This window comes from Phocoena phocoena, chromosome 4, assembly GCF_963924675.1.
Source record: "Phocoena phocoena chromosome 4, mPhoPho1.1, whole genome shotgun sequence".
Lineage (NCBI taxonomy): Eukaryota > Metazoa > Chordata > Mammalia > Artiodactyla > Phocoenidae > Phocoena > Phocoena phocoena.
Genome location: NC_089222.1, coordinates 129,709,749 through 129,853,927, shown reverse-complemented (window position 1 = coordinate 129,853,927; position 144,179 = coordinate 129,709,749).

The following is a 144,179-nucleotide window of genomic DNA, read 5'->3' as shown; positions in this document are numbered from 1 at the left end:
TGGCATTACTTTCACCAGTGATTATATCAAAATAAATTGGATGCTCCGTACATTTACAAATGTATTAAGGCTTAAAAATATTGGCTTATTTGTCTCTCCACATCTTTTCAATGTCATGAGATATCTATCTTTGGAAGTAACCATGTGATTTATTCATGTATACCCTATAAACATTTAATGATGACTGAAGTGGTCACTTCATTACCAAAGAAAGTAAAATTTCTAAGATTAATTTAGCCTCTCATAGTAAAGGGATTTAATTATACACTAGTTCAGTCCTTATCATTTCTTACCAGGACAATGTCAAAATGCCCAAATGCCTCCTCCTTCGTCCATGTAATGTGTGTGCATGTGTGTGCCTGTGTGTGTGTGTGTGTGTGTGAGACGCTTCACTATTTTAAATGTTCACAGGACTTGGATTTTTGTCTAAAAATTTATTTACTTAATATAGTACAGCATTTGGGGAATAGCAAAGTTTAGTTTGGTAAAGTCCCTGCTCTTATTTGTTGGTTACACAAGCCTGGAAAAGTTATTTTGACGCTGTAAGCCTTAGTTTCTTCATTTGTGAAATAGGGATGATGATTTACTTAGCTTCTATAATTGTTATGGTAATTAGGTCCGATACTAATATATTCAGGAAATTTGAAATAGACAAATGTTTGTTTGAATTTTCCATCACAATATAAAGAACAGAGAAGAATACCTGGTTATTCCCGGAGACTAGAAGGTGAATAGCCTGGCAGCCTGTTACAAATATCTGATCTAATTAACTTTTCAAGTTAATTTTACATCTACTCCTCAGTGTTTATTTTCATAGGACTGTGATGCATTTCCTACTCCCACACCCCTCACTCCTGCATTCTAAACAAAAATTGATATTCCAGGAAAGGGCACCGAGTTTGTGTTATTTGAAAAGTATAGTAATTCGTGTATGCCAACCATTATTATTAATCTATTTTGTACAAGATTTTTCAAGATTTGGCTTTCAAAGCCTAATCATCACTTGCCTTGCCTCATTCCTGTTCACACTTCGTTTCAGTTAGATTAGAATGTCCCCCATTCTCACCATTTTTCATCCCATTTCACACTGTTGTCCACACAGTACTCTGCAGGCTCATTACTTTGGGAAAATTATTTTTTCTTGGAATATTCCTAATCAGTCCTTGAATATCTTGGATTAACATTTATATTAACAATTTCTCTTTAAAAATTCAAATATACTTGTGGGATAAAATACATCAATACAACTTTTTACATCTCAGCATAAATTAAAAATTTAACCCCTGTATGAGGCTGAGGCAAATACATTTAAGATGTAGTCTCCTTTAAGGAACTTGACATTTTCACCTAATGTGGTTTCTTAACCACTAAAGGAAAAAAAAAAAGGCTCACACAAGAAGGAACAAACATTTACTGGGTGTGTGTACTACCTTAGAGTCACTATTGAAGGCAATCATGTTCGTTCATATCTATACTTTAAACTCTTTATCAAGTCAAGGAGATAAATATCAGTTAACATTTTGGTACATGACTCTTTTTGAATTATGGTTTTCTCAGGGTATATGCCCAGTAGTGTGATTGCTGTGTCATATGGTAGTCCTATTGTAGTTTTTTAAGGAACCTCCATACTGTTCTCCATAGTGGCTGTACCAATTCACATTCCTATCAGCAGTGCAAGAGGGTTCCCTTTTCTCCACACCCTCTCCAGCATTTATTGTTTCTAGATTTTTTGGTGATGGCCATTCTGACTGGTGTGAGATGATACCTCATTGTAGTTTTGATCTGCATTTTCTTTGCAGCTCTATTTACAATAGCCAGGAGATGGAAACAACCTAAGTGTTCATCACTGGATGAATGGATAAAGAAGATGTGACACATATATACAATGGAATATTACTCAGCCATAAAAAGAAATGAAATTGAGCTATTTGCAATGAGGTGGATGGACCCGGAGTCTGTCATACAGAGTGAAGTAAGTCAGAAAGAGAAAGACAAATACCATATGCTAACACACACACACACACACACACACACACACTCACACCTATATATATACATATATATATATGTATATATATATATATATATATAATTTAAGAAAAAATAATGTCATGAAGAACCTAGGGGTAAGACAGGAATAATGACACAGACCTACTAGAGAATAGACTTGAGGATATGGGAAGGGGGAAGGGTAAGCTGTGACAAAGCAAGAGAGTGGCATGGACATATATACACTACCAAATGTAAAATAGATAGCTAGTGGGAAGCAGCTGCATAGCATAGGAAGATCAGCTCAGTGCTTTGTGACCACCTAGAGGGGTGGGATACGGAGGGTGGGAGGGAGGGAGATGCAAAAAGGAAGAGATATGGGGACATATGTATAACTTATTCACTTTGATATAAAGCAGAAACTAACACGCCATTGTAAAGCAATCTACTCTAATAAAGATGTAATATATATATATATATATATCAGTTAACAATCAAAACTTACAGATATTGCTTTTAAATATCAAAAGGACTAATTCTCAGAATGGGAGAAAATATTTGCTAATGAAGCAACTGACAAAAGATTAATTTACAAGCAGCTCATGCAGCTCAATAACAAAAAACAAACAACCCAATCCAAAAATGGGCAGAAGACCTAAATAGGCATTTCTCCAAAGAAGATATACAGACTGCCAGCAAACACATGAAAGAATGCTCAACATCATTAATCATTAGAGAAATGCAAATCAAACCTACAATGAGATATCATCTCACACCAGTCAGAATGGCCATCATCAAAAAATCTAGAAACAGTAAATGCTGTAGAGGGTGTGGATAAAAGGGAACACTCTTGCACTGTTGGTGGAAATGTGAATTGGTTCAGTCACTATGGAGAACAGTATGGAGGTTCCTTAAAAAAAACACAAATAGAACTACCATATGACCCAGCAATCCCACTACTGGGCATATACCCTGAGAAAACCATAATTCAAAAATAGTCGTGTACCAAAATGTTCATTGCAGCTCTATTTACAATAGCCCAGAGATGGAAACAGCCTAAGCGCCCATCATCGGATGAATGGATAAAGAAGATGTGGCACATATATACAATGGAATATTACTCAGCCATAAAAAGAAATAAAATTGAGCTATTTGTAATGAGGTGGATAGACCTAGAGTCTGTCATACAGAGTGAAGTAAGTCAGAAAGAGAAAGACAAATACCGTATGCTAACACATATATATGGAATTTAAGAAAAAAGAATGTCATGAAGAACCTAGGAGTAAGACAGGAATAAAGACACAGACCTACTAGAGAACGGACTTGAGGATATGAGGAGGGGGAAGGGTGAGCTGTGACAGGGCGAGAGAGAGGCATGGACATATATACACTAACAAACGTAAGGTAGATAGCTAGTGGGAAGCAGCCGCATGGCACAGGGATATTGGCTCGTTGCTTTGTGACCACCTGGAGGAGTGGGATAGGGAGGGTGGGAGGGAGGGAGGCGCAAGAGATATGGGAACATATGTATATGTATAACTGATTCATTTTGTTATAAAGCAGAAAGTAACACACCTTTGTAAAGCAATTATACCCCAATAAAGATGTTTAAAAAAAAAAAAAGGACTAATTCATTTTGTCAAGGTCATAGGGCTAAAAAAGATTAGAGAAAAAACCTCTTGAATGTCATAGAGTTCACTTAATTCTTCTATCCTTCTTTTATGTTTGATGAAAGTACGCACTCTCTGATTGCTCTTGTTTATTACCAGTATCAGGTAGCATATAAGAGGTACAAAGAGGTGATTAGGTGGCTACACATGAAGTTCTTACCAGAACATCTCTTATTTCAACTATGAATCTATCCTTAAAGCTCTGAGATATTAATAAATAGAAATATGAAAGTATAGCAGACAAAGGTAAACTGAATAGTTTATTCATTGAAATTTAGCAACAGTGGCACTTGAATGATTTCCATTTAATTACTCACTTGAGCTAAACCAAGCTAAACTAGCCCCAAACTTATTTTATTTTATTATTATTATTTTTTGGACCACACTGCATGGCATGCGGATCTTAGTTCCTTGATCAGGGATCCAATATGTGCCCCCTGCAGTGGAAGCGCAGAGTCTTAAGCCACTGGGCCACCAGAGAGGTCCCTTCTCCAAAGTTATTTTAAAGAGGATGCCACTCCTAAATGAAGTATTATAGTATATGACTGAATAAACTCTATGTAATAGTGAACATACTGAGAAAAAAAGAACTGTACAGACCTTACCAAATTATAAATTTTATATATTTGCTTTTTTGTTCCTTGCTTTCACAAACATATTGGTTGTACTTGGTATGGCTTGGAACACCTTTTGGGTGTTCAGCTAAAATTGCCTGGAAAAACACAGGGAGTGAAAAATGCCATAGAAATGTTTGCAAGAGTTAATTTAAAATTCCTACAAATTATAAAACATTTTTGTAAAGACTAATGGTAAAAAATTATGAAAAAATGTTTCTTGGTAACTTTACTAAAATGGCTTTTTATATTTCTTAAATACAAACTAAGAACAAAACCTTTGTTTCTTCCTTTCCTGCTTCCTACACTTCCTTACTAGTTTCTCCTGGGAGAATTTCCTTATTAAATCACTGGCTCTCAAATCCTAGACTCAGGGTTTACTTCTGAGAGACTTTGGCCTAACATGGCCTCAGAAATTCTTATGAGCACATTCAGTAACTGTTATTTTAAAATATTAACCAATCATGTGACAACAATATTTATAATAAACCCAGTTTGTCAAGACAAAGAAATTTGATACAGTTAAAAAATAATTTCTGCACAACTCAATTTCTTGATTCAAAACCTCCACAACTACTTTTTTTGTAACAAGAATATCTTTATGAGGCAAATATATTTCGCTAACTTCCCGTCTTAATTAGTCCTTGGACATCATAAAACTTTGAAAAGGTCAAATACCTCAATAGAAATTTTAGCACTATAGCTACTTTTATATGATCATTGTGTTACCAAGTCCAAGCTCGCTCTGCTCACCATGCAACAGACCAGTGAATCGGAGACGAGGTGTTGAAGCAAGGAATACGAAAGTCGGAAAGCTGGCAGACCAAGAAGATGGCAGACTAAAGTTTCAAAATAACCATCTTATTGGGGTTTGGATGACAGTTTCTTTTACAGCACAGAGAGGGGGAAGAGATGAGGAAGTAAAGTAAAAAGGCCATAAGTTTTGCAAATATCACCTGGAATGTCCAGCCTCAGGGAGGGGATGTATTAATTTCTTCTTTCTTGCAGACATCCACAGGTGGACAAAGTCCGGATGTTTCCCTAAACAAAGGCACTTTGGTTTAACATTCAGGCAGAGGGGCAGGGTTCCCCAAGACAGGCCATTATGTATGGACAGTACCCTTTAGTGAATAAAACTAACGGGAAGCAAAGGTTAAAGTAAAAGAAACAGATCCAACAGGTAGTCAGATTTGGCTCTTCCTTCTTACAATTGTAAATTATCTTAAGATGTATATATGTTTTTCTAAAAATTTCAAATAAAGTGTTTTGTACACATAAATAGACTTATAGGAAATTAGTGTCTTATTTGAATTTGATGAAGCCATGCAGTGAATAATATGGACATATGTTTTGGACAGAGTTTTTTTTTTTTTTTTCAGCTCAAATTTTATCTTGCTTTCATAACTTTAGGTTTCTAAAATAAATACAAACTTATCTTACAGGTGACAATCCTCAATCACCAAAGTATTAGGTTATGATATAAGCAATTAAGAAATATTTTGAAATTCTAGAATTATATAGAATTCAGTTCTATAGAGCAGAGCTATACTTTCATGAAACACCCAAGTGCTTTGAAATTCACTGGCAAATGATTTCATTGGCAAATAGCTTTTGCTTACTTTTTCCCTTCAGAACAGGATCTAACAAGGTTGATACTCTGAAACTCCCTAAGATCTCTAAAGTCGGCAGTTACTCTTGAAATAAGACATTTCCTTTGGTGATGACCTCATTTGAAAGGTCACGTAGTGAATAGGAAATTCTTAGAGATTGAAATGGCACTGCCAAGAGAAGGAAGAAAATCATTTATCTTCAAAGGACTTTTGTTGGTAGGTCAGATTAGGGCTTTCCATTCTGGATTTTTTCCCTCTTAGATCCCTGTGCCTCATGTGCATTTTCTCCAAATAAATTTCAGAAAAAGTGACAATAATTGGTATGTAATATAAAGAAACTGAAATAGAATTTTCTTAAATCAATCATAGCATAATTCATGTATATGTGATATCAAATATGCCTTTATTTTAAAACATTACTATATTTGATATCATGCATATAAAATCCATGTAATTAATTGTTTCTATATTTCTTATCCAGTGATTTTCACAGTATTAAAAAAAAAAACAAGGAATATTTCATTGTGGAATTATTTTATAAGCCACAAAATGTATTTTACTTTCATTCATTAGTTATACCACATACATTTTTGAAGGCAATATGCACATCGACATGATTATCACATCAGTATAAAGGAGATATACAAACATCTTCAATGCAAAGAAGCATAATATACACATTAAATGAAGCACAGAGACTAAAGCAGTTGGTGGAGAAAGGTAGTCACTTGGGGAAATCAGGAAGTTCTTGGCTGTGATGGGTTATTTAATCTAGAGGACAGTCGTCTGAGAGAATGTGGTCACTTCCTTAATCCAGAAAGGTACATATATTCAAACTCTGCTTAAAGAGCAAATAATAATCCAGTTCATCTGAAGGCTATAAATATGGTAAAATTGGGAGTTTTGTTCCAGACAGTAAATGTCCTGAATGCCAACCTACAGTGTGACCTTTATCAGAAAGTGGAAGTTTGTGAGAAGGGAGATTACAATTCCAAAATCGTGTTAAAAAGATAAAGCTGATAGTAGTGGTATGTGCATTAGCTTGGAGAAGGAGAAACTAGAAACTACAAATTTTCTTTTGCTCAGAGGTGACTGATCTCTTTGTTCTATTCAGGCCTTCAGCTGATTAAATGAGTACCACCCACATAATGGAGGGCAATCTGTTTTATTTGAAGACCACCGATTTATATGATGATATCATCCAAAAACACCCTCACAGAATCACTCAGAATAATGTTTTAATAAATATCTGGGCACCTTGTGCCCAGCCAAGTTGACACATAGAAAAAGCTATTGCAATAGATTATGCAGATATATTTATACTATGTCTTCCTAAAGGGCATCGATTCAGGTATACATTTCTGGTATTGGACTTAACGACATAGATAATTCTATGTATTAGAATTTTATGAATGAGAAAAAAATAGAGGGGAGAAAGTTCAAACCTTTAAAATTACAGATATTTCAATACACAGCAAAAAGAACAAGAATTAAATTTTATAAGAGAATACATAGGTCCAAAATTAAGACAAAACCACCTTTAAATTAGAAATAATTGTACACATGAGAATTTGGTATAATAAAACCATTTACCTGTAACAGCAAAAGACTTTTTATTAATCTTATTGCAAAGAAATCTATACAATATGTGTTTCCTGTTGCTCTTTACATGTAGAATATATCAGTCTTATTAAAAGGAATATGGTATTTCTAATCTATGAAGAAATAGTTCTCATGTCATATGGGATCTGCAATCTTTCTACATAATGATAATAAATTTATTATCAAGAAAAATATTGTATGTAATGACATAAGATTTTACTGTTTCTCTTTTATTTTTCTTAAAGTAGTATGGGAAGAAAAAAATGCATTGGATAATAATACCTGAAGAAACTTCTCTCCAAGCTTTAAGTTATATAAGTCTGACCAAGTTCATTTAATAAATGAGAAAACTAAGCATTTGCACTATCAAATGATTTGCTCAGGACATGTGTGTGAAGGGCAACAGAGTGATGCATTGATTCTGTTGACCCTTGGTCTGTCTATTGTTACCAACTGTTCCACTCTCATTCAACCTGTTCATTTATCATCTTAAATGTTGAAATCACCAGTGCAAAATCCACTCAAATTATTAACCACACTTTAAAAAGTAAATACCAAAAAGGTATCAGGTCCTCAAAAGAATAAAACCACCTCTTCGTGGTTTGTGTAAAACACTTCCCCTCAATTCCATCTTTAAAATTCTCTTATCTATTTAAAGTGGGAAACATCAGTTTTATTTTACCTATAATGTCTATGTGCTGAGAAGGTACTAAAAGAAAAAAAAAACAAAAAAACAGAATAACAAATATACAGCTTTTAGGCCTCTTTCCTCTTGGGTTTGCTGTAGACACATCACTTACTATATGTACTATATGACATTCTGATGGGCAGACATACATTGTAAATAGATCACCATTGACATGCAAGATAAGACTGATTTGTCTTCCCTGATATACAGTTACTTCGTCATTTTTAGCAAGAGTTTATTAAAATAACATAGTTTCCTTAGGAAAGTTTTTAAAAAAATGTTTTATTATTTAAAAGAATCAGACATCCCCCCAAATATAAGATATTCTCCTATATATTTAATTTCCAGAAAGAGATGGAGGTATAATAAACAGTGGTCTGGAGAATTAAACTTTTTTTTTTAATTGTATTTTATTATTCATATTGTCTTTTATATTATATGATTAAGTATTAAAAGAAAACATTTAATATTATACCTTAGTGGGAAAAATATAATCCAAATTACAGACATGTTAACAATATACATATTCTTTTCTATTAGTTTACTTTATTATTTTAACCTAAGTTTTTTTTCTAACATCTTTATTGGAGTATGATTCCTTTGTAATGGTGTGTTGGTTTCTGCTGTATAAAAAAGTGAATCAGCTATGCAAATGCATATTTCCCCATATCTCTTCCCTCTTGCATCTCCCTCTCATCCTCCCTATCCCACCCCTCTAGGTGATCACAAAACACTGAGCTGATCTCTGTGCTATGCCACTGCTTCCCACTAGCTATCTATTTTACATTTCATAATGTATATATGTCCATGCCACTCTCTCACTTCATCCCAGCTTACCCTTCCCCCTACCCTCGTCCTCAAGTGCATTCTCTACGTCTGTGTCTTTATACCTGTCTGGCCCCCAGACTCTTCAGGAGCATTCTTCTGTTTTTGTGTCAGTACTGTACTGTCTTGATTACTGTAACTTTGTACTATAGTCTGAAGTCAGGGAGCCTGATTACTCCAGATCCGTTTTTCTTTAGGAAAATTTCTTTGACTATTTGGGGACTTTTGTGTTTCCATACAAATTGGGAATTTTTTTGTTCTAGTTCTGTGAAAAATGCCATTGCAGTTTGATAGGGCTTGCATTTAATCTATAGATTGCTTTGGATAATATAGTCATTTTCACAATGTTGATTCTTCCAATCCAAGAGCATGGTATATCTCTCCATCTGTTTGTATCATCTTTAATTTCTTTCATCAGTGTTTTATAGTTTTCTGCATACAGGTCTTTTGTCTCCTTAGGTAGGTTTATTGCTAGGTATTTTATTATTTTTGTTGAAATGGTAAATGGGAGTGTTTCTTTAATTTCACTTTCAGATTTTTCATTGTTAGTGTATAGGAATGCAAGAGATTTCTGTGCATTAATTTTGTATCCTGCTACTTTACCAAATTCATTGATTAGCTGTAGTAGTTTTCAGGTAGCATCTTTAGGATTCTCTATGTATAGTATCATGTCATCTGCAAACAGTGACAGCTTTAGTTCTTCTTTTCTGATTTGGATTCCTTTTATTTCCTTTTCTTCTCTGATTGCTGTGGCTGAAATTTCCAAAACCATGTTGAATAACAGAGGTGAGAGTGGCCAACCTTGTCTTGTTCCTGATCTTAGAGGAAATTGTTTCAGTTTTTCACCATTGAGAATGATGTTAGCTGTGGGTTTGTCATGTATGGCCTTTATTATGTTGAAGTAAGTTCCCTCTATGCCTACTTTCTGGAGGGTTTTATCATAAATTGGTGTTGAGTTTTGTAGAAAGTTTTTCTGTGTGTATTGAGATGATCATATGGTTTTTATTCTTCAATTTGTTAATATGGTATATCACATTGATTGATTTGTGTATACTGAAGAATCCTTGTATTCCTGGGATAAACTGCACTTGATCATGGTGTATGATCCTGTTAATGTGCTGTTGGATTTTGTTTGCTAGTATTTTAACAATATATTTTAAAAAGTGTTGTATGGTTGTCTATGGAAGTAACTGTGTACATAATGAGGGATGTACCTCAGGCTTACGCTGTTCACTCTCAACAATTCAGACATCTCTCAGCAAGTATAGAATAGGAGCTTGATGGGATAGGAAAACAAACAAACAACTTTGGGAAGCTGTGACCATCACTAAATCTCCTTCCCAGATCTCACCATTTGGGGCAAGATGGGAAAAATGGCATATTTTCATTAGCATTTGCTATATGCTTAACAGTCAACATTCATAACTCCAGAGCTCCAGGGAGCTCAAAAGGCAAAACGCCCTGAGAGAGAAACTGTGAATGAAAGAAACCCCAATAAATGTGAAAGCCTAAGCTCTCCTTGAACTCCTGTCTTCTGCCTGTGACTCCCAGGGCGATTTTCCATGTGGCCCTGAATGGCATGCCCTGTCACACCTCCTCTCTAGGACCTGGTCTTGGTGCTCTGGCAGGGTGCCAGGCCTGAGCCTCTGAGGTGGGAGAGCTCAGTTCAGCACATTGGACCACCAGAGTCTTCCTGATCCTACATAATATCAACTGGCGAGAGCTCTCCCAGAGATATCTGTCTCAAAGCGAAGACCCAGCTCCATTCAAGAATCAGCAAGTTCCAGGGCTGAATACCTCATGCCAAACAACTAGCATGATAGGAATACAACACAACAGATTAGCAGAGAGGACGCCTAAAATCATAAGAAGTTCACAGACAACCCAAAACACACCAACAGATGCAGTCCTCCCTGCCAGAAAGACAAGATCCAGCCTCATCTACCAGAACACAGGCACCAGTCCCCTCCACAAGGAAGCCTACATAACACACTGAACAAACCTTACCCACTGGGGGCAAAAAACAAAATCAATGGGAACTACGAACCTGCAGCCTGCGACAAGGAGTCCGCAAACCCAGTAAAGTAAGCAAAATGAGAAGACAGAGAAATACACAACAGATGAAGGAGTGAAGTAAAAACCCACGAGACCAAACAAATGAAGAGTGAATAGGCATTCTACCTGATAAAGAATTCAGAGTAATGATAGTAAAGATGATCACAAACCTTGGAAATAGAATGGAGAAATTACAAGAAGTGCTTAACAAGGACCTAAAGAACTAAAGAACAAACAAAAAATGATGAACAAAACAATAAATAAAATTAAAAATTATCCAGAAGGAATCAACAGCAGAATAACTGAGGCAGAAGTACAGAGAAGTGACCTGAAAGGTAAAATAGTGGAAATAGCTACCACAGAACAGAATAAAGAAAAAAGGATGAAAAGAATTGAGGACATTATCAGAGACCTCTGGGACAACATTAAATGATCCAATATTTGAATTATAGGGGTCCCAGAGGAAGAAGAGAAAAAGAAAGGGACTGAGAAAATAGTTGAAGAGATTATAGTTGAAAACTTCCCTTATATGGGAAAAGAAATAGTCAATCAAGTCCTGGAAGCACAGAGAGTCCCATACAAGATAAACCAAGGAGAAACACGCCAAGACACATATTAATCAAACTATCAAAAATTAAACACAAAGAAAAAGTAGTGAAATCAGCAAGGGAAAAATAACAAATAACATACAAGGGAATCCCCATAAGGTTAACTGCTGATGTTTCAGCAGAAACTCTGCAAGCTAGAAGGGAGTGGAAGGATATAATTAAAGTGATGAAAGGGAAAACATATAACCAAGATTACTCTACCCAGCAAGTACGTCATTCAGATTCGATGGAGAAATTAAAACCTTTTCAGAGAAGCAAAAACTAAGAGAATTCAGCACCACAAAAACAGCTTTACACCAAATGCTAAAGGAACATCTCTAGACAGGAAAACAAGAAACAGAAAAGATCTAAAATAACAAAACCAAAATAATTAAGAAATTGTTAATAGGAACATACATATTGATAATCACCTTAAGTGTAACTAGATTAAATGCTCCAACCAAAAGACATAGACTGGCTGAATGGATACAAAAACAAGACCCGTATATATGCTGTCTTCAACAGACCCACTTCAGACTTAGGGACACATACATACTGAAAATGAGGGGATGGGAAAAGATATTCCATGCAAGTGTAAATCAGAAGAAAGCTGGAGTAGCAATTCTCATTTCAGACAAAACAGACTTTAACATAAATACTATTACAAGAGACAAAGAAGGAGACTACATAAAGATCAAGGGATGAATACAAGAAGAACATATAACAATTCTAAATATTTGTGCACCCAACATAGGAGTACCTCAATACATAAGACAAAAGCTAACAGCCATAAAATGGGAAATTGACAGTAACACCATCATAGTAGGGGACTTTAGCACCCCACTTTCACCGATCGACAGATCATCCAATATGAAAATAAACAAGGAAACACAAGCTTTAAATGATACATTAAACAAAATGGACTTCATTGATATTTATAGGACATTCCACCCCAAAACAACTGAATACATTTTCCGCTAAAGTGCTCATGGAACATTCTCCAGGATAGATCATATCTTGGGTTACAAAGCAAGCCCTGGTGCATTTAAGATAATTGAAAACATATCAAGTATCTTTTCTGACCACAGTGCTATCAGCCTAGATATCAATTACAGGAAAAATCTGTAAAAAAATAAAAACACATGGAGGATAAACAATACACTACTTAATAACCAAGAGATCACTGAGAAACCAAAGAGGAAATGAACAAATACCTAGAAAAAAATGACAGTGAAAACAGAAAGACCCAAAACCTATGGGATGCAGCAAAAGTAGTTCTAAGAGGGAAGTTTATAGCAATACAATCCTACCTCAAGAAACAAGAAACATCTCAAGTAAACAACCTAACCTTACACCTAAAACAATTAGAGAGAGATGAACAAAAAACGTCAAAGTTAGCAGAAGGAAAGAAATCATAAATATCAGATCAGAAATAAATGAAAGGGGGGACCTTGAAGATGGCGGAAGAGTAAGACGCGGAGATCGCCTTCCTCCCCACGGATACACCAGAAATACATCCACACGTGGAACAACTCCTACAGAACTCCTACTGAAGGCTGGCAGAAGACCTCAGACCTCCCAAAAGGCAAGAAACTCCCCACGTAACTGGGTAGGGCAAAAGAAAAAACAGAGACAAAAGAATAAGGACGGCACCTGCACCAGTGGGAGGGAGCTGTGAAGGAGGAAACGTTTCCACACACTAGGAAGCCCCTCCGCGGGCGGAGACTGCGGGAGGCAGAGGGGGGAGTTTCGGGACCGCGGAGTAGTGCACAGCGACGGGTGCGGAGGGCAAAGCGGGGAGATTCCTGCACAGACGATCGGTGCTGACCGGCACTCACCAGCCCGAGTGGCTTGTCTGCTTACCCGCCGGGGCAGGCGGGGCTGCGAGCTGAGGCTCGGGTTTTGGTTTTGGACGGAGCTCACGGAGAGGACTGGGGTTGGCGGCTTGAACATAGCCTGAAGGGGTTAGTGCACCACGACTAGCCGGGAGGGAGTTCGGGGAAAAGCCTGCACCGGCCGAAGAGGCAAGAGACTTTTTCTTCCCTCTTTGTTTCCCGGTGCGCGAGGAGAGGGGTTTAAGAGCGCTGCTTAAAGGAACTCCAGAGACGGGCGCGAGCCGCGGCTGAAAGCGCAAACCCCAGAGACGGGCGCGAGCCGCAGCTAAAACCGCGGACCCCAGAGACGGGCGGGAGACGCTAAGGCTGCTGCTGCCGCCACCAAGGGGCCTGTGTGCGAGCACAGGTCACTCTCCACACCCCTCTTCCGCGGAGCCTGTGCAGCCCGCCACTGCCAGGTTCCCGGGATCCAGGGACAACTTCCCCGGGAGTACGCACGGCGGGTCTCAGGCTGGTGCAACATCACACCGGCCTCTGCCGCAACGTCACGCTGCCTCTGCAGCCGCAGGCCCGCCCCGCACGTAGTGCCCCTCCTACCCCCATCCCCCAACCCCCGGCCTGAGTGAGCCGGAGACACCGAATCAGCGGCTCCTTTAACCCCGTCCTGTCTGAGCGAAAAAACAGACGCCCTCCAGCGACCTACACACAGAGGCAGGGCCAAATCCAAAGCTGAGCTCCTGTGAGCTGTGAGAACAAAGAAGAGAAAGGGAAATCTCTCCCAGCAGCCACAGAAGCAGCGGATTAAAGCTCCACAATCAACTTGATATACCCTGCATCTGTGGAATACCTGAATAGACAAGGAATGATCCCAAATTGAAGAGGTGGAATTTAGGAGCGAGATCTATGATTTTTTTCCCTTTTCCTCTTTTTGTGAATGTGTACGTGTATGCTTCTGTGTGAGATCCTGTCTGTATACTCTTGCTTCCACCATTTGTCCTAGGGCTCTATCCGTCCATGACTTTTTTTAAAAAATTCTTTTTCTTAATAATTAAGTTTAATTGTAATAACTTTATTATACTTTACCTTCGTTCTTTCTTTCTTTCCTTCCTTCCTTCCCTCCTTTAGACAACGAATCACCCCAAATTGAGGAGGTGGTCTCAGGGAGCAGGATTTATGATTTTTCCCCCTTTACCTCTTTTTGTGAAGGTGTATGTGTATGCTTCTGTGTAAGATTTTCTCTGTATAGCTTTGCTTCCAACATTTGTCCTAAGGTTCTATCCGTCCCTTTTTTTTTTTTTTCTAAATATTTTTTAATTCAATAACTATATTATACTTTATTTTATTTTTACTGTATCATCTTTCTTTCTGTCTTTTTTCCTTCTTTCCCTCCTTCCTTCCTTCCTCCCTCCCTCCCTCCCTCCCTCCTTTCTTTCCTTCTTTGCTTCTTTCTTCCTTCCTTCCTTTCCTCCTTTCCTTCTTTCTTTACTCATACTTCTACTAATTCTCCCTACTTTTTCTCCCTTTTATTCTGAGCTGTGTGGATGAAAGGCTCTTGGTGCTCCAGCCAGGAGTCAGGGCTCTGCCTCTGAGGTAGGAGAGCCAACTTCAGGACACTGGTCAACAAGAGACCTCCCAGCTCCACATAATATTAAACGGTGGAAATATCCCAGAGACCTCCATCTTAACACCAGCACCCAGCTTCACTCAACGACCAGCAAGCCACAGTGCTGGACAACCTATGCCAAACAGCTAGCAAAACAGGAACACAACCCCACCCATTAGCAGAGAGGCTGCCTAAAATCATAATAAGGCCACAGACACCCCAAAACACACCACCAGACGTGAACCTGCCCACTAGAGAGACAAGATCCAGCCTCATCCAGCACAACACAGGCACTAGTCCCCTCCACCAGGAAGCCTACACAACCCACTGAAACAACCTTAGCCACTGGAGACAGACATCAAAAACAACGGGAACTACGAAAGTGCAGCCTGCAAAAAGGAGACCCCAAACACAGTAAGATAAGCAAAATGAGAAGACAGAAAAACACACAGCAGATGAAGGAGCAAGATAAAAACCCACCAGACCTAACAAATGAAGAGGAAATAGGCAATCTACCTGAAAAAGAATTCAGAATAATGATAGTAAGGATGATCCAAAATCTTGGAAGTAGAATGGACAAAATGCAAGAAACAGTTAACAAGGACCTACAAGAACTAACGATGAAACAAGCAACGATGAACAATGCAATAAATGAAATTAAAATCACTCTAGATAGGATCAATAGCAGAATAACTGAGGCAGAAGAACGGATAAGTGACCTGGAAGATAAAGTAGTGGAAATAACTACTGCAGAGCAGAATAAAGAAAAAAGAATGAAAAGAACTGAGGACAGTCTCAGAGACCTCTGGGACAACATGAAACGCACCAACATTCGAATTATAGGGGTTCCAGAAGAAGAAGAGAAAAAGAAAGGGACTGAGAAAATATTTGAAGAGATTATAGTTGAAAACTTCCCTTATATGGGAAAGGAAATAGTTAATCAAGTCCAGGAAGCACAGAGGGTCCCATACAGGATAAATACAAGGAGAAACACGCCAAGACACATATTAATCAAACTGTCAAAAATTAAATACAAAGAAAGCATATTAAAAGCAGCAAGGGAAAAACAACAAGTAAAACACAAGGGAATCCCCATAAGGTTAACAGCTGATCTCTCAGCAGAAACCCTACAAGCCAGAAGGGAGTGGCAGGACATACTGAAAGTGCTGAAGGAGAATAGCCTGCAACCAAGATTACTCTACCCAGCAAGGATCTCATTCAGATTTGATGGAGAAATTAAAATCTTTACAGACAAGCAAAAGCTGAGAGAGTTCACCACCACCAAACCAGCTTTACAACAAATGCTAAAGGAACTTCTCTAGACACGAAACACAAGAGAAGGAAATGACCTATAGTAGCGAACCCAAAACAATATATAAAATGGAAATAGGAACATACATATCGATAATTACCTTAAATGTAAATGGACTAAATGCTCCCACCAAAAGACACAGATTGGCTGAATGGATACAAAAACAAGACCCTTATATATGCTGTCTACAAGAGACCCACTTCAGAACTAGAGACACATACAGACTGAAAGTAAGGGGATGGAAAAAGATATTCCATGCAAATGGAAACCAAAAGAAAGCTGGAGTAGCAATTCTCATATCAGACAAAATAGACTTTAAAATAAGGACTATTAAAAGGGACAACGAAGGACACTACATAATGATCAAGGGATCGATCCAAGAAGAAGATATAACAATTGTAAATATTTATGCACCCAACATAGGAGCACCTCAATACATAAGGCAAATACTAACAACCATAAAAGGGGAGATCAACAGTAACACATTCATAGTAGGGGACTTTAACACCCCACTTTCACCCATGGACAGATCATCCAAAATGAAAATAAATAAGGAAACACAAGCTTTAAATGATACATTAAACAAGATGGACTTAATTGATATTTATAGGACACTCCATCCAAAAACAACAGAATACACATTTTTCTCAAGTGCTCATGGAACATTCTCCAGGATAGATCATATCTTGGGTCACAAATCAAGCCTTGGTAAATTTAAGAAAACTGAAATTGTATCAAGTATCTTTTCCGACCACAACGCCATGAGACTAGATATCAATTACAGGAAAAGATCTTTAAAAAATACAAACACATGGAGGCTAAACAATACACTACTTAATAATGAAGTGATCACTGAAGAAATCAAAGAGGAAATAAAAAAATACCTAGAAACAAATGACAATGGAGACACAACGACCCAAAACCTATGGGATGCAGCAAAAGCAGTTCTAAGGGGGAAGTTTATAGCAATACAAGCCCACCTTAAGAAGCAGGAAACATCTCGAATAAACAACCTAACCTTGCACCTCAAGCAATTAGAGAAAGAAGAACAAAAAAACCCCAAAGCTAGCAGAAGGAAAGAAATCATAAAAATCAGATCAGAAATAAATGAAAAAGAAATGAAGGAAACAATAGCAAAGATCAATAAAACTAAAAGCTGGTTCTTTGAGAAGATAAACAAAATAGATAAACCACTAGCCAGACTCATCAAGAAAAAAAGGGAGAAGACTCAAATCAATAGAATTAGAAATGAAAAAGGAGAAGTAACAACTGACACTGCAGAAATAAAAAAAATCATGAGAGATTACTACAAGCAACTCTATGCCAATAAAATGGACAATCTGGAAGAAATGGACAAATTCTTAGAAATGCACAACCTGCCAAGACTGAATCAGGAAGAAATAGAAAATATGAACAGACCAATCACAAGCACTGAAATTGAAACTGTGATTAAAAACCTTCCAACAAACAAAAGCCCAGGACCCGATGGCTTCACAGGTGAATTCTATCAAACGTTTAGAGAAGAGCTAACACCTATCCTTCTCAAACTCTTCCAAAATATAGCAGAGGGAGGAACACTCCCAAATTCCTTCTACGAAGCCACCATCACCTTGATACCAAAACCAGACAAGGATGTCACAAAGAAAGAAAACTACAGGCCAATATCACTGATGAACATAGATGCAAAAATCCTCAACAAAATACTAGCAAACAGAATCCAACAGCACATTAAAAGGATCATACACCATGATCAAGTGGGGTTTATTCCAGGAATGCAAGGATTCTTCAATATACGCAAATCTATCAATGTGATAAACCATATTAACAAATTGAAGGAGAAAAACCATATGATCATCTCAATAGATGCAGAGAAAGCTTTCGACAAAATTCAACACCCATTTATGATAAAAAACCTCCAGAAAGTAGGCATAGAGGGAACTTTCCTAAACATAATAAAAGCCATATATGACAAGCCCACAGCAAACATCATCCTCAATGGTGAAAAACTGAAAGCATTTCCACTAAGATCAGGAACAAGACAAGGTTGCCCACTCTCACCACTCTTATTCAACATAGTTTTGGAAGTTTTAGCCACAGCAATCAGAGAAAAAAAGGAAATAAAAGGAATCCAAATCGGAAAAGAAGAAGTAAAGCTGTCACTGTTTGCAGATGACATGATACTATACATAGAGAATCCTAAAGATGCTACCAGAAAACTACTAGAGCTAATCAATGAATTTGGTAAAGTAGCAGGATACAAAATTAATGCACAGAAATCTCTGGCATTCCTATATACTAATGATGAAAAATCTGAAAGTGAAATCAAGAAAACACTCCCATTTACCATTGCAACAAAAAGAATAAAATATCTAGGAATAAACCTACCTAAGGATACGAAAGACCTGTATGCAGAAAATTATAAGACACTGATGAAAGAAATTAAAGATGATACAAATAGATGGAGAGATATACCATGTTCTTGGATGGGAAGAATCAACATTGTGAAAATGACTCTACTACCCAAAGCAATCTACAGATTCAATGCAATCCCTATCAAACTACCACTGGCATTTTTCACAGAACTAGAACAAAAAATTTCGCAATTTGTATGGAAACACAAAAGACCCCGAATAGCCAAAGCAATCTTGAGAACGAAAAAAGGAGCTGGAGGAATCAGGCTCCCTGACTTCAGACTATATTACAAAGCAACAGTAATCAAGACAGTATGGTACTGGCACAAAAACAGAAAGATAGATCAGTGGAACAGGATAGAAAGCCCAGAGATAAACCCACGCACATATGGACACCTTATCTTTGATAAAGGAGGCAGGAATGTACAGTGGAGAAAGGACAGCCTCTTCAATAAATGGTGCTGGGAAAACTGGACAGGTACATGTAAAAGTATGAGATTAGATCACTCCCTAACACCATACACAAAAATAAGCTCAAAATGGATTAAAGACCTAAATGTAAGGCCAGAAACTATCAAACTCTTAGAAGAAAACATAGGAAGAACACTCTATGACATAAATCACAGCAAGATCCTTTCTGACCCACCTCCTAGAGTAATGGAAATAAAAACAAAAATAAACAAATGGGACCTAATGAAACTTCAAAGCTTTTGCACAGCAAAGGAAACCATAACCAAGACCAAAAGACAACCCTCAGAATGGGAGAAAACATTTGCAAATGAAGCAACTGACAAAGGATTAATCTCCAAAATTTACAATCAGCTCATGCAGCTCAATAACAAAAAAACAAACAACCCCATCCAAAAATGGGCAGAAGACCTAAATAGACATTTCTCCAAAGAAGATATACAGAATGCCAACAAACACATGAAAGAATGCTCAACATCATTAATCATTAGAGAAATGCAAATCAACACTACAATGAGATATCATCTCACACCAGTCAGAATGGCCATCATCAAAAAATCTAGAAACAATAAATGCTGGAGAGGGTGTGGAGAAAAGGGGACACTCTTGCACTGCTGGTGGGAATGTGAATTGGTTCAGCCACTGTGGAGAACAGTATGGAGGTTCCTTAAAAAACTACAAATAGAATTACCATATGAACCAGCAATCCCACTACTTGGCATATACCCTGAGAAAACCAAAATTCAAAAAGAGTCATGTACCAAAATGTTCATTGCCGCTCTATTTACAATAGCCAGGACATGGAAACAACCTAAGCGCCCATCATCGGATGAATGGATAAAGAAGATGTGGCACATATACACAATGGAATATTACTCAGCCTTAAAAAGAAATGAAATTGAGCTATTTGTAATGAGATGGATAGACCTAGAGTCTGTCATACAGAGTGAAGTAAGTCAGAAAGAAAAAGACAAATACCGTATGCTAACACATATATATGGAATTTAAGGGAAAAAAATGTCATGAAGAACCTAGGGGTAAGATAGGAATAAAGACGCAGACCTACTGGAGAACGGACTTGAGGGTATGGGGAGGGGGAGGGGTGAGTTTTGACAGGGCGAGAGAGAGTCATGGACATATACACACTAACAAACGTAGTAAGGTAGATAGCTGGGGGGAAGCAGCCGCAAGGCACAGGGATATTAGCTCGGTGCTTTGTGACAGCCTGGAAGGGTGGGATGGGGAGAGTGGGAGGGAGGGAGATGCAAGAGGGAAGACATATGGGAACATATGTATATGTATAGCTGATTCACTTTGTTATAAAGCAGAAACTAACACACCATTGTAAAGCAATTATACCCCAATAAAGATGTTTAAAAAAAAAAAAAAAGAAATAAATGAAAAAGAAATGAAGGTAACCGTAACATACATCAATAAAACTAAAAGCTGGTTCTTCAAGAAGATAAACAAAATAGATAAACCATTAGCCAGACTCATCAAGAATAAAAGGGAGAAGACTCAAATCAATAGAATTAGAAATGAAAAAGGAGAAATAAAAACTGACACTGCAGAAATACAAAGGATCATGCGAGATTACTATATGCAACTATGTGCCAATAAAATGCACAACCTGGAAGAAGTGGACAAATTCTTAGGAAAGCACAACCATCCGAGATTGAACCAGAAGGAATAGAAAATATAAACAGGCCAGTCACAAGCACTGAAATTGAAAGTGTGATTAAAACTCTTCCAACAAACTAAAGCCCATGACAAGATGGCTTCACAGGTGAATTTTATCAAGCATTTAGAGAAGATCTAACACCTATCCTTCTGAAACTCTTCCAAAATATAGCATGGGTAGGAGCACTCAGAAACTCATTCTACAAGGTCACCATCACCCTTATACCAAAACTAGACAAAGATGACACCAAAAAAGAAAACTACAGCCATTTATCACTGATGAACATAGATGAAAAACTCCTCAAAAAAAATACTAGCAAACAGAATTCAACAGCATATTAAAAGGATCATACACCATGATCAAGTGGGGTTTATCCCAGGAATGCAAGGATTCTTCATTATACTGAAATCAATCAATGTGATAAACAATATCAACAATTGAAGGCAAAAAAAACATATGATCATCTCAATAGATACAGAAAAACTTTCCACAAAATTCAACACCCATTTATGATAAAAACCCTTCAGAAAGTAGGCATAGAGGGAACTTTCCTCAACATAATAAAGGCCATATATGACAAACCCACAGCCAGCATCATTCGCAGTGTGAAAAACTGAAACCATTTCCACTAAGATCAGAAACAAGACAAGATTATCCTTCACCACTATTATTCAACATAGTTTTGGAAATTTTATCCACAGCAATCAGAGAAGAAAAAGAAGTAAAAGGAATCCACATGGGAAAAGAAGAAGTAAAGCTGTCACTGTTTGCAGATGACATGATACTATACATAGAGAATCCTAAAGATGCTACCAGAAAACTACTAGACTTAATCAATGAATTTGGTAAAGTAGCAGGATACAAAATTATTGCACAGAAATCTCTTGCATTCCTATGCATTAATAATATAAAATCTGAAAGAGAAATTAAGGAAACGCTCCCATTACCACTTTAACAAAAAAAATAAAATACCTAGGAATAAACCTACCTAAGGAGACAAAATACCTGTATGAAGGAAACTATATGACACTGATGAAAGAATTTAAAGATGATACAAACAGATGGAGAAATATATCATGTTCTTGGATTGGAAGAATCAACATTGTGAAAATGAATATACTACCCAAAGCAACCTACATATTCAATGAAATCCCTGTCAAACTACCACTGGCATTTTTCACAGAACTAGAACAAAAAAATTCCCAATTTATATGGAAACACAAAAGACCCTGAATAGCCAAAGCAATCTTGAGAAAGAAAAAATGGAGATGGAGGAATCAGGCTCCTTGACTTCAGACTATACTACAAAGCTACAGTAATCAAAACAGTATGGTCCTGGCACAAAAACAGAAATATAGATCAATGGAACAGGATAGAAAGCCCAGAGATAAACCCACGCACATATGGTCACCTTATCTTTGATAAAGGAGGCAAGAATATACAATGGAGAATAGACAACCTCTTCAACAAGTTGTGCTTGGAATACTGGACAGCTACAGTAAAAGAATGAAGTTAGAACACTCCCCACCACCATACACAAAAATAAATTCAAAGTGGATGAAAGACCTAAATGTAATGCCAGACACTATTAAACTCTTAGAGGAAAATATAGGCAGAACACTATGACATAAATCACAGCAAGATCATTTTTGACCCACCTCCTAGAGAAATGGAAACTAAACCAAAAATAAACAAATGGGACCTAATGAAACTTAAAGACTTTTGCACAGCAAAGGAAACCATAAACAAGACCAAAAGATAACCGTCAGAATGGAAGAAACTATTTGCAAATGAAGTGACAAAGAATTAATCTCAATATACAAGCAGTTCATGTAGCTCAATATCAAAAAAACAAGCAACCCAATCCAAAAATGGGCAGAAGACCTAAATAGACATTTCTCCAAAGAAGACATACAGATGGCCAAGAAGCACATGAAAATCTGCTCAACATCACTAATTATTAGAGAAATGCACATCACACCAGTCAGAATAGCCATCATGAAAAAATCTACAAACAGTAAATGCAGAGATGGAGAAAACGGAGAAAACAGAGATGGAGAAAACGGAACCCTCTTTCACTGTTTGTGGGAATGTGAATTGATACAGCCACTATGGAGAACAGTATGGAGGTTCCTTAAAACACTAAAAATAAAACTACCATGCGACCCAGCAATCCCACTATTTGGCATATACCCTGAGAAAACCATAATTCTAAAAGAGTCATGTACCATAATGTTCATTGCAGCTCTATTTACAATAGCCAGGACACGGAAGCAACCTAAGTGTCCATCGACAGATGAATGGATAAAGAAGATGTGGCACATATATACAATGAAACATTACTCAGCCCTAAGAAAAATGAAATTGAATTATTTGTAGTGAGCGGGGTGGACCTAGAGTCTGTCATACAGAGTGAAGTAAGTCAGAAAGAGAAAAACAAATATCTTACACTAACACATATATATGGAATCTAAAGTAAGAAAGTGGTTCTGACAAACCAAAGGGAAGGACAGGAATAAAGATTAAGACATAGAGAATAGACTCGAGGACACGGGAAGGCAAAAGGGTAAGCTGGGATGAAGTGAGAGAGTGGCATAGACATATACACACTATCAAATGTAAAATAGATAGCTCATGGGAAGCAGCCACATAGCACAGGGAGATCAGCTCAGTGCTTTTTGTCTACCTAGACAGGTGGGATTGGGAGGGTGGGAGGGAGATGCAAGAGGGAGGAGATATGAGGAGATATATATATATATATATATATATATATATATATATATATATATATATATATATATATGTATGTATTGCTGATTCACTATGTTATACAGCAGAAATTAACACAACACTGTAAAACAATTATACTCCAATAAAGATGTTTAAAAAAAGTCAACATGCATTATGTAATTTAATACTTTCAACCAGCCTTTGAGGTATATGTTACAGAAAGTACTGTATTACAGATGAGAACATTTCAGCTTGGAATAGATAAATAACTTCCCCACGGTGAACCATCACACTTTAATATAATAAAATTATTTTAGGTATGTGAGTTTGGTGTGGGTGTACAGTGCAGTAAGTCTGTAAATCATCACATTTGTGTCGTCTGATTTTCAAACATGGAAATGAGATTAAAAAAAGATCTTTTTCTTCCTGATCCAACCCAGAGGGCAACCCAGTTTAGAATAAAAGCATTTGTCTGTATTCATTTCATGGGGACACGGGAGATGGCAGTTTGATCATCCAGGAAACTCACCTTTTTAACCAGAGAGAGAGTGTCCCAGTGGGTTTGAAGCAGAGCAGGACACTATGGTCCTTCCTCCCATGTCCTCCTTCTGCCTTTCATGTGTGGAAAAACTTTAGCCAAAGAGTAAGTTTAATCAGAGAAGTGAGAAAATGCAGAAACAAGAGAAAACAGTCCAAGTCTGAATAATAATAGTTTAGTTATTAAGCATAGTCAAGGACTTTTAGTTCTTCTTCAAGGGCTATAGGTAATATTCTGAGCCATATCCTGTGAGCTGTCTTATAGATACTGAACCCTCTACCAGGTGGAAGAAGTTAACTACATGGTGATCAGACCATAGCCATGGCATAAGCTGCCCCAGTTCCAAGAACTAGCCTCAAGTAAATGGGAACAAACTGACCTTGGAACTGAAGACTAACTGTACCTAAAACAATCAAGATGACACTGATCAGACCATCGATGACGAATTTCAAGATTACTGTCAGAGCCGCCTGTGCTGTTTCTGCATGTAGCCCCTCCCTCAGCCTATAAAAGCTCTTGCTCACTGGTTCCAGGGGCAGGGAGTCAGCCTTTGGACAGGAGACTGCCCTGTCCCCACTCTCTCACACCTGGTTGCAAGCATCCCAAATAAAGCAAACTTCCCTTTCCACCAACCTTGCCTCTTTATTGACTTTGGAGCAGCAAGCAGCCGGACCACTCTTTCAGTTACAGGTTGAGGTTTCCAATTATAGAAATTCAAGTAGCAAGTTAAAGAAAAACATGTTGTTTTTAAAATTATTTTCTTTTATTTTTGCTACTTCTTCCCCTAGACTGGTAGATGGAAAATGCCTATAGCAGGCAATAATTATGAAAAGAATATTTTTTTGTTGAAATCTATACTATTATTTGTTTTCCACTTGTCATTTGTCCCTTCACAAAGAGAGGGAAGGAGATGATCTAAATAAAACATCATGCATGATGCCTGGAATATGCTAAGTGCTCAGTGATGTTAGCTCTTTTTCCTGTTTTGCTTTCTCTTCTGTGAAGCAGAACTAATTCCGATACTTGCAGGCCATGGGACTGTTTCTTTCCAGGATTATGAGTTTTGGGAAAACTTAGGCATATGAGTATTACTTGCATGATAATGGAAATAGTAACTTAATTTAGAGTTCAAGATCAAGGGATTTTAGTATTGAATTTAATGCTGAGTTACATTTCCTTTTAGGTATTTTCTGAGGCATCATGTGGACTTCTAACTTTCCCAAAAGCCAGGTGTCTTTCTTGTAAAGAGCACATTTGTGTTTATTTTATTTGATGCATGTGTACTCTGTGCACATGTCAAAAAACAGCAACAACTGGGAACACATCTGCATCTGGTGATGCACTCACTGCCCTCCTTGGGAAAGCAAGATGTTCAGGTATTTTGTAATGTCTATTCCTCATGATCATCTGAAGGGGTCCAGGGCCTCTCAGACTCTTTTATTTTTCATAATATCCACATTGCAAAAGAAAGAACATTCGAATCTGTGTTCAATGATATTTTTCAAAGTGACATCTCATTAAATTGACTCATATGAAAGGGGAAGTGACATGCCACTTGTCTGAGTATTGGTGAAGACAGTGGTATGTATAGAAATATATAGAGTGAATAGAAAAATAATACACCATGCCAAGAATAGTCCCTGCTGTACAATTGCCTATTCATTCACCAAGTATTAGAAGAGCCATAATTGCATGTCAAACACTGTCATTGGTGAAACAGAACCTTCAAGAAATGAAACCCGATTGATTGTTTTTTTCAAGGAGCTTGCAGAATGTCCTGTCTATAAACTCTAAAGTTGATTTCTAATCTTATTCTAAGAGCCATTTGTTCAATTTCAAATTCCCAGCAAAAAGTAGGTGAAAATGGACATTTTTGAATGAATGAATAAAAATATTAGAAAGCCAATATGGGCAGAAACACTTTCCTTTTATGTGAAGTGCCATGATTGCAATTTTTGTTAGAGCCAGTCACAAATGGCTGTGTACAAAATTATGGGACCATCTGGCTTTCCACCTGGTTGTACATGCTTCTATTTCTGAATATTTTTTACAAGGTGTCTAATAAAAATCACAGAAGAAGAAAATGAAGGCAACAAGTAGATTTATAGATTTAACACTTTTGTGGTATGCAATTTTCTTTAAAGAACCTATTTGTTTTGTCAACTTTCTTCAATAAAGGAAGCACTTTCCTTTCTTGAAATAAGCTAATAAATAAAAACAAGCTGCTAAATCTAATTCAATCAATATAATAAATTCATAATAATGAAATCAGACAGTTGAAATATCGATTATACATTTCCTAAAAGTTAAACAATGTAAGATGGAAATTAGGTAGTCTGTGGTATCAAGATAATCTCTCAAACTGGTTGTCACAAATTTTAGATTTCTAGATTTGTCAGAAGAGACATATCTGTCTCCCCCCACACCTATAATGAAGAAAAGAGGTTCCATTATATTTTACCAGTGTCTTCATATTCCAAGGAATAAAGGATAAAATAATTATATCTCTCATGTTATTTTTAAAAGGACTGGAACTGAATCACAATTCCAGTTCTGTCACTTGCATTCCTTGTGACCTTGTTGCAATGTCCCATTCTTTTCTCCACTGGTACCCTAATCAGTACAATCTATTTTTTTTTCAGTACAATCTATTTAATAATGGTAATACACACCCCATGGGAGTGGTGAGAGGTTTTAGTTATAAGATGTATAAAATGTAATAAGTATCTAGCATGTAATGCATTCTCTGTATATATTAGTTCTTTCATTTTATTCTCTGTGAAAGTTTCCACACTCATGCACTGCCTTTTGGAAACATAGTGACCGTGGAGTGGCATCAGGTAAAGTTAAGTCAGGACAGGAAAATGATGAGCAGGCAAGCACCCCTGGTGATATGATAAGAGGCTTCTTGGTGCCACTCTTATCCCAACCATCTTCAGTTATCAGAGAAGATCCTGCAGAGAAGTCACGGGAGAAGTCCTTCCTTTCTATGTCTTACGAGGCAGTAGCTTCCAACACAAGAGATTCTGATTCATGATGTCTGGGCTGGTCTTCAGGATTCTATGTTTTTTAAAAGTTTCTCAAGTAATTCTAATGTGAGCAGCATTTAGTCATCACTTCTCTGTGACGTGTATCCAATCTAAAATCTACGATTGGTCTTTTCACGCAAATTAATAGCCCTTGTTTTGGGAGGTTAGAAATAATTACAAGAATAGATTCTTCATTTTGAAGATTCTGAATCCATTCTGCTATTTTGAAGCGAACTAGACTTAGTGTGTTTGGTCCTAAGTGTCTGTTTTCCAATTTCTTTCTCCAATGCTACCCTCATAAAACAATAAGAACAACAAAAAATAAGCAACAACAAATTTCCTGGATGTACCTGACACAAAATAAAACTGGTTCATTAGCAGTTGCAGATTATAACCTTCATGGTAAAAAAAAAAAATCCCTTACTGTAATATAGATGTCATCTGCTGAGAGAATTAAGATGATTATTTCCTTGGATACTGTCCTGAAGATAGTATAGTTTATTACCCTGAGATATATTTTGTTCTGCTTCTGGCAGAACATTCAGTTCCATTTGGTTGTTTAAACTGAATTTTATTTACAATCATTAACCTTCCAGTTAAGACTATTCTGGTTGAAATTGTTCTTATGTGATGGTATCCTTCTGCCTCTTCTATTTTGTATTAAGAAATAAGGGAATTAAAATACACTTGGCTTTAAATTAAGTCCATCTATTTAATTACAATGAAGTTTATGTTTGATATGAAATCCTTCATGCCTTTTCAAATTCTGAACAATCGTAGCACTGATATTGTCCTTAGAGCATCAGGATCTGTAAACAACATGTTACAGTTTGTATGACTGTCCTATCAGGAACATAAACTTGTTATAAACATATATACACATGGGTAGTACCTTACCAAGGAATAATTTTGAGCATTGAGAAAACTTTTAAACAAAACTCTGATCCTCTCTTTGTGTGTGTGTGTGTGTGTAGAAATATTTACTATCATTGTTACCTATCTGTTATCTGATTTTAGATGACAGTTCACAATTTTAGAAGCAAAATGTGTATCTCTATTTAACTATACTAGGTAAATATAAGGCTGACTTAATGACATTCAACTTGTAAGATGCTCTATTCCCAAGCAAACAACTAAGTTATAAAGATTTAACATTATTATAATAATATTAATTATCTATCTTTCTATTAGGAAACCATTTTCTTACGAATTTTGTGAGTTTTGTGAACTACTTTGGTAAATTTTTACCATAGTTCCTGTTTTGCTGGGTCCAGAGACTATGTGCCAAAAATCTTTTCCCTCAAAACTTTCATGTGTAAGTCAAATAAAATTTAATCCTTATGCTTTTCATTTATTTACATTTACTCTTAAAGTCATCCAAATATTTTATGTAAGAGCTTTTTGAATTCCAAGAGACATTATAGGGCTCCCAATGTCCCAAGGAAGCACTCTGCTGAAATATTTTATTTTCTAGATGTTCATTTTTCTATTTTTAATATATACTCTAAGATAACAAAATATACAGATTGTGTGTCCCTTTTTTTTTGATTGGAATAATTCAAGGCTAACATAAATTTTATATAAGTAATTCAAAACAATATGGATTTTGACTCACCAATTTTGTATCCTATTACTCTGGCTCCAATATTCTCATGGTTGTAATTCTGAAAATGTGTACATAAAATACATTGTACATGATGATTAACTACACACATACATTCATCACCCAGGCATGTGTAGCACAAATACAGAAGACAAGAGGAAAAGGAGGGAGCATCATCCATTTTTAAAAGATTTAAAAAACATTGTAGTAGGGGTAATGAGAGCTCATAAGAAGCTTAAGCAGAGATGGCTAAAGCTTCAAGTAATAGAGGAGAAAACTTCATTGCAGATGGCAGCCACCCTTCTTTGACATAACATCTCAACTATCGAGAAGATTGAAAAATATTTATATATATCTAAAATCATGAAGATTAATTGATGGACTGTGTAAGAAACTTTCACCATTCCCGGGTCACTTCCTTCCATGGTAACTGCAGACCCAGAGGTAACTTTTTGAGGATTTTCAAGTCTTGATGGGCTGCCATTCAGCCCAACTTGCCTCCTTAGCCAGGTGAATTTGTATAATGAAAAAGCACATGTCAGACTTGACTTCCTACCCTCATGAAGGTAGTTAGAAATTCAAAGGAAAGAGAGTAATCTCTTCCAAAGAAAGTAAACCAACAAATTGGGGGATGTTTATAGTGGGTATGAGTACCATGGATACACAACTTCCTCTTTTAGTTTTAGGATGGTGCACACTTGGATTTGCTCTTGGGATTTATTTTTCAAAAATGAAAACCCACTAATTAGCTGGCCAAGTCCTGTCTAATAAGTATATCTGAGCAGCCAGCCAGAGTTCCCATTTAAGGAAGAACTTGGCAGAAAAATTACTTAGACAATGATATCTATCCAGACATGAGCAAAAGAAAAGAAGTGAAACCTCAACAAAAAATTTCCAGGGACATAAAAAGCATGAAAGTGAAAGACCAAGATACAGATACAGAACGATTAATCCAAATTACCCAGAGATAGTTCAGTAAACAGAAAAAACTTAAAATAATGTAAGTACTAAAATGGAAGACAGGGGAGAAATTACTACTGCCATATAACAGGGACAGAAAGTCACAAAAGGGATAATCAAATTAAAAACTCTTGGAAATTAAAAATATAATTGCTATAAAAAGTGGAATCAATAGATAAACTAGAAAAAAAAAAAAAAAAGAGAAAATTTCCCAGGAAAAAGGAGGTCGGGAAGGAAAGTAAATAAAAGTAAGGTTAAGTAAGATACATATCATCAATCTAGGGGAGTACTTTTCAATATTTACTTTTTGGATGAACGATTCTTTGTTAATTGCTGGACATTTATCACTGATGTTCAGCGGCTTGGAATGACTGTCATTATAACAATGTAAAACTTCTCCACATATTTTCAAAACCCTCCTATTGGGGAGACTCCTCTGTCAGTTGACAGCCACAGATCCAGGAGGTCCATACACAGCATATATAAGCTCAGGGAAAGGACACACACACACACACAAGCACACACAGAAGGGGCTAGAACCAATATCTGCCGGAGTATAATCAAGTGGTAATTCTGGAAAACACTCCTGCTATAAAATACCTGTAACACATATATTAAAATATATAAACAGTTTTTTAAAATGCATAACTGCTTGTAAGAAGTTAAAGGAAATTCCTAGGAACAACAGAATAATAAATCAATTCCAAAGGCAACATGGGCCTGAGGGTATTTTCCAGTTCCAGGAGTACAAAACATCTTTTTTAAATGCAGCACTCATGTGCTAAATAATCTACTTAACATATATGAGCATAATAATAATTTTAAGAGCTACAAGTTTACACAAAACTCGTGGTTCTGAGCCTTCCTCCTCTGTCCTACGCTAGTGTCTCCTTCAGAGGCAGAACTTTTTTCCCAAATATTGTTTGAAATTCCCTTATATATATATAAAAACTACCCATATATCTATTAGATTTATTTGTTTATGAGATTTGTAGATATAGTTATATAACAATGTAACACACTCTATAATATTTCTTGACTTGATTTTTTTCTATTCAAAATTCCTAAGACTCATCTATTTGACAGTAGGGAACTATCCTTCCATTGAGTTTTTACAGTTACACAGTGTTTCGCTATATGAACTACAATTTTCCTCCTATAGATGAACATTTAAATTATTATATTATTGTTATGAACAATGCTGCTAAGGATACTCTGGGACTTAAATATGGCTGTGAATAGTTTGACACTCTTTCCATGAAAAAGTGTGGACTATTTCCTCCCTTCTTGAATCTGGGTTAGCCTGTGATGATTTAACCAATGAAATGTGGAGAAAATGATACCATGTCAGTTTCAGATCTAGCTCTAAAGCGGATTTATAGTTTCAGCCTCGTACTGTATAGAGCTGAGCTGCAGTGCTGTCTATATACAGTCAGAAGGTAGCCTATTTTAATGAAGAGACCTAGTGGAGAGGCTCTAAGACCCACTTGTAGAGAAGCAGGGGAGCCCATCCATCCAAGGCCAGCCTCCAAATGTCCCTATCAAGACACCAAGCTTTCATTGAAAACTCCAGATGGACAAGTTGTCAGGCCAGTGGGACACCATAGAGTGACCTCATTGATGACACTTGGAGCAGAAGAATCACTAAAATAAGGCTTTACTGATTTTCATCACAAAGTATTAAGTTCATAATAAAGTGAATGTGGTTTTAAACCACTGAGTCTATGGGTACTTTGTTACGTAGCAATAGGTCATCAAAACACTCCTGGTATGCTGTGAACATGAGTTTTGATAGGAAATATACTTAGTGAAATTTTTGAGTCATAGACTATGCATATTCCATAAGTTACAAGATAATATACAAATGTTTTTGTTCAAAGTGATTATGTCAAGTTACACTCTCACCAGCAGTATAAGATGTTGATCAACCTCTTCTACAATTGTTCACACTTTATCCTTCCTCTTCAGTACAATGCCCTTTTCTGCCTTTTTACCCATTTTAGGTTTAGTTTACTTCTGACTGATTTGTAGCAGTTATAGATTTTTAAAACTTATCCTTTCTTTATTATATCTGTGTGTATGTGTGTCTTTCCAGTATGTTTTGAAGAACAGGAGTTCTTACTTTTTATCTACTCAAATTCATAAACATTTTCTTTCATGCTTTGCACTTCTTGTACCTGTTCTAAGAAATGTATCTCTGATTTCAGATCAAATATATTTGCCTATATTTTCTTCTAAAACGTTAATATTTGCTTTTCATATCTGTCTCTAATCTGCCAGCAATCCAATCTGTTGTTTTGTGTGTGTATGCATGTATGCAGTTGATGTAGGGATCAAATCTTATTTTCTTGTGGAAGATCAATTGTACCAGCATTATTTGATTCCTTTTCCAATCAGTTGTATATTAAGTATCAATATATGCAGGGATCTGCCATTGGCCTCAATATTCTTTTCAGTTTATCTTCTTGCCTATCTCTGTACCAATACTATACTACCTCTGCTATGTAAGAGAATCTAGGAAACAATAGGTATTCAACAAATACTTTTTAAAGGAGTGAGTAAATACTGCTTTACTGTAAGTTCTGAAATATGCTAACACAAGTCTTCTCACCTCACTCTTCCTCAGGAGAACCTTGCCTAATTCTGAGTCTCTCATCAATCATATACATTTTCATTTCAGCTTGTTAAGTAACTTGAAGTACAATATTGGTTCTTCAATCTTAATTATGCAAACCTCGTTATTAATCTTCAACAATTATCAATATTTTTAAATAGTGTTTCATACGTGCCCCTTTTTCTCCTAAGATATTTGAAAACAAATCTTAGACACCATTCAATTTTGTTAATGTATACTTTGGTATTCATTTCTAAGAAATCCAGACTTTACATAATTTCTATGCTATTACCAAGCAAGACCAAATTAAGGTAATTCCTTAATACAATTCATACTTCATTTTCAAATTTCCCCAAAGATCTCAAAGGTTTTTTTTGTTTGTTTGTTTTAGTTTGTTTTGTTTTTTTAATCCTTGATTAGTTCAGTGAGGTCCCAAGCAAGGACCACCCATTGCTTTTGGCTGTTTGGTTTCTTATGTTTCTCTCTCTGTCTCTTCCTCCATTTAAAAAAATAAAATCACTTTCAAGACCAATTTTTTGTTTTTATTTTCAAATTGTCCAAAGTATTGGGTACCTGGAATGTATAACAAATAGAGAGTGATAATGAGGTTTCAGCCAATGGACACGGTTGTAAGAACTGAGTCAAGGTATTACTAATAGTAGGGATCATCCTCTAGGACCATAAAAGTGATTGACATTTTGTCACATGGATATTGTGTTTGTTTGATCTCTCATAATTGACAGTTCACTCGGGTCTCCACCCTCTCATTCCCTCAATTTTCATCTCTTAGATTTATCTCTTCCTATGTAATTCTTCCTATCTCCAGGCTATCTGGGCCATAAATATATTGACAAGAAACAACAGTCATGAATAACAACAAGAGAGACTCTAACTTTCTCCTGCTCACTTCTGGGATATGTCCTAATTACAACCCAGGACTCACAATATATGCTTCTTTTTTCATGTGTAATTTTACTATTTTCAAATTTTATGGTAAACATTTTAAGACAATTTAGGAATTAACCATCAAACCCTTTTTCTTATATGAAGAAAAATTTCTCTTTAAAGGAGTGAATTGTTCCAGAACATTCTGCTATTTGTGATGGTTTCTGTTTATACCAAAGACTGATACTTCAACTAGAATTTGCAGGTTGAAGGACTGATTATTCTTCTAATATCTTTGGAATCTGAAAACTAAAATTGACATGAGCTTGCATCATGAGATTGAATTTCTTAAATGGACATGCTTTTGAGAATATGTGATGGATTTTGATACACCTTTTTAAAACCATGATCTTGAACACAAAAGCCACTTGCTTGTTAATAACACTGTTAAAAATACACACACGTTTATCACCTCTTGGGACTTTAGGTCACGTTGCACATGCCCCACCATTCTGCCGTGAAGTCATTTATTTCTTCTCAATTTGAATAGCTTTAATCAGATCAAAATGTTCCCTCTAAAGAACTGTTTTCAATTCAAGGAAAGAATTCAACATTCTTTTAAAAAGTCTTTACAATATACTACACTGTAATCTGCTTCACACGAACAGAGTGCAAATAACAGAAATACTGAAATACTATTTTAAAAGTCTAAACACAGTGAACTAGTCCAGAACCTGATAAGAAATACATATTTTTTTACTTTTACTTTGATAATGCTGGCAATATATTTTAAACAGTCCAGTATATGATACGTGTTTCAAAACTAACAAATTATATAACTATTTAATCTTGGCATACTCCTTTGTTTTGAGTTGGCTCATGTGGTGTTCTATGCTTCGAAAGCAAGAACTTTAAGACATCAATTTGTGCATTGGTCATAAAGTTTATGATCTCATATGTGGCATAATAGATATGAAAAGGGGTGGAAAATGATATTCATAATTTCTCAAAATATTAGGCACAAACCAGGACTATCCTGAGCACACTGGTATGTATGGATATCCTACTTAAAAAGGCATTTTATAGACATGTTAATAACTATTCCAAAGACTGCAAATTTTCTCCCATTGTTAAATGCTTGAGCAGTTTCCCCCCAATAATTCACATAATTGGCTCTCTCTAATAAATATTCCTCCTTTAAAAGGTTGAAAGTGTGTTTTTCAATGTATAATGTTAACTTCTGGTTTATTTGTTAAACTTAGTTTCTCTGCCTGGAATCACAAAAATTAAAGCCTGTGATGACTAGCAGTAAGATCCAATGTGGTTTCCTGTTCCTTTTTCTCCAATGAAAACTATTTCCATTTAAAATAGTTTACATATAAGAATTAATGGAAGGAAATATCACTCCCTGGCCAGACCATAAACATTCCATCTAATCATGTTAAATTACTGTTCCAAGGAGCTAAATAATTAGTATAGCCCACATTTTGAGAATAGTTAGCAAGTACTCAGTACAAAACGAGGGAACCTACTTTGTTCAAGGCACTGAAGGAAATAAACAGAAATAAAATATCCAGCCCTAACCTCAATATAATTATAATTTTCTTAAAGTTGAAGGCATGCTTACAACCAGCACCACAACAACAGCAACAGCAAAACCACAAAGCAATAAGAGGTAATACATGACAATAGAGAAAATAAACACCAGGAAGGAGTTCATTGTGGGTTGGGGTATTCATAGACCTGATGACCTGAAGTTGGTCTTAAAGAATTGTAAGATTTGAAACAGACAATTTTTTAAAGCTTGGTTAAAGGTCAAAAACATAAAAGTTACATTTTAAAGTGTCAGTAAAATGTGGTCTTAAAAATACCCAGGCAAATGTTTTGAATCCTTTTGGGTTGATCTCTCATAAAGAAGAGAATTTGCCTTGCAGTGAGGCAGATGTACTCAAATGTTGCCCTGGAAAGAGGCCTCCTCCAAGGGTTGAGGAAGAGTTTAGATTCTCTCATCTGCATGCTATCCCTCTTCACTACCTGAAGACTGACAAGCAGGGATTTGTGAAGTGGGCATTATCCATGGCTAAGAACAGGTCTGAGACGATTTGTTCAATTCGGGCAAGCTACAGAGAAGCCACCTGTGGGTGACTACTTTTGCATGAAATTTTAAATAAATTTGAAATAATGTCCTAGGGGCAAGATTTTCTTCTTTCTCTGTCACAAGTAATCCTGAGACCAAAGGGCCTCCAGCTAGGATTGACTCACTTGAAATGTACAAACATCTCCAATTGCCTCTTCTTTATCTGCCTTTAAATATGCAGTAGTCTCCTTTAGCTGTCAAAAAAAAAAAAAAAAAGAAAGAAAAAAAGAAATCTGTATTAGACATTGTCTCCTCTCCCCAGTACACTGGTAACTTTAAGGCTAAATAATGTTAGCTCTCAGTATTGATTCTCAAGTTATATGAGGGACTAAATTTAGATGGTGAAGTCTGGATTAAGGTTAACTGGGTAAGCGTTATTAAAAATAAAATGGTATTTCAGTGCAAAATAGGGTACCTGTCTTCAAGTTGTTTGCCCATCCCCCAAGGACTTTGAATTTGTACTTTTAAAGGAGCTTGCAATTAGAGAGTGATTCAACAATATGAGTGGGCATAGTGTGAGTGCAGCACTCCTTATATTGTGTGTTTGAAATATAAATAGATATAATTTTACTGGAAAGATTTAGGAATATAGAGTTTAGTAATACAAATTTAGAGATTTAAATACATTTACACCCCTTGACTCTGTAGTTCTCAACTCTGTAAAAAATGCTATCCACATGAATAGAATACCTTCAGAAGGAAAATATTAAAAAAAATAAAATCCTACCTATGGATGGTGGAATTACAAGTGATTTTTTCAAAACTCATTCTCTATAGCTTGTTAATCAACGGACCTAGCAAATGGGATGGTTCTTTCCCATTGTTATGTTCACTGTTCTGAAGCATATCCAAAACATAGAGATGTTATCTAAAATGTTTTCTCTTCATGTACACACACATACACACACACACACACACACACAAAGACATATCTCTTAAAAGAAGTTAAAAACTTTCTAACAAGGCAGTCTAGAACGTTTCCTTTTTGAATAGAGAAGTGCGTTTTAAGTGATGTTGCCAATAACCTGAAATTATACATAATGGCTCATCTCTGGGAACCCTGCCACCCATTTAATGGGTGTTAAGCTAAGATACCTTTGTTTAGCTCACAGTAAATATCCTGACCAGTCTCACCTGTGAATACCTGCAGAAAGGAAGAAATTAATAACACTTCCCCTCCAGAGTCTGACCAGAACCAGGACTTTACTCCCTCCCCTTTTAGTGTAAAAGAAACCTGAATTCTAACTCAGGGAAAATGGGTCTTTGGGACTCCAGTCCACCATCTTCTTGGTCTGCTGGCTTTCTGAATAAAGTTTCTATTCCTTGCCCCAAAAAGGAATGTCAAGAGACAATTCCTTGTCTCATGATTTATTGGCCTGTCATGCAGCAAGCAGTATGAGCTTGGACTCAGTAACAAAAATATCATCAAAACTGTCTATTTGAAAGAAACAAAACTGTCTATTTGAGATATTTATTTTCATAAATAAAGGTAATCACATAACTAATATAATATAAGAGAGTAGAATCTAGGACTCCACAACTCCAGTTCAGAGAATTTTCCAAGTGTGCGAGACTTAATACATTAAACTCTGGGAGTTTCTTAAACTAGAGGTGGTTCCATGTAATCTCAAAACTAACAAACAATGCAGATTCTCCTCTCATTTGGTGTCCAGCATGTGCCATGTACCCGATGCTACAATCTGTTGTAAAGTATATGGAAATCAAAGAGGAATAAAATTATGCAAGATCTACTAAACTCCACTTTCTCTGTAAGTCTCCTTAAATATTTATCCCAACTAATTCTTACAGCCACCTTTAGAATGATATATTGCAATCTCTGAGGAACAAAATAAGAATACTGAGATTAACAGATTCAAGTCACAAACTTAAAATAGCAAAATCAGAATTTTAACCAAATTGTCTGATTTTAAAACCCAATTTGTCCCTACTGAGTCATAAGATATCTATGCCTCTTTAGTAAAGTATTTGGCTTAAGATTCAATACATTATTATTATTTTTTTAATCTTTAGAGAGAGGGATCAATGTTATCCTAAAGAGAGATATCTACCCATCAGGTAAAGGATTCATATTTGTTCTTAACTTGTTCAACATACTTGAGATAGGAAGTAAATAACACATTCAAAATAGGATAATTTTAAGAAAGTTTATTGACAATAACATTAAACAAAGGTACAGACTAAGTACAGGAGAATCTCAAAGGAAACTAGGTTAGCAGCAGTGAAGTTGTTAGCAAGTCTAGACTGAAAGTGGGGACAAGCTATAGAAACTTGGAGAAGGGCTGCCGAGAACAAGTTGTTATGAGAGGAGTAGTGACCTATGCCTGGAGGAAACCCCACAGGAAGACATTCAAAAGTTTTATCTAATACCCTAAATTCACTCTCATTCCTCCCTCTGACGGTTGGTGAGGACTCCCCAGGCATTCACTTGATCACAAACTCAATGGAAACAAATTAAGTGATGGAGTGCCAGCAAAGCAATGCCAACTCAGGTTGTATTAGGAGAAAGATAGCTTTCAGAACAAGGAGAGTATTGGTACACACTATTCTGTATGGTCAGAGAGCACATTTTTGCCCATTTATGGGAAATTCATTTTATGAAAATATTGAAAAAAAATGCACCACTTTGAAAGGAAGAACACTCATATGGTAAATAGTCTAGAATAGGCTAGACACTGAGGGAAAAGAAAAGGAAGAGTATGATACAGACAAAGTATACTAAAAAGCCATTCATGGCTAATGAAAGAACAGAAATACCACTCAGATTATTTTAAGCAAAAAAGGGAGATCTTGGTTAATGAAGAAAACCAAGAAGTGTTCTGTTTTGTTCATGTGCCAACACCTAGAATTGTCTCTGTACCAGAGACACAGTATATACTTCTGGTCACCCTACCAGGCCACCAAGATAGTCTCACCAAGAGACTTCAAGGAGTAAAGGAAGCAAAGAGAGCTTGAAGAAGGGATGTGAGTAGAGAAAAACAACATATTCACTATAGGTCATGAGCAGTGTTCTTAAAAGGTGCTCATGAGAAAAGAGAATTAGAATTGGTCTATATAGGTCCATAGGACTTAAACTGGGTACTTTTACAGGGTCAGCTATTGACTAAATTATTCAAATCTGTCTATAAATGAAACTGGCAGTGAGGCATCTATCACTAGAAGTGTTTCAGAAAAGAGTAAAACATGTTTCTTTCTAGGTCTAAGGGTTTCTGTGTGATGTGTTACAGAGTAGATCTTGGAAACACATTCTTTTTTTAATATTAAGCATTTATAATTCTGTTTCTTTCTCCACCAGCATCCCCCAGAGTTCAACATGTGGAATAGAAACCGCTTGCTTCAGGCACAATGATATTGAAATGAATCTTGGAATTATTTATTAGAAAGCACAAAATATACATAAACTGACAGTGAGTAGGCTGTAGGGAGAGGAAGCACAGAAAGAAATGTTTTCTCTTAATGTAAAATGAAACAAAACTCATCACCCTGTCCTTTGTTGAAAGAAAGTGGAGAGTAAAAATAGTTATTAGTACTGCATAACATTATGCAATTCCCAATAAGAAAAAAGCTTTGGTAAAACATTAAAAAGGATTAATTCTCATCTCAATACTACATCTGAATAAACACTGTATCTCTACAAAAGATCTTGTGTTCCGTTCTGTTTAAAAACAAAACAAAAACACCCAAAGATATCAGTTTAGTGTTTTGTAAAGAATTTAGAATGGATTAAAAGAGAGCAAGACAGTCTCATGGACAAAAAAATCAAGTGTTTGTTCATAAAAGCATATTATATTTGAGACTAAAATTAATGATGCACTTGAAAGAAGAAAGACAAGGACTGGGTATTTGCTGTACTTTTCTAAGATGAAGTTTATTAAAAGAAGATTATTAATCCTTGATAAGCATGCATGATTATACACTAGTGTTTTTCATACAATGGTTCTTTTATTGATTGTTTCTTATCTTTAAGTATTAGGTAATCTCCAACAGTGGCAGTATAAATACATCGTGTATTCTTGGGACTTTTTAAAAGGTTATAAAAATGACATAGATTATTTATTTCATGCATTTATAAATTAACCCAAATAAAAATGTCTACGAACCAATAGAAGATGTGTTTAGTTTTCTACCAAGGTGTTTTGTGATGATACTTAACTGTTTATACCCTTTATTTGTCAAGTAGTAATGATAAAACATTTCTCTACTTCATAAGGATCTTGAAAGACTAAGTTCAGTTACATCGATGAAAATTCTGTGACCTTCTCAGAAGAAATTCTTATAAATATTTCTAAGACATTCTTCTTATTTATAAAACCACTATTGACTGAATTTCTCTGGGAATAGGATATTCCAGTTAATTTAATTTAATTTTCTGTTGAACTAAGCATTAGTGAATAAAACTATTTTATTTCTGTCTACAATGTTAAAATGGTTTATAAAACCTCTTGGGGTATTTTTCTTGCCTAAACGCAGTTCAGTGAACATAAACAACCATCTATATGATAATTTACAATTTGATACCATTTATACAGCATCTATAATGTACTGAAAATTAAAATAAACTTGTATTGACACCAGTTGAGATGGGTTGTTGACTGATCGTCCTTGAAATAAAATTGTCTTTGTCAATGTACCCTCTCTTTGTATTTTAAGATCATATTCATTTACATTTTAGTTGATTTGATTGTTACCTATTACCCTTAAAAGCAGTTGTTACACAAGCTCATTGAAAACATGGAGAAAGCACTCTAAAATTTGAAAGAATTCCTTGGAATATTAAGAAAAATAGTAAATATAGTCAATCTCACAATAAAAATAAAAGAAAGCAGGTGACAGTGGGGGAATGCTCTATCTTTGTGTCTCATTATGATTAAATTTCTCTGTTCTACCAATGTTTTCAACTGATAGACAAGTTCATTTGGGATTGTACCTCTTCTCTGTCTTCTTTATTTAGTGGCTGATGCTAAAAAAATATTTTCCTGTTCTTTGAATAGGCTGTAAATTATATGATTTTACTGAATGTGCAGATTAGAAATCTGATTATCTACCATGTCTGCCCTTTACAACATTATTTAACTTCTTTAAATAATTTTGATTATTTAATTAAAAAAAATAAATTAGTGTATTAGCAGCAGAAAGCTAGTAAGTGCTAGTTCATTTTCCTAGTTCACTGTAGCTACATATTAATTCATTAGCCTTTAGATTATGTAGCTGGAGCCAGACCAGAGGGAGATTTCTGCCTCTGGCTAAGATGTAAAAAGCTGGAAGGAACATTGCTTCCATTCTAACAATAATATAAAGTCAAATAAACTATAAAATCATAACTTTCCTTGAGTCCATCAGAAAGCTGAGGCCGTAATCCAACCAAATTATTTGAATTCCAAAGGGAAACATGTCCCTACAAGAGGAGATGGGACACAGCACTAGCTCACCTGGGTCGAAGCACTGGAGGAAGAGGCTGCTTAGCAGTTACTATAAAAGTGAATTAAAAAACATCAGCTGAAATTTTAACAAATTATGAAAAGTGAAGTGTGAACTATTATCCATATAAGACTGGAAGAACTGGGGTCCAGACATCCTCTTATCAGCTGTTTTTTTTTTTTTTTTTTTTTAAATGAACCTCACTTAGTAACTAAAAGAAAATCTGGAGGAAGGGCTGGAGACCAAAAAAGCTCCTCTCCTTGGTGGAATCTTGCAGAAAACGATTTTTAACTGTTCAGGGAAGGTACAAAGCCCTACCTGTTTCCTCTAAACTCTTTTCTCCTATTAAACAAAAACGTGGAGGAGCAATAGCCCATCACCTTAAGGGCACAGCAAAGGCTCACGGTCACTGGGGAAAGAGCAGAAGAGAAATCCCTGTACTCTGGGGTGTGGTTAAGAAAACCATGCTGGCCTTAGAATCCTATATCTGCACCCACTTAGAGGTTTGCTTCCAATGAGGTAGGATTAGGGAATATCTGGTAAAAATTAACACAGATCAAGGGCATAGTTTGGGTGACATGCAAAGAAAGAATGCTGAGAAAGTTCTCACATCTTGTTCCCCATGAAGCTGGACACAAAGGATCTGCCTAAACTGAGGCTGAAACTGGACAATAGTAAATTCTTGCCAGCCACCACCCCTAGCCCAGAATCCAGCAACAGGAAAAGTGGTCTATCACTGGAGGAGAGTAATGTCATGGACTGAGATCCCCTGTAGTGTAGATATGCAGAGATGATGAAAGTTGAGGGTGGAACACAAACACTGAGAAAAAAATTAAAAATAAATTCCTGGCACTCTAGCCACCACTTAAAGCAGAAAGAAACAGTCCTGATAATAGTACATGAAGACTGTAAGACATAGAAGAAGAAATAGTAACAGAAAAACCCAAACTCTGTTCAACTGAAAAATGTTCAGTTAACACAATAATCATCAGAAAAAGGATGAAAAGCAAAGGTAAGAGAAAGCCAACAAAAGATAAAGTGGTAGACATAATTCCAAATATCAATAATTAAGTTAAATGTAAAAGATCTAAAAATCAATTAAAATGCAGATTGTTAGAATGGGTAAAAAAATTATCCAAATATATCTGCTTATAAAAAAGTCACTTAATACAATGATAAAAGTGCAAGCATGAAAAAGAATACATCATGGAAACACTAACAAAATAAACCTGAAGTGACTAAATGAATATCAGACAAAGTAGACTTCAGAGTAGAAAAATTTACCAGGAACAAAGAGAGATATTGCATAATACTAAAAGGGTAAATTCACCTCACCAAGAAGATAGAAAAATCTTAATTGTGTATGTACCTAACAATAGAACTTCAGATTCCATGAAGCCAAAACTGATAGAATTGAAAGGACAAATACACAGATCTATAGTACAGTTGGAGACTTCAGTGCTTCTCTTTTAGAATACATGGAAAGAAAATCAGTAAGAGATGGGCGTGCTGGGCAATGACTTGAAAGCACTGAGTCTAATCACTATACTAGATAAATCTGGGAACTGAAATATTGGTTAGCTTATATTTCCACACTAACTCTGTGTGGAATTAGCAAAATATCTAGTAGTTTTGCTCTTACTGAATTAGACAATAAAATCAATGACATGCACACACATATACCTTCTCACCCCTGCTTCTTTCCCCGCATACACACATACATTTACAATCCCCATACCCTCCCAACACCTGTTTAAATGCTACTATTAATTTGTGCTTTCATATGTGAAACACTATGATATAAAACAATGAGGTAGTTCACTGCAATGGTTTTAATGCTCACTTTCTGTTCTAAGCATCAATCAGTTTACATTTATAAATAGAGGGCAGTATGAAAAGAAAAATTTTAATGAAATTTAAGGATGACTTGAAAAAGTTTAAAGTTTGATTACCTGACTTTGCTAGGGGTTGTCAGTATATTTAAATCATAATATCTGAAATTCTAGGGACAGAATCAGATGAAGATCTGTTGTGTCCCAAGCTAGGCAATAATTTGGTGTTGTCTAACCAATCTTCTCAATTTTTCAGCTCCACATTTATTTGGAAAAGAGTCTGAGTGCTGTGTTGGTGAAGTGTGAAGGTGAATGCCCTGTTGGTTACTCTTAGACTCCTCTACTGAGTTCCTGCTATAGACCTGAATGCCCCAGTAAGCAAAACAAAGAACTCCAGACCTGTTTTTCTATGGTCCTTTACTGATGTCTGTTCTTGCCTAATCAAGTTTCTTTTGCCAATCCCCAAAATTACCTCTCTTGAGAAAAATTCTGGGAAATAGTTTCTCTACTTCATTAGAGTTCAAATGAGTCCCAGGGTAGCAGGTGAAAATCAAGTGGTTTTCTGCTCACAATACATCCTGCTCCCTTCCGCAAATGGGGCACCTTCCTGTTTTGTGTGATCTAGAGAGTGCCTGTGTCTGACTTCCAGAGAGTCTTTCCCCTGCTCTCCCACTTACCCTGGCAGCAGAGAGGTCTTCTAGGAGAAAGATTAAGTAACAGAAAAGAGCCTTCATCTTTCTTTCTATTGAATGTTGCAAGGATAGCGTGTGGGGAATCTCACTACTACATGATTTCCAACAGCCAAATGGTGTGATTGCAACACTCACCTACTAGGGGCAGCAAGAGTTCAAGCGTGCTGTTATCTTCCTTGGGTATCTACTGATACCCCTTAAAAAGATATCTTTATGGTGGCACTGAAGGTAAAATGAAAAAAAAATCTTAACTGTGGTACTAAGACATATTTTTATAGATTTTTCAAAAGAACAATTAAAATTTCCCTGTTTTTCTCTCCTCTCTCCGGAATCTTATTTTTGTCTACTTGCTAATTCCTTTGCTTGAGAGAGACAGGAAGAGAGCATCCCACTTTTGTTGTTGTTGTTAATGAAAGATCATACAAAAATATGTGGGGGCATTTTGTACTAATTATACAACTTTTAGTAGTGTGCCGGCTGGCTAAGTTTGGTTGCTGGTGGCAATTTTATAGCAGCATTACAGAAAAGATTCCAATCCAAAGCTAGTTCTGCTGAAAAATGAAAGAAGTGAGAAAATGCTGAGATGAGTAAAAAAAAATAAGAGCTTAGACAGCTAAACATTAAATAAAGGGTAACTGCACTAGGGGAAAAAGATCTCAGTGACCAGAGGAAAAATAAATAGGAGGAGCATATTACCCTCCCCCATAACGATATACTAGTACAAAATACATCTTTATAATTTATGAATTATTAACCATATTTTTTAATTGGGTTCCTTATCCTCCATTAAGTTGTAAATTTGACTCATTTACATAATACTTTCTTACTGAATTTCATGGTAAGTGTACATTGCATTAATAGGTTACACATCTGATATCAGGTGTAGAAAAATGCCATGATGTGATGACAAAATCTCTATTCTAAATTTTAAAATATTGCAACAAAAGGGGAGAGATTCTGTCATCTGTTATTTACATTGAGAATCAGAATTATATAATTATTCAAGATTTTAGAAATTATCTCAACGTTTTTATAATACAGATAAGAAAAAATTAAGCTCCAGAGTTGTTTACCAAGGAGGTTAGGAGCAGAATAGTGACTAGACCCAGAGTGTTCTTATTCCTTGACCTGTAGTTCCATGCTGACTCTAAGCTACAATAAATGTCCAGATATTCCTAGAATAAGAGATACTAGTGGGAGCTAATTCTGTAATCACAGTAGAGAGAATGAGCAAAACTAAGTAGAAACATCATGAAGCACCATTTTGCACAGTATGTAATAAATGGATGTGTTAACTTTCCATCCGTATTTGTCCTCTTTCACTACTTAATTTTGGAATCCAAATTTTAATAGTTTTCAGCCAGAGCTCTGTTCAGGAAAATAGGATCACTGTATGTGAAAAAAAGGCTCGGATTCTCACTTATGTATAATTCATAAGAAAGTGAGTAAGAAACTAAACTAAATTAGGAAATGATATGAACAAAAAAGCACCTCTCTATATTTATGATTAAAAATATATATTTGTTGTATAAATATACCAAATTTGGAAATCTGCCTTCACCATTTTGAAACCAGTGATCTAGCTTATGAAATATTATATTTTGAGTAAATTGTTTCCATACATACTGTTTAATAAAAATAATGGTTGTTACCTTTAACTTACAGTAGTCACAAGGCATAGGAATGATAAGTGAAATTAAACGTGCTGACTTCATGAAAAGTTGCTGGCAAGTTGTGTTTATCTTGATTTCAACTAAACAATAAAAGTTATCAATCTTTACTATGCAGCTTTTGTATAGTTTTTGATAATGTCATATGTTAGCAAAGTTGAGTGAAGGATTATAATCAAGATTCTCTTGTAGAGAATGCCAAGGGCTTACAGTACCACTGGGGCACAGAGGCGGAGTTGGAAGAATTACTGGAGGATGGAGAAGCAGTAACAAAAAATAAAGAGGGAAAAATAAAAATAAAAATAAAATAAAAAAATAAAGAGGAAAGGGTGTGCTGTAACTTAAACTAAAGTGAAGCAAATCCTTACTCTTTTTTCCCTAAGGAAATAGGGCGGATGCAGGGGACTTGGGTTCGCACCCTGGCCCGGGAAGATCCCACATGCCGCGGAGCGGCTAGGCCCGTGAGCCATGGCCGCTGAGCCTGCGCGTCCGGAGCCTGTGCTCTACAACGGAAGAGGCCACAACAGTGAGAGGCCCGCATAACACACACACACACACAAAAAGAAAATAGGGCCAAACACTATTTCATATGCATTGTCTTGCTTTCCACCCTGGGCGCCAACTCCCTCTGCCATGGCAGGATTGAGTGTCCTTTGCCTGAAGTTGACACAGAACTGTTCTTTCTTCTAATTAAAACAAAGAAGGATATTAGGATATTACTGATTAAAGATGGGAAGCAGAGAACTGTTCTCATTTTATTCGAAATTAGTTTGAGCTCACCCAAGATCAAAGGAAACCCAGATGTGGGAAAACAAACAGACCACAAACAAGTCATTTGTTGACCTGATGCCATTTCTTGGAAGTAAAATGACTGTGACCCTTAGGAAGGCTGGCTCAGCAACTGTGACACCAACCAGCAAGAGCTTATCCAGCAACAAGCGTCTCAGGGTTCCTCATCTCCAAACGTATGTTATGAAAATGAGGTTTTAATAACATAAATTCCAGCCAGGATATTCTCAAAGGTCCAATTGCAAATGGATTTACATTGAAACATATGTGCACCTACATGCAAGGATCCATACACACATGCTCACACATACTTGTACATACTTTGCCCACATGTACAAAGCATGCAACAGTTTGCTTGCCTGGGGCTTTTGATTGTGTAGATCCTATCAAGACATCCCTTGGCTACTAAAAGCTCAGCCTCTTAGTAGGATGCATGAGTCAAACAACTTCCTTTCAGGTTTACAAATTGTCTGCTTTCTTACTGTATTTGAAACATCAGGCTGTTTCTCCTAGAATCAATTAGTTTTATGATGTTTCCTTTTCTTTCTATTCTTTTTTTTCAGAGTGGTGATAAAAATCTACTCATCTAAAGTCCTGAAGCTTTCAACTGCTTTTCCTTGAACCCCAGATACTTGTTACAAAGTAGAACTAAGAGGATGGGAGAGAATATAAAAGTGAACATTTGGGGTTTGGAAATATTGTGAAAGTTTGGATTAAAATAAGTATGGCCAAAAGCAGACATGTCTGCGGTAATATAAATACATTTCTCCATGATCCTAAATAAATCCCTGTATATCACAGAATAAGTTGTATTTCTCATGAAGTACATGATGATTTCCAAACCGAACACATAGTAGATAAGATATATGGCTTTTAAAATGCTTTAAATGTTAAATTTAAAGATGTGTATGAATTCAACTCATTCTCACCACTTATTTAATAGACATAGGTGAGGATAGCTGTATTCTTCTATTCACCACTCTAATGGAAAAGCCCAAATCTATACATTCACAAATACTAAAATGAGTCCAAGTATCAGAGCTCTAGGGTCAGACTTTTGAAAAATAATGGACCCAAAAGAGGATTTCAGAATTAAGTATTTCATAGGATGTTTAAATTGCTTGGTGGTCTTTTCAATATTCTTTGGTAGAGTTGGGAGCAGAGTTTCTCTCCCAGAGAATTTTTGAAACTAAATTGGTCAGATGAAATAAATGTATCCTCAATAAATGTTTCAAGCTATTTATTTTCTAGAATTTCTGTACTCAGGACAGATTAAGATCACACAATGAAAGAGAAAGAGGAATTGAGAGAAAGCCAATGACAGTTTATCCAAAATTTAAACTAGTGGTTTAAAAGAAAATTGTCTTGGCCTAAATGTAATTTATTATTTTACCTTTCATATGTTATTCAAGAAATGGAATATAACATTAAATTTATATCACCTTTAATTTATTTAAAGTTGGTGCTTCATTTATTTTTATTTTTTGTGTTTTTCTAAGGCAAGATAGAAAGTAATTCAAGTGTATACAAGTTTCCAAATTTTTCCCTCCCTTCCAAGTCTCTGAGTTAAATAACAGACATGTAATTGTTTTTCATGGCCCTTTACCACTGTGCAGTTTAATACCTGGTCAGATAGACCCAAATAAAGTGGTGTGGAAAGAAAATCAAAAATAGAGTCAGTATTTCTATAAATGGCTGGGAGGCCATTGAGGAAGTGTGACTTATGTACTGGTCCTCAGCTTGAAAGAAATCTAATTTGATTTTTGGACCATTTATTGTCCTAGCAAAAGCCTCCAGAACACCTCCCAGAAACTCAGGATGCTTATTGGATGCTTATCCTAAAACAACTAGTGACAACAGTCCCTTAAGGATGTTTCCTGTCTTATGTCAGAGTACACCCTAGTGGCTTTTGCCTTTATAAGCCCCTTGTTCTTTCTCTTCCTGGAACGCCCTTTAGATTTTACCTGAATCTATGTCCCCAAATTGCAATTTTTAAGACCCCCAAATAAACTCTTTTCTTATTTTCAGCCTTCTGTGTGTGTCTTTTGTTTTTTTGTTGACAGTAAATGACAAAGACTTGTGATAATTAAAAAAAAAAATACTTCACACATTCTTCTTATAATTCAGTATAAAATGTCCCATTGATAAAAATATTAGGAAACTTAGCAAGTTCAAAATGGACTCAGAAAAAGAGAAGTTGTTATGACATTGTATTAGTTTTCCGTTGCTGCATAACCAATTACCACAAATTTAATGACCTGAATAATGCAAAATAATTATCAGAAGTCCAACACAGTTTTCACCACGCTAAAGTCAAAGTATTGGCAGCCCACATTCCTCTCTAAAGGCTCTAAGAGAGGTTCTGTTTTCTTCATTTGTTTGCTCATTCAGGTTATTGGCAGAATTTAAGTCCTTATTAATCTTGTAGGACCTACTTTCCTATTTCCTTGCTAGCTCTCAGGTGAGGGCCATTTCCAGCTCTAGAGGCCACCCATATTCTTCAGCTTCTGGTCCCTTTTCTCCATCTTCAAACCAGCAACATCAGTTCTTGCCACTCTTCCTTCTTCAAATCTTTTCCTTTATTTTCTCCTGTCTCATATCTTCTAACCCAGGCAGGCAATGTTCTTTGCTTTTTAGGGATCATATTGAAGGGTTGAAGAATATGCCAACCCAAACATACCTTTTTAAAAAGGGGTTATTTTGAGTTGATTATTTTGAGAAATAGCAGACAAAGGAGAAGCTCTGAAAAATGGGGTAGAAGTTACCCTTTTGTAAAGTAAATGTACATTTATAAAGGAAATCTCCATTTGTCAGGATGTTTCTCTCACTGTACTAGGAAAAGAAGATGACTAAATCACAAGAATCTTATTGATGGGGAAGGCACTGACTTAAAATGCATAACCAACTTGACTCTTGTTTATGGTAATTTCTTGGTCTTCTCCCCATAACTGGCTGCCTCTACTTCCTTCTCTCTTTCATCGTTAGCTGAAATGATATTTAAGCCACCTCTGAGTGTTACTTATTTTTCCCCAGGTATCTCCCATATATACATCATGTATATACGCCAATAAACTTCTGTTTGTTTTTTTCTTGTTAATCTGTCTTTTGCTTTCAGGGTTTCCAGCTAAGAATTTAGAAGAATTATAGGCATTGTTTTTTCCCTCTTCTACAATGTCATTAGATTGTGGCCACTAAAATAATCCAGTATATTCTTCCCATCTCAAGGACCTAATTATATCTGCAAAGTATTTTTTCATGTAAGGTGATATATTCACAGATTCTGGTGTTTAAGGCATGGATATCTTTGGAGGGACTATTATTCTCCCTAATATAGGCTGTTAAATGATGTTAATTGCTAAGAGAAGTAGAAAAGTTTGATGAGTGCATAGAATTTCTGAGGGAAAATACTTGTAGTTTGAGTGTAATAGAACATCACTGGTGTATTACTCTCCTATAAGTGCAAACATTAATTTTCTAGGCAATGAGTTATATAATCTGTGTAAAAGTTATCTGTCAGAATGATGGGTACCAAGCAGTATTTAGGAAAAAAGAAAAGTACTTTGTACAATCTACAGTTTAAAATATAGGGAGGGGATTTTTTGTTGTTGTTGTATTTCTTTTATTGTATTACCTTTTTGAGTTTTGACTGCATTCACTAATTGGCTACTCTAGGCTCAGGGTCTACAGAAAATAATGATGTCCAAAAATTAGCAGATGCCATGAGAGTTAATAAATATGTTTACAAGTAAATAAACAGACTCTCAGTCCCCATGGAATTGTTTATTTCTTTAACTCATATTTGCATGGACTTATGAGAAGCTATGTGATTTGATGATTAAATTCAAAAGAAATTTTTTTAACTTTTATTTTTTTACCTACTTCTCCATAATTCAGGGTACATATGAAAGAAATATTGTTACCAAATAGGTAGGTGAATTATTCCCTATTCACAAATCATATACTTGAAAATTTAGGGCCACTGAAATGTTTTATACAAAAACAAAATTCCTTTCAAATTTCATCAAATTATTTGTGAGAAAAATTCTGAGGATATACAGTATTATATGCACTTTAATGAATTATAAGGATAGTATTATAAACAATGTAAAAGCAAGTATGTATTGATTTTTTCATGCCTCATTCCAAAAAAACATATTTTGAGGAAACATATAACTTTGAACTATTTAGAGTTCTAAATGCTGCCAAGATTTCCAGGCTGGGAAACTATAAATAATAACATTAAAAAATAGAAAAACTGTTATAGAACATAAACATGATAGATATAATCATGCATCTTTGGAAAAGCAGCAGACAAAGCAACTAATCTGCCTGAAGTAGTTGTAAAAACTTCTCTAAGGATGTGGCACTTCAGCTATCTTTAATAACTTCTGAGAAGTAAGGGAACACTGCATGCATGAAACAAAAAGAGGGTTCTAAAAACATCAGACAACAGAAGAGCTCTCAGAAATTGCACATATGAGAGAAATGAAACACTCAGTAGAAAGACTGGAGGATAAAGTTGAAGAAATCTCATATAATGTACAAAAAAACTTGAAAAGTTTGAATATAAAAGAGGAAGAATTAGAATATTAGGGGACAAAAAGGAGGATTATTTTCATTCTACAGTTCTATACCCTGTCAAATTCTCACCAAACGTGAAAGTAGAATGGGGATAATAGATCAATAACTTCGAAATTCTGAGGGAAAATTATTTTTAATCTAGAATTCTCTACCTTGCTAAATAATTTCTCAAATTTAAATTTAGTATAAAAGCAATTCCATATATATAATTTCTAAAACTAAAACAAAAATTTTTCCTGCCCTCTCTTGCAAAGCTCCATGGGGTTATGCTCTGCCAAACAAAGGAATAAAACAAGAAAGGGGAAGACAGATTCAATGAAAATGATGATCCAATACAAGAGAGGGGTAAAGGTATAAAATCTACAGGATTCACTCAGCAATTCAAATAATATTTATTAATTATCTTTTCTGCACCAGTTACTGTTGTGGATGCTCTAGATACACCAGTGAACAAAATAGAAAAAAATTTCTACCCTGATGAAACTTACATTACATTGACTATTGAAATAATAGTTATGGGAAATTCCAATATGAGTGCTTAGTAGAGAGCTGAGAAAGAGAGAAAACTTCACTCCCCAAAGTGGAATTAAACAGATAATGCAAAGTTTATGCTATTTTGTGTTATAGAGATAAACATTAAAATAATTAGTTAATGTGGTTAAATGTGGAAAAAGCAGATGAGGTTGTCTTGAAATACTACTGTTTTTTTTGTTTGTGTTTTTGTTCTAGAAAAACAAAACTGTGGTTCTATTTGACTTGAAATTATGTACCTATTTTGAGAAAACTAAAAGTTAACTAAAAAACGAAAGAGAGAGATCTTTGACATAAACGCTAAAAGGCAGGGAGACAGGAATTTCAAAGGATGAAAGATGGTCAGAAGTGCAAAATTCAAAAGAGAAATCTAGAAGGATCTAGAGGGCCTCAAACTTCAAGGATACTAGCTAAAGGACCATCATACATCCAGAGACTTACCACTTACTTTGTCAACTCTCATCAATGGGACACAATGTTCCTGAGCCATCGCCTTTGATGGATAAAGCATTCTCTTCAACCAGATTTCATTTGCTGTTGAGTTCAAGACTTTTGACCTTTAAAATTTAACTCCTTTGCAGTTAAACATTGAATTTTCATGCAAAATAATATTAAAAAGTTTTGTAAACCAAAGTCTAAAAATTTTCACTTAGCTAATAAAGTTGACCTAAATAGGATTACCTTTTAGAAAAAAAAAATACAGATGAAAGGGGTTTATATTATACCCTATTCTCCTTTCTATTCAAGACTAAAATAAGTCTTTATTTTAGACCTACAGTGTCTTAAACTAGCATCATGTTTAATCCTCTAGAATTTACAGAAAGTGTAGTCACACTGCACTTTCCATTTCCATAGAGGTAGTGCACATCTGTTTATTATTCTCACTTATGAAAATATCAAAATCTTCTAAGGATTTTTCTCCAGGCAAGTTTCTATGTGTGATCTTTCTGATCTAACCATAGGCAATTGCAGAGGCATGGTAGGTGACAGCTGCCCTCCTCACACCAGACTCAGTGCATAGCTAGTGCATTATAATCTCTGGAGGGAATTGTGGTCAAGCACTCAGCATTCCTCACTCCCAGGCCAGCCATGCTCATAAACTTATCTGGATTCTAGCATATGTGCCTCCCCTTGGAGGTCTCCTTATTAGGAGACTTTGATTAGGCCATTTTTCCCCACTCTGACTCAGTGCTTTTCTACTCCCTAGCCCTTCCCTTCTTGCTACCCTTGGTTCCCTGGTGTCTATAAAATGGCAGAGAATTTTTTCAGGGCTCTTCAGCAGTGAGAGGATTCCCTGTACTTACGTTGCCTGCAGTCTGACTCTTCTGGTGCTCTTCTGCGGGGAAACATGGAATATTAAGGAGCTGGCACTTTACTTTTTCTTTTCTCTTACCTGACCTATTGCGGTTAAATAAATAAGGCTTAAGTGTTATTTTCAGCTTGACATATTGTCCTAATTGACCACCTGGACACCTAGCAACTTGATATCTTACTTATTCTAGTAAGTAGCCCGTAACTGAATGCTTACAGATTAAAAATAGAGGCTAAACACATTTAAATTTTTTTTAAAAGCCCTTCAGGTGAATATTCAAATTTCCACATTTATAAATTTGTCATTATTAGGAATTCTCTTTTCCACGCGTACTATGGAGAATCCGAAGTAAAACAATTATGTAATGCAATATTATGAAGGAAGACATCATATAATTAATACAACTAAAGTAAGCATTTTAGCAATGTGGCAACATTGGCAATTAAACTTTTGAGTATTTCAAGCTTATATATTTCCTATAAAAGTTCTTCAGGTTATGTGTTTGCTTCCTGAACACTGAAAATAAATAAGACCATCTCCAGCATTTATCATTTGTAGACTTTTTAATGATGGCCATTCTTACCAGTGTGAGGTGACACCTCATTGTAGTTTTGATTTGCATTTCTCTAATCATTAACGACGTTGAGCATCTTTTCATGTGCCTATTGGCCATCTGTATGTCTTCTTTGGAGAAATGTCTATTTAGGTCTTCTGCCCATATTTTGTTTGGGTCGTTTTCTGTTATTGAGTTATATGAGTTGTTGGTCACATCATTTGCAAATATTTTCTCTCAGTCTGTAGGTTGTCCTTTTATTTTGTTTATGGTTTCCTTTGTTGTGCAAAAGCTTGTAAGTTTGATTAGGTCCCATTTGTTTATTTTTGCTTTTATTTCTATTGCCTTTCGAGACTGACCTAAGAAAACATTGCTACGATTTAGGTCAGATAATATTTTACCTATGTTCTCGTCTAAAAGTTTTATGGTGTCATCACTTACATTTAAGTATTTAAGCCATTTTGAGTTTATTTTTGTGTATGGTGTGAGGGGGTATTCTAACTTCATTGATTCACATGTGGCTGTCCAGCTTTCCCAACACAACTTGCTGAAGAGACTGTCTTTTCTCTATTGTATATACTTGCTTCCTTTGTTGAAGATTAATTGTCTGTAGATGTGTGGGCTTATTTCTAGGCTCTGTATTCTGTGCCATTGATCTATATATCTGCTTTTGTGTCAATACCACATTGTTTTGATTGTTGTAGCTTTGTAGTATCATCTGAAGTCTGGGAGGGTTATGCCTCCAGCTTTGTTCTTTTTCCTCAAGATTGCCTTGGCAATTTTGGGTCTTTTATGGTTCCATATATATTTTAGTATTATTTGTTCTAGTTCTGTGGAAAATGTCATGGGTAATTTGATGGGGATCACGTTAAATCTATAGATTGCTTTTGGTTGTATGGCTGTTTTAACAGTATTAATTCTTCCAATCCAAGAGCATGAGATATCTTTCCATTTATTTGAATCATCTTAAACTTCCTTTATCAGTGTTTTATAGTTCTCAGCATATAAGAAAAGGGAACCCTCCTACACTGTTGGTGGGAATGTAAATTTGTGCATCCACTATGGAGGTTCCTTAAAAAACTAAAAATAGAGTTACCATATGATCCAGGAATCCCACTCCTGGGCATATAACCAGAGAAAACTCTAATTTGAAAAGATACATGCACACCAATGTTCATAGTGACACTATTTGCAATAGCCAAGACAAGGAAGCAAACTAAGTATCCACAGACAGTTGAATGGATAAAGAAGAGGTGATGATATATATATATATATATATATATATATATATATATATATATATATATATATATATATATATATATATATAATGGAATCTTACTCAGCCATAAAAAAGAATTATATAATGCCATTTGCAGCAACATGGATAGACCTAAAGATTATCGTACTAAGTGAAGTAAGCCAGACAAAGACAAATATCATATGATATCACTTACATGTGGAATCTAAAAAATGATACAAATGAACCTTTTTACAAAACAGAAACTGATTCACAGACATAGAAAACAAACTTAAACAAACCAAAGCAAAAGGGAGAGGAGAGGGATAAATTAAAAGTTTGTGATTAGCAGATACAAACTACTACACATAAAATAGATAAACAACAAGGACCAACTGCATAGCACAGGGAACTATATTCAATATCTTGTAATGCAAAATAATCTGAAAAAAATATGTATATGTATAACTGAATCACATTTCTGTACACTATAAACTAACACAACATTGTAAATCAACTATACTTCAAATAAATAAATAAATAAGACCAAATTTTTCTCCCTACTGTGGGGACATAGTTTGAATAGTAGTGTCAAAGAGTTGAATTTTTCAACATTTTCCTCAAAATTTGAATACTTATTTTTGCAGGGTGTGCATATTTATTCTTTGCCATTCACTGTACCTTCCATATATTAATTCATATGATTTTCTCACTAACCTATTTATTCTCATTTTAGAGATGAAGAAACTATAGCACCAACAACTTAAACAATTTGCCTAATCAATGTCACACAGCTAGTAAGTGGTGGAAACAGGATTTGTCCCAGCTAAGTTACTTTTCCAAATTCCTTAAAAAAAAGAAAATAGAAGTAAAAAGAAGTATTAATAGAGTCACATAAACTTAGGGGTTAGAAAGGACTTTAAAATAATTTATTATTTATCCAATTTAGGGGTAACTTTATTCAAATCCTCTTTGAAGAGTTATTCTGCCTCTTTTGAACACTCCCAGTGGTGAGAAATTTACCACCAGCCAAGGAAGTTCATATGATGTTTCTCATCTCCAGGTCCCTCCAATTTTTAAAAGTCTATTAATGATTTCACTCCATTTGTCTTAGATCAACAACATCCCAGAGGCTATACAGGACACATGTAATATCTTTTTACATGACACCTTTTCACATGTTTGGAGATATTTGGCTTTACCCAACACCCTGATCTCTTTCTTCTGAACATTATTCAAGAGCCTTATACCTCCTTTGAGGTGTTGCATGTAAAACTAATATTTCTAACATTATAGGAGGAGAGATGAGTGGATCATCAATTTCAATGAGATTCTATTCATTTTTTTTCCAGAAGTCGGACCACATTGTTCATATTATATTGAAATTGCTGTCAAGTATAACTTCTGAGTCTCTTTCCTCTATCCCACCACTCATTTATATTATTCTTCTCTATTACCTTTGAAATTGGTTTTGAAGATCCAGAGGCTCTATATAATTTCCTCTTGTCAAGTTCACTGTATTGTTTTAGTTGATCATTCCAAGTTGATCATCCAATTGATATGCATTCCTTTATGATTTGGAGTCCTCCGTACACTTGATACACATGTGCATGAGGTCTTCAGCCAAGTCAGTCAAATGAAATCCTGAGCAATATAAGGTTGAATCCTTTGGAATATCCTTCTATACACTTTGAGCACTATTACTCACATATTGATTAAATATTCTTCATATAATGATTATGAGTTGAACACAGCATCAGTCACATGAGATATGCCTAAACAACAGAGACATGGTAACTTCCATCAGGAATTTACAGGCTAGCTTCCACTTCCTGCAAAAACAAACAAAAAAATCCCCTTCCAGATTCCAATAGATTTATTAATAATTAATTTTTAGATATGATCATTAAACTGGGTACTGATTTACCCAATTGCACTATAATTCAGTCTGAACTCTACACCTTGAAACTTAAAATATGAGACATTGTAATTTACCAAAGTTACTGAACAAGTTTTATTCCATATTTTTCCAGAGCTAAAGACCTTCTAAAAGGAAAACAAGTTTAATCTTATTACTGTATGGCTTATACTCATTTTGAATCTGCTTTTGCTGAAACACTTCTGCTTCTGAAGCCACATCTGCTTTTCTTTTGTTATTAGGTAATATTTCATTACCCAGCTCAAGTAAAGACAGTAACTCACCATCTTTGGGCCTCGAATATAAATCAAAAGTGTTTTTATTTGGTTGTAACATTGCTTTTGTTTGTTTTTTTGTAAGCCCTTTTTGTGATTTCAGCCTTTTAACTTTCTTGCACTTACAGGTTCATGTGCTTCCTTGAAGCATTTAATTGTTTTTTTCTTTTTTAATCTTCAGTTTATTTATTTATTTAGGTCAATTCTAGGTAATTTCTTTTTTTTTTTTCACACACACACTGTATTTTTTATTTTTACAAGAGACAAATAGACTGACACCCATCATTGTAAATGGATGACCACAACAAAAGCAACAATGATTGCAATTACCAAACACGAAACACACTCATACTATGTCATAATTTTGACATTCAGTCCAACAATCCTCCACTGTAACAGCTCCTTTACTTTGCAGTGAAAATTGATTTGCATGTTTTGCCTCTGAGTCCTTGTGGGATTTTTTTTATATATATATTCAAACAGACAGTCACAAAAATTATAATCATCTTCATCAGTTCACTCAGTCCCATGTAATTAATTTTTTTTCTCATCTTGATCTTTTGTTAGTACTTTTATGAGTTCAGTTTTCCATTAGAGTTCTGAAAATGCTTATTCATTCAATTCAGCAGTATAGTCAGTTACCAGAAACCTGTACTTGTCAGAGTCTTTTCCATGAATTCCTTGAAGATGAAACCCTTCTATAGGGACATTTTTGCAAAAGCCTCAGAGTACACACAGAGTTGTCTGTAAATGACAAAAAATGTAAAAATGACCATGGTTAAAGATTTGATGAAAGTTCAAAATAATGCAATTGACAAGGAAATTTAGTTATATCTGAGATATACATTTTAAAGTAATAACTAGAATTATGACTTATAACATTGTACCAGAACATATAAGATTATTAGAAATTTCATGTAATGTCTGAAACATTTATATTAACATATTCCTATAAAAATAACCCAAAGAAAGCTTAGTATTAGTTGTTTCTTTGTTTGTTTATACTGCAGGTTCTTATTAGTCATCAATTTTATACACATCAGTGTATACATGTCAATCCCAATAGCACAATTCAGCACACCACCATACCCACCCACCACGGTTTCACCTGCTTGGTGTCCATATGTTTGTTCTCTACATCTGTGTCTCAACTTCTGCCATGCAAACCAGCTCATCTATACCACTTTTCTAGGTTCTATATATGTGCGTTAATATACGATATTTGTTTTTCTCTTTCTGACTTACTTCACTCTGTATGACAGTCTCTAGATTCATTCACGTCTCAACAAATGACTCAATTTCGTTCCTTTATATGGCTGAGTAATATTCCATTGTATATATGTACTGCAACTTCTTTATCCATTTGTCTGTCAGTGGGCATTTAGGTTGCTTCCATGACCGGTTATTGTAAATAGTGCTGCAATGAACATTGGAGTGCATGTGTCTTTTTGAATTATGGTTTTCTCTGGGTATATGCCCAGTAGTGGGATTGCTGGATCATATGGTAATTCTATATTTAGTTTTTTAAGAAACCTCCATACTGTTCTCCATAGTGGCTGTATCAATTTACATTCCTACCAACAGTGAAAGAGAGTTCCCTTTTCTCTGCACCCTCTCCAATATTTGTTGTTTGTAGATTTTCTGATGATGCCCATTCTAACTGATGTGAGGTGATACCTCATTGTAGTTTTGATTTGCATTTCTCTAATAATTAGTGATGTTGAGCAGCTTTTCATGTGCTTCTTGGCCATCTGTATGTTTTCTTTAGAGAAATGTCTATTTAGGTCTTCTGTCCATTTTTGGATTGGGTTGTTTGTTTCTTTAATATTGAGCTGCATGAGCTGTTTATATATTTTGGAGATTAATCCTTTGTCCGTTGATTGATTTGCAAACATTTTCCCACTTTCTGAGGGTTGTCTTTTGGTCTTGTTTATGGTTTCCTTTGCTGTGCAAAAGCTTTGAAGTTTCATTAGGTCCCACTTGTTTATTTTCATTTTTATTTCCATTACTCTAGGAGGTGGATCAAAAAAGATCTTGCTGTGATTTATGTCAAAGAGTGTTCTTCCTATGTTTTTCTCTAAGAGTTTTATAGTGTCCCGCCTTACATTTATGTCTCGAATCCATTTTGAATTTATTTTTGTGTATGGTGTTAGGGAGTATTCTAATTTCATGATTTTACTTGTAGCTTTTCATTTTTCCCAGCACCACTTATTGAAGAGACTGTTTTTTCTCCAATGTATATCTTTGCCTCCTTTGTCATAGATTAGTTGACCATAGGTGCATGGGTTTATCTCTGGGCTTTCTATCTTGTTCCATTGATCTAAGTTTCTGTTTTTCTGCCAGTATCATATTGTCTTGATTACTGCAGTTTTGTAGTACAGTCTGAAGTCAGGGAGTCTGATTTCACCAGCTCCGTTTTTTTCCCCTCAAGACTGCTTTGGCTCTTCGGAGTCTTTTGTGTCTCCATACAAATTTTAAGATGATTTGTTCTAGTTCCATGAAAAATGCCATCGGTAATTTGATAGGGATTGCATTGAATCTGTAGATTGCTTTGGGTAGTATAGTCATTTTCACAATATTGATCCTTCCAATCCAAGAACAGAGTATATCTCTCCATCTGTTGGTTTCATCTTTAATTTCTTTCATCACTGTGTTATATTTTTCTGCATACAGGTCTTTTGTCTCCCTCCATGGGTTTATTCCTAGGTATTTTATTCTTTTTGTTGTAATGGTAAAAGGGAGTGTTTCATTAATTTCTCTTTCAGATTTTTCATCATTAGTGTATAGGAATGCAAGAGATTTCTGTGCATTAATTTTGTATCCTGAAACTTTACAACATTCATTGATTAGCTCTAGTAGTTTTCTGGTGGAATTTTTAGGATTCTCTATGTATAGTATCATGTAATCTGCAAACAATGACAGTTTTACTTCTTCTTTTCCAATTTGTATTCCTTTTATTTATTTTTCTTCTCTGATTGCCATGGGTAGGACCTCCAAAACTATGTTGAATAATAGAGGTGAGATTGGACATCCTTGTCTCGTTCCTGATTTTAGAGGAAATGCTTTCAGTTTTTCACTGAAAGCAAATGAGAATGACATTTGTTGTGGGTTTGCCGTATATGGCCTTTATTATGTTGAGGTAGGTTCCCTCTATGCCCAGTTTCTGGAGAGTTTTTATCATAAATTGGTGTTGAATTTTGTCAAAAGATTTTTCTGCATCTATTGAGATGATCATATTGTTTTATTCTTCAACTTGTTAATATGGTGTATCACATTGATTGATTTGCGTATATTGAAGAATCCTTGCATCCCAGGGGTAAACCCCCCCACTTGATTATGGTGTATAATCCTTCTAATATGTTGTTGGATTCTGTTTGCTAATATTTTGTTTAGGATTTTTGCATCTATATTCATCAGTGATATTGGACTTTAATTTCCTTTCTTTTTTTGTATTATCTTTGTCTGGTTTTGGTATCAGGGTGATGGCGGCCTCATAAAATGAGTTTGGGAGTGTCCCTTCCTCTGCAATTTTTTGGAAGAGTTTGAGAACGATGGGCATTAACACTTCTCTAAATGTTTGATAGAATTCATGTGTGAAGCCATCTGGTCCTGGACTTTTGTTTGTTGGAAGATTTTTAATCACAGTTTCAATTTCATTACTTGTGATTGGTCTGTTCATATTTTCTTTTTATTCCTGGTTCAGTCTTGGAAGTTTTACCTTTCTAAGAATTTGTCCATTTCTTCCAGGTTGTCCAATTTATTGACATAGAGTTGCTTGTAGTAGTTTCTTAGGATACTTTGTATTTCTGTGGTGTCTGTTGTAACTTCTTCTTTTTCATTTCTAATTTTACTGATTTGAGTCCTCTCCCTCTTTTTTTTTTTTTTTTTTTTTGATGAGTCTGGCTAATGGTTTATCAATTGTATTTATCTTCTCAAAGAACCAGCTTTTAGTTTTATTGTTCTTTGCCATTGCTTTCTTTGTTTCTTTCTCATTTATTTCTGCTCTGATCATTATGATTTCTTTCCTTCTGCTAACTTTGGGTTTTGTTTGTTCTTCTTTCTCTATTTCCTTTAAGTGTAAGGTTAGATTATTTACTTGAGATTTTTCTTGTTTTTTGAGGTAGGCTTGTATAGCTATAAACTTCCCTCTTAGAACTGCTTTTGCTGTATCCCATAAGTTTTGGATCATCATGTTTTCATTGTCATTTGTCTCTAGGTATTTTTTTTAATTCCTCTTTGATTTCTTCAGTGACCTCTTGGTTATTTAGTAACGTATTGTTTAGCTTCCATGCGTTTGTGTTTTTTTATGTTTTTTCCCCTGTAATTCATTTCTAATCTCATAGCATTGTGGTCAGAAGAGATGCTTGATATGATTTCAATTTTCTTAAATTTACTGAGGCTTGATTTGTGATCCAAGATGTGATCAATCCTGGAGAATGTTCCATGTACACTTGAGAAGAAAGTGTATTCTGCTGTTTTCGGCTGGAATGTCCTATAAATATCAATTAAATCTATCTGGTCTATTGTGTCATTTAAAGCTTCTGTTTCCTTATTTTCATTTTGGATGATCTGTCCATTGGTGTAAATGAGGTGTTAAAGTCCCCCACTATTATTGTGTTACTGTCGATTTCCTCTTTTATAGCTGTTAGCAGTTGCCTTATGTATTGCGGTGCTCCTATGTTGGGTGCATATATATATATATATATATATATATAAATTGTTATATCTTCTTCTTGGGTTGATTCCTTGATCATTATGTAGTGTCCTTCCTTTTCTCTTGTAACATTGTTCATTTTAAAATCTATTTTATCTGATATGAGTATAGCTACTCCAAGCTTTCTTTTGATTTCCATTTGCATGGAACATCTTTTTCCATCCCCTCACTTTCAGTCTGTATGTGTCCCTAGGTGTGACATGGGTCTCTTGTGGACAGCATATATATGGGTCTTTTGTTTGTATCCATTCAGCAAGCCTGTGTCTTTTGGTTGGAGCATTAATCCATTCACGGTTAAGGTAATTATCGATATGTATGTTCCTATGACCATTTTCTTAATTGTTTTGCGTTTGTTTTTGTAGGTCCTTTTCTTCTCTTGTGTTTCCCACTTAGAGAAGTTCCTTTAGCATTTGTTGTAGAGCTGGTTTTTGTGGTGCTGAATTCTCTTAGCTTTTGCTTGTCTGTAAAGCTTTTGATTTCTCCATCGAATCTGAATGAGATCTTTCCTAGGTAGAGTAATCTTGGTTGTAGGTTCTTCCCTTTCATCACTTTAAGTATATCATGCCACTCCCTTCTGGCTTGTAGAGTTTCTGCTGAGAAATCAGCTATTAACCTTATGGGATTTCCCATGTATGTTATTTGCCGTTTTTCCCTTTCTACTTTCAATAATTTTTCTTTGTCTTTAATTTTTGCCAATTTGATTACTATGTGTCTTGGCGTGTTTTCCTTGGGTTTATCTTGTATGGGATTCTCTGCACTTCCTGGACTTGGGTGGCTATTTCCTTTCCCATGTTAGGGAAGTTTTTGACTATAATCTCTTAAAATATTTTCTCTGGCCCTTTCTCTCTTCTTCTTCTGTGTCCACTATAATGTGAATGTTGTTGCTTTTAATGTTGTCCCAGAGGTCTCTTAGGCTATCTTCATTTCTTTTCATTCTTTTTTCTTTAATCTGTTCTGCAGCAGTGAATTCCACCATTATGTCTTCCAGGTCACTTATCAGCTCTTCTGCCTCAGTTATTCTGCTATTGATTCCTTCTAGTGTAGTTTTCATTTCAGTTATTGTATTGTTCATCTCTGTTTGTTTGTTCTTTAATTCTTCTAGGTCTTTGTTAAACATTTCTTGCATCTTCTTGATCTTTGCCTACATTCTTTTTCCGAGGTCCTAGATCATCTTCACTATCATTATTCTGAATTCTTTTTCTGGAAGATTGCCTATCTCCACTTCAGTTAGTTGTTTTTCTGGGGTTTTATCTTGTTCCTCCATCTGGTACATAGCCCTCTGCCTTTTCATCTTGTCTATCTTTTTGTGAGTGTGGTTTTTGTTCCACAGGCTGCAGGATTGTAGTTCTTCTTGTTTTTTCTGTCTGTGCTCTGGTGGATGAGGCTATATAAGAGGCTTGATGGCAGGGACTGATGGTTAGTAGAGCTGCCTGTTGTTCTGGTGGGCAGAGCTCTGTAAAACTTTAATCCACTTGACTGTTGATGGGTTGGGCTAGGTTCCCTCCATGTTGGTTTTTTTGCCTGAGGCAACCCAACACTGGATCATTCCTGGGGCCTTTGGCGGGGCTAATAACACACTCTGGGAGGGCTCACGGCAAGGAGTATTTCCCAGAACTCCTGCTGCCAGTGTCCTTGTCCCCAAGATGAAACAGTGTCACAATCTGCCTCTGCAGGAGAACCTCCAACACTAGCAGGTAGGTCTGGTTCAGTCTCCCCTGGAGTCACTGCTGCATACCCTGGGTCACGATGCACACACTACTTTGTGTGTCCCCTCCAAGAGTGGAGTCTCTGTGTCTCCCAGTCCTGTCAAAGTTCTGCAATCAATTCCCACTAGGCTTCAAAGTCTGATTCTCCTGGAATTCCTCCTCCCGTTGCCGGACCCCCAGGTTGGGAAGCCTGACGTTGAGTTCAGAACCTTCACTCCAGTGGGTGGACTTTTGTGGTATAAGTGTTCCCCATTCTGTGAGTCACCCACCCACCAGTTATGGGATTTGATTTTACTATGATTGTGCCCCTCCTACCATCTCATTGTGGCTTCTCCTTTGTCTTTAGATGTGGGTTTTCTTTTCTGGTGAGTTCCAGTGTCTTCCTGTTGATGATTTTCCAGCAGTTAGTTATGATTCTGGTGTTCTTGCAAGAGGGAGTCACATTTAATTGATTTTTGAAACATTATTTCTTTGGGATATCTCTTAACTTTATACGAAAAAAGAAAGTGACTAAGAAAAATTAATCTGCATATAGTGTACCATGAAATTTTAATTCAAGTTACTAAATATTAAGATATAACTAATTCAGGCTATCCATCTTCAAGGTAAAGAAATCATTCATCATCCTCTAGAGCAGAAAAAGAAAATACAAACAAGAAAGAAAAATCAGATAAGTCACATAGATTTTCTGCAGCAATATTTAGTACCTAAAGACAATGATGCAATGTCTACAAGGAAAGGAAAAGGATTGTAATCCAATAATTTTATAACCAGCTAAAACATCTTTCAAGTGTAAATAGAGCATTGAAACGTTTGAAAAAATGAAAAACCCAAAGATTTAATGCAGTGTATGACTGGCATAGAATTAACATATAAACACTACTGTATGTAAAATAAACAACAAAGACCTACTCTATAATGCAGGGAACTATACTCAATAGCTTTTAATGACCTATAAAGGAAAATAATCTGAAAAGGAATAGCTATATGTATATATATAACTGAAACACTGTGCTGTACACCTGAAACTAACATGATATTGTAAATCAACTATACTTCAATAAAAATTATTAATTAATAAAAAAACAATTTAAGTATAGAAAGCCTTAAAAATTGTCACTGATGAAAATCTATTTCCCTTAAAAAAGGACTAAACATCCTTGGAAAACATAATAGTATAAAAATTAAACATGAGTAGTGTAAATATAATAATGTATCTCACAAATGTTGAGATATAGGCAGATAAGAGTTTGAAATATGTGACATGTTTAAATTTTCCTCATTTATAACAGGGAGTTAATAGATTTCTTAGAATGAAACTCTCTGGTTAAAGCTATTGATTCATAACTCTTAAATTTATGAATAAAATATTTTCTTAAATTCTAGTTTTTTAAAATATATAATAGCACTGTGGTAAAGAAACATTTATATGAACTCTGATAATATATTTATATTTCATTTTCAATGTCTTTATTCTTAAAAATTAAAATAAAATTTAATTTAATAATTTTACTATAATGTTTTAATGGTAATTTCCTGTTTTCTTAAACAAATTTGTTTTCCATTATGTTATATATCTGTATATGTGCATAGAAAAATACCTGAAATGAAGTTCAATTATAGTTAAAATTGTTTATTTCAGTGTGAAAAGATTTACAGTGATTGTTGTACCTTTATTGTGATTATGCATTTTTTGAAATCTTTAAAATCAATATGGGATGTATTGGGTTTTCTTATTTTGCCATCTGACCCCAATCTGCCTTCTGTCTTTGTATGCTCTTTTTTCTGCACTGGGAAACTGATTCCTTGGACTGTTACCTGGTTATTTTACTGTCTGGCATCAGATTGCTGGGTTCAGCCAATGGGAGTCGCTGGTAGGGGAATCATAGAGCAAGAGGGAAGGTTGGGGTATTTGTTCCCCACTCCCTACCATGTTTGACAGCATTTTCTCTTTGTGTTTAGTGCCCTCCATGACTGCAGCTGCAATCAGGCAATCCCTACATTAAGCCTCCCATTCTCCTCAGCTTTAGTTTGACCTTCCTTTGCCCTTCAGACTTAGGGGTGATAATGGCATCTCACTGTTGCTAATCTCTGGATGCTTCAACATCCATTGTCCATGCCCCTATTCTGGTGAAGCTTTTCGAACTATCTGAGCTAGATTCTGTTTACTGCAGGACTGATAGAATAAGTAACTAATGACATTTTGTTTTGTATTTTTCTGATATTTTTAGTTTAAAAATTGAATTACAGAAATTGCTTGCATACATTTATTGTGACAGGCTGTAGGTTTTTTCTTTAACGTTGGAGTTGTGTAAACATAACTCAGTTCTAGGACACAAAAATGAGCATTTTTACAGTAAATAGCAAAAAATATTTTATGCACATAAATATAGTATTTCACAAAACTGTGCAAGTACTTTATTTCACAGATTGGAAAATTTATTTATTCATTTCATTTTAAAGTGCTACTACTACTTATTATTTTTTATCATGTTATAGGTAAGATAAAGTAGGATAAAATTTTGCTTGGCCAATTAGTCATTCTCTGGTATCTAATATCTGGTTACTTAATCTACACAGAGTTTTACAAGGATGTTTCTCCTCTAGTATCAGGGCCTTTCACGAATGCTATAGTGAATTTATATATGCTGAAATATTTCAGGTAAACTGACAGGAGATAACACTGAATGGAACCTTTTAATTCTTGCCCTTCCCCCACTGCCATCAAACCCTTTTCCCCTTTACCTCTTAAAGTCTTTGAATTCTGCTGGGATTTTAGGTAACTGCTGGGAAGTATTAAAAAACATTATTTGGTTGACCAGAATATTTGCCCTCTCTTATTTTCCAATAATGCTCTCTGAGTGGTTTCCTTAATACTTTTAAAAGATGTATGGAAGTGAAGCAGAGTACAACATAGGACAGGAATTATACTTATCGTTTCAGATGAGGTGTATTGAAAAGGTTCAGGATGACGCAGTTGGCAGTGTTCAGGCCTAACCTCCTTATTATTACCATCTGTGTCAACTTGGAACCTCTATTACAGAGAGGACAAAAATAACGAAGCTGTGGTTGTGTTTTGGGAAGATTTTTTTTCATTATGATTGACCCTGGTATACACACTAAGTAGATGAATGAAACAGAAACATTGCTCCAAGCTTTAAAAAACCTTCCCCTGTACACAACTTTTTACATGCATCTCTTTAGAGTAATAGCAATAGTGATGATAAAAATATATCACTTTCTTTGTGGGACCTGGTGAAATTTACAATATAACCTTTAGAGCAAATATATTATTACTGGAAAAAAAATGTGGTTAATTTTTATAACAACGCACATTGGCAGTGGAAACGAGCAAAGAATAAGGATTGTGCAGACTGTATGAAGTGCTTGGAATGCTAAACTATTTGGAAGGAACCTACTCATTTCAGGGAATTTATGTAGGTCAGAATCAACCACAAAATGAAGAGAGCAAAGAAAATGCTGAGAGTCAATTTTTAGGTTTCTCATGTTGGATTTATAAATAAATGACATCATTTAAAGCGTTTGTTGTAAGAGCACGTGGAAAAACATCAAATGCATATTTAAGTCATAGGGATAAGAAAGCTAAACTGAGTAGTTTATTCTTCTAAACAATGAACACTAAATCATTTTCATACAGTAAGACCAGAATAAGATTTTTTTTTCAGCACCAGATGATAGGAAGTAATGTTTCATATATGAGGAAGGTATGGAATTTAATACCAGAAATACACTACAGAAGTGTGTTTATATATATTACACTTAGCTTAAATAATCAATAAAAGGATAAATTTCTTTTTGGAGAATATGGGTCCAGTCATCAATGCATATTTTCATTGCTAATAAAAAGTCCTGAATACAGAGTGTTAAATATGAACTATTAAAACCAGGTTCACCTAAATAAGAGATAGTGTTAAAATTCAAATGTGTAAACATGTAAAATTTAACTGGTGTTAGTCCTAACATCATGTGTCATGTGATAAAACAGTTAACAAAGAACCCTATTTCATATGTGAAATGATTCAGTATTAAGATCAAAGAGATAGAACCCTGAAGAATCAACAAGATCTCTCTCAGCAGTGGATCCCACTATCATTTATGTCTGACAATTTTACAATGTTTTATGGTTCTTTTATGTTTTAACTTATTAAGTTAAATTTTTAATTGAAGTATAGTTGATTTACACTATTAAATTAGTTTCAGTGGTATAACATAGTGATTCAATATTTTTATAGATTATACTCCATTTAAGGTTATTACAAAATAATGGCTATATTTCCCTATGCTATGTGATATATCCTTGTTGCTTATTTATTTCATACTTAGTGGTTTGTGCTTCAATCTCACACCCCTATCTTGCCCCTTCCCTCTTCCCTCTCCTCACTGGTAACCACTACTTTGTTCTCTATATCCATAAATCTGTTTCTGTTTGTTTTATTCTTTAGATTCCAATATAAGTGATAACATAAAGTATTTTCTTTCTCTTTCTGACATTTCACTTATCATAATACTTTAGGCCCATCAACACATGGCTCTTTCAGTTAAAAAATAAAATAGAAATGCCAAAAAATTCACTCACAAAAATCATCATAATTTGTAAAAAATGTCTATTTTGTGCTAGAATACAAATTCTACAAACATGGAAATAAATACTGGTGGGAATGCTGGTTGAGTTGAAGATGTTCTGATAAACCATTATATGAAGAATATAATCATATAATATCTCCTTCCTAAGATATCAATGGACTCATTCGTTGCTTTTTTTTTTTTTTTTAATGGAGACGTTTAGCCCATGAGAAGCATGAATCCTACCCTTGAGTTCATTCTCAACTACATATTGATATGTCTCTGGAAACCCAAATGATGTCTTTGAAAGACAACCTATAGCAGAAAGATACATCAGGTATTACAGGCTTTATGAGTAGATGGAGAATTGCTCAAATAATATCTGAGATTGAAGATTCCTCACAGTGCCAAGTGTTGGGCTGAATGAGAGAGTCATCAACATGATGGATGGGTACAATTTTAAGTGACAGGAATTGGATGATAAAATGATTCTAATCACCAAATTCCAGTGTGTGTTTGTGTGTGTGTGTGTATGGTGTGGGAGAGAGGGTTCTCCACAATATGACAATTCTCCAGGCGCCAGCCGTATGTGTTCAACTCAGTTCTGATACTATATACCTGGAGAGAGCATCAGATTTTGCAAGTTAAAGACTCAGTCCCACAAGAATGCCCTCCACTTCAGACATCGTCACAATATCAGTGCTTCTTATTTATACACAATATTGTGCTTCTTATCAACTGGTTATAAATCAAAGGTTTCCATAACCAGCTCCTTGGGTTCAGTTAGTTTGCTAGAGTGGCTCACAGAATTCAGGGAATCCATTTACTCACTATATTACCAGTTTATTACCAAGGATAGTAAAAGATGTAAATCAACAGCTAGATGAAGAGACACAGAGAGTGAGGTCTCCAGCAAAGGAACTTCTGTCCTCATGAAGTTTGGGCCCAGCATGGGGGCACATTGAATTGTTCTGGTTTCCCAAATTCTCTCTGAGCCCTCTCCTTTTGTATTTTTATGAAGGCTTCATTACATAGGCATGGTTGATTAAATCAGTGGTCGTTGGTGTTCAATTTAACATCTAGCTTTTCTTTCCTCCCCAGAAATCAGGGGAAGAGACAAAAAAGTTCCACCCTCTATTCATGGTTGGCTGCCCCCAGCCTTAGGTGTTTTCCAAAAGTCACCTTATTAATATAAACTCAGCTGTGGTGGAAAAGGGTTTGTTGTGAATAACAAGACACCCATTTCACCTTTATGGGTTTGAAGTGATTTCAGGAACTGAGGGCAAGAGACCAAGTATTATATAATAAAAGATGTTCCCATTGTCCTTTTCACTCAGGAATCTAAATGACCAAATATATATTTTGTATAAAACATAATATTGCAGGTGAGCACTGCAAAACTCCTGGTGCAAATGCTTCTGTTCAACCCCCTACACTGAGAGGAAATGCCAGCCTGGTTTCTTTGGTCCAAGACCATTTCCCTAGGCTGACCCCAGTTCTCTTAAAATGGACTGCTTGAGAAAGTTCAGCATTGCCAAAAACATTTACTATTTGTTCCAGCCAAAACTTAACTATACAATGCTAACTTCCCTTTTCTTAGAACATTTACTTTTGAAAATTTATGATTGTAAATTCTTTCTCTTCCCCTTTGAGATGTAAATCTCCTACTACTCAACACTGTTTCCTCAAAGATCTGGGAGCCCTGTCTTTGAAATCCAAACATCTAGAGAGATAGCCTCCTAATTTCTTAGATCCTGTGGGAGTGCAGAAGTCTAACTTTGATGTACTTTGCAAAACTACCTTCTGTCATGATGATAAGATAAGTCTGTTTCTCCTCTTTGGATAAATGTCAATTAACAAACACAGGTGGCCTAATCACATTGTCCAATCTTGCCTTCCCAGTATCCTTCCGTGCTTTATCTTTAGCACATCCCAGTGTTTAAAAAGCCTCCTGCCTTTTTTTTCAAGCTCTGTTTATACAGAAGTCTCTCTCTCCTACTGCAGTGGTCTGAATAAAATATGTCTTGCCAGGTCCAGTGCAAAATTCTTCTTTTATATAATGAAAAAGTTATGAGTGAGACTCTGAGAGCTTCATTGTGAGAGCCCTAGTGATCATGGACAATTTCCAGGAGGCCTGTACAAGCAGCAGCTAAGACCAACAGGTAGCTGTGAAAAGCTGCATCAAAAGATACATGTAAAAACCATTCTGTGACCCTTTTGGCAACTCCCAGAATTCAAGGATAAGTAAATACAGAGGCATAAAAATAAGTTTGATTTTTCTTACTGTATCCATCAAAAGGGAATAGAATTGTAATTGGGAAGAACAAAATCTGACTCCATGTTGCATCTTTTTCTTTTACTTTAAGCTTTGCTCTCTGTTGCTGTTTGTTACTATAATCACTAAAAGGATGTGGTCTATAGCTGTAAGCATGTGTAATGGTCTGCTTTGGGGAACCCTACCCCTCTGATTGAATGTTAAACTAAAGTGCCTTTGTTCAGCTCACAGGGAGACATTCTGACCATGCCCACCTATGAATGGCTGCAGAAAAGAAGAAATTAATACATCCCCTCCTGAATGCTGATCAAGCCAGAAGATATTTTGTAAGACTAATGACCTTTTTACTTTACTTCCTCACTGCCTCCCCCTGTCTGTTCTATAAAAGAAACTGACATCCAGACCCCACTAAGATGGTGCTCTAGGGCATTAGTCCACCATCTTCTCATATGCCTGGATTTCTGAATAAAGTCACTATTCCTTGCCTCAACACCTCTTCTCCCGATTTATTGGCCTGTTATATGGCGAGCAGAGAGAGCTTGGACTTGGTAACAGGGTGACATACATATTTCAGGTGCTCAGTAAAGTTTATTAGATAAATAACTGTTTTGTGTCTGTGTCAGCCTATTGATAGTGATGCCATTGGCTGGAAATGCCTGTGGGAACTCACCTGGTTCAATACTATGTGTAGGAAGCCCTCACAGAGATTTCCTTCCCTGGTGCCAATGCTGTGGCTGGACTGGCCCGTGTGGTTCTTGTCGTGATTGCAAGATGCACCTCTCAACAACCATCAGGGAACTTTGAAAAGACAAGTTTATTACTTACAAGTCCTAGAGGGTACAAGTCACACTTAGGGCTAAAACAGAGAGGTTGCAGATAGAGAAAGAGAGAGAGAGAGCAGATCCATGATTCTGTTTTTATTGGGGTCAAGGTTGGGATACCTATGGTTTTGTGAGTTCACTTTTTTTGGTGAATTTAAAACATAAGAGCAGTTGTTAAAGTGCAGGAAGGGAAAAGCAAGAAGTCAGTCAAATGGTCAATTATCTAAGTCAAGCAAGGCTCTCAAAAAGTAGAATAAAATAAAAAAGGAACTTCATAGGTGATGGCCTGGCTCTTTATCTAGTTGTGTAGTTGGCAATGTGTTTATTCCAGGTGAATATATTTGACGTGAATGGATCAACAGTCAAAAGTTTAATGTCAAGCACTTATATTACAGTCAAAAAAGCTAATTGTCAGACAGGTACACTACAATAAAAATCTATGCTGGACAGAAAGTGAATACACTCACTTCAACTGTGAGCATCCATAATACAAATAGGAGTTTGTGCTACTCTATTAGAGTTTAGTGAACAGATGTGTATCCCATTAACTTTCTTAAGACTTTATTTTTTTAGAGCAGTTTTAGGTTTACAACAAAATTGAAGAGGTAGTATAGAGATTTCCCATATACTCCCTGCCCCCACAATGTATAGCCACCCCCACTATTAACATCATTTGCTAGAATGATACATTTTTTACCAAGGATAAATTTACACCGACACATCTTAATCACCCAAAATCCAATGTTTATACCTTAAGTTTTACTCTTGGTGTCGTACATTCTATGGGTTTTTACAAATGTATAATGACACATCATTATAATGTCATAATATCATATAGAGTATTTTCACTGCCCTAAAATTCCTCTGTGCTCTACCTATTCAACCCCTACCCCTCACTCCCCCAGGAATCACCAATCTTTTTATTTTCTCCATAGTTTTGTCATTTCCAGAATGTCATATAGTTGAAATAATATAGTATGTGGTCTTTTTAGTTTGACTTCTCTCACTTAGTAATTATGAACTTAAGGTTCCTCCATGTCTTTTCACAGCTTGATAGCTTACTTATTTTTAGTGCTGAATAATTCCATTATTCCATTAATTATTCCAATAATTCCATTAATTATTCCAATAATTCCATTATTGAGATGTACCACATTTTATCTATCTATTCACCTACCAAATGACATCTTGGTTGCTTCCAAGGTTTGACAGTTATGAATAAAGCTGCTATAGACATCTTGTGCAAATTTTTGTGTGGACATAAGTTTTCAAATCCTCTGGGAAAATATCAAGAAGCATGATTGCTAGATTGCATGGTAAGGGTATGTTTAGTTTTGTAAAAAGCCATCAATCTGTCTTCCAAAGTGACTGTGACAATTTGCATTCTCACTAAGAGTGTAGGAGAGTTCCTGTTGCTCCACATTTTCTCCAGCATTTAATGTTGTCAGTGTTCCAGATACTGGTCATTCTAATAAGAGTTTAATGGAATTTACTTACTGTTTTTATTTGCATTTCCTTGATAAAATGATGTGGGGCATCTTTTCATATGCTTAGCTCTCATCTGGCTTTTTTGGTGAGGTGTCTGTTAAGGTCATTGGTCTAGTTTTAAACTTTGAAGTTGTATTTAGAAAAGTATCACTATACCCAAGGTCACCTAGGTTTTCTCCTATGTTATCGTCTATGAGAATTTTATAGTTTTGTGCTTTACATTTAGGTCTCTGATCCATTTTGAGTTAATTTTTCCTAAGAGTGTGACATCTATGTCTAGATTCTTTTTTTTTTTTTTTTTTTTGCATGTGGATGCCCACTTGTTCCAGCACCATTTGCTGAAGAGACTAACTTTTCTCCATTATGTTACCTTTGCTCTTTTGTCAAAGATCAGTTGACTATATTTATGGGGGTCTATTTCTGGGCTCTTCAGTTTCACTGATCTCCTTGTCTATTCTTTTGCCAATACCACACTGTCTTGATTACTATAGTTTTATAGTAAGTCTTGAAGTTAGGTAACAACAGTTTTCCAACTTTTTTATTCTATTATGTTCATTTATTACTAACTCTAGCTTAATCAAAACCACTTTTAAAATACAAAGTTACTTACAAACAGCCAATGAATGCATAGAAAGATGAAAGAAAAAGAATATATGTACAATAATTCAGGTCATGCCCTGTCATAAGTCATGGTGAATTACTAAAGAATTGATTCAAGGTTTTCCTGATTACTACCAGCTGGAAAAAAGAACCAATCCAGCCTTTCCCAGAGTTCTCTATCTCAAAAATAGAACTGCTACTGATCAATTCTGCACCGAAGGAAACACTCTTGATATTTCTTTATTACATCATCCTTCATATCAAACGCATCGTGGAGTCCTACCAATTTAACCTGCTGTATGTCTCTTAAATCTATTCACTTCTCATTATCTCTATCATCACTAACATGCCAAACCATTGCCTCTGTCCTGGACTATTTCAAAAGCCAACATTCAGTTCATTTTTCATCTTTCCCTGAGAAGTGCATCCTTACAAGGCAAAGTAGAGTATGTCATTGCTCACTGTTGCCCCCACCCCACTTACTCCTGACCCTTTATCCTCATCTACATTTGCATATTATTTTTCACCTGCAAACATATAACATCATTTACGTACTTATTGTCTCTGCTAACACATATTTGCAAATATCCAAATGATGGCCTATCATAGACAGGCAATAAATATTTGTAGAATGGCTGTTGAATGCTCTTAGAATGAAAACCAAAGTTCTTTACATGGCAAACAAGTTCCTGCATTGTCTCATCTGCCTTCTTTTCCATTCCCATATCACCAAAGCCAACTTCTCATTTTTTCTACTCTAAACTCACTAGACTTCTAGATTTATTAGCAAGAATTGGGTAAAGGATGGTGGAGGGGGTTGGGGGTGAGGGAGAGGAATTCTTACATACCTGGGCAACAATCTGTGATGGTGCAAAAAACCATACAAATGCAGTGGGTAGTAGGTAATTAGAGAGAGCAAAATTACATTATGCTATTGACAGAAACATTTAACCTCAGAAGTACCACTGCATCTTTCTTCTTTGACAAATCCCAATTTTTTGTCTTAATAAATTTCAAGGATTTTATACTTCCCCTATCAATCATCAATTTCTTTTCTGTGTGTGTGTTTCCCTCTTTTTTTTTTTTTTTTTTTTAATTGGGGTTTAGTTGCTTTACAATGTTGTGTTAGTTTCTGCTGTACAAGGAAGTGAATCAGCTATATGTATACATATATCCCCTCCCTCCTGGACCTCCCTCCCACCCCCCCATCTCACATGTCTAGGTAATCACAGAGCACCAAGCTGAGCTCCCTGTGCTATACAGCAGGTTCAAGAACAGAGTTTCTCTTCTCCTTTCTTAGTTATTTCCTTTCTTAGGACACTGTTTCTTTCCAGAAGAAATTATATTTCTACTTATAGGGAAACATGATTTTATGAAATTAATAGTAAAAGAGTTGTCATCTGTATTGGAATACAAATTTCATGAAAACAATGGCATATTTTACACTTCTTAGCACTAGAAAATAATTAATATTTATTTATACCATTTCCAAATATTTGAGGACAAAGGGAAGAAGGAAAGAGAGAAAAAAGGAGAGAAAAAAAAATAAGAGCATATGGCTCACCAATCATAGTTCTTAAAGAAAACAAAGAATGCCTTCTCTTAACTGAAAGCAAAGAAATAATTGTAGAGAAATTATCATGGATATTCATCTATTTCCTATTCATTTAAATTATTTCTTTGGCGATGCTAACACAGCATAATAGAAATGATGAAAATAAGGAAAGTCTTTTTGTTTCAATGAAATCTCATTTCGAACCTCATGTATGAGAAGGACAAAAGAATGTGAAAGAGAAATGGCAGCTTGGAAACCTCATTTAGTTTCTTCATCATCCATAGTTTTATTTTATTTTTAAATTTTTTTTTCGGTCTGTGGGCCTCTCACTGTTGTGGCCTCTCCCGTTGCAGAGCACAGGCTCCGGACGCACAGGCTCAGCAGCCATGGCTCACGGGCCCAGCCGCTCCGCGGCATGTGGGATCTTCCCGGACCGGGGCACAAACCCGTGTCCCCTGCATTGGCAGGCGGACTCTCAACCACTGCGCCACCAGGGAAGCCCCATCCACAGTTTTAATACCATTAATCTGAGTAATATAAAGAATCTACGTTATATATCTGGGGAGTAATATGGTAGATACTTGCTATTAACCAATAAAGACTGCATTTACACATGTATTCATGGTGCAAATCTTTTCAACAGTCAAATTTTGTTGCACTGAACTTTGGAATACATGAGGGATGGCCTCCTTGAAGGCTGATAATCCTTTAAATGTAATCTCAGGGTATTCTCTCTTGGCTTCATGTCGTTCTATAGTCAAGTCCCTAAGAATGCAGGAAATCAACAAAGCTAGCTGTGGGCATGAGGTATCCTTCTGATGACCTCCACACCTGAACTCACACTGAAAGAAAGCATAGAGAATATGAAGGTTTGAATGCCTGACAGATACAGCAACCAAACACTGTTAGGATAAAACCTAATGTTTTGAACCATTTTCCACAATGAACAGAGAGACAGTTAAATTTGCCTCTTTGACTTTACTTCTATGGACTAGTGCTTAATGAATTTTTATTTTTACACTCAATTAACTATTTCTTTCCCATTGGATAATACCATCTCTATGAATTTTATTTCTAATTCATTTCATCTGAAAGTTTCTGAATTTTTACTTCTTGGTCTCTTTTATTTTGTTTTTGGTTTAAATCTCCCTCTATTATTTCTTTTTCTTCAGGCTCTGGATATAATCTATTTCTATCATATACTCAGTTTGGCTTGCTTTTCTTATATTGTCCTAGTATAACTCTCTTGTCTCTTGGTGGAAAGATAAAAATATTGGTCAGGTTCCTTTAATGGACTGGAAACTGCTTATTTCATAGGATAATTTGTCCTCTCTTTGCTTCCAAGAATCCTAAGCAATACCCTTCAATTATTGAAGACTGTGGAGAAGATGTATTCATATAAAACAACAAGATAATAAACTTTCTCCACTGCAAACCCCAATAATCACTGCTGAGGAGGGAGGATTTCTAGCAAGCCTTTTTGTTTTGCTGAATTTGATGAAAGGTAGATATATAATTGGGAAAAGGTTTGGTTGGTCTTAATCACAGAATATTGAAAAGAGGTTGACTGAGAAGATGGTTGAAAAGATCTGGGAGAAAGCATAAATGTGGCAGCTGTCATGAGAAAAGAACACTTGAGAAAGACAAAAAAGTTTAAGGGAATTTATAGGAAGTGCTTTAGTGTAAAGTAATTTTCTCTTCCATCTTTCCATAAAGCCTTTAGAATTTTTAATATATACATCCATGAATGCCTTCAGTGTTGGATGTGTGTATGCACACATGTGCGTATATGTGTGTTATGTGACAAGTTTCATAAGACAGTCTCCTAGATGCGAGCTGGGTGAGAGCTCGCATATTCCATACCTCTTAGCACATAGTCTCCATTACATAATAAGCATAAAATCAACACTCATTTCTCCCACACATATTAATTGAGTGTCTACTACATACCAGAATATTTTTCTAGGTGCTTGGGATACACCACTGACAGAACAGACAAAGCATTGTCTTTGAGGAGCTTTTATTCCAACTGGGGAAGAAAGACAGTAGAAAATAGAGATCATAAAATAATAAGTAAATTAAACAATAGCTTAGGTGGTTATGGTTAGTGTGAAAAAAGGAAAAGGCTTGCAGGGGAAGCAGGATAAGGAATTTTGAGGGGGAGGAGATGGGATGGAGTTTTAGATAGGTCCTCAGGGTTGGCCTCACTGAGATGACATCTGAGAAAATTCCTGAAGGCTGTGCAGAAGCAGGTCCTGAAGAGAAACTTGGAGAAGAATTCTCCATGTGAGGGAGCCATCAGTGCAAAGGGCCTGAGGTGGGTGTATGACTGGTATGTTTGAGAGAATCAGGGACAGGGTGGCTGGATTAGAATAAGAAAGGGAAGAGTAGTAAGAGATGATGGTAGAGAAATAAAAGGGAGGGAGAAGGGCAGATTACGCAGGGCTCTATAGGGCATTTAAAGGATTTTAGCTTTTGCCTTGAGAAAAAGTGAGTCATTGAAGGTTTTCACTAGAGTGATATTACCTGGCTTACGTTTTTAGAGGATCTCCATTAACTAAAGCACTGCAAGGTATTACACTGACGCATATGTCCAAAAGCATTTTGCTTGTAAAACAGCTATGTGAAAATGCAAAATCTAGTTAAAGCAGATATAATGATGTGCTTCAGTTTACATGTACTTGGCTTACTAAATCAGCACACACTGGAGATCAGGTAGATCTGCATACTAGTCCTGACGTGGCTCCTAAGTGGCTCTTGAATTGATCCAATCCTTTCACCTCTGTAGGGCTTGGGGCTTTCAACTTCAAAACAAGGGTGCAGGGCCAGGTTGCCTCCCATGAATTTCTCACTTTCATACCACACTTAACATGAAGTGTAAGCTCCAGGAAGTGTTGGATTTTGTGTTGTTCTTTGCTGTACTTCCCAGGCAGAACTTTCTGTTCACCACCTAACAAGTGCTGAATAATCTTTGTCAAGTGAATTCTTGGTTTGATTATTTAATTAATATTTGTAAATAAATGATTAGTGTTGATGAGTATATTCTCCTTAATTATGTTTTTTTTTTTTTTTTTTTTTTTTTGCGGTACGGGGGCCTCTCACTGCTGTGGCCTCTCCCGTTGCGGAGCACAGGCTCCGGACGCACAGGCTCAGCGGCCATGGCTCACAGGCCCAGCCGCTCCGCGGCATGTGGGATCTTCCCGGACCGGGACACGAACCCGCATCCCCTGCATTGGCAGGCGGACTCTCAACCACTGCGCCACCAGGGAAGCCCCTATGTTTTTATAATTGTTATAATTATTATTCACAGTGAAGTACAATGTATTTCATAAATGAAATTAATGTAAAAAATTATTAGCACCTTTAACTGAGTCATGTATATAATTTTTCACCAATGCACAGAATTTTGAAGTGCACACATCTTATGAACTATGTTAGCAGTCATATCTAATCACTGCATTTGAAAAGAGCAGCTGTAGAAAAATATGTACAGTTTTTATTTTCTTATTTTTATCCTGGTAATTGTCCCAAACATGTGATGTGTATCCAGGAGAAAAAGTTGCCCTCAGCACAAATGAAACTCGTGAGTAAAAAAAAAGTTCTCAGTATCCTTTTGAAACTAAGAGTACATTTCTGCAACTAAGTTTAACTGGTAAAGGCAAGTAATGAGTCTGTGATGTAAAGTTTCAAGGCTACCAATAAAGTTTGCATCTGATTCCTGTACACTCTTTTCAGCTGTGTATGATTTTATACAGTAGAATGTCAATAGGAAAAACAAAACAGAACAAAACCTAACACTTTGATTCTTAGCAAAAGCATGCAAGCTATAGTGGTTCTGTGGCTCCTATAAGCAGTAAATAAATGGAAGACTGTGTTTTTGGAGAGATGTCATCTACCATCTTTGAAGGTCTTTGAGACATTATTTAATATTAGAAATATGTATGGTTTCTATTTTAAAGTTAAAAACTTCTTTCACATCTCTTACTGTTTTTGATCTTAATAGTAGCAATTGAGAGCTTATTAAATAAGCTCTATTTTCTTGCCTTGACAGAGTGTAATAGCATGTAACAGGCTGCCATGATAAACCTGAAGGAAAGTATTATGAGACCCAGAGAGACAAAGCAACTCTTAAGATACACAGCTCATAAGTCAAAGCTCAGGGTTTCTTTCTATTATACTACAATTCCATATTTACTGATAAGAAAGTGGAGAATCAACTGACTGTAAATGATTTACCCAAAGACCTGATGTGTTAAGTTTGGAGCCAGTACGTGAACCACCATCTCCTCATTTGAATTCCAGAGCTTTGCCTACATCTGAAAGATACAGTCTTAGGTGCTGGAAAGACAGAAGGATATTTAATATATAGACTTAAAAACTAATAAGACAAAATTGAATAAAAAAATCTTTCAATGATCTAGACACACAGCATATTTTGACAGTTCAGATAATAATAGTAGTAATAATAATAAAAGTTTGCATAGACTGGACTTGTAGAAAGTATTAAATGTTAATACCATAAAATGAATAAATGCAAAAATGGCAATATACACATAGAGTAAAAACATGAAAACATGCTTAATTATAATTCAATAGAACAAATCAGGAGGTTAGCAAACTTTTCCATATAGGGTGAGATAGTATATATATTTAGGCTTTGCAAGCCAAGAGGCAAATGGAGGATGTTATATAAATATTTACAATACCACTTAAAATGTGATCACTTAAAAATATAAAGACTATTCGCAGCTTACAGGCCATATGAACACAAGCAAAGTGCCAGATTTTGGTCCATGGGCTGTAGTTTCTGACCCATAGAAATTGTATCTAAGGGGGTGTTCATCTGAGATCTGTATTCCCATTCCAATGGCTGTATTCCCATTCTTGTAGCTGAGGTTTTGATTCCTGCTTTTGAAGTTAGACAGTCAGAGGGCTACATGTACCATATAATATTGTTCTCTAACTGATATCTGTGCTCTCTGCTCTAATGTATTGTCCTGGGCTTACTTTTATCTCCACTGAGGAAAGAGGAATGCTCTCTAGAACTGTCTGTTTCTGGCATATGGTAAATCATTGAGAAAGATTAGCTATTTTTACTATTATTAGTCACTATATTAGTTAATGTCTATGGATGGAAACTGCTGTGAGAGGTTTTTTCTTAGCTGTATTAGGAAAAGCTTTGTTTCTGTGGAGGAAAAAAATGAGCCCAGAGCTAGCTTGGATTCACAGACATGTGATCTGTATACTAGTACTGTGTCCCATGCTTAGAAGGTCTGCTCTTGGTTTTAATGTTTTTCTGTTTCTGTCTTGAAATACTACATAACTTTTGCATCTGCATTTTTATTTTGCACCGAGCTCTGAAAATCATGTAGTAGATCTGGATGAATCTTCATGGTTAATGTACCTTGTACAGATGATCATTTTTCCATTTTTGCATTTTTGTGTTGGTTACCATGAAACTCAGAGTGAAGTTTGCAGCTCAACATTAACAACAATTTAAGAATCTATGAGTCATATACCTAAAAACAAACTTTCCTCCTTGATGCCATGTCCTTTTCTATCTATATTTTCCTAAGCATCTTTTTTTTTAAAACTTTATTTTCATTACATGTATTTTGGAATGCCACTGACAATTATATATTGGAGCAAGGTACACTATAAATATAAATGCATTTATAAATTACAAATGTGTATAAAATTGAAATACCATGCAAAAAAATTCAAAATGGATTAAAGACTTAAATATAAGACCTTGAAACCATGAAACTTCTGGAAGAAAACATAGGTAGTATGCTCTCTGACATCGATTACATTGATTAGTAATATTTTGGGTATGTTTCCTCAGGCAAGGGAAGCAAATGCAAAAATAAATAAATGAGATTACATAAAACTAAAAAGCTTTTGCACAGCAAAGAAAACTATCAATGAAGCAAAAAATACCACTTACTGAATGAGAAAATATATTTGCAAATGATATATCTGTTAAGGGGTTAATATCAAAAATATACCCAAAACTCATACAACTCAACATCAAAAAGTGAACAACCTGATTAAAAAATGGTCAGAGGATATGAAGAGACATTTTCCAAAGAAGACATACAGATGGCCACCAGGCAAATGAAAGATTTTCAGCATCACTAATCATAAGAGAAACACAAATCAAAACTACAATGAGATAACACTTCACACCTGTCAGAATGACTATCATCAAAAAGACAACAAATGACAAATGTCGGCAAGGTTGTGGAGAAAGGGAACTCTTGTACACAGTTCGTGGGAATGTAAACTGGTGCAGCCACTATAGGAAACAGTATGAGTACTGCTCAAAAAATTAAAAATAGAACCACCATAGGATCCAGCAATTCCACTCCTGAAGGTAGGGGGGGAAGCACTAATTTGAAAAGACCTATGTACTCCAGTGTTCATTGCAGTGTTAATTACAATAGCCAAGATATGGAAACAACCTTAGTACCTATTGATAGATGAGTGGATAAAGAATATATTAAAATATATATGTATATACACACATATTTATAATATATGCAAATATATGTAAAGTAGAATATTACTCAGCTATAAAAATAATTAAATCTTGCCATTTGTGACAACATGGATGGACCTAGACAGTATTATGATAAATGAAATAAGTCAGATGGAGAAAGTTAAATACCTTTTGATTTCACTTATATGTGGAATCTAAATGAGCAAACTAACAAAACAGAAACAGTTATAGATTCAGAGAACAAGTAGGTGGTTGTCAAAGAGAATCGGGGGGAGAAAAGAAAAAGATGAAGGAGATTAAGAGGTACAAACTTACAGTTGCAAAATAAATAAGTCACAGGTGTGAAATATAGAGTGTGGGGAATATAGTCCATAACTACATAATATATTTGTATGGTGACATATTGTAACTAGACTTATCATAGTAATCAGTTTGAAATATATAGAAATAGCAAAACACTACATTGTGTAACAGGAGCTAGCATAGTGTTGTAGGTCAATTACACTTCAAAAACAAACAAACTCATAGAAAAAGAGATCAGATTTGTGTTTACCAGAAGAGGGAGTTGGGGGAAGGGAGAATTCCATGAAAGCTGTTGAAAGGTACAAACTTCCAGTTATAAGATGAATAAGTACTAGGGAATGTTATTTACAACATGATAAATATAATTAACACTGTTCCATGTTATATATGAAAGTTGTTAAGAGAATAAATCCTAAGAGAAGAGTTCTCATCACACACAAAAAGTTTTCTATTTCTTTAATTTTGTATCTATATATGAGATAATGGATGTTCACTAAGCTTACTGTGATAATCATTTCACGATGCATGTAAGTCAAGTCATTATGCTATAAACTTTAAACTTATACAGTGCTATATGTCAATTATATCTCAATAAAACTGGAAGAAAAACAAAACAGAAAAAAATAGAATTTATCATTGATGAGTAAATAATGCAATTAATACTGCAGTCATTCAGGTGAGCCTAAAGCCTACTAAAATAGCTGAACTAAGTAGATGACCCTTAAGAATCTATTTCTTATGTTGATATGCTTGAAGGAAGGGAAAATATCATTACTGACTGATGCCTAAAACTGAATGAGAGAAGACTTATGTGGAATAAGGTGTAATGGTACTTACTTCCATTCTCACTTTCTTTTACATTTTTTAGTGTATCTAAGAAGGTAGAAAACTTAAAACTACATTGCCCATATCCTCTGATAGCTACATTGTTTGATGCAAATTAGGTCTGCTAATATATCCACTTATATTTTAACACTGAAGTCAAGTGGAAGCTATTTCCCACTATGGCTGGTGTTTAGAGACGTATGCAAATTTTCTGTGATTGGTGCTACATTACAATGTTTGGTAAAGGGTATAATGGCAGTGATAGCCACTATAGCTTCTTTCCCTCTGGATCAGCTATGGTCACACGACCATGGATCTATCTTCCATCGACAATCCCTTGAATTCTGCTTTTGTAGCCCTTTCAATTAATTTGTAAGTGCCTAATTACTCTTATTGGATTTTTTTTCCTGCTTAAAATACTGAAAATAGTTTATGTTTTCTTCATTGAACTCTTAATGAATTGGAGATATAGGAAGAAAATTAAAGAGTTGTTTTATTAAATAAAACTCCGTAAGACATTGTGGCATGAGTAGAATTCGTGGGCAACCATACATCTTAAGGAAGTGAAACATACCAATAGTAATGCGTTCCTCCCTTATTTCAACACCAATGATCTAACAGTTTAGGCACTAGGGCAAAATTGGCCAGGTATTCACCAATGTTATTTCTTCATCCTGGACACATAAAATCATTACATTTCTCAATCTCTTTGCAATTAAAGTGAGGCCAAGTGATTGTGTTCTGGCCAATAGGAGGAGAGTGGAAATGATGTTTTGCAGTGTCATGCTGGTAAACCAGCTTCCTGGAAAAAGAAAAAAGGAAAAAAAGAAAGAAAAAAAAAAACCTTGTTTATAGTATTTGCTGATTTTCCTCGTATAAATACACCATGGCTGATAGTGGGCTAAAAATGTGGCATCAATAAACTTGGAGTTGGGAAGAGATGCACAAATTTAATCTTTCAAACCACGGTGAACTAGCTGCAGCACACCACCGGACTTATGTAAGTTCAGGTTTTGTCATTAAACCCAAGAAATGACCACCCATGCTCTCTTCCCCTATCATGGATACCACTGAGGTCATATTTTGAAGGCAGGCAGCATCACGAGTTGGAGGGGAGCTAGAATCCTAAGTCCTGTACCAGACTGTGGTGTGAGAAAGAGATCCCATTGTATTAAGCCACTGGAATTCTGAAGATGTTTGTTGTTGCAGCATAACATAGCCTGGCCTGACTCTATCCTGACTCACGCTGCTGCTGTGAGACATTGACACATATTGATGGTGATACCCAGTGGTAGTCTTTAGCAAAATCTGTAATATCTGGAAGGAAATGGAGCATCAACCAATCCTCAACTAGACACTAATGTCATATGGAACAGCAATACAGGCCAGCAGAGAAACAATAGATTCTGGGTTTTAAAAAAACCTGCGATGACTGGAAGCAAAGCAGAAACCTTCAGTCACAATAAACTTGTTTATGAGTACATGTTAAATAGCACGTAGAGGATTCCCAGAATACTTAGGAGTTGGGCTCCAGAGAAGCTTACTCTTTGTGTTATGTAGGTTTGGTTTTGAATCAGTGTTTCCATTCTATGAATAATATTGTTTATACCTACAGCATGTTAAGAATGTAAATCATGCTTGTTATTTGTTGTCTTTTTGATGTTAGCCATTCTGACAGGTGTGAGTTGGTATCGATTTGCATTTCCCTGATGATTAGTGATGTTGAGCATCTTTTCACAAGTCTAATTTCTCAAATGGTTCTAATTTTAAGCAGGAAGAAAGGTGCTGTTATTTTGGCCTCACTCCAAAAATAAAATAGCAAGCTGTGAATCTGGTTTATAGTTTTTAATGCAGTACATTTGCAAGAAGAGAAAAGTATCCTCTCTTTAGGCTGCACTCCAATGGCATACAAACTACCAAATAACAGTAATATTAAAGTGAGTGAACCAAGTGCAATCAACATCAAATGACATAGTTGAGGGTCTAATAAAGAAGATAACACAAGTTCCTGATACACAGATTTTGTTGGGAATGCATATATATAAGGGGCTGTTACAATCATATGGATATGTCATCTTGCTAAAATGCTTAGAAGAAGGAAGAAAGAGAGCTTAGAGAGGAATAATAAAGAGTTCTGCCCTGTTAGATTTGAAATTGTGATCAAGAAATGTGCTAGGAGATAACTTATCTGTTATGGGTCAGTGTTACCAATTAAGGAATAAAAGTTGAAGTGGATCTTTTCATTCAGAAATATAGTGGAAAAAATGAAAGTACTGATATTTAAGGTTGGGTATAGAGAAGAAATATATCATACTGGTGTTTAATATTGAAGTGAAGCTGGAAGTTGGTGAGTCAATACATAGCAATTGTCCAACTCAAGACAACTAATGACAACTGCTACAGAAATAGAAATTGATTTCTCTTCCTCATTATTCTGAGTTAAAGGGAAAAATATTAAGCAGATGGGCATCTCAGAGACATTGGAGAGTAATTAATTTCATATCCATTTCATGGTTAATATTTCTTTAGCTGATTAGCAACTTGATGAGAAGTTAAATAGAATTTTCAAAATGGACATGGTGAATATAGTAAGATTAATAGATTATCAAAACTAAATTTGCAGAAGACTCTGTTTTCAGCTCTGATATGTAAAGATTAAAAGACATAATTTCCATCTCCACAAGAAGAAAAAAGCTGGAAAACTAAAATTTAACAATTTATGTTAGACACATCAGAGAACTGAGTTTGCAGGGCAAACCACCACCCTAAAATCCAGAGAGACACAGCCAATATATGGTTATCTGGAAAATAAGTTGATTGACCTATGAACAGGTGGGAACATTTAAATAGTAATTTTGACAAAATGATGGACACTGAGAGTGCTACCGATGATAGTGAGAAACTCTCAGTGGACTTCACTCTTAGAGGAGCCCCTCCTTGCTTTCATGGCTTTACCTCCAAGGGCTCTATTAAATTCTCACTATGAAGAGCTGGGAAGAGTCCCATGGTTCTGGCAAAGATAAGGGAAGAGTCATTACTGCGACATAGATCTAGAGCGTTTTCAAAAAAAAAGTATACTCCAGAAATAAGTTAGAGCTTTATCCAGAGGGCAGGGGAAGAGATAGGTCAATAGGAACTTCCCAAATTGAAAAACAAAGAGAAAACAGAATTATTTTAAAAAGAGAGAAGAGAATAACAAAATCCCAGAGCAGAACATGAAAGACCTGTAGAACAATACCAAAAAGACCTGTAGAACAATACCAAAACAATACCACTTGTTATAAATGCATAATTGGAATACCAAAAGGAGAAGAAAGAGAAGACAGAGCTGAAGAAATATTTGAAGTAATAGTGACTGAAGACTTTCCAAAATTAATGTCAGACACCAACAGGATATCAAATTAACTTAGAATACTAAGAATGATAAACACTGAACAAAACAAATCCCTCAAAAAACCCTAGGCACAACGTATTCAAACTGCAGAAAACCAAAATATGAGAGAAAATCCTCAAAGAAGGCAGAGGAGACAACAATAATCTTATTTAGCAAGAAAGAAGGATAAGATTACAGTGCACACATTGTCAGAAAATATGGAAGGATGCAGAAAGAAGAGAAACATTTAGAGTATTGACAGGAAAAAAAAAGCACCATCTTAGAATTCTATATTCAGTGAAATTATCCATCAAAAATAGTAAAGGAGAAATCAAGACTTTATCAGAGAAACAAAAATACAGGGAATCCGTCATCAGCAGATCTGACCCACAAATATATATTAAAAGACATTTTTCAGGCGGAAGGAAAATGAGGTGCATCAGAAAACAGATTTATGCAACGAATAGGAAAGGTGTTAGAGAAGGAATAAATGAGGGTAAATTTAAAACATTTATGTTTCTTATTCTTAACTTATATGAAGGATAATTGTTTGAAGCAATAATAATAATAGCTTTGGTATTTGTAGCTTTATGGTAAGTGAAATGAATGTAGTAATGTGACACTGGTAGGATGGAGAGATTAAGAATACTCCCATAACCCCCTGGCATCACAAGTGAAGTGGTATATGTAGTGCCGTTTGAAGGTAGACTTAAATTAGTTTAAAATGTATAACATAAATCTTAAACCATTAAAATAAATTTTAAAAGAATATAAATGCTAAGTGAGGTGATAAAATGGAATAATATATAATGCTTAATCGTGAACACAAAAAACAGAATTAAGATAAGAATCTTAGGCGCCTCAGAACAATATATACAACTTAAACAGTGGCTAAACAGGTGACAGAAAAGCACAAAAAGGAGGCGGGGGAACAGCAAAGCCAATAGGGAAAGAACTGGGTACCCCTTTGTCAGATGCTAAGAGTTTTCTGGAACTACAGAGGCAAGTTGTGGAAGAGATGAGATGGAGGCAGTGGGGGCAGGACACACTCAGAGCTCCTCACCTATCCTTTGCTACAGATCCCATCCTGCAGGACCTGGGACCCCTACAGGCTTGGCCTGGCTCTCACGATGGGGGAAGAACAAGAGTGGGGAACCCAGCCCCAAGCCAAGTCACAAGGTATTTTTTGCCTTGGGAACTCTGTCCACTGAACTAAAGGGAAGCAGTTACAGAGGGGGCTAAGCATGTTGACACCATGGCTCATGCCAACCTAAGATGTTTATAACATTATTATAAACAGAAAAGTCAGAAAAAGAGCAGAAATGAAATATATGGCAAATACAGGAAATAAAACCAGTTACACATGGTGGATATTAATCCAAATATATCAATAGTTACTTTAAATGTAAATGGTCTAAATATGCTGTTACAGGCTGAATATTTTTGTTCCCACAAAATTCATATATTGGAAATTAAGCCCCAATGTGACGATATTTAGTTGCAGAGGCCCTTGGGTCCCCCGACCTTCCAAAAAAAAAAAGAAAGAAAGAAAAATCCCTAGGTCTAAGGGATGCTGAGAAACTAAAATTCTCATTCCTTTCTGATGGAAATGTAAATGGCACTTTCATCTTGGAAGACAGTTTGGCTGCTTCTTAACAAAGATATGTTTATAGCGGCTTTATTCATTACCATCAAAACTTGTAGCAATCAAGATGTACTTTAACAAACAAACTAGTATAAACAAACTGTAGCACATCCATACGAAGAAATATTATTCAGTGATAAAAAGAAATGAGCTATCAAGTCATGCAAAGACGTGGATGAATTTTAAATGTATATTACTTAGTGAAATAATCCAGTCTGAAAATGTTACATACTGTATGGTTATACTTATATGTCATTCTAGAAAAGATAAACACTTTAGAGATAGTAAACAAGTCTAGTGTTTGACAGGGGTTCAGTAGGGGTGGGTGAGAGGGAAGGTGGTTTTAAGTAGATGAAGCACAGGGGACATTTTAGGGTGGTAAAGTAATTCTGTATGATATTGAAATGTTGGACACATGCACTATGAGTTTTTCAAGGCCCATAGAACTTTACAGAACAAAAAATAAATCTTAATGTACACAATTAGAAAGATTATATAGAAGGTAAGGAGATCACAAGAAGAAATGCAGCAAATGCAGTCTGTGACCAAAAAAAAAAAAAAAGAAAACATTCTAACTGCATTACAGAAGTACAAAACAATCTCTGAAAGGGGTTGGGGTGGGGGGGAGTGGTGATCTAGATAACTTTGGAAATAAGTGGAATGGAGTCTTTAATACTAAAGCAAAACTGTACATAAACACTATACTCTAGTTGAAGAAGTTATTTTCACATGGGTATGGGTTAAAAATTCTCATACCATTATAGAAATATAATGGAATTGAACAAGTATGTAAATGGTTGGCAGAGAGAGGGAGGCAGATTTTTTAGTTTTGGAGTGGGAGGTTACAGATAACTAAGGTGATATGCTCCATGTGGTAATTGATTACAATTGGATACATCAGTATGAACTCGTGTTTTGCTTAATATAGATGCTGATGGATACATATAAAAATACAGACATGCACATATATATGAACTAGTAAACACACATATATTTTCTTGCTCTGTCAGCTGAGATGGTCTAGAAACATCAACACTCCAATAGCAATGTGTAAACTTAGCACCTAGAACATGGTTCCTAACTGCATTCTCCAATAAAAGGAACTAGGACTCTGGAGAAATGACTGACTCTAGGAGTGAAGTAGCAGATATAGATAATAAGCTGGGAACATCTTGTGGTACCTGAAATAAGGATAGTGCTAGAAAACAAAACAAGTGAAAACATCAAGACAAGGATGAAGATAGGTCAGAGACATGCAGGTAAGATGGAGCCAACTGAAAGAGCTCCCAATGGCCCAAACTGAAACAATTTGAGCAACAAACTAATACTGGAAATCACCCAGAGTTTAAAATCAAAATCTATGAGTCCATATTATATAACTATAAATAATTGAATGCATAAATAAATAGGGGTGAAGGGAGAAATATCTATTTTATTTCTAAAAAACAATGATGGGTGCAAAGGAGGAAAGGAAGGTATGATCATTCTTCTCTTTTGATCATTCTATCTCATTTATATTAGATATTAATATATTATATTGTATTACAATATTAGGTGAATGACTGGGGAAATGGTGAAGTACATGACAAAACGTTCAAGTCCAGATCAAGCCTAAGATTTTACATATCTATTGCTCAATGTTCCCTATTTAAAGATATTTTCCCTAGGAAAAAACTCTCCAAAGAAGTACTTGTTTTCTTTAGGCTCATCAATATATCTAGATAGTGTGTTTTATCAATGAATGAAATATTTTTACTAATACATTAAATTTTATAGGAAAACAATAAATATTAATACAGGTTGCTTCTATTTTAAAAAAGTAAAAAATAAAATCACCAATACTTTTGAGGGGAGTTAACCAATGCAAATATTTTCATTTTTTATTGGCTTTCTAGACTCATTCAGAATTTATATTTTGTGTGTTTCCTTTACTTATTGATATAACACCATTTAAAATACTTTCAGGGACATTAAATATTTTTCAACACATATTCAATAGCTAGAAAATATTGCAATATTTGAATAGATCTTAATTCAAATGTTACTTTTAAATCATTGGCTATTTAATTATTTTCCAATTATTTGCAATTTAAAGTAACGCCAATATTTATACATAAAATGTGTCTATGTGGTGGTGAAGGCAGAGCAGTATTTATTCAAATGGTATTGGTGAGCTCTTCTCCCCTGATTGATTTGGAAATGGGTAGCTGAAGAATCACAGTGGGCTCTTTAAACTGGTTTAAAGGCAACTTAATATCTCTGACAGGCTTTAAGGACTTTTTGGTCCTAATAAATCTATTTTCTTTGCCAGTTTCATGTTTTGTTACTTGATTTTACTTTAAAATATCTCTTTAAAAACCTTTCCCTTTGTGTCAATAAACTCCTTATTACCTATAGAAAGATGCTGTGTAACATCCAGTGATCAATCATAATAGGCACATTTGTGATATACGTTTTGTAATTCATACTACCAAAAGTTTGAAAATATTGGCTGAAAATTTTATAATTTCATTCAGTTTTTTGTTCTTTTTAATTCAAGGAATGAATAACTTTAAAACTAGCAGTTAAGTGTAAAAACAAAACACAACTATTTTTCACACATGATCTTAGCCAAAAGGCCGAGAAGTAATGCAACTATTCTTAAAAGCAATCATTTAGGGGCTTCCCTGGTGGTACAGTGGTTGAGAGTCCGCCTGCCGATGCAAGAGACACGGCTTCGTGCCCCGGTCTGGGAGGATCCCACATGCCGCAGAGCGGCTGGGCCCGTGAGCCATGGCCGCTGAGCCTGCGCTTCCGGAGCTTGTGCTCCGCAACGGGAGAGGCCACAACAGTGAGAGGCCCGCGTACCGAAGAAAAAAAAACAAAAACAATCATTTAAAAGGCAAGTCTCCACTGTAAATTTGACTGAGCTTTCTTATTTAATAACAGGAAAAAGAGTGTGCAGTGATCGAAGAGGGTATAATTTTTAACCATACAGTAAATGCTTAATAAATGTTCAGATTTCTTTCCAAAAAAATCATCCAATGTCATGAATATATATATTCAGCAACTTTAATTCATTGTGTACATTGACTTAAATGCCATCATTTTAATAAAGCCAAGTTAACCTAGGTAACTAGTCTTTTCACACATTGTAAATACTTTATGTTGGTTATACAAATACGTTTCATTTAAGTCACTGTTAGCACATTGGGAATAACTCAGCTAGTACATTGTAAAACCCATAACTCTTCTTACAAAATCTTGACCTGAATTTAAGATTATTGGAGGACAAAGAACACTAGAGAATATATACAAGCAAATTAAACATAACAATCATATATTTGTTACTGGGCACATCTGTACTTTGTTTGCAGATTCTACTCAGTATTGTGTGGAACTAAAACATAATTCCTCATGTAAATGAAACGAGAGACCTGACATAGTCATTACACGAATTTCAGCCTGCAAGTGTGCTGGTTTCATGTTTTCCATTTCCTTTGACCTTTTCCTTTCCATCAGAACTATAAATGGTGAACAGCTTGCTTATTTTTATTTGTTTTACTCTTTGAGGCTTTTGATATTCAATGAAATCCATTTTAGGCATAATTTTGACCCAAATTAAAAAATAAGAAGTCTTAATGAGAAAGGAAGGAATAATTATAGGTAATAAAATAGTTTAAGAGAGTTTGGAGATTGCAAAATGAAGAAGGAAAGAAAGCAGGAGAACAAAAAAATAATAAATAATTTAGCAAATGAAAATTCCTAGAGACTAAGAGTGTTTAAGCATTTCAGTGAAAGTAAGATGGAAATTATAGGATTTGGAAAATCTAATTTATTTGTGCAAGAGACAATGATCAAATTATTTTTTAAAAATCTCAAAATAAAGGAACCACAAAATACAGAATTTCAAGTTATGCCAATGACATTTTCAATGCAGCAGGTAGCAGGATGTTATCTTGAAAGAGAAGTAGATTTAGAAAAGGCTATTAAGACATTATTACCACAATTTTTATATTACCATTATTGCTAATGCATTTTTAAATTTAAAAGTATTACTACTTTATTTGGAAACATAAACACACATCAAAGGAAGTCTTGTTAGAATAATTTTGTCACAAACATTCAAGGAGAATCATAATTTATATATGATATAAAATAATTAAATAGCATAAAATTATAACATTTCATAAGTATGTAAGGTTTGTTAATGTGCAGTGTTCATTTGATGGGGGGTGGAGAGTAGAAAGCAAGTTCCAGAATACTACATGCTAAGTGCAGACATTTGAGTATAACAATTCTTTTTTCTTTTTTGCAGTATGCGGGCCTCTCACTGTTGAGGCCTCTTCCATGTGGAGCACAGGCTCCGGACACGCAGGCTCAGTGACCATGGCTCACGGGCCTAGCCGCTCCGTGGCATGTGGGATACTCCCAGGCTGGGACACGAACCCGTGTCCCCTGCATCGGCAGGCGGAGTCTCTCCCACTGCGCCACCAGGGAAGCCCCCCAAAATTCTTTTACATTTACAGAATTTCTTTGGAAGGATCCATAAATGCACACATATGCAAACCTACACACACGAAGCTGGTTTTAGTGGTTGACTCCTGGGCAGGCTGTGGGAGAGAAGTAAAAAGGTGTTTTGATTTTTACTTTGTATCCTTTTATGGTCTTGTAAATTCTTTTAAGTGAACTATTACATTTTCTTAATTAGAATAATTTTTAAAAATCTTGCTGCCAATATATTTATTATATTTGCTATCAAAATTGTGCATAAATTTGTAAAAAATAACTTCTATTGTATCATTATACCTAACTACACCTTATGGTGTAAAGTAACTGTCCAACTTCATTATTGTGAATGTGGATATCCACTTCTCTAAGCACCATTTATTGAAAATATTTATTTTCCTTTCTTTTCTTTTTTTTTTTAATTTTTTGGCTGTTCTGGGTCTTTGTTGCTGCACGCAGGCTTTCTCTAGTTGTGGCTAGAGGAGTCTACTCTTTGTTGCGGTGTGCAGGTTTCTCATTGCGATGGCTTCTCTTGCTGCGGAGCACGGGCTCTAGGCTCGCGGGTTTCAGTAGTTGCGGTGCGTGGGCTCAGTAGTTGTGTCTCGCAGGCTCTAGAGCACAGGCTCAGTAGTTGTGGTGCACAGGCTTAGTTGCTCCGCAGCATGTGGGATCTTCCTGCACCAGGGCTCAAACCCATGTACCCTGCATTGGCAGGCAGATTCTTAACCACTGTACCACCAGGGAAGTCCCTCTTTTCCTTTCTTTGATAACCTTACCAAAAAAAAAAAAAAATGATTGAATGTAAATAAATGAGTTTATTTCTGGATTATCAATTATATTTCAGTTAACTATATGTCTATCATTATGATAATTCTACAATTTCTTGATTAATATAGCTCTGTAGTAAGTTTTGAAACCAGGAATTGAGGGGCTTCCAACTTTGTTCTTTTTCAAGATTATTTTGACTATTGTGGATCTCTTGCATTCCTTATTAATCTTAGTATAACATTGTTAATTTCTGAAAAAAAGAAGCTTGGATTTTGACAGAGAATGCATTGCATTCACAGATTAATTTGGGAGTTTTGCCATTTTAACAATATTAATCTTCTGATACATGAACATGGGATGTCATCTTTTATTTAGGTCATCTTTAACTGCTTTTAACAATATTTTTTACTTTTCAATGTACAAGTCTTTTCTTTGTTTGTTAACTTCATTCCTAAATTCCTTTTTTCTTTTTAATGTTGTAAATGAAATTGTTTCCATTATTTCATTTTTGGATTTTTCATTGAAAGAGTACAGAAGTACATTATTTTGGCATATTCATCTTGTGTCTTGAAATCATACTGAATTTATATTTTAGTTCTAAGAGATATTTTTGTGTGTCTTCATTAAGATTTTCTGTCTAATATCATGTCATACACTAATAGAGTTTTATTTCTTCCTTTCAATCTGGATGACTTTTATTTATTTTTCTTGCCAAATTGACTTGGCTAGAACCTGTACTACAGTGTTGCATAGAAGTGGTGAAAATGAACGTCCTTGATTTGTCCTGCACTTAAAGGTAAAGCGTTCAGTCTTTCACCATTAAGTATTATGTTGGCTTTGGGTTTTAGTAGATGTCCTTTATCATATTTAGCAAGTCTCTTCTAGTTATATTTTGTGGAGTATTTACATTGTTTTTAGTTTTTTGACTGTTGGATTCTGTCAAATGCTTTCCCTGTGTCTATTGAGATGCTTATGTGTTTCTTGCCCTTTATTCTCTTGATATATTATATTATGTTGACTTTTTAAATGTTAAACCATGTTTGTATTCCTGGGATAAATCCTACTTGGTCATAATGGATAATCAATCCTTTTTTATATATTGCTCCATTTAGCTTGCTAGTTTGTTTGTTTGTTTGAGAATTTTTGTGTCTGTAGTCTTAAGGTATTTTAGTGTGTAGTTTCTTTCTTTATGATATCTTTGTCTGCTATTGGAATTAGGGTATCAGTGGCCCCATAGAATCAGTTGAGAAGTGTTTGCTCTACTTTTATTTTTAATTTTTGCCATCGTTTGTGAAGGATTAATACTACTTTCTAAACATTTGATAGAACTCACTAATGAAGCCATTTGGGCTGGGGTTTTTCTTTGCAGCAGTGACTTGATTACTAATTCATTTTCTTTATTTATTATTAGTTTATTTATATTTTCTATTCCTTCTTGAGTGAGTTCATTAGTTTTTGTCTTTCTAGGAGTCCATTTCATCTAGGTAATGTAATCTGCTGGCATACAGTTGCTCATAGTATTCCCTCATAAACCTGCCTGTGTAGTGCCTGTAAATTCAGTAGTGATATTTCCCGTTTTCATTCTTGATTTAAGTAATTTGAGTCTCCTTTCATTTCCTGCTCAGTCTAGCTAAAGCTTTGTCACTTCTGTTAATATTTTCAGAGAACTATCTTTTATTTCATTGGGGCTTTTTCTTTTCTTTTTTTTTTCATTCTCTATTTTATTTATTTCCATTCTAATCTTCATTATTTGCTTCCTTCTGCTCATTTTGGTTAGGGATTCTTCTTTTATTAGCTTCTTAACAAGAATTGTTACATTATTGATTTGAGTTATTTTTCTTTCTTAGTATAGGCATTTACCACTATAAATATTTCTCTACACACTGTTTTAGGTATATCTTTTAGGTTTTAGGATGTTTTAATTCCATTTTCATTCATCTCACAGTATTTTCTAATTTTTCTTTGATTTCTGCTTTGACCCATTGATTATTTAGGAGTATGTTTTTAATTTCCACATATTTGTAATATCTTAGTTCAATTCGGACTGCTACAACAAAATACCACAGACTGGGTAACTTATAAACAAAAGAAATTTATTTCCCACAGTTTTGGAGTCTGGAAGTCTGAGATCAGTGTGCCAGAATAGTCAAGTAAGACCTCTGTTCCAATTTCTTATTGTATTCTCACATGGTGGAAGGGCTAGGGATCTCTCTGTATCTTCTTTTATAGGGAACTAACCTCATTCATGAAGGTTTCCTCTTATAATTTAAGCACCTCCCAAAGGCCCCACCTACCATCACCTTTGGGGCTTAGAATTTGAACATACAAATTTTGCAGGGACACAAACGTTCAGACTATAGCAGGAATTTTACAAATTTCCTTCTGTAATTGGTTCGTAATTTCATTCCACTTGGTCGAAGAACATGATTTCAATCCTTTCTATTTATGGAGTCTTATTTTATGACCTACTTTATAATTTAGGAGAGAGAATGTCCCAGGTGCACATGAGAAGAATGTGTATTCTGCTGCTTTGGGATATGGTTATTCTTACGTCTTATAGTTCTAGCTGGTTTTTAGTGTTGAATCTTGTTAATTTTTGCCTAGTTGTTCTAACCATGATTGAAAAGGGAGGTATTGAAATCTCCAACTATTGTTGAATTGTCTATTTTCCTTTTCAATTCTTTCCATTTTTGTTTCATATATTTTAAATCTCTATTGTAAGGTGCATATACATCTATAATTATATGTTTTGCCAACAAATTTACTGACTCTCTTATCACTCTAAAATGTCTGCCTCTAGTAACAATTTTTATCTTAAAATCTATTTTGTCTATATTAGTATAGCCACTCCAGCTCTCTTTTGGTTACTGTTTGCATAACCTTACATCCTTTTAATTTCAATGTACTTGTGTCTTTGAATATAAAACATGTCTCTTTTAGACAGCATACAGTTGAATAATATTTTTAATTTATTCTTCTAATCTCTGATTTTTTTTGTTTCCAAAATATTTTTATAAAATGTAAATCTGATTTTGCTGTTTTCCAATTTAAATTAACCAGAATAAATTAAACAAGATAAAATCAACATTAGTTAGAATAGCATATTGACTTATTAAGACCAGAACCTCACCTGTTCTGCTTTACTTTTCTATATTTTTACCTTTGTTTACTGTGGTAGAACATACATAAAATAAAGTTTGTCATTTTAACAATTTTTATGTCCAATTTAGTGGTTTTGATTACATTTTTAATGTTGTGCAACCATCATCGCTATTTCTAAAAATCTTCATCACCAAAACAGAAACTCTCAACTCAGAAACCCATTAAGCAATCATCTTCATTCTCTTCTTTCTCTAGCCTCTGGTAATTTCTAATTTATTTTCTATCTCTGTGAATTTGCCTATCCTACATACTTCATATAAGTGGAATTATACAATATTTGCCCATTTGTGTCTGGCTCATTTCACTTAGCCTAATGTTTCCAAGGTTCATCAATGTCGTAGTATGTGTCAGAACTTCAACCCTTTCTGTGGCTGAATAATGTATGTATATACCACATTTTGTTTATTCATTTATCTGTTGGTGGACATTTGGTTTGTTTCTACCTTTTAGCTATTGTGGATAATCAACATTGGCATACATGTATCAGTTTGAAACTTTGCTTTCAATTACTTGGGGTATATACCTAGGAGAGGAACTGCTGGGTTATATGATCATTCTATGTTTAATTCTTTAGAAGCTGCTAAACTATCTTCTACATAGGCTGCACCACTTTACATTCCCATAATCAGTGTCAGAGGGTTCAAATTTCTCTACACCCTCATCAACACTTTTTATTTCCCCTTTTTGTTCTAATTATAGTCATCCTGGTAGATATGAATGGATATCTCACTGTGGTTTTGATTTGCATTTCCCTAATGACTAACAATGTTAAACATCTTGTCATGTGGTTATTGTCCATTGTATATCTTCTTTGGAGAAATGTTTATTCAAGTCCTTCACCAAATTTTTAGTTCTTTTCTTTTTTTATTGTTGCACTGTAGGTATTCTTTATATAACCTGAATAGTAAAGCCCTATTAGATATATGATTTGTATATACTTCCCTTATTCTGTAAGTTATTTTTTCACTTTCTTGATAATGTCCTTTGATGCACAAAATTCTTAATTTTGATGATGTCCAATTTGTGTGTCATATTTTTTGTTGCTGCTACTTTTGGCACCATACCAAACAATCCAATGCCAAATACAAGACTGGGAAAACCTACCTTTATGTTTTCTTCTAAGAGTTTTATGGTTTTGATCTTATATTTAAGTCATTAATCAATTTTGAATTAATTTTTTATACAGTGTGAAACAAGGGCCCAACTTTGCTCTTTTGCCTGTGGAAATCCAGTTGTTCCAGCACGATTTGTTGAAGAGACTATTCTTTCTCCATTGAATATACTTGGAGCCCTGTTGAAAATCAATTGTCCAGAAATATATGGGTTTATTTCCGTACTATTAACTTTATTCCATTGTTATTTCTGGACTCTCAGTTTTATTCACTATGGGTAGTACTGGAATCATAACAATATTAAGTCTTCCAATCTTTCCGTTTATTTAAGTTTCCTATAACTTCTTTCACAGCGTTTTGTAGTTTTTAGTGTATAATTGTTTACCTCTTTGGTTAAGTTTATTCTGAGATGTTTTGTTCTTTTAGATGATTTTGTAAATAGGATCATTTATTAATTTCCTTTTTGTATGTATATTCATAATGGATATTGGTTTGTAATTTCCTTTTTTCTTTTATAAGTCTCTGTCTAGCTTTATTATCAGGATAATGCTGGCCTTCTATAATCATTTAAGAAGTGTATTTCCCTCTTTTATTTTTGGAATAATTTGAAAAGGATTTGTTAATTCTTCTTTAAAAGTTTAATAGAGTTCTCCAGTGAGACCATCTGATCCTGGGCTTTTCTTTGTTGTGGAATTTTTGATTATTGGTTCAGGCTATGTAATTATTATAGGACTATGAGATTTTCTATTTCTTATTGAGTCATATTCGGTAATTTATGTACTGTTAGGAATTTACCCATTTCATCTAGGTTATCAAATTTTTTGACACACAACTGTCCATAATATTTTCATAATCCTTACTGTCATTAAAAGCATATTTTAATTGATAAAGAGAAAAATGTGGGTTTTTTCCAATTTCTACAACTGTCAAGAAGAAATCATTCAGTTTTTAAAATTTTTCATTATGCCCTATGTCTCAATCTTAACATTATCCCTTCTTGAAGGTTTTGGTGGGTGAGTGTCATATAGAAGGTCAAATTGTGGAATCTGATTTTGGAAAATCATTGACAAAATTCTGGCTTGTGACAGACACTAGTGAAAATTATTGACAAAATTCTTGCTAGTGTAAGAGAATTTTATTCTTAGTGAAAACATTCAATGAATTTTCATCTTTTACTCTAGTATGATTAGTGTTCAAAAGCAATGTGAAAACTGATGCTATTATATTGGTGGCCAAAGATGAAACACAGAACAAGGACATTCTTTACCTTCAGCCACCATTCAAGGAATTATGAAAAATACAGATGATCTGTGATAAATCTCTCTTGTAAACTTATCATTTGATTATGTATCACAAATGCCCCCCAACACACACACACATTTATCTCTCTCTCTCTATTTCTTTCACTCTCGCTCTGACTCTTTCTCTTTCTCTCTCTCTCTCTCACACACAATCTTAACCAGAGATTAGTGTCTTAACACAATAAAAAGTGTCCTTCTTTCAAAGGTCTTTAATGAGTATCAATGTAAAAAAAATTTAAAAAAAGGAACATTTGCTTGGGAACCTTTGGATGGATAATTATGTGATAAGGGATGCTAGACATTCAGAGGTATTGATTTGTGCCTAGCTAGAGAAATGATTTGAATGCTTAACTCTGCCACCTGTAGAGCATCCTGTCATGTCCCTAAACTGACCAAATCCAAGATGATCAGTAAGTTTTCCACTGGGTGGAAAACTCTGATGGTAGAATGACTCAGATTTTCTTCCAATCTTAAGTTTCTGTCATTTAAAATAAGTCTGTGTTGTCTAGGGTTATGAGATCAAATTGTGTTTCTTTGTCACTGGAAATCCCCACTATAAACCTAAGAACAGGCCATTCAAAAGCTCTCACTGAGGCAACACACTTAGTAGAAAAGCATGACTTCATTTTGGCATGGTTTGTCTTCAAAGCAGGTCAGTGAATTGTATGAATAAGTGGATTGTTCATGGGTGCTGGATCAAATTAGACTTTCATTTATTTTTAGAAATTCATTAGACCAATTATGACAACCACAAAGGGATGTCTTATGACTGAGAAGTGCAAATTATAAGAACAGTAATATTCATTGTTAAGTGTGAGATGAAAATTTCTGTGTAGCTTACTCATTAAAACTTGTTTCCTTTAATGGAAATGTCTTTTATAAAATGCAGATTACAGGTAAAAGTCACTGTACCAAAACATAATTATTGATCTACAACATGCTGGTAAATTCAAACTGTTTGTAAAATAAATTCAGGTCAGAATTTATAAAGGAAACTGGAAAAAAAACAACTTTCTCTTTTACCATTGTGTTCTCAGTTGTGAAAATTCATTCAATGAGTTTCATATATGTAGAAACAGAAACTAAAATTATTATACACTTGGGATTTTGATGCCCACATTTAAGCAATTCAGATAAAAATACTTAATACCTATCCTAGTCTAGGAAAATTGGCATAGGCTTTGTAGTCTGACTAATTTATGTCTGATTCTAGTGCTTTTTGACTTTTGGCATCTCTCTTATATTCCTCAACCTTAATATACTCATTGGTAAAATAGGGACAACTGTCTTTATTTTTTAAGACTAAAACATCAATCAAGTGAAAAAAAGATGTGTGTTATATACCTGGAATATAATTAATTCTATATAATATTAGCTAATTTAATGTAACATCACATAATTAAGCACATATCTGTAAATGGGAAAATATTAGCATTGAATTTATACTTTTCTTTACAAACCCTTAGAAACATCACAAAGCAAGCATACACTATTTATACAACTACTTTTCATTTGCCATGGTTAATCATTCCCTAATCATTTAAATCTCTCCTTCAACAAATAGCAAAGTATGTATAAGGATTTTTAAAAACAAAACATATTGGCATTGAAAAAAGACTTCCATAGATTTTATATTTTGTTGTAATTGAAATGTTTCAGTTAAAGACAAAACATTAATCATTTTGCCAGACTGAAAACAACTTACTAACATATTCGCAGCCCACACAAAAGGGTTTGGTGTTTAGAGAATTATTTTTAAGTTTGAATTAGCAACTTAGATTTCTTCATGTTCATCACAGCCAAATTACTTAGGTAACTAGAAAAATAAATTTCTGAATAGTATTAGTCTCCCTTAGCTAAGTGTCAGATTATGGAGACATCTTGACGCTTGTTTGTAAGTAAACAATTTAATAAAGAACAGTTTATGTAATAATATATTTTTTATTTGGTGATTTCAGTGAAAATGCCTGCATATACAGATCTTGCAGTACAGTTGCGCTATATATGTTTGATTTGAGGAGTTCTCTCGTAATCTGAGAACTCTGTTTGTTAAGCAAATGTTTTGTTTTATCTTGAAGAAACAAAACCAGGCAGCGGCAGCACTTATGGCAACTGGAAGCCAATATTACTGTATAAGGTAAAGTTATCAAGTGAGATTGTCTTGGTTTCTTACAAATACAGTTCTAGGCTCTAGTTCCTTTAATTGTGAGACCTGTTTCACATTAATATTAATATGTATATAAAAATTGATGATATTATGAGATAGACTTTAGAGTCAGATCAATATGATCTCAAATCAGGGGTTCAAAGGATTCAATTTCTATCAGCTTCCCTTTCCTGAAACTGAATAAACTTCTGGTTTTGTTGAGGAATATGATGATTGATGATGGTCTTGATAGAATTGTTAGACAGGTCACAGATTAAAAAGTAACAACAGAGACTAAGCTCCTTTTACAGCTCTAGAATGACTACTCAACTAAATTTTTCTTGGTTTGTTGTTTATGAGTGCGTCAATTATAACTCTCACTAAACTTTCCAAAGCCTTTACAACTAACAAAGAAGCTGTGGTTTCCATTGATCGTACTTCTGGGTAAGCCAGTAAAAATGGAAAATTGTTAAAAAAAAATCCTGCATGAATAGCCAAGACAGTAATCAGAAATCACATTTTCATGTAGATTTCTCAATTGGATTAACTTGGCAAGAATGTACCAAAAACCAAGTTACACTCTATTGGGTTTTTTTTTTTTTAATAGGAATGGAATAATATCTTTAAACAAAGCAGACTCAGTGTCTGCTTAGGACCTTGTCTAATTACCTGCAGCAAAACAAGGAAGAGTGGGAAAGACCCAGAGATCAAATCACCCTACACCCTGTAGAACAGAAAGCACTGAAAGAGCAGACACTGCCCTTTTGAAAATAAAAGCATAAGGTGCCAAAGTTTAACAGAATATAAAATAAAAGCATAAGGTGCCAAAGTTTAACAGAAGTTTGAATTCCAGATAAGCACATAGAAAATTCTAAGACAGTCAGAGAGTATAGTCCTCTAGAAAAGAGGGTATTAGCCAAGAATTCAAGGCCACAGACAGAAAGTATGTCCTTTCACAAATGACAATTAACATTTGAGAAGAGAAAGTAGGGACTGAGGTGTTCAGTCCTCTACTAAAACAGAAACTCAGACCTAAGCCATAAGATTGAGGTCAGGGGAAATTTTACAAAATCATACACTGTCTTTTATGTCTTTGCTGATTAAAGAGGATGGCATATTTTCTATCACGGAGACAAGGTGTCAGGAAACTATTTCTGTAGAGGCCCAGATAATAAATATTTTAGGATTTGTAAGTCATGCTGTTTTTATCACAACAGGTACTTGGTAAATGAACATTCTTGGCTGTATTCCAGTAGCAATTTATTTACAAAAACAGGAGGCTGGGCCAGACTTTGCTAGTGGGCCATCATTTGCAGACCCCTGATTTAGATGCTAGAACAAAAACCTTACCTGTTCTATGACAACTTTGGTCTGAGCTAGTTAGACTAATGTGATCAGCAGAATTCTGTGCTGGATTTTGGAACCAGAGGAATGGAGTGCCAGGAGTAGTGAGTTATCAGACCACATTTATTCTCTGGCTTTACCTCTTACTGCTCAAATTCTTGGTTGCTCTAATTGGCCATGCTAGCCTTCTTGTTGCTTAAATATCCAGGAAAGCTATAATCTCAGAGTATTTGATCTTGCTGTTGCCTTTGTCCAAAATAATCTTCTCCTAGACAACTTCCCTTAAATATTTTGTTCAAATATGCCTATATTTGTTAGGGGTATGTCTGGAATCAGATTTCACCTCAGATGTTCAAATGAGGAGCATATAGTCAATAATCTACTAACACAGTTGTGGGAAAGATGAAAGGAACAGGCAAAAAATGATATGCAGGATCTAACAAGAGCAGAAAGGGAAGATCAAGGGAGGAATCCCAGTACTTTGAACTAAAAGAGCAATAACAGAGTCACAGTACTTGAGTGAGATTCAAGAGTGGAATAGACACTGGTCTTCATTAAATTGATTTCCTTGATTGTAGAAAAGAAAAATCATGTAGATGAACACACGGGGTTGGGTAGAAAGTGTGTGAATTGTTATCTGTATCCCTTAGAGACACCCACTGAGAGTAGACCTTAAACAACTGGGAGAATAGGATGATTGGCTCAGCAAGGGTCAGCCAGCATCTCTTTCAGGCCAACCCTGCACATGCACAATTGGCTTATTTTAGAGGTAGCCATGGTGGCTGCTGACAACCTCAACAGCATGGACTCCTTCTCACAGAGGCTGATATAGCTATTGCTGATGCAAAATATCCATTATGCTGTCATCAGAAACCAATGCTGCTGCCTCGATATGACACTCCCTTGAAGAGGCCAACCAACTCCTTGGTTGCAAATTGATTATTCTGGATCCTTTCCTAAAAGGTCAGCCATTGGACTCAGGTGAAAGTTTGTTTTTCTTGCTCCCAGTGCATAGGATAACACTACTTACTACCTGAGGATTCACAGATACTCTGATACACAATTCTGTATTATGTAACCTCAGGTAAGGAGCCTATTTTATGGTGAAAGAGGTATAACAGTGGACACAAGCCATTGCATACTAATGCCACATCATCTAAAAAGAGGTGGCCTGGGAAAGTGTTGTAATAATTTTTAAAAGTGAAGCTAAGCAGAGTCTTGAAGGTAATATTCATGCAGCTGGAGTGATGTCCTTTGTGATACAGAATGTACCTTCTTGACTCAATGGTCATTAACTAATAAGATAGACCATGAGATTCTAGGAACCAAACGATAAAAGTAGAAGTGTCCCTATTTCCCTTACTTCCAGTGCCCAGTGCTTAATTTTCAAGAGCTGGCCAAAGGCCAGTCCTGAAAACTGGCATTTTGGGAGAGTGTGAATGATTTGAACGCCTACACCTATTAAGTTAATTCTTTCTTATACAGTTAGGAATATGGAGATAAATATCAAATGAATACCAAAAAAATCAGAAAATGTGGAAGTGTTTGCTTCTATGTGGAAAACTGAGGAGATATAAAGGGTTAAGAATGATATTCCTGGTTTGGGTAATAACTCTTATGAGTGGCAAGGCCAGAAGGCATTATGGTACAAGCCATACATAAAACAGTTGTGTATTTCTCTATTACACACTCTAAAATAAGCTATTATCTCGTGTCTGTTCATAATTGAGATTTGTATCTTTAAAATGACTTTCTTATAATAGTTAAACTGAAATTAATAAATAGTTTTTTTTTATGGTAAATTATTTCAATGTGTTTAACCCACTGGCAATTTTCTAGACATTGCCTAATCTCTTCCTTGATCCCACTTCCATATGTACACAAAATACTGTACTTTGGAACATCAGAATCATACCTTGGTACTTTAGTATGCATATAAACCTTTCTGAATATGTTTAAACAAACAATTTATATTACTAGCCTTAATATTGGTTTTCTATGCTTTTTAAACAAAACTACTTAGATATCTAATGTTATCAAAGGTATGATGTAAAAACCTTTTCAATCACTATGTAAGCTGTTGGAAAGAGTGTCAATAGAAAAAAAATATGTCATTCTAAATCTTTCCTTTAGCAAAATACAACCTATAATCTGTGATGAGTCTCATGCTAACTTCTCAATTCAAGCATTTGCACTGAAAAGATACTGGTAACATTATAAAGTAAAAGGTAATGGAAAAATAGTTTTGCAAATCACTGTCAAGAGAAGAGTCTTCTTATGGTTTTTGCCAACATATCCATTTCCTTTGCCAGCAAATCTTCTTTAGCATTAGGTAATCAAATTTACATTTGCCACAAGGAGAGAAATGCTTTTGATCTCTTAATAGTGAAAGGATTCTGGTCTGTAATGGAGCAGAACTTTAATTGGACTCCACAAGGGGTATTATAATAGTTTGTACATATAGGTTTCAAATGAAAAAAGGAATAGAGAAAGAACTGCTTTTGTGGCTTGATAACACATTTTTATATAGTTTTTATAATGAGCAATGGTTCTTTCACAATATTTTATATAATTTATTTGACCTTCTCTGAGACTAAAAAGAACTTGAAATATAACCCTATCATTTTAATATTTGTGTCTATATGTGAAGAAATGAGGCTGAAACTTTTAATAAGAATGTAAATTATTTTATTTTTGTGTTATGTATTATAATACATATCAAAATAGATTTCTAGAACCAAATATTTCTTGGAGAAAATACTTTTTTCCTAATGCAAAGGATAGAAGTACTAATAAAAGAGACACTCTCATCCAGTTGCTGGAAAATGTTAACACTCATACATACCAAAAGGAACAAGTAGACTTTATAATGGAACAGGATTCCTAGTATGGTACATAGTTTTGTGTTTTCGTTAGTTCTTTTACTTTTATTATGTTTTGAATTAATTTTCTCTTTCTCCCAGGTATTCAACTCATCTCCCAGGTAATCATCTGAGCTAATGAGTGTAATAAGAATAAATACAGGCATGTGGCAAAAATGGACTCCGGAAAATTACAGAAATGCTGGCATGCCTTCATTTCTTATGAAGGCTAATGCCCTCAAATGATTAAGTCACCTTGAAGCAGAAACAAAAATGTTTATTGGAATGTCAAATATAAAATACTTTTACAGAAACAGCAAATGTAATCCCAGATTAGTTCCAGTGTACCACATCTCAGTTCCAAAAGGTTTTCTTTGTTGGAAAAAAAGAAAAAAAAAGAAAAACACTTTAGATATGTTATAGAAATCAAATATCCCACAACTGGTGACTTTGCAATGGCTAGGTTAGTAAAGAGCCGAGTTTATTTTTCTCTGTGTATGCTTCAATAGTGAAATGATTTATTTTCTTTTCATTTAGTGAGGGAAGTGAAAGAAGAAATATAATGCAAATTCAGCAAAATAGAGCTAGATCAAACTTGCATAAAATAACAAAAAATATTGTTGACTGATATTTTGTGTAATGATTTAATATAAAGGGTCATTCTTGTTCTTGTGACTCTCTAAGAAGATGAGTAACTATTTTTTTTTATTTGTAATAACAAAGATCATTTTATATCAGTACATTAGATTCTTGTCTGCTTGTGGGTCCTATGATTTTACTTACTTCCATTTCAATGTGACTGAGAGACTAAAATATGCCCTTTACAGCAGATTCAGACTAATTAAATCAAATGCAGAATCAAAGGTCTTTTTGCTTTTGGGTGTTAAGAAGGAACATGAATTTGAAAAAAGCAAATTATGTTAAATAGTTGAAAATTGTCCTAACTACTTTGGGATGCCAAAGTATCCATTCAGTTCTTACTTTGTCATCTGCAAATTCATTCCCTTGAATAACAGGGCACTAGCACTTCTGAAACATGAAGCCAAGGATAGCTAGTATGCTAGGATAAAGTGTACTTCCTAAAAGAATACAATTTCCCTTGTAGATTTTTGTTGACCTGTTTATTTTTAAATATTGTGTATATGTACAAGAAAGCAGGATCTCTCAAGAGCTGTCTGCCCCTTTGTCTGATTCTTGTTTGATGCTACTCAGTAGTTTTGGACTGGTTTTGAGAGAAATTGTATTTTTATAATTGCCACCTATAACTGGCAAAATCACATAAATATCAGTATTTTTACTGTCTAATAATTTACTCCATCTCTCTCTTCTTTCCTTCCTTCTTTCCTCGTTCCTTCTTTCTCTTTTTTTCTTTCTTTTTCCCTTTCTTTCTTTCCCTGTGTCTGACGGATGGTATGCAGATCTTTGTGAAGACCCTGACCTGCAAGACCATCACCCTGGAGGTGGAGCCCAGTGAGCCTGAGAATGTGCAGGCCAAGATCCAGGATAAAGAAAGCATTCCCCCGGCCAGCAGAGGCTCCTCTTTGCAGGCAAACAGATGGAAGATGGCCGCACTATTTCTGATTACAGCATCCAGAAAGAGTCGACCCTACACCTGGTCCTCTGTCTGAGGGGTGGCTGTTAATTGTTCAGTCTTGCATTCATAATGCCCAATGATGATATCACTCTGCGATCTAGCCATTTGCCCCAATTTAAGATTAGAAATGATCAGTTTCAGTAATAGCTGAACCTGTTCAAAATGTTAATGTTTTTCTTCCTTCCTTCCTTCCTTCATCTTTCCTTCCTTCTTTCCTTCCTTCCACTTTTTTTTTCTTTCCCTCTTTCCAAGGCTGTCTGAAAAGGAAAATATAGGCAAGCAAACAAATATTTTGTGATATCATCACAAGTCATGAAAAAGACTAATATCATTATAAATCACTATAAATAACAAATCAAACGTCACTATACAGTTGTGTTACAGCAAAATCAATACAACATTTCTTATTTGTATGGGTTTTCCATATCTTTGGAAATAAAACTACAACAGGAAATAAGGAAGAAACATTCTTAAATGACATATATTTAATTCTTAAATGACATATATTTACATAAAATCATACATAAAATAATGATTTTATAGCATCACAAAATTCATCTTCCTCAAATAAAGATTGATAGTAAATGTAGTCTGCATTTTAGTCCATGTCATTTGCAGTGAATTAAATTATTTCCACACATGATAAATGCTTGAATAATTTGTAACAGAAAAATTTCCTGATTTTTACCCTTTATAACTTTACATGGCACCTACATATAATAATTTAAATAGTAAGATTTGAAAGCTGGTCTAACAGGAATTTTTCTGATTCTTCCTTTTATAAGAATACTTAACAGTCCATATCCTTAATAGTTTTATTTTGCTTTTACCTTTTATTGTTCTTTATAACATCACAAATAATAGTCTCAATGTAGTGTAATTTATGTGAAAAAATTATAGAGTGAAACATGCATGTCTCTTGGAGTGTGAAAATGAACTTTTCTCCCCCTTAGAGAACATTGTAATATTCAGCTTTAATAGTCTCTCCTCAGAGTAAAGAAAACCTGTTTTGTTTCTTACTATAAAAGAAAGAATGTGTCTATGTCAAGATTCTTTAATAACCGGGACCTGCTTCTTGCTGTCTTTATATGTACCAGGGTCAAGGGTTCATGAGGTTTAATCATAGCATGGCACATTCTCTCCCGGGGACAAAAATCATGAAAAGCTATCCTGAGAGGAAAATCTACTCTATGTTTAAAGTAAGTTTGAAAATATCTTGTCTTTTTCCAATTAATCTGGGCTAACATGGAAATTCATATTGATTTTATTTGACTTACATGTACTTCAAGGAAGAATATCATATTTCATTTTATTTTCCTTTTGAAAACTCATGTGTACATTCCAAAATATACTTATTATCCAAAGAAACCACTGAAAAATTTGGAGAATCAGGGATTAAAATTGAGACAAAATTAATACAAGCTAAAGTAATAAAAAATGAAATAGTATTGAAATTATTTGCTAATTGAATATTAAATTTCTCTCAAACTTCCCCATATAGTATATGAACTAACTTCAATTAAATCTTTCAGACTTGTAAGAGTTACCTATGTTCTAAAAACTCATTTGATGGTCTTGGTCCACGTAGAAAAGTGCAAGATACAATGGCAGTGGCAGCCACACCTAGAACAAGGGAGAGTCAATTAACAGTTGATGCATCGCCTAGGATGCTAATCCATGAAGACATCTTCTACGTAATATAGCTGACTAGAGAAAGTTTTAAATATTTTTGCTTGGAAATTCCAAATATCTAGCTCCGGGTGTGTTAGTGCAAGTTCATGTGCCCAACATGCAATGAGACCAAACAAACTGAAACATCGGAGTTTGGAGCAGAGAAAGGTTCACTGCAGGGCCATACAAGGAGATGGGTGGCTATGATCTAAGAAACCTCGAGCTCCCTGAAGGGTTTCAGTAAAGCATTTTTAAAAGCCAGGTGATGGATGGGTGTTGCAGGGTATGTGATCAGCTCACGAACAATTCTCTGACTGGCTGATGGTGAAGTAACAGGGTGGTGTCATAGGGGTTAACATTCTCAGTCCTTAGGCTCCAGGAGGCCTGAGGCTGTGTGTCCATGGTCATCAAGTAGTTAACATCATCCATTTGGTGGGGGGCTTTCACATCTGTAAAATGACTCAGGAAATGTGCATCAAATACTGTTATATAGGTACTTCAGAGAGGAACTAACTGAGAGGATATGGGAGAAGGGCCTATCCCTGGAAGGTCCGATAGGGTCCTGCTTGGTTACAGGTGTGCATGTTCTAAAGGGGCCCAAACCTGGAGGGATGGGATGGCTTTTTTGAAATCATGTGAGATTAACTTAATAGGAACCCTAAATTTTACTGCTAATATACTTAGTTTAAGACCCTGGTAATCCCCATACAATTTTGGGAGTAGATTAACAATAGAGCAGTAAGAATGCAGACATAGTCAGTGTAAAGTTGTTGGATGGGGTTCCCAGACAGACCTTCTTCCTGTTTACTCCAATTTTAGACTTTGTTCTTAAACAAGACCATGATTTGTTACAGAAAAACATTTTCCTCCTTTTTTCTTTAAAGAGATTGAGGGTGTCAAAAGATTTTGAGTATGAGAACCAGTGGATTTCAATAGCACATTTAATAGCCATGCATCCCTACCACTCACCCACACTCCTTCATTATATGGGGTTCCTTTAACTTACCCATACATGGATTCTTTCTGCTCATGTGGCCCTCATCAGATTTCAGCTTTTTGTGAAAATTTATAGACAGAACACTGTGCTGGGCTACTCTTGGCAATCCCTCAAGCTAAACAAATTTCTAAAATTTTTGTAAATCTTATTTTTCTGTTATTTCAGATTCTCTGTTGTGAAGTGATAACTTTATACTATATTATATACCACATATACTATATTTTAATATGTACTATATGATATATAAAATAATAATGCTGCCATTTATTGAATATATGCATATAGATATATGCAGGCATATATTAATATATGCCACGTACTTTTAAAGATATGTAGGTATACTTTCATTAATCCTCAGAGCAACGGTATAAAGAAACTCTTGTCTGGAGGCAGTGCTTCATTCATAACGGATGCTTACAGCCATAGTAGATGTTGTGAAGGACTTATTTCTCCAACTACTGGGAATGCTGTCCAGCAGAAAATCTCTCAGCTGTCAGCTTTCTCAAGAAATTGTCCTCTAGAAAAGAACACTATCTTGTCCAAGGCAACTTCCCACCTTGGGGCCAGACCCAGTGCAATGAGTGGGTTGATGCAGTAGCATAATGGCCCAGACCTCCTCTTTGCACCAAGTGTAACAACTCCAAAGGGCCATTCCAACTTCAGAGCTCCCTGTGGGGTTGGCTTTTGTTCCTCCCTCTGCCCAATCTTGCTTCCTTTCCTCCCACCTTTGGTAGAGATCCAGAGAGCATATCCCAATAAACTTCCAGCAAGCTAATCTTCAAGGCAACTTGGTCACTGCAACAGTGATCATACAATTTGCTGTCCAATCTAAGACTTTGCAAGTGAAAGAGTGTGATAATCAGATGGAATGCAGGTACAACAGGCATAGACTAAAATTGTCCAAGTGAACTGAGACTTAACAGTCACTCTAAGTTTGATATAAAATAACCATGAGTTCAGTACCATCTGACTAGTTGTGGAATGTTAGGCTGATTATTAACCTCACTAAATCTCACTCTCCTCATGTGTAAAACTGAGACAATACCTGTTTCGGTGGTGAATGGAAGATGCGATTAAGATAATGTATATAAAATATAGGTATAATGCATGGGACTTAATACATGGTAGCTCTTATGATCATTATATCCAATTTACAGATGAAAATGCAAAAATCAGAGTGACTAAGTAAATCCAAATGTTACCCACCTCATTAAGTGGAACAGCCAGAATTCAAATTCAGTTTTCTGACCCCCAAATCCATCCTAATAACCAAGTTGCTAGCATATCATTCTAATATACTTCTCTGGTCATTTTAAGAATTAATCCTTTAAAACCTCATAAATTACTTCTTAGTGATCTGACGTATTAAGTACTCCTTTGATTGCAAGTGACAAAAACAAAACAAAACAAAAACAAAAAACCTCAAACAAATAGTCAAAAAAGGAATGTGTTCACTCATGTAACAGAAAAGTTCAGGGGAGTTCTGTATTCAAGCCTGGCTGATTCCATATTCTTGAAAAGTAATATGAGAATTTTACATTTCTCATTTTGTATCTGGGCTGCTTTTTTCAGTCCTGGTTTGTTTTCTGTCACACTTTTCTGCAAGTTTGGAAAGATGGCTATTAGCAGCTTCAGGCCAGTGTAGCATGTAATTCCTGAGCTGGGAAAAGCAAAACCTTCTCCTAATCCCTTACAAGACTGTTTTGGTCTTATTTGGCATCTACACCCTTCAGAATTTTATACTTTTCCTTCTCCCTTTAAACCTCCAATACTTCCCTTTCCTTTCTCAGGTAATTGCCTGATTTTTCATTTCACTGAGAAAATTAAAGCAATCAAAAGAGAAAATTTCCTGATGCTTCCACACCAGATATGTCAGTCAGCATATTGCATTTGAAATCACATATTTTGCTTTCCTTTCTTTGAGAGTGGTTGGTCTGTTCATGTTCCTACCAAAGACCAAATGACATCCCATCCTCTTACTAGAGAACTTTTCCTGAAAATTATACTTTCTGGCTTCTTACCCATGATTTCTAGCTTCTCCCTCTTCTGAATCATCCCCATCAGCATTTGTTTTACAGATGTACTATGATTCAAATATCTCTTTTAATTCAATAAGTGAAAGAAAATTGATGCTTAAATTTAGTCTTAATGATTGTTTCAGAATTTAAAAGTACCTTTTATACTGAGTTTGATTCTATTTAAATACTGTCTTCAAAATATAACTCTCCAAACATGCATTTCATTGTTTCTTTTTTTTTTTTTCTGCTTTTCTCCCTCTAAATAAATGTACCTGCTACTGTCCTATTTTCTATTCCTTCAGATCCTCATTTTTCGTTACTTGAGAGTAAACAGTAATGATAATTAAACAATTGGGTGAAAACCAACTCCAGTGATTGTGCTAGCTACTTAATAGGCAACACCTCCTGCTCAGGTTACTGAGATTCAACCTACTTTAAAACTACTGACTCCAAAAGAAGCTTAAGGAACAATTATTAAGGAGATGATTTTAGGTAATGCTTGTGAGTTTGTGAAACAATGTGTCCAGGCAAGGTTTTAAGACCTTATTTTTACCAGTGTAGAGAAGTGGTGGGTAGTTAGTTAGAGGTGGCTGCTTTGAAAAGTGAATTGAATATGGAAATTTTCTCTTGAGTACCCATAATCATTGAATATAATAATGATGAATGTGGAGGATAAGTTCACATGGTGCAATTTAACCTAAAATTTATAATTTCTGAAGATGGAGAAGGTATCAGTGAAGAAATGGTTGGTTTTCAGAGAGAAGAAGTTATATCCCATACCTATATTATTAAAAAATGAGATCATACTTTAGACTTTGTGAAGTTCATTCATGTTGGTTATCTCATTCAAAACTGACATAATTATGTGAAGAGACACTTGCTATATGTTCAAAAGGTATAGAAACTGAGGCCAAGTGAAATGAAGCAACTTTCCTAAGGTCATCCAATAAATAAGCCAAGCCTAGCCTATGGGTAAAGAAAATGGTCACTGAGCTGTAGATGTATGCGCTCATCATTACAGCATGCTATGATTAATCTAAATGTGATTATCAATGAAACTGAACATAAAGCCTGGCTCCCTTCAGGGTCTCAGGCAAGAAACTTTGGTGTTTTAAATATTTTTGTAAATTGCAAAATTTTACTGATATATACAGTATTATTATGGGTAAAACTACAGAAGCAGGAGAGTGTAGTCCTATGCACAAGAGGCAAATTATGTTTGAATTAATGAATAGAATTAGAGCATGAGAGTCATTCACCATATGTCATTTAGCAGCCGTTATGCATGAGGAAGTGTGCTCAGGTGTGGGCATCTGATGCTGAATAAAACAGATACAGCTATTGCCTACATGGGGCCTACAGTTTAATGTTTATTAAACGAATGATGTCTATTTATGCAGCTATTCCTGACATAAATGGAATCAATATTTTCCCTCTGATTATTAGTAGTCATCATGATAATGCTTGTGATATCAAGGATGCCATATAATGTGGGTACAGTGGCAGAGAATTTCTATTTGGGAGAGTCATAGCATAATGAGTCATTCACTAATTCCTATAATAAAGTTTCAAAATTCTATCATATTGTTTGATCAAGGAGAAAGGGAGAAATTGCCATATATTTCTTAGAAAATAACAATTCCCCAAGGTGACCCTAGTTTAAATATGGTGAGATAGAAAATTTGATGCTGCTTAGGGAAAAATAATGAAACAGATACTCATCTGCACAGATTGCTTCCTTCCTATTATAAATATTGAAGTGTATTTCCTAAGATGCCAAGTTTAAGACTGTCTTGATTATAAATTAGACTTAAATCATGTATATATACATACATATATATGTGAAATCTTATTTTTATCTTATAATTAGCACCTATTTGCAAGTGCTAATGAAATATTTTCATTTCATAATAAATTCTATCATAATGTGAAAGAAGTGATATCAGTGAAAATAGTAAAGTAAGGGCATCTGAAAATGATTTCCTCCATAAAAGCAATGAAAAAACTGGCAAAAATAATCTGAACCAAATTTTACGGAATGGTAGAAATTAATCAAATTATTTTAGGAGTCTAGATAGGGTTTATTAAAAAAATTTTGAAAGGAAATTTTAAAAGGCTTTATTTTGGTAAAAGTGGTGAGTTTTTAAATGTTTTAACTTGCTTTACTCTCATTCTCCTGTCTATAGTACCATGATAGCTCTAAAAACAAATAGCCTTCAATCACTGAACACTAATGGTCTGGCAGCCACAAGTCTCGTTCCCAGAGAATTATCATTATTTGACCTGGTGGGTAACTCACTGGAAGACCCCACTTACTTCTGTCTTTCTGTGACTTAACTTGGGCCTTGCCTAGTGCAAAAAGCCTTTACCCCAGGACACTTGTTGAAAATATTTAGAGGTAATTTTTAAATTTCATAGTAGCCTGAGGTGGTAGATACCAGCAACAACAAAAACAGGCAAACCATGAAGTTTAAAAGAAAAAGCTGTTGGGATTGACATATATACACTACTGATACTATGTACAAAATAGATAACTAATGAGAACCTACTGTATAGCACAGGGAACTATACTTAGTGCTCTGTAGTGACCTAAATAAGAAAGAAATCCAAAAAAGAGGGGATATATGTAAACGTATAGCTGATTCACTTTGTTGTACAGTATATGTAAACGTATAGCTGGTTCACTTTGTTGTACAATATAAACTAACACAATATTTTAAAGCAGCTATACTCCAATAAAAAAAAAAAAAGAAAAGAAAAAGCTGTTGAATGAGATGTCCACTGGGGTTTTGAAAAGATCTGACAAGTTACTGGGAATAAAATAAAATTAAATAAATAAAAGTTCACACACAGGTGTATGGTGGTGTACATTCCAAGCACAGTGCCTACGTTCAAGAAAGATATGAGAAGCCTAAGCTCTCACCTCTGGCTGACCTGGAGGCTCTGGGAAAGCTGGAAGTGAGGGCTAAGCAGTTTCCAACTGCCAGTCTGGGTAATAGATGTTTGACTCAAAATGCACACAAAGCCTCTCAGCAAAAACTGGCAGAATGATTGGATCCAAGCACTTAATGAAATCTCTGTCTAATCATTCACTAACCACTAAGCTCACTGAACAGAGACGTCAGTGTCCAAACATGACAAAGAATAAATTATTGGCAGAATTGGTTCAGAAAAGATACTAAAAAGCAACAACAAACTGCAAAACCAATAGACCCTAGGGAGAGGGAAGAACTTAATTTTCAGAATTGTGAATTTTTATTATTTAAAATGCTTTAACATTTTATTATTTAAATGCAACAAACATGTACAAGACATACAAAGAAAGAAAGTATGGCCCATAAATAAGGGAAATAAAGCAATAAGTAAAACTGTCCATGAGATAACTTAGATTTTTCTTATTAGACAAAGATTTCAAATTAGCCATCCAAAAAATGTTTAAAGAACTGAAATAACCATGTCCAAAGAACTAAAAGAAAATATGAGAATAATATCTCACTAAATGGAGATTCTCAATATACATAGAAATTATTAAAAAGAAACAAATAAAATGATGGAATTAAAAAATATAATAACTTAATAAAAATTTTCCTAGAGGAGCTTAACAGTGAATTTGAACAGGCAGAAAATAATGAATCAGCCAACTTGAAGATAGGTCAATGAGATTATCTAGTCTAAGGAACAGAAAGAAAAAAAGAATGAAGAAAAACAAAGTCTCAGAGACTTGTGGGATATCATCAAGAATATGAGGATATACAAAACAGGAGTGCCAAAAAGAGAGGGGAGAGAGAGAGAGAAAGAGAAGGGTATAAAGTATATTTGAAGAAATAATAGTTGAAAACACATAAGTTGATGAAAAACATTACCTACACATCCAAGAAGCTCAATGAATTCCAAGTCAGAAAAACTCAGAGTTCCACAGTTAGATAAATCACAAACTGTCTGAAGTCAAAGACAAAGAGATACTCTTGAAAGCAACACGAGAGAAATGACTCATGATGTACGAGAGTGGATAAGAATTTTCATTGATTTCTCATTAGACATTATGAAAGCTAGAAGGCTCCGAGTGACGTATTCAAAGTTGTGAAAGAAAATGATGAATAACCATCAACAAAATTAAAAGGCAACCTATCAAATGGAAGAAAATATTTGCAAATTATTTATGTGATAAGAAGTTAATATTCAAAATATACTAAAAACTCATGCAACTCAATAGCATAAAAACCAAACAATCTGATTAAAAAATGGACAGGGGATATGAACATTTTTCCAAAGAAGTTATGCAGATGGTCAACAAGTACATGAAAATGCTCAACATCACTAATCATCAGAAAAATCAAAACCACAATGAGATATCACCTCACACTTGTTAGATGGCTATTATCAAAAAGATAAGAAAGCAGTATATCCAAGACTGTGGAGGAAAGGAAATACTTATGCACTGTTGGTAGAAATGTAAATTGGTGCAGCCACTATGGAAAGTAGTATGGAGTTTCCTCAAAAAGTTAAAAACAGATCTACCTGGGCTTCCCTGGTGGTGCAGTGGTTGAGAGTCCGCCTGCCAATGCAAGGGACACGGGTTCGTGCCCCGGTCCGGGAAGATCCCACATGCCGCGGAGCGGCTAGGCCTGTGAGCCATGGCCACTGAGCCTGCGTGTCCGGAGCCTGTGCTCCGCAACGGGAGAGGTCGCAACAGTGAGAGACCCGTGTACCGCAAAAAAAAAAAAACAAACAAACAGATCTACCATATGATCTAGCATTTCCACTCCTGGGTATTTATCCAAAGAAAATAACAACATTAACTCGAAAGGATATATGCACCCCCATACTCATTGCAGCATTATTTATAATATCCAAGATATGGAAGCAATCTAAGTGTTCATCAATGGGTGAATGGAAAAGATGTATATACTTATATATATATACACACAAGAGAATATTATTCAGCCACAGAAATCTTGCCACTTGTGACAACATCTTGCCAAATTTTGAGCACATAATGCTAAATTAAATAAGTCAGACAGAGAAAGAAAAATACCATATAATCTCTCTTATAAGTGGAATCTAAAGAACAAAAACAAAACCAAATAAAATGAACTCATAGATACAGAGAATAGATTGGTGGTTTCCAGAGGTAGGAGGTGAAGGTGGTCAAAATGAGAGAAGGTGGTAGATGTAGTTGACTCTGCACAATAAGCTCCTACTTAAGCAGGAACAAATCAATAAAATGAAAGCCCTTTCTTCTGGTCTAGCAATTTTTATCAATCTGAGTGCAGGCAGGAAAAAATAGGGACACATACATTGGGTAACTGACAAATATTTAATAAAGGCACTAATTACAAAGTTGTGGCAGAGTTTAGTGAAGCCAAAGTGGGATGACCAGTAACCTTGGGCAAGGAAGGCAAGGGGATCCTTACTACTCCTTGGCCTGACAAAGTTAGAGGAAGGAACAGTTACCAGAACCATGTGAGAAAGAAACTATACCAACTGGGCTGGATAATATGAGCCATTTTTTTTAGTAACGTGACACAGTCAACCTACTGCTATCTAACAAGGAGAGAATTCAAGGGATAAATACTCCCTTTCTCTCTTCTCACTCTTCACCTTCCTGCTAGTGTTTCCCATGGGCAGCCTGAAGCTATCTGGAAACAAGAAGTTGCCCACAAGGTTAACTTCCCCAGGCAAGGAGTGGAGTTACCAAAGGCAAAGTGAAAACATAGGGCACACCAACAAGAGGAGGTGGGCAATTTGGGACCAAGAGTCTCTTAGAAGTCTGAGTCCCAGATGTGGAGGAAAGTTGCTGTAGAGCAAGTCCTACTTCCTCAGATTAGGTATGGAGATTTGATTTGCACCTTGCATTTTCATGAAGAAGCAGTTGAAGTCAGGATTCTGCAGCACCCAATCCCTGATTGGAGGGGGCTCACTCCCAACTTACTCCCAACAATATCAATTCTGTGTGTAGATGCCTGGCTTAGGAGTGCCCTGCCTTTTATCAAGAGAGGGAAATTAGGATGGGGGAATATATGCTGACCTTTTGTGCCTTTAGTTGGCCAGTTATTCTCAAAAAATAGCTTTTAAAAAATCTGTTTGCTTTTTTTTAAATCTGGAATTAAGATTTTTAACATGGCCTTCTGATACCTTGATTTCAGATTTCTGATCTGTGTCACTGTGAGAGAATAAATATCTGTTGCTTTAAGCCTCCCAGTTTATAGTAATTTATTACTATAGGAAACTAATATACTAGATGTGAGAGAATAAATATCTGTTGCTTTAAGCCTCCCAGTTTATAGTAATTTATTACTATAGGAAACTAATATACTAGATGTGAGAGAATAAATATCTGTTGCTTTAAGCCTCCCAGTTTATAGTAATTTATTACTATAGGAAACTAATATACTAGATATGTGGTCTTATTAAAACAAACCAATGAACATAGAGATAGTGTCCAACATAGTTTCGTGCTTTATTTGTACCCTCATGATGAATAAGGGACACAGAGTTAACTGTTCTGTGGGCCTTCACTCACTCATACTCTTGTCCAAACACGAGGGGAACCATCCAAGTCACAGCAAGTAGGTCAGAGGATGATGTTTTGCAAGGGATGCTAATACAACTCTTTACAGCATCTCTGCCAGAGGGTATGTCATGAGATCTTCTTCCATTGGGGCCTACATCAAGCTGGGATTGACCTGGAAGAAGCTTCTGTGTCTGCTGGCAAGTAGCACGCTTGCATGGTTTACTCACTCTCTAGGAGGTCATGGCTTTGAATATCCAAAATTCTTCATATGAAGGATAGATAATGAGGATGTTACTCAAGCTATCCTGTTCCAGGTTGGGAATGCTGCACTGGGCATCTGAATCCAAAGCCATGCAGGAATAAGCCATCCTCTTGGATAATCAAGTTACTACACATGACTGCAGTTGGTATGTGAGACTGAAAAAGAAAGTTTACAGCAACAAGGCCTAAATAGAAAGGAAGATGTTCATGAAGATCTTGCTAAAATCACAGAACACAGGATTAATGACACCAGAAGTAAATAAATAAATATACCCACTGCCTCAAAAAAATCAGTTAGAGATTTTTTGTACTATACTCCTAATAAGAGAAGCTAATAGCTGATAGGTATTTAGTTTCATAGCAGAAACTCTATTAATGGCTGAATAAAACATTACTCTTTACCTAAGGAAGAGGTTGATAGCTGTTCTAGGATGTTAGCAAAGATCACATAGCTTAAAAAAAGGACTATTGGGCCCTTCCTCAACATCTGCTCTCCCGCCTCCATGCCAGAGCACACAGCTGTCTTGATACCCCACCCATTTCTACAGACATAACGTTAATGCTTGGGTTAACTGTTGGGCTTATCCTTTTCCTCATGCATGAAACTACATGAGAGGACATTCTGTGTCTCTTATGTATTAAAGCACTTTGACCTTGCAATTAATTTCCAAGGTGATAGTAGTTACATTGCTAGATGATAATAAAAGAACAACAACAAAAGTCAGCAGTGTGGATTAATACGAGAAGAGCCATGGCACCAGGAATGGAGTTGCAGACTGATGGACTGTACAGCATATGCAGGTTGCCATGGAAATTATGCAGAAATGGAACTCTGGGCATCCAGCACAATTAAGAGCTGTTACCAGCCATAACCAAATAAAGAACATGTTTTAAAAATCAGAAGAGAAAAGGAAAAGGAATTAAGAATGTGAACTGGGAGAATGGACATGAAACGACATGTTTCTGATAATAATATTGAGGGAAAATCTTCCATTTTCTGAGACCAGCATCCAGAATGCTTAAAGTTTGAAAATGATGGGCTTGAGTTAGATGACTAGGTTACACTAAAACCCTCTCATTAAAATAAAGATCAACATCCATCCTCAGTCCCCTGATGATAATTTTTGGCACTGTGTCTACATCTCAAGGTTAGAAAACTCACTTGGAATTCTCATGACTAAGTTAATTTCACTGACTTGGTCAAAGGGGTACTTTCCAATATTATTTTACAGCACAATCTTTGCTAAAGACTCGCTCCTAAGGTTTAATATCCTAATTCAAATCATACACTCCATAATTTCCTGGTACCGAAACAAATCCAATTGGCAGGCATGAACAAAATTTGGCCACAAACACTAGCAATCACTACTTCTTTTCCCAAGCTCTAATAAGAGGCCTGTGGATACAATGCCATTTGCCAATGGACAGAAGCCTTCATATCAACCACAGCCATGAATTTGATTTAGTTTAAAGAGGAGACATCTGGCTAAAATCCACTGCCTGTGGTATGAACCTTGACCAGCCTAGCAGAGCCACCATCCAGCACCAAAATCCCTGAGTAAAGGAAAAAAAAAAGGACTAAATAATAAAGAAAATATGGGCAAAACGTGATAAAGCAAAGTTTTTTTTGAATACTCAAGTGTCAGAATTAATGCTCCTTGGCAATAACAATTTTCTTTTCTTGAAAAGTAGAATATTAGTCCTTCAGTCCTTCCACTTTACTTTGTCCAGAAAGGATGCTTTAAATAGTTAATGATGATGATGATGATGATAAAGTAATGACAACCGCTAATGATTATCGGATCCAGGAACTATATTTGTTACTTTATGTCATAACTCTTCTGACCCTCACTAGTCTACCCTCAGAACCAGTAAATATTCATACTGGTGGATTCAGATGGTTTGGTTCCTGAATGCTCACTCTTAACCATTATGTTTTACCATGTCTCACATAATCAATGGGAATCCACATAGGAGATGGGAATTAACTTTGATATGTAAAAATAAATGAGAAAATAAAACTATCACTGAAAGGGGCTTATTTACTCTCTAGAACTGGGACAAGTCCATTAGCTTAGTGGTTCCAAAATGTTACATGTCTTATGCTACATCTTTGGAATAGAGGTGATCATTCTAAAGTATCTACCAGATGCCCGACACTGTTCCATGAATTTCAACACAATTTCTCTCACTGAATCACATAAAAAACTGTAAGTTTGAAGAATCGTTAAAGAAGTAGGTGAGCGACCTTGGTGTTTTCCTGTTTTATATATATATAGTCAGGAATATATATATTTGGTTTGTTTTCTTTGTCTTTTTTTTATAATTGAGCAATAATGAAAAGTTCAATAACAACAGCTAGATTTCAAAATCTGTGTTCATTTTTAGAATGTATCCAATCACTTGTTTTTACAAATATACTAGATATTGTTGGAATAGCTAGGATTCCCTCCTTGACTGTATAACAATGTATTTAAAGATATGTATACTTTCAGGTGCCTCAAATTTAGTTACAAACATGATGAGATTGAGACTTCATATTCCCAGTGGGCTTCTTTAATAAATATATTTTCTTAATTTCTGTTATTATTAATGTTCCTTATTTAAGATTTAGCAGTAACTAATCGTTGTCCCATCATGCAAAATAAAATATCATAATATTAATGTCAGTTGTGCAGTGGCTTTTTGCCAAGTTCTGCTGTAAGTCAATTAAGTCTATTAGTTGAATTAGCCTCCAACTGCCAAATTATGTAGGTACTATTACTATCATTCTTATTTTATCTTACAGATGAGGAAAGAAAGATAAGGGGAATTTAAGTAACCACAAGAGTTTACCATTGGAAGACGATGGGACCAAAGTTTGAACTCTAACAGTTTGACTTCCGAATGGGAAATCTTAACTTTCATACATACATATTATCTTTGGATCCTCATCAAACTTGAAATTATCTGATTTCAGACAATTTGAGAGTCACTCAATTTCTTTCAAAGTTCTCTAAGAAAAGTATCAAAATGGTAAGTAACTCCCAGAAGTTGAAATAACACTAAAACAAGAGTACATACCTGCCGGTCACATTTCTAGGAGAACACTGGTTTCTATGAACCTCTGTCAAACTCATGAGGGCAAACCCAGGAGCACTTTGAGCACTCTCTCAACTAGGTAAGATCCATCATATGTCATGGCAACAAGGATAATTTTGTTTAAGGATAGTAAAGGGCAGCTAGTTTAGAAATATAATACCCAACTAGATAATTTTAAATACATAAAATCCCAAAGTATGCTTAGACATGTCATTTACTTTCTATTATTATACATCAGAGTTTAATTCAATCTTGTTCTCTATCCTCATTTACAGCTAGGAAACTATGCTGTGGCTTTATCAATTGACCTGTGTAAATTCCCTCTCACAATTTTGTCTTTATGCAATTCTGGGAAAGTTTCTGTCATGACAAAGTTCAATAGGATAGCATAATTGAGTTGCTGGGTAATCAGTGAGTAATTAGCATTCAAGCATTTTTTAATCATTATAGCTAAGACTCTAAAATCCCCTTGGTTAATTTTAACAATTGTTTAATAATAAAAGAAAAATCTCATTCTTCCTCAGTGTTTAACTTTTAGAAACAGGATCTAAAAAATGTTTTTAAAAATTTTTGACATATACACATTACTATATATAGAATAGATAACTAATAAGGACCTACTGTATAGCACAGGGAACTCTACTCAATACTCTGTAATGGCTCTATGGGAAAATAATCTAAAAAAGAGTGGATATATGTATATGTATAACTGATTCGATTTGCTGTACACCTGAAACTAACACAACATTATAAATCAACTATATTCCAATAAAAAATTTGAAAAACTTACATGTCAAATTATTCCTCCACACAAAATTTCCTGACACTTATCTTGTGCCAAAATCTCGAATGTAGATATTCAAAATTGTCACATGAATGTATGTAAACTAGAGACTAGGAAATGTGAAGATTTGTTCAGGTGATGACACCCCTTTCCAAAATTCACATTCTCTTTTACCTCAGAAGTTTTGTTGTTGATGATATTACTGTTTAGGAAAACTGCATTCTGTAAATTCCTGGCGAAAGTGAGTGGTCAGAGTGTTGCTTTAGAGCACTGAGAACAAGATTGAGGTTCTCCATAAGCTTCCTAAAGATTGCTCACTGTATAGGAATACTTCTAGCTCAAAAAATCTCTCAATATTTCTATGGCTGAGATGGAAACCTAGAGCACCCTAATATTTTGGCTGTCCTCTTAACTGTCTAAGAAGCTGGAACGTCTCACTAATAGTCTTTGCTGGGAAACACATTATTTTCAATTAATAATTAAACTGTTGTTATTTGATTTAGATAGAAGGACTTTTGCCAATGCTTGTATTGAACACATGCCAAAACACTTATGCCTCGTGAATATCCAGTAATAAGAATGCTTTGTTTCAGCATCTACCAGAAAACAAAATTAGAGAAGCATCACTCCCTACTGCCTTCCTTGAAGCCATACATTTGTTACTTATCTGAGTTCACCTTAGAGTAAGTGCCTTCCTCCTATATAGGATAGACCTAGTGTAATAGGCTTGCCCTGGAATGAATAGCTGAATAGCTTTAGAAATAATTTCAACTGTCATGCAGTTGCACCTCAGTTTTATGCAATTGCTAAATAGGAACATAACTGAAAGGAAAAGTATAATCAATCAATCAAACTATAGTAAACATTTTTTAGGTGAGAAAACAGTCAAAAGAGTGTAGATTTGGAAGTTTGCCCTACTTGTCAGCTATATGTCTCTTTAATCTATCTTGATATTTATCATTAGTCATTAATTTTATCTACTTTTCTGTTCTTAATGTATCAAATCACTAAATAGGAAGAAGTAAGTCTGCATCAAGGGACCACCTAGCCCTTGATTTAAAAAAATATAAGCATACAGTCTAAAATAAAGGAGAAATATGCACATGTACCAACTTTCTTTGACTTTGACGACATTCTAGAGTATGCTAATATCGCATGTGAGTTAACTTTCCCCACTCCCAAATAATAACAGGGCATATAAAATTGAAACATAAAATTGTACAAATCCATATTAAGGCTCTCAAATTTAAACTAAGCTTTAAAATTTAGCAATATTGTGAGATTCAGTGCCTTCTAATAGAAAAAAATGCAAGTGAATTCAAATAGAAGATACTCCATATGTTGTCATAATATGACAGTAAAACTTATTCTTTAAAGAAAGATCAGGCTTTTAAAAAAATGGTAACAAGACCAAGCATCATTTAGAAGCCAGTTTTTTAAAAAAATTTCTCAGCACTGTGGACAACTTTTATAAAAATGAGAAAACTGAATTTACTGAAAATGAAATTTTGATGAAGTGCTATTGAAGTATAATATTCTATGAAATGCCATGTTATGTTAGAAGGAGCTAAATGACAACTTTTAGATTATTATGAGACAAACACAATTTAAATTTACATTTTTTCCCCTAAATTTTCGGGTAGTGACTATCTTGGTGTTCTCTGCAATTTGTAAATCATACTACTCAAGTTTTAAGTCTAGATCTTAACCCAGTGACTTTCTGAAACTTGGCTTGGCTACAAAAAACAATCCATGTTCTTTCTTAACCTCTGAAGGGCAGTAGGCTTTACAATTAATATCATACAAGTGTCTTCTACTCCGTGATAATCTTTCAAATCTTCTCTTGGTTTCTCAACTTGTCTGTAAACTCTTGGGCCAAGTTTCATGCCTTATATAACTTCTTTCCTTTTGTATCACTTCTGTGTTGCTTAATTATAGTAATTTCTTAACAAGGATTTTTAGAGTCATCTGTCAATTTATTAACTGCATTATTAACAAGAAGAACAAAGCCAATTCACACTAAAAGGGCTCTTGGTTAGGAAAATTGCCTTCCTCATGAATATAAGGAAGAGTTTTCGTCCTCATTCCCTTGATAGGTAGACTCAACTACATTTCCCATTTCATAAAAAAAAGCTTCATTTGGGAAACATCTTTTAAATTGCTTTGGTCTAAACATTACCACCTTTAACTATTTACTTAGAGTCTTTATGAAGTTTGCACAGGATGTAAAATAAAGATCACTAAAGATGAATGGTTACACTTTAGGTGAATGGTTTTATTATTTTTTTCTTTTAGTGTTATTGAGATATAATTGACATACAGCACTGTATAGGTTTAAGGTATACAGCACAATAACTTACACATATTGTAAAATGATTGCCACAATAAATTTAGTTAACATCCATCATCTCCTACAGATTCAACAAATAGATGGATGGTTTTAAATGCTTAGTGGTCAGAAGTTAGCTGGATTTTTTGGTTTAAAGTAAGTATAGAACAAGACATGAGAATCTGTATTTTAAATGAATTCAAAGTGTATCTTAAATGCTCACCTTAAAAGGTGATTTTATTACTTGAGAAATGTCACTTGTGATGGTTACAATCAGTGATAAAAAGCTAACTACAAGCTTAGATATTTTAAAGAAAAGTGTATGAATGAAACATGTTCAGTCAAGGATGTCAGTCTCCGATCATTTTTTTTTTGCCTCTTTCTTTGTTCAACTTTATTGTTCTGTGCATTTGCTTATGACTTTCATGAAAGCTCCAGCCATCTTCATCAATCCACATAATATGTACCTTGCAAGGACCTTTTTGAAGGCTTACTTAAAATAGTCCAAAGCTGGATGAATCAATTGTCCCTCTGTCCTTTGTAGTGATTAATTTGAAGCAGTCATGACACTTATTTATATGAAGATTGATGGAAGATTTCCTTATTTTATTTTTTAATCTCCTTTACCTTAACTATTTTTTCTAGAAAAATAAATCATATAGACATGCACACAAAGATAAGGGGTTTCAACATGATAACCCTGAAATAAGTTTTACTTTAATGCTATGCATATAAATAAGGAATGTATGGAGTAGATATAAAGTAATCTTAAAATTAAAAGGGAATATTATTAAGCAAAAGGCACACATTTTTTTTTTGCCAGAGATTAAACCTTTTTGTTTTTAACAAATTCAAAACCTCAAGGATTTCAAAATCTTTAGTTATTTATCTTAGCAAAAATTTTCAGACCAATTATTTTTAAAATTATAGTTACTGATTTATTTCACTTTTATATAGTTAACATAGAAAGTGAAGGCAAATTCAAAGATAGAATTACAAGAATAAGAATACCACCAAATGATTTAATAATTTACTGTTCAGAGCATTTATACTTTGTCATCATACATACAAATTACTAGTAAAAGGAGGATAGATAATGAATCATATGTAATTAAAATTATTATTCAATCTTGAAATGAGTGTCCAAAACCATGGACACTGTAGGATACTGAATAAAAAGTTTACTTCTCAGTCCTCTATTAAAATCTACTGACAGGAAAAACAAAAGAAAATAAACATATTCAGAGAGAGAATTATAGCCCCAAATCATAAACTGTGTAGCAAACCTGCCAAATACCATGATATCCCAACTAAAACAAAGCAAAAATCTGAGAGATGTCACATGCATAGTCAATCTATATTCAGAATTTTCATTTTACCAAATGTCATTGTCACTATTCTGGGAGGTGTACCTCAAAAATCTTTTTCTTAAAATAATAAGATCTTACAGAAAGGTTTGATCATGATTAAAGTAAGAAAAACACTGTACAGTAACTCAGCGTCTAATCATAAATTGGAAAGTATTTGAAGTTGAAGGAGAATTCAGGGTAATGTACCATTTTTATTTCATGTACTCTGGGCTCCAAATGAAAGGATATTCATAGAGGTAAAGAGAAGTAAAAGGAAGAGAAAAAGCATTAAACAGCAGGTGATAATACAGAGATTTCGTAGCCCCAGGAAACTAAATCTGTGTCACACTACCTCTGGAAAGGTGAGTAATGGGAGATATTTGACCAGTGCTTAGGTAGGAGGAAAATTAGTAAGACAGTATTCCATAACAGAAATCTAAATAAAAGATGATACAATTTGAAACACCATACCAGTCCTTCCAAATATCTCTTATCTGATCTATTCTAACAGGTATAATGAGAAATAAATCAATACAGGGTCTATGCATGCATTCTATTCACAAAATATGAAAAGGAAGAAACAAGCATAAGCAGAATGAAGCTGACAAACCTCTATCACAAAAAGTTATCAAAGTAATCAGAGAAAGAATTGAAGCAATAAAGCAAGTTAACTGATCTCAGGGTAGAAATTGAAGTAAAAAAAAAAAAATAAGGAATTATAGAAAAAAAATCATAGACCATAACACTATAAAGTACATCCAGGAAAATGGTAAATAGCTAGAAGAAATCACACAGAATAAAATGAAACTGACAAAGGCACATTTCAAGTATGCAATATAGCATTATTAACTGTAGTTACCATACTGTACATTAGATCTCCTGAGTTTATTCATCCTATATCAGTTTGAAGAACATCTCCTCATTTCCCTCACTCTCTGACCTCTGACAGCCTTCATTCATTCTACTCTCTGGTTTTATGAGTTTGAATTTTTTGGATTCCATATATAAGTGAGATAAACTAGTATTTGTTTTTCTGTGTCTGGCTTATTTTATTTAGTATAATGTCCCTCAGATTCATCCATTTCATCACAGATGGCAAATAAACATATGAAAAGATGTTCTACATTGTACCTCATCAAGGAAATGCAAATTAAAACAACATTGAGATACCAGTCCACACCTATTAGAATGGCCAAAATCCAGAACACTAACAACAACAAATTTTAGCACGGATGTGGACTAACAGGAACTCTCATTTCTTGTTAATGGGGATGCAAAGTGCTACAGCTACTTGGGAAGACACTTTTGAGCGTTTATTACAAAACTAAACATATTCTTACTACACGTGACCCAGCAGTCATGCTCCTTGGTATTTACCCAAAGGTGTTGAAAGACATGGAGAAAACTTAAATGCACATTACTAAGTGAAAGAAACCAATCTGTAAAGGCTATATACTATATGATGTGAACTATATGACTTTCTGGAGAAGACAATAAAAAGATTCGTGTTTGCCAAGGGTTGGGGGGAGAGGGAAGGATCAATATTTGGAGAACAGAGTATTTCTAGGACAGTGAAAATAGGTGACACTATAATTATGGATGCATGTCATTACACATTTGTCCAAACCCACAGGCTATACACCACCAAGAAAGACTCTAAAGTAAACTATTGACTTTGGATGATAATGATGTGTCAATGTAGGTTCATCACTTTCAACAAGGATACCACTGTGGCATGGCATGTTGATAATGAGTGAGGCTATGCACGTGTAGGGGCAGGATTATGTGGGAAATCTCTGTACCTCCTCTCAATTTTGTTTTAAACCTACATTTTGCATATAGGCAATAGTGATGGAAACATAACAATCAAAAGAGGTAAAGGGCCCACATTCTTTTAATGTAAGTAAAGGGTATAAATTATTGCATGCACATAGAGATATTAAACAGAAGATAAGGGCTTCCCTGGTGGCGCAGTGGTTGAGAGTCCGCCTGCTGATGCAGGGGACACGGGTTCATGCCCCGGTCCGGGAAGATCCCACATGCTGTGGGGCGGCTAGGCCCGTGAGCCACGGCCGCTAACCCTGCACGTCCGGAGCCTGTGCTCCGCAACGGGGGAGGCCACAACAGTGAGAGGCCTGCGTTCCGCAAAAATAAATAAATAAATAAATAAATAAATAAATAAACAGAAGATAAAACACCCCATTGGAAGAGTGGACTTCCAGGTGTTTCATCTTTATTTATTTATTTTTTTTTAACATCTTTATTGGGGTATAATTGCTTTACAATAGTGTGTTAGTTTCTGCTTTACAACAAAGTGAATCAGCTATACATATACATATGCTCCCATGTGTCTTCCCTCCTGCGTCTCCCTCCCTCCCACTCTCCCCATCCCACCCCTCCAGGCCGTCCCAAAGCCCCGAGCTAATATCCCTGTGCCCTGCGGCTGCTTCCCCCTAGCTATCTACCTTACTACGTTTGTTTGTGTGTATATGTCCATGACTCTCCCTCGCCCTGTCAAAACTCACCCTTCCCCTTCCCCTTCCCCATATCCTCAAGTCCGTTCTCCAGTAGGTCTGCGCCTCTATTCCTGTCTTATCCCTAGGTTCTTCATGACATTTTTTTCCTTAAATTCCATATATATGTGTTAGCATACGGTATTTGTCTTTTTCTTTCTGACTTACTTCACTCTGTATGACAGACTCTAGGTCTATCCATCTCATTACAAATAACTCAATTTCATTTCTTTTTAAGGCTGAGTAATATTCCATTGTGTATATGTGCCACATCTTCTTTATCCATTCGTCCGATGATGGGCGCTTAGGTTCTTTCCATCTCCGGGCTATTGTAAATAGAGCTGCGATGAACATTTTGGTACATGACTCTTTTTGAATTTTGGTTTTCTCAGGGTATATGTCCAGTAGTGGGATTGCTGGGTCATATGGTAATTCTATTTGTAGTTTTTTAAGGAACCTCCATACTGTTCTCCATAGTGGCTGAACCAATTCACATTCCCACCAGCAGTGCAAGAGTGTCCCCTTTTCTCCACACCCTCTCCAGCATTTATTGTTTCTAGATTTTTTGATGATGGCCATTCTGACTGGTGTGAGATGATATCTCATTGTAGTTTTGATTTGCATTTCTCTAATGATTAATGATGTTGAGCATTCTTTCATGTGTTTGTTGGCATTCTGTATATCTTCTTTGGAGAAATGTCTGTTTAGGTCTTCTGCCCATTTTTGGATGGGGTTGTTTGTTTTTTTGTTATTGAGCTGCATGAGCTGCTTGTAAGTTTTGGAGATTAATCCTTTGTCAGTTGTTTCATTTGCAAATATTTTCTCCCATTTTGAGGGTTGTCTTTTGGTCTTGATTATGGTTTCCTTTGCTGTGCAAAAGCTTTGAAGTTTCATTAGGTCCCATTTGTTTATTTTTGTTTTTATTTCCATTACTCTAGGAGGTGGGTCAGAAAGGATCTTGCTGTGATTTATGTCATAGAGTGTTCTGCCTATGTTTTCCTCTAAGAGTTTGATAGTTTCTGGCCTTACATTTAGGTCTTTAATCCATTTTGAGCTTATTTTTGTGTATGGTGTTAGGGAGTGATCTAATCTCATACTTTTACATGTACCTGTCCAGTTTACCCAGCACCATTTATTGAAGAGGATGTCCTTTCTCCACTGTACATTCCTGCCTCCTTTATCAAAGATAAGGTGTCCATATGTGCGTGGGTTTATCTCTGGGCTTTCTATCCTGTTCCACTGATCTATCTTTCTGTTTTTGTGCCAGTACCATACTGTCTTGATTACTGTTGCTTTGTAGTATAGTCTGAAGTCAGGGAGCCTGATTCCTCCAACTCCTTTTTTGACCCTTCTTATGAGAAAGAGATTCCCCCTGACTCTCATTGCAAAATTCCCATTTCTGTTGTGTTAGTTTTGGTTTCCTTTAAAAGCAGACTGGGGAAAAAAGACTTGGGGACAGGTAATTTATTCAGAAATTGATCTCAGAAAGCATTAAAGTGGAGAAAGTGAGACAGGAAATGGAGAAAAGCCAAATATGAATGAGTGGTTATTACTATGTGCTTAGTCTTGCTGGGGACATCTAGAACATGTTTCCAAATCATTTCATAAGGAGACAGGAAGACTGGAGCATTTCCCAACTTAGTCTCACGTTTCATTGGTTGAGGGGTCCCTAAGAAGCATTAACTTCCCATCTCTAACTCCCTCTTTGATCCTGCTTGAGACTGAGCAGCACTGAATAGCTGGAAGGAATTCACAAACCCAGAAGCAGAAAGACATGGGCATGAGATGGGAAGCTGTCTGTGAGCTGGAAACAGGTGAAATTCAGGTAAAAACAGTGGGCCCAGGAGATAGGGTGCCAGGTATCAACAGTGTCTGTTGTAGCCAGTTTTATTTTAAAAATTTTTTCAAATATATACACTCTGTTTTGGGGTCCCCAAGTCCACCCTCAGGTTTGATGATTCTCTAGAAGGATTCACATAACTCAGAAAATCTGTTTTGTTTTGTTTTCACAGTTCTAGCTGATTACAATGAAAGGATATGGATTAAAATCAACAATGTAATAAAGACATGCTGAGTGGAGACCAGGAGAAACGAGATGCAAGCTTCCTCTTAGTGAGGTCTTAAGACAGCATTTAATTCTCATAGCAACAATGTATGACAACATGTGTGAACTGTTGTCTATTGGGGAAGCTCACCTAGTCCTTGGAATCCAGGGTTTTTGTTTTTTGGGTTTCTTTGAATTTTATTTATTTTTTATACAGCAGGTTCTTATTAGTTATCTATTTTATATATATTAGTGTATTTATGTCAATCCCAATCTCCCAATTCATCCCACCACCACCTCCCGCCCCCTGCTTTCCACCCTTGGTGTCCATATGTTTGTTCTCTACATCTGTGTCTCTATTTCTGCCTTGCAAACTGGTTCACCTGTAGCATTTTTTCTAGATTCCATGTGCAAGCTGTGGAATACGATATTTGCTTTTCTCTTTCTGACATACTTCACTCCGTATGACAGTCTCTAGTTCCATCCACATCTCTACAAATAACCCAATTTCGTTCCTTTTTATGGCTGAGTAATATTCCATTGTATATATGTACCACATCTTCTTTATCCATTTGTCTGTTGATGGGCATTTAGGTTGTTTCCATGACCTGGCTATTGTAAATAGTGCTGCAGTGAACATTATGGTGCATGTGTCTTTTTGAAGTATGGTTTTCTCTGGGTATATGCCCAGTAGAGGGATTGTTTTATCCAGGGTTTTACTGGGGATTCCTCACATATGCATAGTCCATGTGACTGACCTTAGCTACTGAGTTTCCAGCCTCCCCACCCCCAACAGAAGTTAAACTGATAGAGCATGGTGCAAAGCTCCAGCATGCAGAAACATATATTCACAATAAATTACACTGTTAGCATAAACTATCTGGTGTGGTCTACAGTTTCAGGTCAAACACTTATCAGGCAGAATATTCCTAGGGATCACAGGTTGTCCCCCAGGAGTTGGTCAAGGGACAGTCCTGAAGACCTTTAGAATGTTCAGGGTGTGAACAACCTAGGTATATTTCGTTAACCCTTTAGTGTATACCTTCCAAGACACTTATGATCTTTTCAAGCCTTTGACAACTTGCCAACCAAGATTAAGTAACTAGCAACAGCAGTGTACTCATTCAAATGTGAATCATAGGGCAGTTTTCCTGATCTATCTTTCCTTTGCATCTTGCAACTTAAAATGTGGTCTGTGAACCAGCAGCAGTGGCTTTACAATGGAGCTTGTTGGGCATGTAGAATCTCATGCAACCTTACTGAATTTACCTAAGCAGAATCTGCATTTGAACAAAATCCCTAGGTTAACATACCTGAGTTAAGATTTGAGAAGCACAGTCCTAGCAGGCCCATCTGTTAAGCTACTCTGAGTTATATTGCAGTAACCATTTGATACTGTTATCTTAAGCAAGTTGTTTGATCTCTCTGATCATGTTATCTCATTTATAAGGTATATTTTACACACACTCAGACTCACAAGTATATATATATATATATATTACATATGTGTGTAATATATATGTATATGAATCTTTCAGTGACATGTCAAAGATCAATTTTAATATATTTAAAGGGTCTAGCACAAAGATTGATTCTGTAGTGGTAGATATGACAATCATGATCATCATGGTCCCCATGAATACAGGGAACTGAAGGAAGACGTAGGGTCACAGAGATTACTGCTGTGCAGAGAGGTAGGTAAAGAACAAAGATAGAAAAATGTAAGAGAGATCAGCAGTAGAGTTTTAAGAAGGAAGAGTAGTTGTATCTCATAAAACAGTTCAAAAATAGAAAAAATTGCAATAGATTTTTACAAGTAGGACATGGAGCTAGTTTTAAAGGTTTAATTCAGCATATGACTTTCAATATAATAGAGGTTTCCCTAGAAAAATGCACTCCTCTTCATCCCCAAATGAGTCATGCCGTGAACTACCTGCTTCTGACTTCCAGCTGAATCTGGGTCAATTTTCTAATTCTAATGAAGCAGAGCTGTGGATGTATTAACTGAATGAGTGTTTTTTGCCTGATCCTGGTATTGTTTCCCCTAGATCTGTATAAGTGAGTATCAGGTAGGACTGCAAGAGTCCTTCTTCATCCCTGTGACTTAAAAGTTTAGTTTTTATATAAAAATGATAAAATTCCTATTGAAAATGTGCTTGAAATACATGTAAAATAAAATATTCTTGCACATAGATCTGAAGTGCTTTTATCAATGTACTAATAAAGAACTGAATTAAAGTGGGTAGGTTCTTTTGAACGCCTGTGTTTATCACATTAACTTCTAAGAACTGTCCTTTTCATTTTGACATAGCTTAGAAATAATGCCTATATATTTTGCCAAAGTATAATTTTAAAAAGTTAAAACATGATTCACATTGAAAGGTAGAATGGACAAGTGTCAAAATGTCTTCAACTGATCAATAACAGAGATTTTGAGGAAATGGGTATTAATAGGCATTTTGAAAAAAAGAATATTAGAATAAGACTGCTATAGGATAAAATGAACTGGTTAATGTCTTAAAGAGCAATAATATATAGTCGTTAGAAATATATACTCTTCTGGGCAGAAATCTCCTAGTTCATATGTGATTTCACAGTGTCTGATCTTTGATTAAATAATAAATCGAAAAGTCAAGAGCAGATAATGCTTTCTAGGAAATTAAATAATCACGTTAAGCAATGCTGCAGTACAATATCAAAAGGCCATGTTACTCAATCTTGGTCTAATTTTCAAGTGCTAAATAATTTTTTATGTGCACGTGATCTTCAGTACATTTCAAGTTACACATCTTTGTAATAGTATCATAGATACTGCAAGTGGACTCAGGGATTTAAATTTCCGTCTTTATTAATTTATCCCTTTATTTTTGTCCTGTAGTAGTGAATTTGAAAACTGCTTACTAACCATTAACTCACAGAAGTATAGGCATTTAACTAATTTCAGGAAAGCCGAGGCTGACTAACTTGCTGGAGAAATAAAATTAACCCTGGATATCAAGTTTATAAATGTATTCAGATAGTCCTCACCTTCTAGTTTTCTTGTTAAGAAACCAAATCGCCTAAAGTAGCACTAAATAGAAGTTGCCTTTTAATTTCAATGCATTATAAGGAAAAATAACTATTTCCTTAGCATTCTTCTCAATAATGAATACATTTATTATACGTCCAAGTATATTCCAAGTATCATATTTTTCTAATGAATTAAGAGAAATGATCAGAAACTTTGGAGATAGGACTCAGCTTTAGGAAATGTTAAAAGCTTCTTCGGTTATTTTATTTCACAGCAAGGACTGCAGTTCACTACCTGTTCATCATACCCCTTTGCATTCTTTGCTGAGAAGGAGTAAATAATTGGCTTTGGGCAGCTCCAGCCTTCTCCAACAGCACAGACATTTGAACCCTTAGAACTCTGCACATTATTGATGCCCAGATACCCTCTTTGTAAGGGCCCAGTATCATTGGATCATACTCACTTAGTGAAACAGAAAGATAGTCTGATAATTCAAGCATGATTTAAATGTTGTTTAACTCTAGTAGACATTTCTCAATTTACATCTTACTGGCCTGTGTGTGAAATAAGTTGATATGAAGATAAACACTAGCAAGTTCTATATAGTAATGGAATTTTCTTAGAATAAAAACATAAAATGAGATTAAGCATGCATAGAGAAACTAAAAAGTGAAAATGAAATGCTAAAAGTTCAATCATTTAGCATTAACTTTTCTCTTTGCTACCATGACTAAGGAAAAATCTCAGAGAATACATACTACATAAAATTAACATTTAATAACATATACTGTTAGAAGAGAGACCTTTTTCCCCCTGAAATTACAGGCAGAGAATTTCCAAAAAGCTATGCTATTTAATTTCAATGCTTTTAATTTTAGTCATTTTACCTAGTTCCTTCTCTTGCTCCTTCTTTCTTTTTTTTCTTATGCTTTTAAAGACAAGGCAACATCTCAAGTATGTAAAAAAGAAGTTTAAGCAAACTTGTGTTCATTCTAGAAAAAAGTTGAATTAAGAAACTGAGGGGCCTTCCCTGGTGGGGCAGTGGTTGGGAGTCCGCCTGCCAATGCAGGGGACACGGGTTCGTGCCCCGGTCCGGGAGGATACCAGATGCTGCGGAGCGGCTAGGCCCGTGAGCCATGGTCGCTGAACCTGCATGTCTGGAGCCTGTGCTCCACAATGGGGGAGGCCACAACAGTGAGAGGCCCGCATACAACAACAACAAAAAAAAAGTAGAATTTGAGGTTTAGTTAACATGAAAGAATATGTTAAATTATTAATAAAGAAAAAACAGTGTGTCTGCTTATTATAACACATATCCTGAAGTAGGCAGAGACAGGTCCTATAAAAGCCAAGATTCTGCCTGCATTGGCTTAGAAGTTTATTGTAAAACATTTCTGAGCCAAGGAGATTTAGAGGAGCAATGCCAAGTTAATATGAAGATGCCAATGTAGAATAATCTTTCAAAGATGGAGTCTCCAACACTGAAGTTACTGAAAGTACAATTCATGTCACGTCGATTTAATTGGAGACATCTGTTACAGAGATACAGAAGCATATCTGTCTATTAATTTCTGAGTTTAACTGTTCAGGCTGTGCTCACCCGTGTAATTTTAATAAAGGCTCTATAACAACTTCTTTTCAAATGCTATTTTTTATGAAGCCAAGTTTCAATCTCTGATATTTTTGGTCATTATGTCAATTTTAAAGTATAGGTAGAAAAGGAGAAGGATGTTCAAAAAGAAAATCCTCACCCCTACTGGAATCCTGTTGTTTCTCAAGAGATGCTGTTTTTATTTTACCACAGCAAGACCTGAGAGCCTCCATGTTACCAGATGCCTTATGCATTCCTCGCTAGTCTATTTTGTACATTTTGAATCTCCTTTGCACTGGGCTAGAAATACAAGTTTTCAATAAGTGTTTGCTCAGTGAGTATCAGTGAAAACTCCAGGCTTTTCATAAGAGTAGAAATAATGAATAGGTTAATGATAGAGTTTCTGAAAAATCAAAGACTTGTTAAATAAGATAATGAATTAAAGATGAAGCGAAACATTAACAGCAATAAATACAGTGTTTGGACAGATAAATATTGGAGATACATCAGTGGGTAGAATCCCACATCTCAAGGTATAAGTAGTTCATACAATTTTTTTTTTCCTTCAACAGTTTATTCATCAGCATTTAATTTAGCTCACCAACTGGCACTTAAAATAATGGACCTTCCCACCATATGATATGGTCTATAACTTACAGAACAAGCAATAAGTCTATTACCCATCATGAGACGCAACATCCCATGCCTCCAAAACACAAAGGCAGCAATCATTCAAGAGCTTCCTAGCAACTTAGATGGGTCAGATCTAATACTGGTTTCAATCACTGCTTCAGTCAAGTTCTTCAGTGAAGGCACTGGCATTGACGTTGGACAGGTAACTCATAACGTACGACTCTGTTCTAGTGTCTAATATCAGTAAAAACTTCACAAATTGTGTCTGTATAGATTACATTCATTCAGGATTAGTCTGTTTGAAATAAGTCAACCTGACTTATAAGAGCTCTGCTGGACCTCCATATGTGCAGTGTTGAATAGAGGATTATCTATTTAGCTTATTATAGGACTAGAATAAATCATAAAACTGCCTATGCTTTTCTTTGGTTCTAAAGCAGACTTTTCTAAACCTAGCATTTCAGTTATATAAAATTATTTTAAAGTATCAATTAAGACATTAAATTATCATAATTTTCTCATTAGGTCTATTTGGATATTACATATTTTTGTCCATTAATTTGAAGTTTTTCAGTTAAATATGGAACATAATGTTAAGTAGCTGTCAAAATCCAGGTTTTCTCAAACAAAGATATTACTTGATTTTGATTAAAATATCTTAAGTAGAAACATACTTTTATTCTTTCTGACTTTAAACTATGATGCTAATGCCCATTGTTTTGGAAGTTAATATTTAGTGTTAGATGACTGAAAACTCTGCTATATATTTAGGTAGTAATAGTTAAATACAGGTTTGTACATTAAATTTAGTTAGTTGGGCTGAAAAGTGACCTCAGATTTAGGGGGAAAAAAATGTACACTTCCAACTACTTATGCAAACTACTGCTGTGAGGCCAAGGCTAACTCAACAGAACAAGACATGATTTTTATATTGCACTAGCGTTTACCAATTTCTAGGCCAAGGGTAAGCTTATATATTAAAGTAAAACTGTGTTTTAGCTTTAATTTTTAAATGTTATTTTTCAATTAATCAGAAAGCAAATTTGAAGAAAAAATAACTATTCTTTTAATATCAAGTTTGAATCCAATTTTCCCATGTAGTCTTTGAAATTATATTTTTAACACTGAAACTACATATTTACCAACACAAAGTAGTCATCATCAATCGCCATATATTAGCAGAAGCCCCTTAATTTCACTGGGGAGATACATAAATTAAATAATAAAGTATTTTGGTATGCTTTAAAAGAAAACACTTTAGTAAATTATGTGGAAAGCAATCCTTTAGAAAATACCAATATCAAGATCAAGCTATGAAAATAATTTTAACTTTAGGTCCACTTTATTATTAATAGGTAAATTATTTTATTGTAACTGTATTTAAAAGTGTAAACAAGCTGTGTTTTTGACTTGTGACCATTTCTCTCTCTTATGCTATAATTGCCAAAACCACTGATGTCAGGAACAGCAGCTCAACTGTTCTCCAGACTCCCTTTGGGACTTGGGACACAGAAATAAATTGTTAGTTACTACCCAGTATGCAGGTTTTGAATAAGAAATTGCCTAAAAGTCACCCCACCACTAACGTGACAGGAAGTGCTCCAAGTTAACCCTAAATTCTGGTTTAACCCCTAGCATAAATACACAAGTGTTGACATTATAAATAATCTCTTATTAGAGGAGACGTGAAAAAATAGTTCTGTTAAATAATGTGTTTGGGGGGTGAAGAGGACAAGGAAAAGTAAAAGACATCATAAAACCTTATATCATTGTGAAGTTAAAAGAGTAGAAAAGACCTACCTTAGAACCACAATGGTGGTTCTAGCCCCTATCTCCTGCTCACTTATTATACATCATTCAAAAAAACAAAGAAAGAAATCCTAACTTTATAATAATTTTCAGGGATATAAACCTTATATGGAATCACGTAAGAAATGAAGGTAGTATATAAATCAGAGCATTAATATTAGAAATAAATTTATTGTTTTGTTTAGCTGGTAAAGAAGAGAAGTTAGCCGTTACATGGAGTGAGGTGTGGAGGGGTACATAAAATATGCAGCCAGAGAAGCAACCTATTCCTCCTAATTAAACTTGGTTTTGGTCTGAACTATGCTAACATGTAAGGTCTTGATAATCTTTTCTTCCCAGCGTCTCTCCTCTTTATCATCTTTCAAATGAAGTTCTCGGTTCAGATCATCAATGACTCTACAGTCAACTTCAGCCAAACATGTGAAAAGTTTAATGTTAGTCATTGGTTTTCAACCACTTCTTTCTGAGTTTTCCTTTTTGACATAATCTTAGGATACTTTAGGCTCTTTTCACTTTTTCACATCTAGAAAATGTGGATCTAGGTAACCATCTAGAAAAGGTGAATCTAGGGGTAGCTCATTCACATTTGGGCATAATGTTTACCCTTTAAGCACACACATTTATGATAGAATAACAGATATTTTACATTTGTGAAGAAGTTTTAAACAAAACTGAGGATATTTTGAAGATAAAGCCCACTAAATTAAGTATTGCTAATGCAGTTGGCTTCAAGGCTTACTTCAAAGTAAACTTAACTTTATTTTGAAGGTGAAATATATAACAGAATGCTTCTTTCACTCTGGGGGTCTTTCTTCCCCACTCCCTAGGCAAGTGAGTGCTTTCCTGGGGAGATTGGTGCAAATTTATAGGGGCTAAATTCAAATTTCTGTTTTGAGTTTCTTTAATTCTTGATATCCTCTTAACCCTGACCTCAACATAGAGAGCACCAATCTTCCTCTGGTTGTCACTCCACTTTCCCAATTCATAATACAAGACTCCCTCCCTTATATATATATATATATTGATTCTTTTGAAAATATTTTCTCCCATTCTGAGGGTTGCTTTTTCATCTTGTTTATAGTTTCCTTTGCTGTGCAAAATCTTTTAAGTTTCATTAGATCCCATTTGTTGTGATTATATACTTTATTTAGTAATGAAGTTAATTGCTTCAATTTTTTTTTTTTTTACAGAAAAAGCATAAGTGGTCTGATTATGTGTGGTATATCACACAATAGATAACTATTTTTAATATTTGGCCATAGCTGGGTTTACTGAATTTAACCTTAATCACTACCAGTATCCACCTACTGGCAACTAATCTTAAAAACACAAAATAAACTATAACCAAATTAATCCTCTCATTTATAAATCATTCCATAATGCTTGGACTATTATGTACCAAGGCTATGCTAACCAATGGGAATATAGCCATGAATAAGATGTGATCTCCATGCTGGAGATGTTTATTACACATGTGAGGGGACCTTTATGTGGGTGAATTCATGGCTGTAACATTACATAAGTGATGGAGTTGTCATAGCAGATATCTATCAAAGCCACAACATTAATGGTTCAGTAACAGTGAGCTTCCATTTATCAAACAGAGTGTTATTCGTGGTTCAATTTCTCTAGGTAAAATGTTGTGGGATGGTATAAAACTACGTAATTGTCATAACTTGGGTTCCCTAAAAGCTGCAAAAGGAACATGGCATAGATATTTTATTTAGGTATTCTTGGAAGCATAAATAAAGGAGTAGGCAGAGTAAGACAGCACATAGAGAAAAGTCAGTGAAGGAGGAATTACTGAGTTGGTTACCAAAGAGGGCAAATGGTATTTATCCTGCTACTGGACCTCTTAGGAACTCTGTAAAATTTACCTCAGGATTATTCCCCTGGAGAATGGAGAGGGTGACCTTTTATTTCTTGATATTGGGACTCACACTGTTGAGTTTTGCTCTCAGAGGCTCTAACTTCCTAGCACTTCCTGGCTGTGCCTATATGCAAACTGAGTGGTCTTCTGAGTTTCCAAAAATACCTGAGACAGAGAAGCTTAAAAAGTCTTCATAACACTCACTGGGAGTAGAAACTTGAAAAACTACCTACAAATAAACAACACAGCTTCACTGAAGCTGGTGGACCAAGGGAATGTGGCCGTAAGTACCAGGAGAGGTCTGTTGCTATCATCTACCTTAATGGTTGCATTTATGTGGCCATCAATAGTCATTTCACTTGTTACACAAAGCATGCATTGCTTAATGAAATAAAACTCTTTTAAAAGCTCTTACTTTTGAAAATTAAACTGTCTTTTAACATTACATATTTCAAGTTTTATTTTCACCAAATGCAATCAACATTATATAGTAAAAGCTAAATTAATAAAGGTGTAACACTCCAATGACAAATACATTTCTCAAACTTAAAAATCAAAGCATATAGCATTTGTGGTAATCAGTTCACAATATATGAAAATTAAACCTTCATGTTGTATGCCTTAAACTTGGGGATGCATGTCAATTATTTTTCAATAAAACTGGAAAAAAGGTAAAATAATACCTAATTAGTGTTTTAGTAATGCATTACAGATTATCAGATAAAGGGAAAAGAAGGAAATATAATATTAAAAATATCTTTAAATGTACATTAAAATTTTTGGACATGAAAATGTGACTTGAAAAATCAACAATAGTGGTTTTAAAATGTAAGGGAGGGAGGGCTTCCCTGGTGGTTCAGTGGTTGAGAGTCCGCCTGCCGATGCAGGGGAGACGGGTTCGTGCCCCGGTCCAGGAAGATCCCACATGCCGCAGAGCGGCTGGGCCCGTGAGCCCTGGCTGCTGAGCCTGCGCGTCCAGAGCCTGTGCTCTGCAACGGGAGAGGCCACAACAGTGAGAGGCCCACGTACTGAAAAAAAAAAAAAAAAAAAAAAGAATCAATGGACAAAGGATTAATCTCCAATATATATAAACAGTTCATGCAGCTCAATATTAAAAAAAAAAACAAACAACCCAATCCAAAAATGGGCAGAAGGCCTAAATAGACATTTCTCCATAGAGGATATACAGACTGCCAACAAACACATGAAAGGATGCTCAACATCACTAATCATTAGAGAAATGCAAATCAAAACTACAGTGAGTTACCACCTCACACCAGTCAGAAGGGCTACTCTCAAAAAATCTACAAACAGTAAATGCTGGAGAGGGTGTGGAGAAAAGGGAACCCTCTTGCACTGTTGGTGGGAATGTAAATTGATACAACCACCATAGAAAACAGTATGGAGGTTCCTTTAAAAACTAAAACTAGAACTACCATATGACCCAGCAATCCCACTACTGGGTATATACCCTAAGAAAACCATAATTAAAAAAGACACATGCACCCCAGTGTTCATTGCATCTATTTACAATAGCCAGGGCATGGAAGCAACCTAAATGCCCATTGACAGACGAATGAATAAAGAAGATGTGATACATATATACAATGGAATATTACTCAACCATAAAAAGGAATGAGACTGGGTCATCTGTAGAGATGTGGATGGACCTCAAGACTGTCATACAGAGTGAAATAAGTCAGAAAGAGAAAAACAAATATCGTATATAAACACATGTATGTGGAATCTAGAAAAATGGTACAGATGAGCCAGTTTGCAAGCCAGCAATAGAGACACAGGTATAGAGAACAAACATATGGACACCAAGGGAACAAAACAAGGGCTGGGGGGGCAGTGTGGTCAGGGTGGTATGAATTAGGAGATTGGGATTGACATATACACACCGATATGTATAAAATGGAAAACTAATAAGAACCTGCTGTATAAAAAAATAAAATTCAAAAAGAAAAAAAATAAAATACCTGGAAAAAAATGTAACTAAGCACAGTCTGAATTCAAACACCTAAAGCATAGTTCTATTCCTAGTAGTCCATATTTTATTAATATTATTATACACTTCTTTAACTTTGGATTAGCAAATTTATTTTAAAATACTTTTCATAGGCAGAAGACATCTCATGTTCTCATGTGCAAACCATATCTTCATTCACATCAAAACAAACTTTCAACAATAAAAAAATTTCAATAACTGTTGAAAAAAATAGAACATGTAATACACAATTTAAAGAAATATTTTTAGAACTTCACCAAGGTTGCCTCATTAGAGGAAGTTCACTTTTGGTGTACATCCAAAGTTCCAGATTAAATGTTGTGTTGAAATAGAATTGAACAGGAATATAATCTTGAACTTTTCTTATTCTCTTAAAAATTTAGCTTTGAGTTAGCCTTTATATTCATTATTTTTAAAAATTGCATGCATATGACCAAACCAATCACAAGTATGCAAAAATACATTTCCCCTTAAAATAATATATAATAACCTAAACAGAATAACTGTGAGTGATAATAATATGTTTATTTCATTTATAATCTATAAAATTACACAGTTTGAATATGAAAAAAATGCTATGCCATTTATTCATCTAGCAGAAGTGATTTCAAATGTAAGTAATATTTTTGAATATTTTTTCAGGTAAAAATATAATTTTTGAATGAGTTTGGATTTTGAAGACAGATTCATGAAGATTGCAAATATCTAAAAAAGTGCATATATTCATAGTAGATAATGGCAAGATGTGAAATGATGAAGCTGCTTGTGAAAATACCGGTTTTGCAGATTCTCATTTAATTTCTGTGACTTAAGTGTATAACATACTACACAAAATATAGTAAGAGCTTAATAAATATTTGCTACTTTTATTTATTTTTGTTTCATGTATAGGATATCATAATATTTATTCTTTTGCTGATTGCTAATCATTCTTCAGAACATTTTTTTAGTTATTATTTTCACTTTTTTCCCTCAAAAGATTTTGGAAAATATACTGTATGTATTATTAATTTAATTGTATACAGAAAATATTTTTTTAATTAAAAAAAAGAAAATTACATTTGTTAACAATCTAATATTGTCTACTGGAGTAGATAATGTAGGTCATCCAAGTTGAGCTGAACGTTTTGGTCTTAGCTTCCCATTGTCAAACTTCATGGCCAACCAGGGCAGCTGTTCATTTTATAGGAACTCCATCAATTTCAATTTATGTACTTAAGAGTGTTCCAAGAACTATCTGCCAAGTTTTTTTGTTTTTTTTTCTTCAGTTTGTCAGGTTTTTTCTTTTGTGTTAAATGCTACATTAAAGTCTACTGAGATTTAATTATTAGAGGTTATACATTGATTGTGGATACAAATGGCAATGGAGTAGTCAATATATTTGGCAAAAGCATTTGAGAATTTACAGGAAATGACAGATGCTCACATGAGTATAGAAAACTAGGAAGTCAACGAGAAGGATGGTCAGCTCTTCATCTTCTGCATAGTTTTATATTTCCCTAGAAGACTAATTTCTGTAAATATAATTAAATAGGATAATAGGTCTAAGAAATGTTTAATGAGGAAATAATTTGTCAATTTACTAAGTTATTACATTATAATTCTTATCATTAAGGCAAATAAGACTTGAAAGGTCTAAAATTTTATGTGAGGAAAAGATTTAACTGTATCTAAGTATAGTATATATATATGAGTTATATCCAAAAAATTACCTATAAAATATTTGATATTTGATCTATTTTTACTTACATTTTATTGATCTTAAGTTTGATGTATGAAGGAATCCATTGTAAGAAAATCTGTATAAAAGACATACTTTTTCATGTTTAATACACCTAACTCTAAATAAACTTAATTCTTAGGAAAACTATCCTCTTCCAAATACTAAACACATAAAAATCTTGGAAAAGTTTGGAAGAATTTATATGGTTAAAATTTTCATATCTTCCCTATGTATTTTATAACTTACATCTTTCTTTTCTCTTATTGTGTATATTTCCTTAATCTGCACTAGTCCAAAATTTGTTTCATGGGAAGCAAGGAGATAATGTTTCATGACAACAAAATGAAAAATTTGTCTCTACCTTCTGCACTAAATTGGCACAGATGTCTCAAAAAATTTAGTTCTTTTAATAAAATTAGTCACCTAGATCTTAGGATGTGCTTTACAATTATTGTCAATTAGAACATGTCTTCACATCCTTAGTAGCCTCTTAAAAATTTTTACTTTATCTCAGCTCTCACAGTACAATGGTACTTGTTATATTAGTCAAGCCAATCTTATTTCTTTTTCATTTCTTTATTATTTTGACCCTCTAAGATTCCCACAATCCAACTTTCTCTGGAAAAGTTACAAACCCTCTTCCTAGTCAATAATGTCTTCTCTTCCTTAATGGTATAGTGAGTTGCCCAAATGTTCCCTTTGGGCAATTTGGATTGTTCCTCTTGGTTTTTTTCCTTGATTCAATAGCTGAGAATTAATTTTCACATTCAGTTATATCTTACTTTCTCTGCCATAATTCAGCTTCTCATCTCACTTAAACACTCTCAGTCTTTTTCTGAATAGTGTTTTCTGCATCTACGTTCTCCACTTTCAATGTCTTCTTCACTTTGTCACTGGGATCATCTTTCTAAAACACAGAACAGTCGACAAAATTAAGTTATGCTTTCATAGCATGAAATATAAGCCTTTCACAATCCCACCTCAAAAAGTGCTGAATCCTAATTTCCCACTGTTCCTCATCTTTTATTTTCCCATTTTCTACAAACACAACCAGACTACAGAGCCATGGGGTTATTAACAATATTTCTGGGACTTCACATGCCTGTCTTCATACTTTTGCATATGTTCATCTCTATGTTGAAACTGAGTATTCTTTTTTGAACCATTCACATGTGGCCCACTCCCATGTAATACTTTAAAGCTCAATGCAAAATCCCTTGTCCATAGAGCCTTCACTTAATGTATAAATATAATTGGCTCCTTTGTCTTCACTTCAAAGTTTGAAGTACACCATTGTAGTGCGCACATTTAAAAAATAAATACTAAAGTGTTTTAAATATTTGGACTATAGTATTATAAGCATCTGCTCCATTAAATACTGGCACTTAACTGGTGTCATTTTGATTTTCAATTTTACATGTATGAAATCTCACATGATCTGAGAAAACATGCATATGGTCTTCTTCAATTCCTAAAGTCTATGAAACAAGGAGCAAAGATTTTCAATTTGGAAAGACTAACATCATTTTCATATGTATTCATATATACTTCATACACATTCAGAATATTTTATCAATAAAATCAAGAACATTAGAGAAAAATGCTTTGATGCATTTGAGTAAAATATAGTAAAAAGTTTGGGATCAATAGCTTTTTCAATATCATTCTGTGGGAATTTCAGTCATTAAGTGGATTCTAGTTCTACAGCTTCAAGGAGATCTAATTCTATGTGAGTGAAGAGAAGAAAATCTGGCATTCAAAAAACTGGAGAAAGTATGTTTATTCCAGAAATGACTCACGTTATGTGACCTGTTAAAACATCTTTCTTGGCCCATTCAACAGTTTCACTTTACCTCATATCACTACACAAATGACTTCAAAATTATAACAATACTCCAATATATGGGATAGTTTTGTGAGAATTGTTATACTTAATATTATTCTAAAAATGTGAGTATATCTGGAATTTCAATTTCTGTTAATGTGAAATAGGTTAATTTGTTTAACTAACTATTGTGTTCCATTTAAATCCGTGCTAGAAATCTATATGTTCATCCACTTCTTTTATGTAGGAAAGAATTAAAAGAAAGAGAGATGGATGTATTGGGGGTATAAGCCAAATAAATTACTAACACTGCTTAGGAATTGAAAGGTCTACAGATAAAGTTATAGAGCATCCTCATTGCCTACATGCTATTTATAGTTTTGTCTGCAATGTTATCTTCATAAAAGGAACTGACTGGAGTTATTTTGGATTAAATAAAATGGTAGAACTTCATGTAATTTAGCTTCTTATTTCAGTGATGATGAGAAAACATTTCATAAACATTTGCAAGTACATGGCACATTGTTAATTGACATTTTCTTTGACTGCTTGAGGTCCAATAATTGCCAGCACAGGTTATTGTCAGAAGTCACTCATGTCTTAAGCGTCTTGATACCTCAGGTTTCTGAAGATGGATATTCAAGCAATCTGCCCACAATTCAACTCACTCCACTGATCAGATTGATCTGAAAGTCTCATAAATA